At 39.2% G+C, this 144,179-nt stretch overlaps 11 protein-coding genes and 1 pseudogene across 26 annotated transcripts; 4 read left to right on the forward strand and 8 right to left on the reverse strand.

Moving 5' to 3' along the window:
* Positions 1-9,976: 9,976 nt before the first annotated feature.
* LOC133056074 (keratin-associated protein 4-11-like) lies at positions 9,977-10,606 on the reverse strand. Of its 2 annotated transcripts, XM_061141172.1 has the most exons (2): positions 10,440-10,606; positions 9,977-10,322 (listed from the first exon to the last, which is right to left on the reverse strand). In XM_061141172.1, exons 1-2 carry the CDS (start codon positions 10,604-10,606, stop codon positions 9,977-9,979), a joined length of 513 nt encoding a protein of 170 aa, XP_060997155.1. The 2 variants fall into 2 exon arrangements, with proteins under 2 accessions (XP_060997155.1, XP_060997154.1); XM_061141171.1 differs by having other exon boundaries at positions 9,977-10,606.
* A 14,035-nt stretch (positions 10,607-24,641) lies between these two features.
* Positions 24,642-25,256, reverse strand: LOC133057457 (keratin-associated protein 4-11-like). 2 transcript variants are annotated; one of them, XM_061143983.1, is made up of 2 exons: positions 25,120-25,256; positions 24,642-25,002 (listed from the first exon to the last, which is right to left on the reverse strand). In XM_061143983.1, the coding sequence occupies exons 1-2, from the start codon at positions 25,254-25,256 to the stop codon at positions 24,642-24,644; spliced, it is 498 nt and encodes a 165-aa protein (XP_060999966.1). The 2 variants fall into 2 exon arrangements, with proteins under 2 accessions (XP_060999966.1, XP_060999965.1); XM_061143982.1 differs by having other exon boundaries at positions 24,642-25,256.
* Positions 25,257-31,218: 5,962 nt separating this feature from the next.
* On the reverse strand, positions 31,219-31,794 carry LOC133057458 (keratin-associated protein 4-11-like). 3 transcript variants are annotated; one of them, XM_061143985.1, is made up of 2 exons: positions 31,701-31,794; positions 31,219-31,625 (listed from the first exon to the last, which is right to left on the reverse strand). In XM_061143985.1, exons 1-2 carry the CDS (start codon positions 31,792-31,794, stop codon positions 31,219-31,221), a joined length of 501 nt encoding a protein of 166 aa, XP_060999968.1. The 3 variants fall into 3 exon arrangements, with proteins under 3 accessions (XP_060999968.1, XP_060999969.1, XP_060999967.1); XM_061143986.1 differs by having other exon boundaries at positions 31,219-31,592; positions 31,698-31,794; XM_061143984.1 differs by having other exon boundaries at positions 31,219-31,794.
* A 7,989-nt stretch (positions 31,795-39,783) lies between these two features.
* LOC133055624 (keratin-associated protein 4-11-like) lies at positions 39,784-45,334 on the reverse strand (annotated as a pseudogene).
* Positions 45,335-58,277: 12,943 nt separating this feature from the next.
* LOC133057459 (keratin-associated protein 4-1-like) lies at positions 58,278-58,877 on the reverse strand. 2 transcript variants are annotated; one of them, XM_061143988.1, is made up of 2 exons: positions 58,692-58,877; positions 58,278-58,535 (listed from the first exon to the last, which is right to left on the reverse strand). In XM_061143988.1, exons 1-2 carry the CDS (start codon positions 58,875-58,877, stop codon positions 58,278-58,280), a joined length of 444 nt encoding a protein of 147 aa, XP_060999971.1. The 2 variants fall into 2 exon arrangements, with proteins under 2 accessions (XP_060999971.1, XP_060999970.1); XM_061143987.1 differs by having other exon boundaries at positions 58,278-58,560; positions 58,654-58,877.
* Positions 58,878-64,357: 5,480 nt separating this feature from the next.
* Positions 64,358-65,191, forward strand: LOC133056079 (keratin-associated protein 9-2). The gene is made up of 2 exons (XM_061141183.1): positions 64,358-64,866; positions 64,984-65,191. Exons 1-2 carry the CDS (start codon positions 64,358-64,360, stop codon positions 65,189-65,191), a joined length of 717 nt encoding a protein of 238 aa, XP_060997166.1.
* An 11,826-nt stretch (positions 65,192-77,017) lies between these two features.
* LOC133056077 (keratin-associated protein 9-2-like) lies at positions 77,018-77,686 on the reverse strand. 3 transcript variants are annotated; one of them, XM_061141177.1, is made up of 3 exons: positions 77,625-77,686; positions 77,403-77,573; positions 77,018-77,336 (listed from the first exon to the last, which is right to left on the reverse strand). In XM_061141177.1, exons 1-3 carry the CDS (start codon positions 77,684-77,686, stop codon positions 77,018-77,020), a joined length of 552 nt encoding a protein of 183 aa, XP_060997160.1. The 3 variants fall into 3 exon arrangements, with proteins under 3 accessions (XP_060997160.1, XP_060997159.1, XP_060997158.1); XM_061141176.1 differs by having other exon boundaries at positions 77,018-77,140; positions 77,204-77,686; XM_061141175.1 differs by having other exon boundaries at positions 77,018-77,686.
* A 7,998-nt stretch (positions 77,687-85,684) lies between these two features.
* Positions 85,685-86,209, forward strand: LOC133057468 (keratin-associated protein 9-2-like). The gene has a single exon (XM_061143993.1). It carries the CDS (start codon positions 85,685-85,687, stop codon positions 86,207-86,209), a length of 525 nt encoding a protein of 174 aa, XP_060999976.1.
* Positions 86,210-96,396: 10,187 nt separating this feature from the next.
* LOC133056078 (keratin-associated protein 9-9-like) lies at positions 96,397-118,253 on the reverse strand. Of its 4 annotated transcripts, XM_061141179.1 has the most exons (4): positions 117,821-117,843; positions 117,504-117,652; positions 117,286-117,365; positions 96,397-97,077 (listed from the first exon to the last, which is right to left on the reverse strand). In XM_061141179.1, the coding sequence occupies exons 1-4, from the start codon at positions 117,841-117,843 to the stop codon at positions 96,397-96,399; spliced, it is 933 nt and encodes a 310-aa protein (XP_060997162.1). The 4 variants fall into 4 exon arrangements, with proteins under 4 accessions (XP_060997162.1, XP_060997163.1, XP_060997164.1 ...); XM_061141180.1 differs by lacking the exons at positions 117,286-117,365; positions 117,504-117,652; positions 117,821-117,843 and having other exon boundaries at positions 96,397-96,937; positions 96,989-97,050; XM_061141181.1 differs by lacking the exons at positions 96,397-97,077; positions 117,821-117,843 and adding an exon at positions 118,246-118,253 and having other exon boundaries at positions 117,253-117,760.
* On the forward strand, positions 100,720-101,310 carry LOC133056080 (keratin-associated protein 9-3-like). 3 transcript variants are annotated; one of them, XM_061141186.1, is made up of 2 exons: positions 100,720-100,766; positions 100,854-101,310. In XM_061141186.1, the coding sequence occupies exons 1-2, from the start codon at positions 100,720-100,722 to the stop codon at positions 101,308-101,310; spliced, it is 504 nt and encodes a 167-aa protein (XP_060997169.1). The 3 variants fall into 3 exon arrangements, with proteins under 3 accessions (XP_060997169.1, XP_060997168.1, XP_060997167.1); XM_061141185.1 differs by having other exon boundaries at positions 100,720-100,762; positions 100,829-101,310; XM_061141184.1 differs by having other exon boundaries at positions 100,720-101,310.
* A 3,249-nt stretch (positions 118,254-121,502) lies between the features above and the next one.
* On the forward strand, positions 121,503-122,171 carry LOC133055625 (keratin-associated protein 9-8-like). Its single transcript, XM_061140760.1, has one exon. The coding sequence runs from the start codon at positions 121,503-121,505 to the stop codon at positions 122,169-122,171; it is 669 nt and encodes a 222-aa protein (XP_060996743.1).
* A 10,491-nt stretch (positions 122,172-132,662) lies between these two features.
* Positions 132,663-133,532, reverse strand: LOC133056082 (keratin-associated protein 9-2-like). 4 transcript variants are annotated; one of them, XM_061141190.1, is made up of 3 exons: positions 133,441-133,532; positions 133,033-133,203; positions 132,663-132,954 (listed from the first exon to the last, which is right to left on the reverse strand). In XM_061141190.1, the coding sequence occupies exons 1-3, from the start codon at positions 133,530-133,532 to the stop codon at positions 132,663-132,665; spliced, it is 555 nt and encodes a 184-aa protein (XP_060997173.1). The 4 variants fall into 4 exon arrangements, with proteins under 4 accessions (XP_060997173.1, XP_060997172.1, XP_060997171.1 ...); XM_061141189.1 differs by having other exon boundaries at positions 132,663-132,790; positions 132,857-133,532; XM_061141188.1 differs by having other exon boundaries at positions 132,663-132,753; positions 132,805-133,532.
* Positions 133,533-144,179: the final 10,647 nt, after the last annotated feature.

Here is a 144,179-nt window from a genome sequence, read left to right on the forward strand (position 1 = left end):
TTCCTTTATCTGATGTATCCTTCAAGTAGACTCATTATAAGACATTGCTTTGCTGGATTTCACAAGTTTTTATTTATGTATTTAACTCCAGGATAATATGTTGAGAGTGGATTTTATGGGGACTAAATCTCCTCTGCTGTCAAAGAGGTTAAGAGCAATCATATGAAAGGCTGGTAGGAAAATAGGATTAAAGACCCATCTTAGATTAGAGAGAGAACCACTCGTGTACAAGGAAGAATACTCTGATTCCTTTGGACTACCGGATGTTCATTAAGGTGTAAAAGATCCCAAAGGAAGTGCCCGTTTTCTTTATTGTGCTGTGTGTGCTAAGTCACTTCATTCATGTCTGACTCTTTGAGACCCTATGGACTTTAGCCTGCCAGGCTCCTCTGTCCATGAGACTCTCTAGGCAAGGAGTGGAGTGGGTTGCCCTGCCCTCCTCCAGGGTATCTTCCCGATCCAGGAATTGAACCCATGTTTCTTACATCTCCTGCACTGGCAAGCATGTTCTTTACCACTGGTGCCACCACGTGTTTTCTTTATCGGTTCTGTCTATAAAGTGTTTTCTTTATTGGTTCTGTCTATAAAATGTTTTTTTTTATTGGATCTATTCAATTTGAAAGAGTTATATTGCAGTGATTCACTACTTCTAAATAGTAAAAACACCTTGGCATGATGGGTCCTTTTTAATATTAATAAATTATTATTGACATGTTCTTCAGAGATTACATATTATAAGTTTTTTTAATCTATATTTTAGTAGGTCAACATACCCAATGGAATATGTATAACTGAGTATTATTGAAATATATTTTCTTGTATTATGAGGTGTTGTCTCTTAGCAAGATATATTTGAGATTTTTCCTTGATATAAATGAAAGATTAAGGGATTAAGTCTTAATTTCTGTCCCACAGGCACTTGAATAAGACAAATAAGACACACACATGAGGTTTGCAGCTATTTAGAGTGTGATTACTAAACAAAATACCAATTATATATTTAAATCCATATACTTTTTATAAAATATAACACTAATAGTTACTATTTTTGAGTGCCTACTGCATGTTAGGAATTTTCTGAGTCTTTTATAATTGTTATCTTGTTTACACTTCACAAGGACTCTGTGAGGTAAACACAATTTTCTTAATTCTTCTGACACGAAGTAATTATGGCTCAGAGAGACTGAAGTCACACAGTAAGCAGGGAAGGTGGTTCTCCCATAGAACGGTCAAAGAAGTTATGAATATTATACTCCTAAGTCATTTTCTTGCTGTCTCATTTGTGTAAATATGCTTTCTCCCTTGTCAACTCAGCAAACTCTTGCTTGTACTTAAATGTCCAGCCAAGACACAAAATCATCTCTAATGTCTTTCTTGGTTTCTACCACATTCAAAATGAATCCTTCCCTCCTTTTGTTTTAAGATATGCCTGTGATCTCGAGTATCACACTTGATTGTAACTGGTTTGTATGTCTATGTCCAGTCCTTCTGTTTGCCCGTATGAGGTCAGGCACTGTCTTTATTCAGTTTTATAGATATGATACCCAGCAATTGCCCTGAGTGAATGTTAGTTGAATGACCATGGGATTTATTGAAAACACAGGGCATTTACTTATCCTTTAACATGCTACAGATGATCTAGATGGATGGAGAAGAGCAGAGCAGACAATGGGGACATTATTGAATAAGGGCATAGGTTGACTTTTAATGAAGTAAATGACTTGTCTGGATGGTAGTGTAGAAGAGTAGAGAAAAAATAATGTTCACTGATAGAATGAGAGAATTTAAAGATAATCTTGAATTTATACAAAGGAAAGTAGATAGCATCATACAGTTGGGAGAAAGTTGTGAATCAGTATCTCAGCTTTGTAAATATTACTTAGCTAGAGGTGAGTGGAGTGACAGGAAGTGGAAAGACAGGTGGTGGTTGCAGTCTAGGGGTGAGAGGTGAATGCCTTTCTAGGTTGGTTACAATGAGTGTGGTAAGCAAGATATTTATGCAATAGATATTTCTAAGAGAGTCAACTAGGACCACTTACAAGATAAGAATAGAAGTACTAGAAGATCTCATCATTAAAGAGGACTCAGTTTAATAATTTTCAATTATATACACATACATTTGGCAGTTAAGTTCTAATAGTGAGAAGACAATCATTTGTAATGAAAAAGAAATACATAGGAATCCCCCATAAACAAAGTAAAAAAAAAAAAAGATTTATGTCAATGTATGACAAAACCCACTGCAATGTTGTGAAGTAATTAGCCTCCAACTAATAAAAAAAAAATACTGAACTGATGAACTGAAAATAAAATTACTTGCAATGTATAGCAAAGACAGAGTTAATGGCTTTAATATATAAAGCACGCATAAAATTAGATTCAATTAGATAAAAGGCCAAAAATCTGATGGAAAATAAAATGCAACTATTTCTTCAACATATAAAGATGCCCAATTTCACACATAATAATAGGAATGAAATTATACAGGATACCACTTCTCACCTGTGAGACTGTCAAAAATTCAAGATCTGACAACATTCTCTGATCATAAGACTATGGAAATAAGTTTGCTCATGGTTTTCTTGTGATGGTTTGATAATAAGTAGCAGCATTATTCTTTGATTCAGCTATTCCAAGTCTATAAATTATCCAAAAAGTACTCAGAAAAAATGTGAAAGCATACAAGATTATTCATAGCAGTGCTATTTGTAAAAACAAAGCAACGATAAATCTGATGTCCTTCAATATGGTACTGGTGAAAAAACTATAGTGTGTTCCCATCATGGAATATTAAGGTTGGTGCAAAAGTAATTGCGGTTTTGCACTGTTGAAATTTTCTGTTTGATATTGGAATACATTCTTAAATAAGTGTGGTTATGTTAGGCATAATTTTAATGCACATTTATCACTTTGATTTTTGCTAATGACATTACTTGTTGTTTGTTTTGTATTTATTTAGACTATAGAAATGATGTTAGACAAAAAATACATTCAAACGATATTTTTATTCGAGTTTAAATGGGCTGTAAAACAGCAGAGACACCTCACAACATCCACAACGCATTTGGCTCAGGAACTGCTAACAAACGTACAGTGCAGGGGTGATTCAAGAAGTTCTGCAAAGGGGATGATAGCCTTGAAGATGCGGAACATAGTTGCCGGCCATCAGAAGGGTGAAACAGATCACCAGCCCAGGTTGGATGCATGAGACAAGTGCTTGGGCCTGGTGCACTGGGAAGACCCAGAGGGATCGGGTAGAGAGGGAGGTGGGAGCGGGGATCGGGATGAGGAACACATGTAAATCCATGGCTGATTCATGTCAATGTATGACAAAAACCACTACAATATTGAAAGTAATCAGCCTCCAACTAATAAAAATAAATGGAAAAAAAAAAGAAGTTGACAACAACCAACTGAGAGCAATCATTGAAGCTGATCCCCTTACAACTACACAAGAAATTGCCAAGGAACTCAACATTAACCATTCTACGGTCATTTGGCATTTGAAACAAATTGTAAAGATGAAAAAGCTCCTTAAGTGGGTACCTCATGAGCTGACTGAAAATCAAAAAAATCATTTTGTCTTCTCTTACTGTACACAACAACAATGAACATTCCCAATCAGATTTTGACATGTGATGAAAAATGGACTTTATATGACAACCACTGATGACCAGCTCAGTGGTTGGACTGAGAAGTTCCAATGCACTTCCCAAAGCAAAATTTGCAACCAAAAAAGGTCATGGTCACTCTTTGGTGGTCTGCTGCCCAACTGATCCACTACATTTTTCTGAATCCTGGCAAAACCATTATATCTGAGAAGTATACTCAGCAAATCAATAAGGTACACTGAAAACTACAATGCCTGCAGCCAGTATTGGTTAACAGAGAGGGCCCAATTCTCCAAGACAATTCCTGACTGCACATCACACAGCCAAGACTTTAAAAGATGGACAAATTGGACTATGAGGTTTTGCCTCATCTGCCATATTCATCTGATCTCTAGCCAACCAACTATCACTTCAAGCGTCTCAACAACTTTTTGCAGGGAAAACGCTTCCACAACTGCCAGGAGGCAGAAAATGCTTTCCAAGAATTCATTGAACCCTGAAGCATGGATTTTTTTTTCCCCTTTATTTATTTATTTATTTTTTCAGTGGGTTTTGTCATACATTGATATGAATCAGCCATAGATTTACACGTATTCCCCATCCCGATCCCCCCTCCCACCTCCCTCTCCACCCGATTCCTCTGGGTCTTCCCAGTGCACCAGGCCCGAGCACTTGTCTCATGCATCCCACCTGGGCTGGTGATCTGTTTCACCCTAGATAATATACATGAAGCATGGATTTTTATGCTACAGGAATAAACAGACTTTTTTCTCATTGGCAAAAATGAGTTGATTGTAATGGTTCCTAATGCATTTGAGTCTAGTTATAATGATTTAAAATTCACAGAAACTGTAATTACTTTTGAACCAACCTAATATTCAGTGGTAAAAAGTGATAAGGAGAATCTGTATATGCTACTATGAAGTAATGTCTAGGATATATTGCTAAGATATGATCAAGCCAATGGATAAAATATCTGTAGTGTTCTACAATATTTCTAAAATTTCTAAAAGAAAACAAATATAGAAAACATTTGCTTACATTATTTTATAAAATAATGGAAGAATAAAGAAAGAGGAGATGAGAAAACAAGAAAGAGGGACTTACACTTCCAGCTAAGAGGGAGTAATGGAGATTGGCTTGTCAATCGAGGCAGAACACTGGTGCCTTAGAGAGGGGAAACAACCAAGGTGATCCTAGGACTGCCCAGTTTATTTCTTGAAGAGAGTTTCTGGGATGCAGCTCCAAGAGGGAGAATCAGGTAGAGCCTAGTAATTATGCTGACTTGAGATGGAGCTGGGATGAAGGAGGAAAGACAGCTAGAATTTGCAGGGCAGGATACTAGAGAGGAGAGAGCTGCATAGAGAACCCCAGAGATCTGCAGAAAGTCCACCTGGAGTGTTGAGCTAATTACTGAGCAGTGCATGCATGTGAAGAAACTAGTCAAGGGCAGAGAACCCCACCCCTAGTCATCCCAGTAAAAGGCAGAGGGAGGAATCCTTAGAGCTGACACTGGGCCAAAAATAGTCTATGTTTTCATGAGTCAGTGAAGAGCCTCATAAATCATGGTTAGAATACTCTGAAAGGTATTGCCTCAAGAGTGGGGCAAATTTTTCCCTGGAGTAAAGCTGCTCTAGTACTATTTCACACAGCTTACAAGTAAGTCTTGAGAGGATCAAACTGTTAAATAACTTAATTTCATCCCAGAACAATCAATTAATTGGACTCCATCAAAATGAAAATTTTTTTCTCTTCAAAGGATACTGTTTGGGCAATAAAAGGGTAAGCCACATACTTGGAGAAAATACAGAACATAATCTAACAAATTGTTTATAGAATATATAAAGAACTCGAACTCTTACCATTCAATAATAATAAAATGAATAACCTTCTACCTCCAAATGAACAAAAGATTTGAAATTCACCAGTGAAAATACACAGAAGGCAAAGAAACCCTGGAAAAGATGTTCAACAACATTAGCCATTAGGAAAAGTGAAGTCCCTCAGTCATATCCGACTCTTTGCGACCCCGTGGACTGTAGCCCACCAGGCTCCTCCGTCCATGGGATTCTCCAGGCAAGAATACTGGAGTGGGTTGCCATTTCCTTCTTCATTAGGAAAATAGAAGTTAAAATCACAGTAACACTATACACACTCTGCGTACTAAGTCGCTTCAGTCATGTTCAACTGTTTGTAACCCTATAGACTGTAGCCCACTAGGTTCCTCTGTCCATGGAATTTTCCAGGCAAGAATACTGGAGTGGGTTGCCATGCCCTCCTCCAGGGGATCTTCGCAACCCAGGCATTGAACCCTCTTCTCTTCTGTCTCCTGCATTGACAGGTGGGCTCTTTACTAGTGCCATCTGGGAAGCCCACACACACCTACAATGGTTAAAATGAACAAGACTGACCTTAGCAAACATTGATGTTAATGTGAAATTATTGACGCTGTTGTACAACAAAGGGACATAAAATGGCACAATCACTTTGTGAAACAGTTTGATGCTTTCTTAAAGAGTTAAAGATACACCCACAGTATGATCTAACCCTTCCACTTCAAAGTATTTGCCCAAGAGAAATTTAAAGTATAGATCTCTACAAAGACTTGTTCACAAACATTCGTGGTGACTTTATTTGCGATAGAAAAAATAATCCAGAAATAACCCAAGTATCCATCAATAAGTGAGTGGATAAAAAATTGTTGCAAGTCCACATTTCTCAGCAATAAAGAGAAATGAACTAGTAATACAGGCAGCCACATGAATCTCAGTCTAATTGGGCTGAGTGAATAGCCTGGCAAGATAGAGTACACAGTGAAGAATTCTACTTATAGGAAATTCCAGAAAATGCAAATAAATTTATAGTGACCAGAATGGCAGTTGCCCATGGGCAGGGTATGGGAGAGGAGTACAAAAAGGGGGTGATGGGTGTGCTTTGTCTTGATGGTAGTGTTGATTTCATGAGTATGCACATATAAAACATCAAATTGTATATTTTAAGTATATTTAGGTTTTGTAAGTCAATTGTATGTTAACAAGGCTGAAAAAAGTAATGGCAGTATTACTGAAAATTTTTAAAAATCTTGACCATAAAGGGTGGAGGGAATAGGATAGAGAAGACAAAGGATAAAAGATAAATCTCATTGAATATACCCTGTTTTGTAGCTTAGACTTTGAACCTATGCAAATATTTTGCAAAATTATAAAAAAACTTTCAAAATTTTCTCAAAATTGTTATAATAACAACAACAGCAACAAAGGAACCTAACTATATATCGAGGTATAACTTCAGAGACAGGAACAGTTCCAAGATTGTTTTAAAAGCTAAAAAAGCAATCTTGAATTTATTTTCAGTAACTATATTTTTTTTAATGTTGGTGATATTATTCTGAACTGGTATGCAAACATTGAGGAATACACAAAATGAGTTATTACATTTGTGACACTGAGAACTGATATTTGGGGCATTGGTAGAAATGAGATTTGTAGGTAAGGTGTCTGAAGTTAAGTAAAAACCCTGTAGTTCTCAGTAGAAACTCATGACATGGTCTGCCCTTTATATATATGTCTTCTAGTTGTAAACATCGAAAAGGCTGATAGAAAATGCTTTAGGAGTAATGAGCACTCTCATATTTCAATTTGTGGTCTCAAATAGTGTTTCCCTCTGAAAGAAATAGGTACTCCTTGGAGAAAGGAGTAATTAGAAGTCTGGGGAAAGAAATATACAAATGAGTCTGGAATATCTTTTTATATTAAAAAGCAAGGAAGTCCTTGAGGACTATCAGATTCATTCACAAAAATCCCAAGGCCAATTTGAAGTTGCTTATTTGAACATCACTTAGCATGTGAACTGGAAAGGATTGATACACCATGAAGTATATTGAAATCCATAAGTTCATATTGATGGGAATTTTGAAAAACTCTTTGGTTGCTTTTGAAGGAGGTACCCTGGTAAATAAAGAGAAAGACTCAAGCATTTATTTTGCCTTTTGTGCATATACTATTCCTCAAGATAACCAAACACTGATGAGGGGAATTTTCTTTTTATGGAATTATTCTAGGTAATACATGGCAGAGGAATAATAGAACTGCAAAATGATGTTTTTGCTGTGGCAAATGGAGCAGGGGTTCTAGGCAATAATCACCCACAGCATCTAATATCACAAAAAGAAAAACAACCAGACAATATGTGCTTCCTGATGGATAAAGAACACTGATAACTATGAAGCAGTTGGAGTCCTGCAGATCTTTTGGGAATATAGTCTCTCATTAGCAAGTTCAGACATTTTCTGGACAAATCATGTTGTAGCAACTCTAGTCATACTGTTTATGGGGTTCTCAAGGCAAGAATACTGAAGAGGTTTGCCATTCCCTTCTCCAGTGGACCACGTTCTGTCAGACCTCTCCACCATGACCCATCCATCTTGGGTGGCCCGACACGACATGGCTTAGTTTCACTGAGTTAGACAACGCTGTGGTCCATGTGATCAGATTGGCTAGTTTTCTGTGGTTGTGATTTCAGTCTGTCTGCCCTCTGTCTGCTTATTTAATTTATATGCAGAGTACATCATGAGAAACGCTGGGCTGGAAGAAGCACAAGCTGGAATTGAGATTGCCATGAGAAATATCAATAACCTCAGATATGCAGATGACACCACCCGTATGGCAGAAAGTGAAGAAGAACTAAAGAGCCTCTTGATGAAAGTGAAAGAGGAGAGTGAAAAAGTTGGCTTAAAGCTTAGCATTCAGAAAATTAAGATCATGGCATCTGGTCCCATCACTTCATGGGAAATAGATGGGGAGATAGTGGAAACAGTGGCTGACTTTGTTTTTCTGGGCTCCAAAATCACTGCAGATTGTTTTTCCAGTACTACAGGAGACCCAACCAGTCTGACCTAAAGGAAATCAGTCCTGAATTTTCATTGGAAGGACTGATGCTGAAGTTGAAACTCCAATACTTTGGCCACCTGATGCGAAGAACTGACTCATCTGAAAAGATCTTGGTGCTGGGAAAGATTGAAAGCAGAAGAAGGGGATGACAGAGGATGAGATGCTTGGATGGCATCGCCAACTTGATGGACATGAGTTTGAGTAAGCTCCAGAGTTGGTAATGGGACACGGAAGACTGGCGTGCTGCAGTCCATGGAGTCGCAAAGAATTGGACATGACCGAGAGACTGAACTGAACTGAACTAGGCTTGATCCTCAGCTTGATCTACCCTCTAGCTGCAGGAGATGAGAGTCGATTTCTATGCTGCCAATGAAAGTTTCCTTTGGGCTTCCCTTGTGGCTCAGGTGGTAAAGAATCTGCCAGCAATGCTGGAGGCTGAGTTTCAATCACTGGGTCAGAAGATCCCCTGGAGAAAGGAATGGCAACCCACTCCAGTATTCTTGCCTGGAGAATTCCATGGACTAAGAGAAGGCAGGCAAGCTATAGTCCATGGGATTGCACAGAGACAGACACGACTTGGCAACTAACACTTTGACTTCGACTTTAATGAAACTTCTGGCTTTTGCATCTGTCATTTCTTTTAATTTTTAACATATCACCTTTAACCTTTCATTGTGTTTTCTCCCAGCTACAAACATTCAGTTCCATTATTCTTACAATTATTAACTGATTTCACAGGCAGACAATATGAAAAAGAGGTCCCATAGAGCATTAATTATTTCCAGATTTTGCAGAAGGTATCATTTCTTTGATTTTTATCTATGAATTCCTGAGAATATCTATTTTGTCTAAGAACTAAAGAGACTTACTATGGAACCTGAGCTGTGACTAGGGAGCTTAACCTCTGTTGTGAAATTAACAAAGCCATGTTATCTATCCTATAAGTGTAGGTAAAATACAGCTGTCCAGAATGCATAAAAAAAATCTCAAAGAAGAGTATCATCACACTACATTTTTCATATAAGAAAGTGATAGTTTATTTTTGTCATAGAGTTACAACTTAGGAAAATTTGGGGAATAAAAATGATAAAGGAGAATTTTCACTGGAGCTATTAAGAGAGCAACTATAAAAACTCATAATGCAGAAATATTGAAATTGAACTTTAGCTGCTTGATGACTTGAAGGCCAAAAGTTAAGAAGGAGAATTTGAAGAGAACTGATCAACACAAGAGTTGGTATGTTACTGATACAAGCAAATTCACACTTGGATGAAGGGGAGAGGGCCAGACAAGTAGAATTTGGACTGATGCCAGAATGTGCTCACAGAGATAGTGGACTTGTGGTGGGCTCATTAAAATCATGAGACCCAAATCAGTTCAGCAACATCAGCCCCAGACAAGGTGTCCTAATGATCAGCACAAAAGAAGGGTCTGCATTAGTGGGGACAGAGGTAAACAGAAACAGTGGTCACAGGCTTAGCAGCAAGAGGAGGGACAGCACACAGGGCGGGGGCAGGTAGAGATGACACAGGTGGGACGATAGCAAGTGGTGTGGTAGGAGACCCGGCCACACACTGGGCGCAGACAGCAGCTTGGGCGGCAGCAGCTGGAGCCACAGCAAGAGGGGCGGCAGCAGCTGGAGATGCGGGAGCAGGTGGGCTGACAGCACACAGGCTGGCAACAGCGGGGCCTGCAGCAGCTGGAGATGCAGCAGGTAGGCCTGCAGCAGCTGGAACCACAGCTGGACCCACAGCAGGAGGGGCGGCAGCAGCTAGAGATGCAGCAGGTGGGGCGAGGGCAGGTGGGCTGGCAGCACTGGGGCCTGCAGCAGCTGGAGATGCAGCAGGTAGGCCTGCAGCAGCTGGAGCCACAGCTGGACCCACAGCAGGAGGGGCGGCAGCAGCTAGAGATGCAGCAGGTGGGACGAGGGCAGGTGGGCTGGCAGCACTGGGGCCGGCAGCAGCTGGACACACCACAGCTGGGGCGGCAGCAGGTGGTCCTGCAGCAGGTGGTCTGGCAGCAGCTGGGCTGGCAGCAAGTCTCCTGGCAGAGACTTCGGCCACAGCTCTGGTCAGAGCAGACGGAGCCACAGCAGGAGCTGACCATGGTGTCAATGGAAGGAGTGAAGTTCCACGAGTGGGCTTGCAGGAGGGTGGTTTCTTGTTTTTGATTGTTTCCTTACCCCAGTCTCTTTTTATACTCTGCTTTTAGCTGGTCTTACCGTGAGCAATGCTTTTTCCTTGTTAGTTTTCCTACTGGATAATCAATTAACAATACTACTAAGTTCATAATTGTGTTTATGAAGTTAATTATGCCAATATCTAAGCATCAGTATCTAAAGCATCATTTCCTTTTCTATTATTATGTTCACTGAATCTTGTTAAACTGTGTGTAACCACTTTGTTTTTCTTCCTTAATGTGTCTTCTAAGTTGGAAATATCATGTGATATTTTATTACTGAGTTTTTATGTGTCACTTTTTTTCCTTCTTTGTATATAACTCCATGATAATACTTTGAGAATGGCCATGTCTCTTTTTATGTCAAAGTGGAAATAATGCATGCTACTGATAGGCAGAGTGCTGATAAGGAAATAAAAGACTCTTGTTGGGATTTTGTGTAGTGTGGGGAGACTGGTGGGGAGGTAAGCTTGTTGACACGCTTTTGTACAATGAGAGAAGACTAGGATGTGTTTCCTACCTAACTAGAGAGTCGGGGGTGACAAAAGACTTCCAGTCTCATTGTAATGACTACCCCCAAGAGTTAGCTTTTATTTTTTATTTTTTTGTTTTTTATTTTTTTTATTAGTTGGAGGCCAATCACTTCACAACATTTCAGTGGGTTTTGTCATACATTGATATGAATCAGCCATGGATTTACACGTATTCCCCATCCCGATCCCCGCTCCCACCTCCCTCTCCACCCGATTCCCCCGGGTCCTCCCAGTGCACCAGGCCGGAGCACTTGTCTCATGCATCCCACCTGGGCTGGTGATCTGTTTCACCATAGATAGTATACATGCTGTTCTTTGAAATATCCCACCCTCACATTCTCCCAGAGTTCAAAAGTCTGTTCTGTATTTCTGTGTCTCTTTTTCTGTTTTGCATATAGGGTTATCGTTACCATCTTTCTAAATTCCATATATATGTGTTAGTATGCTGTAATGTTCTTTATCTTTCTGGCTTACTTCACTCTGTATAAGGGGCTCCAGCTTCATCCATCTCATTAGGACTGGTTCAAATGAATTCTTTTTAATGGCTGAGTAATATTCCATGGTGTATATGTACCACAGCTTCCTTATCCATTCATCTGCTGATGGGCATCTAGGTTGCTTCCATGTCCTGGCTATTATAAACAGTGCTGTGATGAACATTGGGGTGCACGTGTCTCTTTCAGATCTGGTTTCCTCAGTGTGTATGCCCAGAAGTGGGATTGCTGGGTCATATGGCAGTTCTATTTCCAGTTTTTTAAGAAATCTCCACACTGTTTTCCATAGCGGCTGTACTAGTTTGCATTCCCACCAACAGTGTAAGAGGGTTCCCTTTTCTCCACACCCTCTCCAGCATTTATTGCTTGTAGACTTTTGGATAGCAGCCATCCTGACTGGCGTGTAATGGTACCTCATTGTGGTTTTGATTTGCATTTCTCTAATAATGAGTGATGTTGAGCATCTTTTCATGTGTTTGTTAGCCATCTGTATGTCTTCTTTGGAGAAATGTCTGTTTAGTTCTTTGGCCCATTTTTTGATTGGGTCATTTATTTTTCTGGAATTGAGCTGCAGGAGTTGCTTGTATATTTTTGAGATTAGTCCTTTGTCTGTTTCTTCATTTGCTATTATTTTCTCCCAATCTGAGGGCTGTCTTTTCACCTTACTTATAGTTTCCTTTGTAGTGCAAAAGCTTTTAAGTTTCATTAGGTCCCGTTTGTGTATTTTTGCTTTTATTTCCAATATTCTGGGAGGTGGGTCATAGAGGATCTTGCTGTGATTTATGTCGGAGAGTGTTTTGCCTATGTTCTCCTCTAGGAGTTTTATAGTTTCTGGTCTTACATTTAGATCTTTAATCCATTTTGAGTTTATTTTTGTGTATGGTGTTAGAAAGTGTTCTAGTTTCATTCTTTTACAAGTGGTTGACCAGTTTTCCCAGCACCACTTGTTAAAGAGGTTGTCTTTTTTCCATTGTATATCCTTGCCTCCTTTGTGAAAGATAAGGTGTCCATAGGTTCGTGGATTTATCTCTGGGCTTTCTATTCTGTTCCATTGATCTATATTTCTGTCTCTGTGCCAGTACCATACTGTCTTGATGACTGTGGCTTTGTAGTAGAGTCTGAAGTCAGGCAGGTTGATTCCTCCAGTTCCATTCTTCTTTCTCAAGATTACTTTGGCTATTCGAGGTTTTTTGTATTTCCATACAAATTGTGAAATTCTTTGGTCTAGTTCTGTGAAAAATACCGTTGGTAGCTTGATAGGGATTGCATTGAATCTATAGACTGCTTTGGGTAGAATAGCCATTTTGACAATATTGATTCTTCCAATCCATGAACATGGTATATTTCTCCATCTGTTTGTGTCCTCTTTGATTTCTTTCATCAGTGTTTTATAGTTTTCTATGTATAGGTCTTTTGTTTCTTTAGGTAGATATACTCCTAAGTATTTTATTCTTTTTGTTGCAATGGTGAATGGTATTGTTTCCTTAATTTCTCTTTCTGCATTCTCATTGTTAGTGTATAGAAATGCAAGGGATTTCTGTGTGTTAATTTTATATCCTGCAACTTTACTATATTCATTGATTAGCTCTAGTAATTTTCTGGTAGAGTCTTTAGGGTTTTCTATGTAGAGGATCATGTCATCTGCAAACAATGAGAGTTTCACTTCTTCTTTTCCTATCTGGATTCCTTTTACTTCTTTTTCTGCTCTGATTGCTGTGGCCAGAACTTCCAACACTATGTTGAATAGTAGTGGTGAGAGTGGGCACCCTTGTCTTGTTCCTGATTTCAGGGGAAATGCCTTCAATTTTTCACCATTGAGGGTAATGCTTGCTGTGGGTTTGTCATATATAGCTTTTATTATGTTGAGGTATGTTCCTTCTATTCCTGCTTTTTGGAGAGTTTTAATCATAAATGAGTGTTGAATTTTGTCAAAGGCTTTCTCTGCATCTATTGAGATAATCATATGGTTTTTATCTTTCAATTTGTTAATGTGGTGTATTACATTGATTGATTTGCGGATATTAAAGAATCCTTGCACTCCTGGGGTAAAGCCCACTTGGTCATGGTGTATGATTTTTTTAATATGTTGTTGGATTCTGTTTGCTAGAATTTTGTTAAGGATTTTTGCCTCTATGTTCATCAGTGATATTGGCCTATAGTTTTCTTTTTTTGTGGCATCTTTGTCTGCTTTTGGAATTAGGGTGATGATGGCCTCATAGAATGAGTTTGGAAGCTTACCTTCATCTGCAATTTTCTGGAAGAGTTTGAGTAAGATAGGTGTTAGCTCTTCTCTAAATTTTTGGTAGAATTCAGCTGTGAAGCCATCTGGTCCTGGGCTTTTGTTTGCTGGAAGATTTTTGATTACAGTTTCGATTTCCTTGCTTGTGATGGCTCTGTTAAAATCTTCTATTTCTTCTTGGTTCAGTTTTGGAAAGTTATACTTTTCTAAGAATTTGTCCATTTCATCCAAGTTGTCCATTTTATTGGCATAGAGCTGCTGGTAGTAGTTTCTTATGATCCTTTGTATTTCAGTATTGTCTGTTGTGATCTCTCCATTTTCACTTCTAATTTTGTTAATTTGGTTCTTCTCTCTTTGTTTCTTAATGAGTCTTGCTAATGGTTTGTCAATTTTGTTTATTTTTTCAAAAAACCAGCTTTTAGCTTTGTTGATTTTTGCTATGGTCTCTTTAGTTTCTTTTGCATTTATTTCTGCCCTGATTTTTAAGATTTCTTTCCTTCTGCTAACCCAGGGGTTCTTCATTTGTTCCTTCTCTAATTGCTTTAGGTGTAGAGTTAGGTTATTTATTTGGTTTTTTTCTTGTTTCTTGATGTAAGCCTGTAATGCTATGAACCTTCCCCTTAGCACTGCTTTTACAGTGTCCCATAGGTTTTGGGTTGTTGTGTTTTCAATTTCATTCATTTCTATACATATTTTGATTTCTTTTTTGATTTCTTCTATGCTTTGTTGGTTATTCAGAAGCGTGTTATTTAGCCTCCATATGTTCGAAGTTTTAACAATTTTTTTCCTGTAATTGAGATCTAATCTTACTGCACTGTGGTCAGAAAAGATGACTGGAATGATTTCAATTTTTTTGAATTTTCCAAGACCAGATTTATGGCCCAGGATGTGATCTATTCTGGAGAATGTTCCGTGTGCACTTGAGAAAAAGGTGAAGTTGATTGTTTTGGGGTGAAATGTCCTATAGATATCAATTAGGTCTAGCTGGTCCATTGTGTCATTTAAGGTTTGTGTTTCTGTGTTAATTTTCTGTTTAGTTGATCTATCCATAGTTGTGAGTGGGGTATTAAAGTCTCCCACTATTATTGTGTTACTATTAATTTCCTCTTTCATACTCGTTAGTGTTTGCCATATATATTGCGGTGCTCCTATGTTGGGTGCATATATATTTATAATTGTTATATCTTCTTCATCGAATGATCCTTTGATCATTATGTAGTGTCCTTCTTTGTCTCTTTTCACATCCTTTATTTGAAAGTCTATTTTATCTGATATGAGTATTGCGACTCCTGCTTTCTTTTGGTCTCCGTTTGCATGAAATATTTTTTTCCAGCCCTTCACTTTTAGTCTGTATGTGTCTCTTGCTTTGAGGTGGGTCTCTTGTAGACAGCATATATAGGGGTCTTGTTTTTGTATCCATTCAGCCAATCTTTGTCTTTTGGTTGGGGCATTCAACCCATTTACATTTAGGGTAATTATTGATAGGTGTGGTCCCGTTGCCATTTACTTTGTTGTTTTGGGTTCACGTTTATACAACCTTTCTGCATTTCCTGTCTAGAGAAGATCCTTTAGCATTTGTTGAAGAGCTGGTTTGGTGGTGCTGAATTCTCTCAGCTTTTGCTTGTCTGTAAAGCTTTTGAATTCTCCTTCATATCTGAATGAGATCCTTGCTGGATACAGTAATCTAGGTTGTAGGTTATTCTCTTTCATTACTTTCAGTACGTCCTGCCATTCCCTTCTGGCCTGGAGGGTTTCTATTGATAGATCAGCTGTTATCCTTATGGGAATCCCTTTGTGTGTTATTTGTTGTTTTTCCCTTGCTGCTTTTAATATTTGTTCTTTGTGTTTGATCTTTGTTAATTTGATTAATATGTGTCTTGGGGTGTTTCCCCTTGGGTTTATCCTGTTTGGGACTCTCTGGGTTTCTTGGACTTGGGTGGCTATTTCCTTCCCCATTTTAGGGAAGTTTTCAGCTATTATCTCCTCGAGTATTTTCTCATGGCCTTTCTTTTTGTCTTCTTCTTCTGGAACTCCTATGATTCGAATGTTGGGGTGTTTCACAGTGTCCCAGAGGTCCCTGAGGTTGTCCTCATTTCTTTTGATCCTTTTTTCTTTTTTCCTCTCTGCTTCATTTATTTCCACCATTTTATCTTCTACCTCACTTATCCTATCTTCTGCCTCCGTTTTCTACTCTTGGTTCCCTCCAAAGTGTTTTTGAACTCATTCATTGCATTATTCATTTTTAATTGACTCTTTTTTATTTCTTCTAGGTCTTTATTAAACATTTCTTGAATCTTTTCAATCTTTGTTTCCAGGCTATTTATCTGTAACTCCATTTTGTTTTCAAGATTTTGGATCATTTTTATTATCATTATTCTAAATTCTTTTTCAGGTAGATTCCCTATCTCCTCCTCTTTTGTTTGACTTGGTGGGCATTTTTCATGTTCCTTTACCTGTTGGGTATTTCTTTGCCTTTTCATCTTGTTTAGATTGCTGTATCTGGAGTGGGCTTTCTGTATTCTGGAGGTCTGTGGCTCCTTTTTATTGTGGAGGATTAACCCAGTGGGTGGGGTTAGACGATTGGCTTGTCAAGGTTTCCTGGTTAGGGAAGATTGCGTCAGTGTTCTGGTGCGTGGAACTTGATTTCTTCTCTTTGGAGAGCAATGGAGTGCCCAGTAATGAGTTTTGAGATGGGTCTATGTGTTAGGTGTGACCTTGGGCAGCCTGTATGTTGACGTTCAGGGCTATGTTCCTGCGTTGCTGGAGAATTTGCGTGGTATGTCTTGCTCTAAAACTTATTGGCTCTTGGGTGGTGGTTGGTTTCAGTGTAGGTATGAAGGCTTTTGGACAGTCACTTATTACTTATTACTACTCCATGTAGTCAGGAGTTTTCTGGTGTTTTCAGGTTTTGGGCTTAAGTCTCCTGCCTCTGGATTTCAGTTTTATTCTTCCTGTAGTCTCAGGACTTCTCCAACTATACAGCCCTCCTTTTGAAGACAATGGGCTGCTTTTCTGGGCGCCTGATGGCCTCAGCTAGCGATCAGAAGTTGTTTTGCGAAGTTTGCTCTGCGTTCAGTTAATCTTTTGATGAATTTGTAGGAGAGAAAGTGGTCTCCTCGTCCTACTCCTCCACCATCTTGGCTCCTCCCCCAAGAGTTAGCTTTTAATTTTTCCTTTTCAGTGGTAAGAACCATTTACAAAGATGAACTTTTCCCTATAGTGTGCTAAAAGTGAGTGGGTTTGACCTATCTTCATAAGCCAACATATGCAATGAATTCTGCATTATTCAGAAGGTTTCATTTAAAGTGTTTTTTTTTTTTTTTTTGTACACTTTCAAAAATTTGAATTCAGATCATTCTGGATAAAGAGGCTATAAATAGGCAAGCCTTGCTTTTTATCCTCCTGCTCAAGCTTAGTCGCTCAGTCATGTTCAACTCTTTGTGACCCTTCAGACTGTAGCCCTCCAGGCTCCTCTGTCCATAGGATTTTTCAGGAAAGAATACTGGAGTAGGTTGCCATTTTCTTCTCCATGCTCATTATCCTACAAATAGTCAAATATATTAAAAGGCAAGATTTTGACAAGTAGTCAAAACACCCAAAGCATGAGTTTCCAAAACAAGCATTATGTGTTTAAAACAAGGATAAATTGGGAAATTGGGATTGTTATATATACACTACTGTATATAGATAACTAACATAAACAGTACCTACTGAATAGCACAGGAAACTTTACTCAATACTCTGTAGTACCTGTAAGGAAACAGCATCTAAAAAAGAGTGGATATACATGTATGTGTGGGCTTCCCTGATAGCTCAGTTGGTAAGGAATCTGCCTGCAATGCAGGAGGCTCTGGTTTGATACCTGGGTCAGGAAGATTCACTGGAGAAGAGACAAGCTACCCACTCCAGTATTCTTGGTCTTCCCTACTGGCTCAGCTGGTAAAGAATCCACCTGCAGTGTAGGAGACATGGGCTTGATCCCTGGGTTGGGAAGATCCCCTGGGGAAGGGAATGGCTACCCACTCCTGTATTCTGGCCTGGAGAATTCCATGGACTATATAGTACAAGGGGTCGCAAAGAGTTGGACATGACTGAGTGAATTTTGCTTTCACTTTCATATGTGTATGTGTAATTGGCTTACTTTGCTGTACAACAGAAGCTAACACAACGTAAATCAACTATACTCCAATAAAATATTATGATAAAAAACATCCTGGGAAAACCTTCCACCCAATATATTGGAACTAATATTTCTTTTTCATAATAGTTATGGATCCTTGGCCTTAGCTTAAACAGTTTTCTCTGATTACTCTTAAATCTTAAAGTGCTCAGGGCTGGTGCACTGGGAAGACCCAGAGGGATGGGATGGGGAGGGAGTTGGGAAGGGGGATCGGGATGGGGAACATATGTAAATCCATGGCTGATTCATATCAATGTATGGCAAAAATCACTACAATATTGTAAAGTAATTAACCTCCAACTAATAAAAATAAATGAAAAAGATTAAAAAATTAAAAAAAAAATCTTAAAATGCTATTTGTGCCTTAAAATTATGTATTTTATATGTTATTTCTTTCTTTCCAACAATATATCATCTATTAAAAGGCCATAAAATGCCAAAAATAAATAAAACAAGCGTTACATACTTCCAATGAAAAATGAGATAATATAGAGGGCTACTATTTGTAAGTGCTTGCCATGTGCCCAATATTCTGCTGAATACTTTGTAATTATTATCTTGATTTTTCTTCTCAAAGAACCCATGAGGTACTTGCTATTCTCTAAGAGTCCACATAAGAATGAATTAAGGTTGAAAATCCTATAATATTAATAGTCTATAAAGTATGTGTATGTGTGCATGAGCACTCAGTCTTGTCCAGCTCTTTGTGACCCCATGGACTGTAGCCCACCAGGCTCCTCTGTTCATGGGATCCTTCAGGCAAGAATACTGGAGTGGGTTGCCATTTCCTTCTCCAGGGGATCTTCCTGATCAGGGACTGAACTACATCTCTGTGTCTCCTGCATTGGCAGGCAGTTTCTTTACCAGTTGAGATACTGTGGAAGCCTGTCTATGAAGTATAAATAGCACTAATTTCACACCTTTGATCATGCTGTTATATCTCCTTCAAATGTTCCTTTTCCTTTAACAACTCAGTACTTTTAAAATTTTTCCTTTGAGTTTCAGCTTAGAAGTCTCTTCTTATGGTTTTCCTTGACATATTTAAAGAAAAATCATCTGCTCCTCCATTCTACTTGATTACATTTGCAACACTAGAATTTTGCACATCAGACTATACCTAAATGTCTGTCTCCAGCTGGACGGTAAATACCTTAGGTGAACACTTGGACCATATATCATTACCAACATGCATGGAATGGAGCACATCGCCAGTGTTTTCTTTGTATTTCTAGGAATCTCTTTCTAAATTTGTTTGTATAATTACACAAAGTGTGTGTGGCTCCAAAGTAAATTCTACAAAGTCAGGCTTATCCAAGGAAGTTATTCCTAATCCCTCTATGCATTCCCTTGCTCCATATAGATAGTCATTTTTATAATTTGAAGTTTTCCTTCCTATTGCTATTTCAAAACCATTTTTGCGTATCTGTATCTCTTTTGTTTCTTAGATAAATGGTTATATAATATACACACTTGACTCCAAGTTGCTTTTTCTCATTTAACCATTTATCCCAAAGATTACTTTATATTAGTATGTTCAGATATTCTTCATTCCATTCTCAGCCACAAAGTAGCCCATTCTCTGGACATAATGTGGCTTATTTAGCATGTTACATGTATCGGTATCATCAATTGATCAATTTGTTGGCTTTAATCAAGTAGTTTTTACTATATATAATATATGTAGTGACACATAATGTATAATATATATAAAATGTACTGACATCTTCATGGATCACAGCCTTGTCATGGTGAAGGGGCTTGCATAACTCAATGAAGCTATGAGCCATGTCATGCAGGGCCACCCAAGATGGACGGGCCATCGTGAAGAGTTATGACAAAATATGGTCTGCCAGAGGAGGAAATGGAAAACCACTCCATTATTCTTGTTATGAGAAGAACCCCACAAAGAGTATGAAAAGGCAGAAAGATATGACACTGGAAGATAAGACCCCAGGTGGGAAGGTATCCAGTATGCCACTGGTGAAGAGCAGAGGGCAATCACTAATATCTCCAGAAAGATGAAGCAGCTGGACCAAAGTGGAAATGACACTCAGTTGCGGATGTGACTAGTGGTGAAAGTAAAGTCTGATGCTGTAGAGAACAATATTGCATAGGTACCTGGAAAGTTAGGTCCATGAATCAAGATAAATTGAATGTGATCAAGCAGGAGATGGCAAGGGTGAACATCCACATCTTAGGAATCAGTGAGTGAACTAAAATGGATGGGAATGGGTGAATTTAATTCAGATGACCATCATATGTACTCCTGTGGGCAAGAATCCCTTAGAAGAAATGAAGTAGCCCTCATAATCAACAAAAGAGTCTGAAATGCAGTACTTGAGCATGATCTCAAAAATGACAGAGTGATCTTGGTTCATTTCCAAGCAAACCATTCAACAGTAATCCAAGGCTTTGCCCCAACCACTGATGCCAAAGAAGCTGAAGTTGACTGGTTCTATGAAGACCTACAAGACCTTCTAGAACTGACACCAAAAAGAAAAAGAAAAGATGTCCTTTTCATTGTAGGGGATTGGAATGCAAAAGTAGAAAGTCAAGATACCTGTAGTAAGTTTGACCTTGGAGTACAAAATGAAGAAGGGCAAAGGCTAACAGGGTTTTGTCAAGAGAACACATAGCACACTGGTCATAGCAAACACCCTTTCCAACAACCCAAGAAATGACTCTACACATGGACGTCATCAAATGATCAATACCAAAATCAGATTGATTATATTCTTTGCAGCTGAAAATGGAAAAGCTCTATATAGTCAGCAAAAACAATACCTGGAGCCTGACTGTGGCTCAGATCATCAGTTCCTTATTGCAAAATTCAAGCTTAAATGGAAGAAAGTAGGGAAAACCACTAGGCCATTCAGGTATGACCTAAATCAAATCCGTTATGATTATACAGTAGAGGTGATAAATAGATTCAAGGGATTAGATCCAGTAGACAGAGTGCCTGAAGAACCATGAACTGAGGTTTGTAACATTGTACAGGATGCAATGACCAAAACCATCCCAAAGAAAAAGAAATGCAAGAAGGCAAAGTGGTTGTCTGAGAAGGCTTTGCAAATAGCTGAGGAAAGAAGAGAAGTGAAAGGCAAGGGAGAAAGGGAAAGATATACCCAACTGAGTGCAGAGTTCCAGAGAATAGCAAGGAGAGATAAGAAGGTCTTCTTAAGTGAACATTGCAGAAAATACACAAAAACAATAGAAGGGGAAAGACTAGAAATCTCTTCAAGAAAACTGGAGATATCAAGGAAACATTTCATGCAAGGATGGACATGATCAAGAGAGAAACAGTAAGAACCTAACAGAAGCAGAAGAGATTCAGGAAGAGGGGGCAAGAAAACACAGAAGAACTGTATGTAAAAGGTCTTAATGACACAGATAACCATGATGGTGTGGTCACTCACTCAGAGTCAGACCTCCTGGAGTGTGAAGTCAAGTGGGCCTTAGGAATATTTACTATGAATAAAACTAGTGGAGGTGATGGAATTTCAGCTGAGCTATTTCAAATCCTAAAAGATGATGCTGTTAAAGTGCTGCACTTAATATGTCAGCAAATTTGGAAAAAGCAGTGGCCACAGGACTGGAAAAGTTCCATTTTCATTCCAACCCCAAAGAAAGGCAATGCCAAAGATTGTTCCAACTACTGTACAATTGTGTTCATTTTACATGCTAGCAAGATTATGCTCAAAATCCTTTAAGCTAGGCTTCAGCAGTTAGTGAACTCAGAACTTCCAGATGTACAAGCTGGATTTAGAAAAGGCAGAGGAACCAGATATCAAGTTGCCAACATTTGTGGATCACAGAAAAAGCAAGGGAATTCTAGAAAAGCATCTACTTCTTGCTACATTGACCACACTAAAGCCTTTGTGTGGATCACAATAAACTGTTGAAAATTCTTAAAGAGGTGAGAAAAACATATCACATTACCTATCTCTGGAGAAACCTGTATAAGGGTCAGGAATCAACTGGATATTAGAACTGGACATGGAACAACAGACTAGTTCAAAATCGGGAAAAGAGTATGTCAAGGCTGTATATTGTCACTCTGCTTATATAACTTATATGCAAAGTACATCATGCAAATTTCCAGGCTGGATGAATCACAGGCTGGAATCAAGATTGCAAGGAGAAATAACAACCTCAGATATACAGATGATACCACTTTAATGACAGAAGATGAAAGCAACCAAAGAGCCTCTTGATGAGGGTGAAAGAGGAGAGTGAAAAAGCTGACTTAAAACTCAACATTAAAAAAAAAAATTCAACATTATAAAAACCAATATCATGGCATTTGGTCCCATCACTTCATGTCAAATAGAAGGGGGGAAAGTGGAACAGTCACAGATTTTATTTTCTTGGGCTCCAGCATCACTGTGGATGGTGACTGAAGCCATGAAATTAAAAGACGTTTGCTCCTTGGAAGGAAAATTATGACAAACCTAGAGAGTGTATTATTAACAAATAGTAGAGCCATCACTTTGCTGACAGAGGTCCATATAGTGAAAACAATGATTTTTCCAATATGTGAAAGTTGGACCATAAAGAGGGCTGAGCACCAAAGAATTAATGCTTTTGAATTGTGGTGATGGAAAAGACTCTTGAGAGTCCCTTGAACTGCAAGGAGATTCAACCAGTCAATCCTAAAGATAATCAATCCTGAATATTCATTGGAAGGACTTATGCTGAAGTTGAAGTTCCCATACTTTGGCCACTGGTTGAGAAGAGCTGACTCATTGGAAAAAAGTCATCTGACGCTGGGAAATATTGAAGGGAAAAGGAGAAGAGGGTGGCAGAGGATGAGATGTTTAGATTACATCTCTGAGTCAATGGGCATGAATCTGACCAAACCCCCGGGGATAGTGAAGGACAGGGGAGCCTGGAGCACTGAGTCTATGGGGACACAAAGAGTCAAATGCAGCATAGCAACTGAACAACAACAAAATATATAATGAATGGTGATGTATAAAGTATGGTGAATTATATATATATATTTAATGTATATATTAATACATATATCTCTTTCTGTATATTTATATATAATCTTTCATTATTTGTTTTATTTTCTTTCTCTCTTAGTATGCCTTTTGATATTTAGGAAAGTTTGTATTTTGCACTGACAATTGCCTTTATATAAATATCTTTATATAATATTCTATGAGCCCAATTTATAGGCTACTGTCAATTGATTCTCTACTTTCAGAAAAACTTTTAAAACTTTTGAAAAGGGGACTCTGTTTCCATTTGTAGCACTAATACCTGCATCTAAAGAATGGCTCCAAAGCTCATCTTATTTGTATAAGTAAAAGCATAGAGAAAAAAAAAACTATACATAAACCTGAGTGGATAAATGTATAGAAAAAATATTTACAAGTAAACACATCAAACAGTGCTCTTTGCTGAGAAAGTCCACTTCAATGTCACTCCATTAGTGCAGAGAGTTTGTTCTGTGTTGTTTTCCCCAGATACTTCAGTGCCTTTAACCATGTCTCACATTTAATAAATATTCAATAATGAATGAAAGAAGAGAATGGCATCTGGAAGGAACCACTGAAAGCAGACTCACTTTTCAGTGAAAATATTGGCTCCAATTTTCCTACAGAAGCAATTGACAGGAGCTCAACGCTACTCTCAGATGTGGTCATGCAGATTGCAATTTGCCAGTTTCCACCAAACATGTTGTCTTATCAAAGACCTACTTCGTTTGTCTAGGTCACCTATCTGTCCTTTGAGTGCGTGTGGATTTGAAACTTCCTTCAAAAAAAAAAAAAGAAGAATCACAAATGAGGTCCTATTGTAAATAGAGGAGAATCAGTGCACACTTGGTTTGCTGCATGGATGACACCTAGCACTTAGTGCAAGTCTGAAGCAAGCTGTTTTAAATAGCATATTGTGTAGCTATCATAGCTGATGTGATGCCTGAACCATATACTGTGTTCTTTTTGCTTTTGTATACGAGAAGTTCTCCAAACTACTTTTCACTTTTCTGTTCTTTTCTTAATGTTAGGGTTAGGATTTATAGTGTTAGCTGATTTGCTCATGAAATCAGCAGGCACCTCGACTGAGCGACTGAACTGAACTGAGGAAAGAATTGGACGGTGAATAATGGAACTTCTCACTGAGAAGTGGCAAGGCCCTGCTGTGTGCCCTGCAGGTGTAGTTTAAATACACTTGTCTAGCAACCAAAGACAAAATCTTAAAGGAGGAAAAATCACAATGAATTTTTAATGCAGGAAAGTATCACTTTATTTTGGTACAGAAATAGACCAGGTTAAAGAAAAGTCTTAGGAAAAGAAGTTAGAAGAATGAGTTTACCAATTGTCAGGTGAAAGGGGAAAATCTGTTACTGGAGAAGTGCTCCATGCCATATCCGTCCCCTTCAACAGCATGGTCTGGTTCCTCACTGGAATCATGAAGCCCAGTTTAGCTGAGCAACATCAACCCCAAAGGAGGGTCTGGATCTATGGGGACAGAGGTAAACGGAGACAGTGGTCACAGGGCAGCGGGCTCAGCAGCAAGAAGAGGGACAGCACACGGGGCGGGGGCAGGTGGAGATGACACAGGTGGGCCGATAGCAAGTGGTGTGGCAGGAGACCCGGCCACACACTGGGCGCAGGCAGCAGCTCGGGCGGCAGCAGCTGGAGATGCGGGAGCAGGTGGGCTGGCAGCACACAGACTGGCAACAGCGGGGCCTGCAGCAGCTGGAGATGCAGCAGGTAGGCCTGCAGCAGCTGGAACCATAGCTGGACCCACAGCAAGAGGGGCGGTAGCAGCTAGAGATGCAGCAGGTGGGGCGAGGGCAGGTGGGCTGGCAGCAGACAGGCTGGCAGCACTGGGGCCTGCAGCAGCTGGAGATGCAGCAGGTAGGCCTGCAGCAGCTGGAACCACAGCTGGAAACACAGCAGGAGGGGCGGCAGCAGCTAGAGATGCAGCAGGTGGGACGAGGGCAGGTGGGCTGGCAGCAGATGGGACTGTAGCAGCTGGACACACCGCAGCTGGGGCGGCAGCAGGTGGTCCTGCAGCAGGTGGTCTGGCAGCAGCTAGGGCGGCAACAGGTCTCCTGGCAGAGACTTCGGCCACAGCTCTGGTCAGAGCAGATGGAGCCACAACAGGAGCTGACCATGGTGTCAGAGGGTGGAGGTTCTGATGTTAATAGGAAAGTGAACTTAGTGATTTGAAATATCTCTGTTGCTTGTCCTCTTTTATACCCCACTGAGACTGCTGTGTTCATGTCCTAGACTGTTTCCTGGTTCATTTTCCTGAAGAAACATTAGTCATTATGTTAGATCATCATGTTTTTCTGGTTAACTATTTTAAAATGAAGAATAATAAGATTTCCTTTTCCCAGTTTGTTAAAATTTTCCAGTCCAGCCTTTCTTACAGAATAGATTTTATTATTCCCCTGTTTGTCGTGGACTCCATCATTGGAATTTACCTGTGATCTGTGTATGACTCCACAATGTTGTTTGGATGGATTGTCCTCATGATGCCAAGATCTCTTTTGATGTCAAAAGAGAAGCAGAATTATTGTAGGCAAATAGAGAGAAAAATGGTCATCCTTGTGAGTTACCTGTACACCATGAGGAAGACAGATCCAATCCGTGAGTCATGAATGCTGACTAGATAGTGGACTGTCTCTGGTGCTTCAAAGGATGTGTCAGGTACTACTTCCTGCATCCAATTTGAAACTGTTACCAATGACTCATTTTTTTTAAGTATTAAAAAGTATTTGGAGCCACCTTGAAGGGACTCTCACTGACCCAATGCGGAGCAACTTGAACAATACAATGAATAAATGGCAATAAAGGATTTTAACCCGTTAAATAAAAATCCATGAGTCCATACTGAGGCCCATTGTATAAAAAAATAAGAGAAAGTTATCCATGACAGTAGAATGTCAACTAATAAATACAGAAGGAAAAAGGGAATTAAAAATCACTGTCTACCATCCTCATATTAAAACTTGATTCATGTAGCCCTAATCCTAACCCTAAGTCTATCTTTATCTAAATCATATCATAATCTACCTATCTATCTATATCTACCTATCATCTGTTTACCTACCTACCTACCTATATCCATCTATGAGAGAAAAAAATGTGGCATGATTTTGAATATAGGTAAAAACTATATGGTATAAAGAAGTTCTTTGTATTACTGTTTGAACTATTCTGTAAATTTGAAATATTTTTAAAAATAAAAAGTAGACTTTTTGATAGCAGTCATTCCAACCAGCCTGAGATGGTACCTCATTGTGGTTTCAATTTGCGTTTTGGGGAGGGAGGCATGAGGAGGGTTCAGGATGGGGGACACATATACATGTGTGGCTGATTCATGTCAATGTATGGCAAAAACCACCACAATATTGTAAAGTAATTAGCCTACAACTAAAATAAATTAATTAATTAAAAGAAAAAGAAAATATGACAAAATAATCCAACATCCTTCATAAATAAGCAAATGCCTATTTAAATGATAACAAATAAACAAAGGTAGGTGAAAAAAAATAAAAAGTAAAAAAAATATTTAAACGAATTAAGATTAAAAATCTTTTCCCACGGTGTTAGTATATTAAGAGGAAGTAGTTTGTGTCTTTGGGGGGAAATATTAAAGTATATGATAAATCTTACTTAATAGGAGCTTCTACTATAATAAGCCTTTCTTGTATCTCTAACTAATGTCATAATCTTTTTAATCTTCTTGGGTCCCTGAAAATATGGGACTTTTTTTTTTTTTTCACTTATTCTTCTTTTAATGGGGCCCATGCATCACTGACATGTTGCAATAGAAGTTCTATCTTTTATTTATTCATTTATTTTTTTTTTATTTTTATTTAGTTGGAGGCTAATTACTTCACAACATTGCAGTGGGTTTTGTCTTACATTGACATGAATCAGCCATGGAGTTACCTGTATTCCCCATCCCGATGCCCCCTCCCACCTCCCTCTCCACCCGATTCGTCTGGGTCTTCCCAGTAATATGGGACTTTTAACAACATGGCAGGATCAAGTTGATGCTAACAGACCCACCTTCTAGATCAAGCAAATAGAAATGCTTGAGAAATATTTTTAAAATATTTCTATTACATAGCCAAACTTAAAGGGAAAGAAAAATTCTCATTTTCCAGAAAGAAAAAGAGAACGCCAATTGCATATGATAGCTGATGTCCAGGATTGTGAAGGTTTGGTATCTATAAGCTTTCAAAATGGGAGGCTGGTAGTTGAAACCCAAGTAGGTGCAAGAAATGACTCTAAACTTTCACAAGACAAGGTCTGGGAAGGGAGAGTTCTATCCATAGTTTGCATTCTTAAAGTGGCACCTAGTAAGATGGGGACAAGAAAACCTTATCTCCCCACTAGGAATTGTAAGTGGTAATCAAAGTGCCTATGAACATGTAAACCACAGCAGTATCACCAAGCTTTCCAATTCACACTAAATGAATAGGGGAGGAATCTCAAGTTGAGAAACTCTAACAAAACAGTGAATATCCTTGGAAACATCAGAGACAAAAGCAGAAATTATAGCACAGAGAAATAATCCCTTAAAAAACAAAATAAAATAACGTTAACTGTGAGGAGAAATAAACTTCTAAGACTATTCATAGACTACATGAGTTGCCCAAAAGGGAAAATGTTACAAAATATTCCCCACAAAAAATCTTTGAGTCTATTTCTGTTGCCTTTTCCTTATTTTTAACAATTTGGTCCTTTGATTCTTATATACCTGGTAATCATTTTTACTGAATGCCAAACATATATGAAAAGCTGTAGAGGCTTGAGGTGACTTTTATCTTCTACCTGGAACAGATTTAATTTTCTTCTTGGACTGTGGGTTCTCAATACTACCTGCATAAGTCAACTCCCAAAGACTGTTGTTGTTCAGTCACTAAGTCATACCCCACCCCTCTCTTTATGACCCCACGGACTGCAGCATGCCAGGCTCCTCTATCCCCCACCATCGCCCAGAACTTGCTCAAATTCATGTCCTTGACTCGGTAACGCTATCTAACTGTCTCATCCTTTGCTGCCCCCTTCTCCCTTTGCCTCAATCTTTCCCAACACCAGGCTCTTTTCCAGTGAGTCAGCTCTTTGCATCAGGTGGCCAACGTATTGGAGCTTCAGCTTCAGCACCAGTCTTTCCAATGAATAATCAGAGTTGATTTCCTCTCGGATTGACTGGTTTGATCTTCTCCAGCACCACAATTCAAAAGTATCAATTCTTCGGCCCTCAGCCTTCTTTATGATCCAGCTCTCACAACTGTACATGACTATTTTCTTAACTTTATCCGTTTCTCACAGCCATTCTTACCGAGAGGTTTGGTCTTGTATCTGCTTTGTCATAGCTGGAAGTTACATTCTGTCCTTTAATTTTTCAAGAAGCCACTCTTTTTTGGACCCTGCAGTCTACTAGCTGTCTTTTTACCTCTCTGTTTATCCCTTTCCATTCTCTTGTGGTTGCTGTTGCTCCTCTTTCAACTTACAAATGTTGGAGTTTTCCATTAGCTTGGGCCATATGTATCCTCTCTTTAGATATCTAACTTCCTATGACCCAAGAAAACACCTAAAGGCCCATGGCATCAAAAATCATTTTAGATTTGTTGGTGCCTCACTTGCAGACTGTGGTAGGAGGACACTAAGATGACTCTCAAGGATCCCACCTCCTCTGACTCATGTCCTGTGTAACGCCTTCCCATTGAGTGTAAGCTGGACATAGTGATTCACTTCAAATGAATGAAATACAGCAGTAATGAGGACACAGGGCTTTCCAGACTAGGTTATTGTAAGATTTGGGTTTTCTTTCTGTTTCTTGATCTTTCTTAGGTCGCTCACTCTGGAGGAAGCCAGCTACCTTGAGTGATCAGTCCATGTGGTGAAGAGCTGAGTCTTCCTGCCAACAGCCATGTGAGTGAGCTTGGAAGTGGATTTTCCTCTCTTCATAAGAGTGCAGTCCTGGCCAGCCACTTGCCTGCAACCTCATGAGAGATCCTGACATGCCACTTCCAGATTTCTAACTCTCAGAAAGTCCATGAGATAATAAATGTTTTGGGGGGGATAACTTGTTAACCAACATTAGGTAACTAATACACATACCAATTCCTGGTCTGTGAAAGTCTATTACATTTTCCATGAAGATAATCATATTATTTGCAAATAATAGATTTATTGGTTTATTTTCTTTCCAGTTCTTCACATATTCTGTTTCTGGGAGAAAAATTCAAGAGGGATGAGACATATGTATACCTATGGCTGATTCATGTTGATGTATGGCAGAAACCAACACAGCATTATAAAGCAATTATCCTCTAATTAAAAATAAATTAACAAAAATAATTAAATAAGCAAATCTTTCTTTATTGTGAAGAAAAGTCTGAAAGAGCCCCTCACTCCAGAGAAAAATAAAACAAAAAATTTTTCTTATGCTGAGACCAAGAGAAGGTGCAATCAATTCTCATCTACCATCTCAGATCCATTTGGAATTCTGTGCTTTGGGTAAGAATGAGGAATAATGCCCCTATACAACTTAAATTATTATCTCATTGTTATTTATGTGTAGAATTTATGGAAGTCAAACAGATTTATCATTCATTACCATTGAATTACTTATTTACCCTATAACTCTTAGACTATGCATATACAAAACTTTCTATATATTTCTCCTACTTCCACTAGCATAAATTCATCAGGAATTTGCTTTTATCCTTTTTTCCTAGGATAGACTTCATAGGAATTTGGGAGGGTTCTGAGTTAACCTAAGATAAAAATTGGTCCATTAATTGGATTCCCTACTAATTTCCACATTTCTCATAGGATTTGTTGACAAGGTACCCAAGACCCATGCTGTCAAATACACATCCTAGAAAAGTCATTAAGATAAGAAAATACTAAAATTTGAATATTTTCAATAGTCTGTTAACCCTCAACTTCTCAGGAAGGTTGATTTGCCCAAAACAATTATTTTGTTGTTAGTGGATAGAGAGGAAATAAGAAATCTGAGAGTGTAATAAATTGGGTTACATGTGGGATAGATAAACCCAAGGGAAGACTCTGGTTTTCCAAGGAGAAGAGCAAGGGCAGAGCAGTATATTTGGAGAGAGGGAAGGAAAAAAAGGAAGAAAGGAAAATGGAGGGATGAGGCAACTAAGAGAGGAGTGGAATTTTAGGGAAATATATGCTTTAAAATGGAGAAGGAAATGACAACCCACTCCAGCATTCTTGCCTGGAGAATCCCATGGACAGAGGAGCCTGGTGGGCTACAGTCCATGGGGTCGAAAAGAGTCGGACATGACTGAGCACACAGCACATGCTTTAAAAATAATATCCATGGCTGATTCATGTCAATGTATGACAAAAACCACTACAATATTGTAAAGTAATTAGCCTCCAACTAATAAAAATAAATGAAAAAAAAATATTTAAGAAAGTTTTGCTGTGGGGTATAATCCATCTCCTCCATAAACTTAATTTTTTCAAAAAAATTATTATTTTTCAATTCTCTTGGAGATATTGTGTTACGTATTATGTTATTTCTGGGATTGTTTGTTTTCTTCTATGTCACTGCATGTTGGATTTGTCCTAAAGATGAGAGCAGAAATTGGTAAGCTTGATAAAGTTGTATTAATATGTTGAATACCATTTCCCAGAAAGGGAGGACAATCATTATAAAGCAGCAAACACAAGAACGTTGTATGGGCCAGGAAAGTGGAGCTTTATTCAGAAGCAGCAACAAGACACAGAAATATCCCTTAAAAGTCTTATAGGATGTGGCCCCCAGACTTTCAGATCTGAGGCTGTGACATCAGGGCCCCTATAAGCCCTGCAGGAATTTTCGTGTTTGGGACTGGAAGACCCAGTACCCCCACATCAAAAGGTCAAGTGTAGAACTGGGGCAACTCTGCTAATTTCTTTCTATAAATACCACCTAGTTTCATTTGCTAGCAAGGAAAAGGCCAACAAAGGAGAGAGTCTGGCCTGAGGCCAGGATGTAGACACACAGACTATGGGAATGGCCTCTCCTCTGGTGTCTGTGTGGAGTCTGCTTCTGTGATAAGATGGATGAAGAGGAGAGGGTGGGTTCAGAGAGGTGACTCAGCAGCAAGAGGAGGGACAGCACACGGGGCGGGGGCAGGTGGAGATGACACAGGTGGGCCGATAGCAAGTGGTGTGGCAGGAGACCCGGCCACACACTGGGCGCAGGCAGCAGCTCGGGCGGCAGCAGCTGGAGATGCGGGAGCAGGTGGGCTGGCAGCACACAGACTGGCAACAGCGGGGCCTGCAGCAGCTGGAGATGCAGCAGGTAGGCCTGCAGCAGTTGGAACCACAGCAGGAAGGGCAGTAGCAGCTAGAGATGCAGCAGGTGGGGCGAGGGCAGGTGGGCTGACAGCAGACAGGCTGGCAGCACTGGGGCCTGCAGCAGCTGGAGATGCTGCAGGTAGGCCTGCAGCAGCTGGAACCACAGCAGGAAGGGCGGTAGCAGCTAGAGATGCAGCAGGTGGGGCGAGAGCAGGTGGGCTGGCAGCAGACCGGCCGGCAGCAGCTGGACACACCACAGCTAGGGTGGAGGCAGGTGGTCCTGCAGCAGCTGGGGCGGCAGCAGGTCTCCTGGCAGAGACTTCGGCCACAGCTCTGGTCAGAGCAGACGGAGCCACAACAGGAGTTGACCATGGTGTCAGAGGGTGGAGGTTCTGGGTGAGTTTCTAGGAGAGTGAGTTTCTCAAATTTGGAAGTTTCCCTTCCACATGTCCTCTTTTATACTCAGCTGAGGGACTTCTGTGATTACGAAGAGAGTAGTTCCTTCTTTTTGTTTATATGACTAAAATACAATTAGTAAGTCATATGTGTTTTTCTAGTAAAATTTGGCAATATATAGAAAATAATCATTTCCGTTTTCTCAAGTTCCCCAGTCTTTTCACATGAATCACCTGTTCTGTTTCTTCTTTAGTTTGTAAGGTTATAAGACTTCAGTCCCTGGGCATCATGTGACATTGGTGGGCCTCTGTCCCTTGTTTATTTCTCACCTTGATATGACTTTGGGAGAGTTTCTGATGAGATTAGGATCTCTAGTGGAAATTTCATGTTTCAATCAGATGGAATGTTTGTCAAGAAAATGGAAGTAAGCTTCGCTTTTTGAATGTGAGAAAACTTATGATTCATTGTGTGTATTCTGGGTGGTCACTGAGCTAATGACATTCCAAACTGTGTTATTTCTCATTGCCTTGATGAACTTTGAAACAGTTAGCTGTGACTTGGTGTTTTTAAGCAGCAAACAGTCATCTGAGATTAATCAGAAATGTCTTTGATCTTCAGACGTGTCTTCTAGGCTAGGGTACAGTAATTGACACAATAGTTTTGAATCAAAATATGTCATATTAATGCTTTGTGAACATTTTATTAAAATCTTTTTCAAATATTCTGAGCTAAAATGCCTAGCAGTTTTTGTAGTATTACTTATGATTAAGATATTCTTAGATGCATTAAGGGGAATATAAATAACCTTCACTATCTTACCTGTACTTACACAAAAATTGCATCCATAAAGAGCTTTATAACCAAAACCAGATATGATTAGGCTGCTAAATTAGAGGTCTTTTTAGTGCCACAGGCATTTAGAGAAAAACAACATTCTAGGAAAGAGAAGGTAATCTTCTTGATATTCCCTCTTCCTGCAAAATCTTGTGAGTTCAGCATTCTCCTAGTGATCTTTTACCAGTGAGTTCAACTGCCATCTTCCTCCAAAATCTTCCTTGATGCCATGAAGTCAAGTCCTTCCTCTGCTACACTTCAGCTGTGCTTTGAGTATTCGTGGGCCCTACCGAATATTCTCTACCAGAGATGCACTTATGTATCTGGCTCACTCTAAAATATAAATTCCATTTATACAAAGACTATGATTTACTCATCTTCATATCTTCAGGGACTGAAATGAGATGAGTTTTTGATAAGGGAGATGTCTGTGTAATGAGTGAAGGTTTTGTCTAGGCCATCAAAGAAGACACACTGACCTTGAGAACACGTGTTATTCATATAGATGGGCAGAAGGGGGATTTTAAAAAGGGAGCTATATTTGAGATTGGGTATAATCCTGGTTTGTGATGGTGAAAGGGGTATGTCTGGAAAGTCTATTTTAAGAAGAAATGAGAGAGAAGTTGAGATTCCTGGTATGTGGGAGAAATCTTGTGTAGCCTTGCATTCTAGAAAAAAAAGTAGTAGATCTACGTGTAAATCCATGGCTGATTCATGTCAATGTATGACAAAAACCACTACAATATTGTAAAGTAATTAGCCTCCAACTAATAAAAATAAATGAAAAAAAAATCTCTCTCAGTTAAAGAGTAGACTTGAATATTTCTCTTGAATATTTTCTCTTAAAATTCTGTCACATTGGGGTTTAAAAATATGAAATGGCATTAATAAGTTAATAAAAAGTTTAAATTGTTATAAAAAAATAAAAGTCTTTAGGTGGGAAGATAATAAAATATATACACTATATATGAATTATTTTAATTTTTGATCTGCCTTTATAAATGCAAAAATGAGGGAGACATTGCTTAAAAGGTTGAACTGGGGCAGGGTGAGAGGTGAGCTCACAGAATCAGGTGATGGCAATAAGCATCATAGAGTTATTACAAAGAAAGTATCAGCAGATACTTTGACCAAACTGAAAATAGAGCTATAAGGAGGGATCTTCATAAAAGTTATAAAAGATATCTCAGTTTAACCATTTATAAACTTTATGTATATATATATAATATATAAATATATATAATATATAAGTATATAATATACACACATATATTATATATATATACATATAATATATATAATATACATAAATATATAAAATATATTGATATATATATAATATATATATACACACACACACGCATATCCCAGATGGCACTAGTGGTAAACAATTCACCTGCCAATGCAGCAGACATAAGAGATGTGGGTTCGATCCCTGGATTGGAAAGATCTTCTAGAGGAAGGAATGGCAACCCACTCCAGTATTCTTGCTAGGGAAATTCCCTGGAGAGAGGAACCTGGTGGGCTACAGTCCATGGGGCTGCAAAGAGTCAGACACTGAACACACACACACATTCACACACACACATATATATCTTAAGCTTCCTACCTCCTGCTGCTGTTGCATCTAAGTCACTCCAGTCATGCCTGACTCTGTGCGACCCATGGACAGCAGCCCACCCGGCCCCTCCGTCCACGGGACTCTCCAGGCAAGAATACCAGAGTGGGTTGCCATTTCCTTCTCCATCCTATCTCCTAGGGGATATTAATCTAAAAATTTAAAGCACAGACTAACAGAAATGGTAAGTTGTCTTAAAAAATGAAGAAGAAGAGGAACTGAAATCACTTGGAGATATGGAAAAGACATATGCACCCAAAAATTAGAATGGAATATTTGGCACGGTTATGCACTTGTTGCACAGTTGGCACAGTTTGGCACAATATATGCCTACGTGCTACATGCTAAGTTGCTTCAGTTATGTCCGCTCTTTGTGACCTCATGGACTGCAGCCTGCCAGCCTCCTCTGTCCATGGGATTCTCCAGGCAAGAACACTGGAGTGGGTTCCCATTTCCTTCTCCAGGGGATCTTACCAGCCCAGGAATCGAACCCAGGTCTCTGGCATGCAGGCAGATCTATAGATACTCATGTAGACATATATTTGTATATATAGGCATCTATTTATGTATGTATTTTGGTCAACATGATGGTAGGTGAAAAGGTTTCTCCATGCGATTTTAATTTGCATTACTCTTATTGTAAAGGAGATTAGACAATTCTTCATATGTTAAAGAGTTCATATGTTTAAGAGCTATTGGAATTTTTCCTTTTCTACAAGGAAAATTATGGGAAAAAATTCCTTAATATCTATAATTATGCTTTTGGTTTTTCACTGTGTTTAGCCTTTATACAGTGATTTTTGCAGGAGCTCTTTGTATATTTTCAAAATTAGCCTTTTTATTTAATGTGAATTTCAAATTTTTTCCTAGTTTGTCTTTGTTCTTTAATTTTGCTTCTGTGTTTTTACCACATAGATGTTTACTTTTTTTAATTAATTCATTTATTTTGATTGGAGGCTAACTATACAATATTGTGGTGGTTTGTGCCATACATCGACATGAATCAGCCATGGGTGTACATGTGTCTCACCATCCTGAAATGGTCTCACCACCTGCCTTCCACCTCCTTCCCAACCCTATCCCTCTGGGTTGTCCCAGAGCACCAGCTCTGGGTGCCCTGCTTCATGCACTGAATTTACACTCAAATTTATTAATCTTTTCTTTTCTTTTATGGCTCCCAGGGCAAGCGTCACACTTTGAAAGATCTATCCAGTTGTAAATTTGCATAAACATTGTCTCATAGTTTCTTTTGTGAAGTTCAAATTTTCATGTTTTATATTTTCAAATATTGTTCTCAGTTCAGTTCAGTTGCTCAGTCATGTCTGACTCTTTGTGACCCCATGGACTGCAGCATGCCAGGCTTCCCTGTCCATCACCAACTCCCAGAGCTTGCTCAAACTCATGTACATCGAGTTGGTGATGCCATCCAACCATCTCATCCTCTGTCGTCCCCTTCTCCTCCTGCCTTCAATCTTTCCCAGCATCAGGGTCTTTCCCAATAAGTCAGGAGTTTCAGCTTCAGCATCAGTCCTTCCAATGAATATTCAGGACTCATTTCCTTAAGGATTGACTGGTTTGATCTTGCAGTCCAAGGTACTCTCAAGAGTCTTCTCCAGCCCCACAGTTCAAAAAGTATCAATTCTTCGGCACTCAGCTTTCTTTATGGTCCAATTCTCACATCCATACGTGACTACTGGAAAAGCCACAGCTTTGACTAGACAGATCTTTGTTGGCAAAGTAATATCTCTGCTTTTTAATATGCTATCTAGGCTGGTCATAGCTTTTCTTCCAAGGAGCAAGCGTCTTTTAATTTCATGGCTACAATCACCATCTGCAGTAATTTTGGAGCCTAAGAAAATGAAGTCTCTCACTGTTTCCATTGTTTCCCAATCTATTTGTCATGAAGTGATGGGACCAGATGCCATTATTTTTGTTTTTCGAATGTTGACTCTTAAGCCAGCTTTTATAGTCTCCTCTTTCACTTTCATCAAGAGGCTGTTTAGTTCTTCTTTGCTTTCTGCCATAAGGATGGTTTTATCTGCATATCTGAGGTTATTGATCTCCCAGCAATCTTGATTCCAGCTTGTGTTTATATGATGCTTAAGATTGCTTAAGATTCCAGCTGATGTATTCTGCATGTAAGTTTAATAAACAGGGTGACAATATACAGCCTTGATGTACGCCTTTCCCAATTTGGAGCCAGTTCATTGTTTCATGTCCGGTTCTAACTGTTGCTTCTTGACCTGCATACAGATTTCTCAGGAGGAAGGTCAGGTGGTCTGGTATTCCTATCTCTTTAAGAATTTTCCACAGTTTGTTGTGATCCACACAGTCAAAGGCTTTCACGTAGTCAATAAAGCAGAAGTAGGTGTTTTTCTGGAACTCTGTTGCTTTTTCTATGATCCAACAGATGTTGATAATTTGCTCTCTGGTTCCTCTGCCTTCTCTAAATCCATCCTGAACATCTGGACCTTCTTGGTTCATGTTCTGTTGAAGCCTGGCTTGGAGAATTTTGAGCATTACTTTGCTAGCATGTGAGATAAGTGGAATTGTGCAGGAGTTTGAACATTCTTTAGCATGGCCTTTCTTTGGAATTGGAATGAAAACTGACCTTTTCCAGTCCTGTGGCCACTGCTGAGTTTTCCAAATTTGCTGACATATTGAGTACAGTTCCTTCACAGCATCATCTTTTAGAATTTGAAATACCTCAACTGGTCTATTAGGTATTTATACAGTTATAGAATATGCAGTTTAAACATTTTTGAATCTGATATGAACATAACCCAACACCATTTATTAAGTAATATATTCCCCCCGTATTGAAAATAGTACTATCACTATTATATACTAAATTTTCTTATGTATTTGTGTCTAGTTTTAGACTTGTTTTTTAAAATTCGTCAATGATTTTTCAATGCACTAGGGTATTAATATGTATAATATTAACTTGATCTTAGTAACTACAAGCTCAAGTCCAAAATTGTGGTAATATGCTAGTTAACTCAAATATCTGTATGTGGCACAACAGTAAATGTATACTGGGTTCCCTGCCATGCAAAAATAAATTGCACCTGGCTGGACTCTGGGGCTGGCATTTTAAAGAAGACACTATCCACGTCTGTGATGACATATTAGTCTTGTTAGACTTGTGCTTCCTATAAATTTTTGTATATTAATTACATCTGAACAGTTCAGAGGAACGGTCTTGTTTTATCCCTGAAAATCTACTGTTAACTTCTGAGAACTGTCTTCCCACACACTAACCAGAGAGGACTATTAAAAGGAGCTTGTGGGAATTCTGATTTTGCTTTAACTATTCCTGAAGCAGAGCTTGTTGCAGGAATTGTTACTCTTCTGAAATGATTTATTGCTTACTATTTTCCATCTAGAAGGGCTTGAACAATTCCAAACATAGAGTATTAGCATGGCCAAATGAAACTGGGTGAAGGGTACACTTAGTGGATGCTCTATTCACTTAAAATCCATCCTAAGGTAAAGTTGATTGGACCACAGAATAATCACTCCAGCCACACTTTCTAATTCATAATTTTATCTCATGGTTTTTACTTCTACAATATCTTCTGTGTCATGCTTGGATCTTTTAAAGCACTATAACTCTCCCTGGTGGTAATTATTGTATGTTAAGTGCCTGTATAGGACAACCCTAAGAAGTCTCGCATGCCACCCTCGGGTTACTTCACCCAAGTCATTGCATAGGATGAGGGGTAGCTGTTCCTTGCTATTATGAGCCCTGAGTGAGTTATTCTGTGCTGCTTTCCCTAAACTCTATCATGCCTTTGTAAATAGTCCTTTTATTATCTAGATACAGGGGCCATCTCATTCCCATTGTGACCCAGTTCTTGTTGTAAAAACAGGAAATTATAAGCCTCAGATATTTTAATACTGAAAAAGATGTATACACCTCCATTCTTTGGTTTAGCACTAACTAATAAAGCTTAATATTAAAGTCATGGTCTGTATCCTTTAATTAGCAGTTGTCAAAGAAAAACACATAGGATGGTAAAACATTTGTTAACTCTAGTGTATGAAAAGAGGGCTGTACTATGCAAAACATTTCAGAGTAAGTTGAAAAAAGTGAATCTGAAAATGTGTATAAGACATTTCTATGGTAGACTAAGAATATAGCTCCCAATCTACACTGGGGTGAAACCCACGTGATGTCTGTCAGCTTCTATCCATTTTGTCTGTTAACATCTTAATGTTTTTTAGAACTAATAATAAACTCTTCATTATGTTCGCTATTTAGAAATATAGCACAGTTAATATAAACAAATTTCGAGTTTAAAATGTTTTTAATATACTCCTGATTATGAAACAAAACTTATAGACTCTTACAGTTGTATAGAAATAGTACTATTGCATATATTCTGATACATTTTCACAGCTAAGAAGGATCATGCTTACTTGAGTTTTGGTGATGAGAAAACTGAGTCTCAAAGACTTATGTACTCTTAAGCGCCCATGCACTCTTTTTTTTTTTTTTTTTTTAGGGGACTCCCATTCTAGCTTTGACTTTATTTTTTTTTAAATTTTTATTAGTTGGATGCTAATTTCTTTACAATATTGTAGTGGTTTTTGTCATACATTGACATGAATCGGCCATGGATTTACATGTATTCCCCATCCTGATCCCCCCTCCCACCTCCCTCTCTACCTGATCCCTCTGGGTCTTCCCAGTGCACCAGGCCCGAGCACTTGTCTCAAAAGTAAGACCAAGTAAGGTGATGAAAGCCTAAAATGGAAGAATAAAACCAACCAGAAGATGGAGAAATCTGATAAATCTGAGAGACTAAAATTATGAAGAGATTTCAGTCTGGAAATACTTAAGTTTTGAGCATCTATTACTAGGAAGTTTTGAATTTTTATGGAAAAATTGCCATGATCTTCATTAATTCCCAGAAATCTGGATTTAGACGGTATACTTGGTATTCTGAAAAAGCCTTATGTATAGAGAGGAAGACAGGAGAGAAAAAAGGAAGGAAGGAGCAAAGGGGAGAGGGAGGAAAGGAAGAAAGGAAAGAAGAGGGAGAAAAAAGGACTTAAGGTAGGTTGAGGAGAACTCCTAACATAAGTAACTGTTCCTGAACATATTCTCCTGCGTTTGAAGCAAGATGATCCTTGATGTAAAGTGATAGATATACACACATACACACAAGCACACACACACATTGTATCTTTAGCAAATCAGAAGATTTCAGCATTAGGGAAATGGGTGTTTATTAAGAACACATAAAAACAATATCATATGAGATCATCACAATCAGTGTATACTTCAGATGAAGACATTACTGGTCTAAGAATAGATGTATTTGAGCCTGAGTTAAAATCATGACAAATGTGTTTTCATCTGTCACTCCCTACAACTGAGCACCAACTCTGAAGGCCAAATCAGGAGTTGGCCACTGTGCCCATTCCCCAGTTACTGGCTGGCTCCAACACATTTTATGTTTTTTGAGGACATATTTAGTATGACAAAAATCATGGGCAGAGATTCAGCAACAGGAAGAAGCACAGCACACGGGGTGGGGGCAGGTGGAGATGACACAGGTGGGCCGATAGCAAGTGGTGTGTCAAGAGACCCGGCTGCACACTGGGCGCAGGCAGCAGCTCGGGTGGCAGCAGCTGGAGATGCGGGAGCAGGTGGGCTGGCAGCACACAGACTGGCAACAGCGGGGCCTGCAGCAGCTGGAGATGCAGCAGGTAGGCCTGCAGCACCTGGAACCACAGCTGGACCCACAGCAGGAGGGGTGGAAACAGCTGGAAGTGTAGTGTTTTCTTGGATGTTTCAAACTTTGGATCATGTTTGATATTCTAAAACCCTGGCAGATAATTTATGGTTCCTGCTACTACCAGGTCACATTGTTGATTAAGTTATTTTTTTTTTTTCATTTATTTTTGTTAGTTGGAGGCTAATTACTTTACAATATTGTAGTGGTTTTTGCCATACATTGACATGAATCAGCCATGGATTTACATGTGTTCCCCATCCTGAACCCCTCCCACCTCCCTCCCCATTCCATCTCTCTGGGTCATTCCAGTGCACCAGCCCTGAGCACTTGTCTCATGCATCCAACCTGGACTGGTGATCTGTTTCACACTTGATAATATACATGTTTCGATGCTGTTCTCTCAGGTCATCCCACCCTCGCCTTCTCCCATAGACTCCAAAAGTCTGTTCTATACATCTGTGTCTTTTTTTCTGTTTTGCATATAGGGTTATCATTACCATCTTTCTAAATTCCATATATATGTGTTAGTATGCTATAATGTTCTTTATCTTTCTGGCTTACTTCACTCTGTATAAGGGGCTCCAGTTTCATCCATCTCATTAGAACTGATTCAAATGAATTCCTTTCAATGGCTGAGTAATATTCCATGGTGTATATGTACCACAGCTTCCTTATCCATTCGTCTGCTGATGGGCATCTAGGTTGCTTCCATGTTCTGGCTATTATAAACAGTGCTGCGATGAACATTGGGGTGCATGTGTCTCTTTCAGATCTGGTTTCCTCGGTGTGTATGCCCAGAAGTGGTATTGCTGGGTCATATGGCAGTTCTATTTCCAGTTTTTAAAGAAATCTCCACACTGTTCTCCATAGTGGCTGTACTAGTTTGCATTCCCACCAACAGTGTAAGAGGGTTTCTTTTTCTCCACACCCTCTCCAGCATTTATTGTTTGTAGACTTTTGGATAGCAGCCATTCTGACTGGCATGTAATGGTACCTCACTGAGGTTTTCATTTGCACTTCTCTGATAATGAGTGATGTTGAGCATCTTTTCGTGTGTTTGTTAGCCATCTGTATGTCTTCTTTGGAGAAATGTCTGTTTAGTTCTTTGGCCCACTTTTTGATTGGGTCATTTATTTTTCTGGAATTGAGCTGCAGAAGCTGCTTGTATATTTTTGAGATTAGTCCTTTGTCTGTTTCTTTGTTTGCTATTATTTTCTCCCAATCTGAGGGCTGTCTTTTCACCTTGCTTATAGTTTCCTTTGTTGTGCAAAAACTTTTAAGTTTCATTAGGTTCCATTTGTTTATTTTTGCTTTTATTTCCAATATTCTGGGAGGTGGGTCATAGAGGATCTTGCTGTGATTTATGTCGGAGAGTGTTTTGCCTATATTCTCCTCTAGGAGTTTTATAGTTTCTGGTCTTACATTTAGATCTTTAATCCATTTTGCATTTATTTTTGTGTATGGTGTTAGTAAGTGTTCTAGTTTCATTCTTTTACAAGTGGTTGACCAGTTTTCCCAGCACCACTTGTTAAAGAGGTTGTCTTTTTTCCATTGTATATCCTTGCCTCCTTTGTCAAAAATAAATTGTCTGTAGGTACGTGGATTTATCTCTGGGCTTTCTATTCTGTTTCATTGACCTATATTTCTTCTTTGTGCCAGTACCATACTGTCTTGATGACTGTGGCTTTGTAGTAGAGCCTGAAGTCAGGCAGGTTGATTCTTCCAGTTCCATTCTTCTTTCTCAAGATTGCTTTGGCTATTTGAGGTTTTTTGTATTTCCATACAAATTGTGAAATTATTTGTTCTAGTTCTGTGAAAAATACTGTTGGAAGCAACCTAGATGCCCATCAGCAGACGAATGGGTAAGGAAGCTATGGTACATATACACAATGGAATATTACTCAGCCATTAAAAAGAATTCATTTGAATCAGTTCTAATGAGACAGATGAAACTGGAGCCCATTATACAGAGTGAAGTAAGCCAGAAAGATAAACACCAATACAGTATACTAATGCATATATATGGAATTTAGAAAGATGGTAACGATAACCCAATATGCAAAACAGAAAAAAAGACACAGATGTACAGAACAGACTTTTGGACTCTGTGGGAGAAAGCAAGGGTGGGATGTTCTGAGAGAACAGCATTGAAACAAGTATACTATCAAGGGTGAAAGAGATCACCAGCCCAGGTTGGAAGCATGAGACAAGTGCTCAGGGCTGGTGCACTGGGAAGACCCAGAGGGATGGGATGGGGAGAGAAGCGGGAGTGGGGATCGGGATGGGGAACAAATGTAAATCCATGGCTGATTCATGTCAATGTATGGCAAAAACCACTACAATATTGTAAAGTAATTAGCCTCCAACTAATAAAAATAAATGGAAAAAAAGAAAAAAGAAAATTTGGTGGGAAACAAATATATCATTGGAATGCATTGGTTGACAGATTTCAGAGAAAATTGATACTTTGTGTTTGTTTAGCAGAGAGAAAGCATCATGATGGAGAGGGGGCAATATATTTGGAGGCCAAATTCAGTATAAGAATCTGTTAGAACTGAGGTTTGGCAGTTGGCCTCTCATGGTTCAGCTAATACTTGGACGTCAGGTTGGTTGATGGTGCGGGACAGGACGTTCAGCAGCAAGAACCCCTAAAGCAGACTGGGTGGCAGCAGGTGGTCTTGCAGCATCTGGGGCAGTAGCAGCTAGAGATACAGCATGTGGGCCTGCAGCAGCTGGAGATACAGCAGCTGGGATGACCACAGGTGGTCCTGCAGCAGGTGGGGTGGCAGCAGACAGGGTGGCAGCAGCTGGATACACCACTGCGGGGGCGGCAGGTGGTTGTGAAGCAGGTGGTCTGGCAGCAGCTCGGGGGAGCAGCAGGTTTCCTGGCAGAGACCTTGGCCACAGCTCTGGTCAGAGCAGATGGAACCCCAATGAGAGTTGACAATGGGGTCAGAGGGTAGAGGTTCTGGGATGATTTTCAGAAGAGTATATTTCTTGAATCTGAATGCTTTCTTGCTCTAGGTCCCATTTTATACTCTGCTGAAGGAGCTCTTTTCTTGTTATTGTTTATCCTAATAAGTGAGCAATTATTAAATTAAGCGATTATGTTTTCCATATTGGATGGGAAACAGTTTCCTATTTCTGATGGATTAATATTTACCTCCAATACTTTGGCCACCTCATGCAAAGAGTTGACTCATTGGAAAAGACCCTGATGCTGGGAGGGATTGGGGGCAGGAGGAGAAGGGAACAACAGAGGATGAGGCGGCTGAATGGCATCACCAACTCGATGGGCATGGGTTTGAGTAAACTCCAGGAGTTGGTGATGGACAGGGAGGCCTGGCATGCTGCAATTCATGGGGTCGCAAAGAGTCGGACACGACTGAGTGACTGAACTGACTGAATATTTACCTCAGTGACCCTTCCTGCATCATATTTGGTTGTCTTCCTTTGCTACAGATACTAGGTAAACATTCTAAGCTGAATATGCTGACTCTCACCTATCTGCTTTTTGCTCCTGAATTATTATCCTGTCATTCCTTCCTTGCAGGGATCATCTATGTTTACAGATACTGTAGTTCCTTCCACAAAGCATTGTCATATGAACTTTCACCTGGAGTAGTCCAGGTGTCACCCTTCCACATCTGTGGATCTTGCCATGCTCACAACTTTTGTAGCATTCCTTATGGGGAGAAAAAAGATTTAGTTGTACATTCAGTTCAAAAGGAAATCTCAAAAGATGGAATCTTAAGATGAGTTTCCCTGGTGGCTCAGATGGTAAAGAATCCACCTGCAATGTGGGAGACCTCAGTTCAATCACTGGGTTCAGTCGCTGTGTGGGTTGGGAAGATCCCCTGGAGAAGGGAAAAATTACTCCAGTATTCTTGCCTGGAGAATTCCATGGACAGAGGAGCCTGGCGGACTACAGTTCATGGGGTCACAAAGAGTCAGACATGACTGAGCAACTTGTAGATAAGATGAGAAGTTAGGGTAAAACTTTTATCAATGTGGTCAGTTCTAAGCAAAATTGGTCAGTGTATAGATAGGAGAAACCCAGGACACACAAACTGTGTTCTCATCTCATTTCCTGGACTTAAAATGTTGGCAGATTTTTTTTGTTTGTTTTCAAAGAACAACATATACAAATATCATATATTGCTTATATATGGAATCTTAAAAAGAGTACAAATGAACTTATCTTCAAAACATAGAGTCACAGATGTAGAAAATAAACTTAGGGTTACCCAGGGGTAGGGGTGGATAGATTAGGAGATGGGGGTTGACATATTCACACTGTTATATATAAAATTGATGGCTAATAACAGTACAGTTCCCTGTACTGTATAGCACAGGGAACTCTGCTCATTATTCTGTAAAGACATATATAGAAAAGAATCTTAAAAAGAGTGGATATATGTGTATGTATAACTGATTCACTTTGCTGCGCATCTGAAACTAATACAACATTGTAAATAAACTTTAATAAAAAATTTAAAAACAGAACAATATATCTGCAATGGGACATAGCTCATCTGGAATCACCACTGGAGTGGGAAACAGTGCTTATGTTATTTAAAAAATTATATTTATGTATAAAGTAGAATTGAAACTGGTTCAAAATTGGGAAAGGAGTACGTCAAGCCTGTACATTGTCACCATGTTTATTTAAGTTATATACAGAGTACATCATGTGAAATGCCAGGCTGGATGAAGCACAAGATGGACTCAAGATGGCAGGGAGAAATATCAATAACCTCGGATATGCAGATAACACCACCCTTATGATAGAAACTGAAGAAGAATTAAAGAGCTTCTTGAAGAAGGTGAAAAGGGAGCATGAAAAAACTACCTTAAAACTCAACATTCAAAAAACAAAGATCATGGCATCCAGTCCCATCATTTCATGGCAAATAGATGGGGAAAGAATGGAAACAGTGACAGACTTCATTTTGGGGGGCTCCAAAATCACTGCAGATGGTGACTGCAGCCATGAAATTAAAAGATGCTTGCTCCTTGGAAGAAAATCAATGACAAACCTAGACAGTGTATTAAAAAGCAATGACATTACTTTGCCATTATACATTCAAAGCTATGGCTTTTCCAGTAGTTGTGTATGGCTGTAAGAGCTAGACAGTAAAAAAGGCTGAGCACCAAAAAATTGATGCCTTTGAACTGTGATGCTGGGGATGACTCCTGAGAGTCCCTTGGACTGCAAGGAGATCAAACTAGTCAATCCTAAAGGACATCAACTGTGAATATTCATTGGAAGAACTGATGCTGAAGTTGAAGCTCCAATACTTTGGCTACCCATTGTGTAGTGCAGACTCTCTGGAAAGGATCCTGATGCTGGGAAAGACTGAAGGCAGGAGGAGAAGGGGAAGACAGAAGATGAGATGGTTGGATGGCATCACCAACTCAATGAACATGAGTTTGAGCAAACTCCGGGAGATGGTGAAGGACAGGGAAGCCTGGCGTGCTTCAGTCCATGGAGTCACAAAGAGTCAGACCCAACTGAGCTGAGCGACTGAACAACAATGACATCAAAATAGAATATACAGAGTAACCTGAATTGTGAAAAAAAAAAATGTATATAGGGTTATTGTTACCATCTTTAAATTCCATATATATGCGTTAGTATACTGTATTGGTCTTTATCTTTCTGGCTTACTTCATTCTGTATAATGGGCTCCAGTTTCATCCATCTCATTAGAACGGATTCAAATGAATTCTTTTTAATGGCTGAGTAATATTCCATGGTGTATATGTACCACAGCTTCCTTATCCATTTGTCTGCTGATGGGCATCTAGGTTGCTTCCATGTCCTGGCTATTATAAATAGTGCTGCAATGAACATTGGGGTGCACGTGTCTCTTTCAGATCTGGTTTCCTCAGTGTGTATGCCCAGAAGTGGGATTGCTGGGTCATATGATTGGGATGGGGAATACATGTAAATCCATGGCTGATTCATGTCAATGTATGACAAAAACCACTACAATATTGTAAAGTAATTAGCCTCCAACTAATAAAAATAAATGAAAAAAGTGTATATATAGAAAGATGGTAACAATGACCCTATATGTGAGACAGCAAAAGAGACACAGATGTAAAGAACAGACTGTTGGACTCTGTGGGAGAAGGTGAGGGTGGGATGATTTGAGAGAATAGCATTGAAACATGTATATTATCATACGTGAAATAGATCACCAGTCCAGGTTTGATGCATGAGGCTGGGTGCTCAGGACTGGTGCACTGGGATGACCCTGAGGGATGGCATGGGGAGGGAGGTAGGAGAGAGGGTCTGAATGGGGAACACATGTACCCCCGTGGCTGATTCATGTGAATGTATGGCAAAAACTACCACAATATTGTGAATTAATTAGCCCCCAATTAAAATAAATAAATAAATAAAAAGAAAAATATTGACATTATTACCAGAAATGTGCATAGTAATTATCACTGCTTGATAGACTTATGGAAGCTTAATTTTCTTCTTAATACTTTTTCTTTGATTTTTCTTTAATGACTTGTTTTTCTTTTCTAAACAGAAAGAATTTTTAAGAAAACTGTCATGCCATTACATAGAGATCTCCACTGTGAACCACTGGGGCTGGGTGTTGGGGGAGTTCCAAGCTAGCATGGTGCTCAGAGGGTAGCACCAGTTCAGCTGCACTGGCTTTTATGATGTTCTGTTGGTAAAAAAAAAAAAAAAAAAAAAAAAAAAAAATGCCCTGAACTCCCAGAGTGCTCCTGTCATGATGCATCCTTGTGATCCAGTAAGAAAGAAAGTCAAGAATGTGAGAAGGGCTCCTCTTCTAGGGCTAAGCCTTATGTCTATTCTGATTATTTGATGACTTTGAACTACTGGTTTATAAATAATTTGAATCTCATTCTTGCCCTGGAATGCCAATTCACAAATCCAAGAGTGGACAATGATACATTTCATGTGAGTGCACTCAACAAAAAGTGTATGTTTAAACTGCTTAGTAGGCAGGAAACCAAAGCTCCACCAGAAGAAAGAGGCTTGTTATGAACCAGAAATGTTCATATAGTGCTGGATAGGAGGCACAGCACTAGGCATGATTCTCAGTACACCTCCATATAGTTTGACTCATACAGTCTGGGAGAAGCATCTCTCTATTCATTATAGAGGCAATTCCAATGCATGGCTAGAGCTTCAAGCACGCAGAATGAGATGCCAGATTTGGACATGGAGCTGCAGCAACTGGGCAACTTAAAGAAGCAGAGGTATATGTGGAACTATCAGAATGGAGCATGCTGTGAATTAGATCGAGAGAGCATTTCAGGGGAGGAAAAATAATGTTCCCTCTACCATTCGGGAGGGAAACCTTTCTAGATAGAACCTACTTTTCTAGGTTCTTGGCTGAGACCCACCTGTAATAAAATAGATTAATAGGCAAAAACCAAACAGAAATTTAATTACATGTATACCCCGGGCTGTGAAGAAAGCTGAGCGCCGAAAAATTGATGCTTTTGAACTGTGGCATTGGAGAAGACTCTTGAGAGTCCCTTGGACTGCAAGGAGCTCCAACCAGTCCATCCTAAAGGAGATCAGTCCTGGCTGTTCATTGGAAGGACTGATGCTGAAGCTGAAACTCCAGTACTTTGACCACCTGATGCAAAGAGTTGACTCATTGGAAAAGACCCTGATGCTGGGAGGGATTGGGGGCAGGAGGAGAAGGGGACAACAGAGGATGAGATGGCTGGATGGCATCACCAACTCGATGGACATGAGTTTGAGTAAACTCGGGAGTTGGTGATGGACAGGGAGGCCTGGCGTGCTGCGATTCATGGGGTTGCAAAGAGTCAGACGCAACTGAGTGACTGAACTGAAATGAACTGAACTGATACCTCTATGTACATGGGAGATACCCAGGAAAACTAAGGAGCTCCTCAAAATGAGCCAGGCCACCAGCACCCTGCTGCTGCTGCTAAGTCGCTTCAGTCATGTCCAACTCTGAGTGACCCCATAGATGGCAGTCCACTAGGCTCCTCTGTCCCTGGGAGTCTCCAGGCAAGAATACTGGAGTGGGTTGCCATTTCCTTCTCCAAATATCATCTCTAGCTAAATGCAAAAGATTTTGGAAACAGGAGAGGCTAGTTATGGGAGTTAACCAGGAAAAACACAGTAAACAGTGGTAAGGTTGTTTTGCAGATTTAAGTTATTTGCCTTGTCCAGTAATAAGAGTTTCTAGAAATTTAGAATCACCTTTTTCTTCCTAGTATAGAGAAGGAGACACCCTTACAAATGTAGACTTCCGTTATAAATATAAATGCCTCTTACAAAAGGGTGATTCTACTCAGTGTCTCCCATATCTACTGTCTCAAGAATAATCAGCCTAAAATAGTATTTATGCCAGAGGCATATTTTGGGGTGGCACACTCTGCTCCCCCTCTGGATAATAGAGGCATGTAGCTAATAGACATAAGAAAAGCTATTTAATTTGTCATTAAGAAAATACAACTTAAAAAAACAAATCCTATTTTGGATTGATTATAACCAGGGTTGGTGGCAATGCATAGAAACTGGAAGGCTTATAGAATGTAAGGTGAGAGTGTAAATTGATGACACTCTTTGGAGGATGAGTTGGCAATCATTATTAAAATTATAAAGACAATTCTGTGTCCCTGTTATCCCACACTAAAATTCTAAAGGTTGTCCTTTTAAATCTTCCTTGCTGTAGTTTCCCTTCTCTTAACCTTGAAATGGTGAGATACCCCCATGGCTCTGATTTTAGCTCCTTTTATTTATCTTCTGTTTGCCTACGTATCTTCCTTGTTTGATTTCACCCAACTCCATAGAACACCAAGAACACCACATTTTTTTTTAAGTGGGTTTAGTTCCAATTTAGTCTTTTTTTTTTTCATTTATTTTTATAAGTTGGAGGCTAATTACTTTAAAATATTGTTGTGGTTTTTGCCATACATTGACATGAATCAGCCATGGGTTTACATGTGTTCCCCATCCCGATACCCCTACCACCTCCCTCCCCATCCCATCCCTCTGGGTTTTCCCAGTGTATCAGCCCTCAGCACTTGTCTCATGCATCCAACCTGGGCTGGTGGTCTGTTTTACCCTTGATAGTATACTTGTTTCAATGCTATTCTCTCAGAACATCCCACCCTCGCCTTCTCCCATAGACTCCAAAAGTCCGTTCTGTACATCTGTGTCTCTTTTTCTGTTTTGCATATTGGGTTATCGTTACCATCTTTTTAAATTCCATATATATGCATTAGTATACTGTATTGGTCTCTATCTTTCTGGCTTACTTCACTCTGTATAATGGGCTCCAGTTTCATCCATCTCATTAGAACTGATTCAAACGAATTCTTTGTAATGGCTGAGTAATATTCCATGGTGTATATGTACCACAGCTTCCTTATCCATTTGTCTGCTGATGGGCCTCTAGGTTGCTTCCATGTCCTGGCAGTTATAAACAGTACTGCAATGAACATTGCGGTGCACGTGCCTCTTTCAGATCTAGTTTCCTTGGTGTTTTATGCCCAGGAGTGGGATTGCTGGGTCATATGGCAGTTCTATTTCCAGTTTTTTAAGGAATCTCCACACTGTTCTCCATAGTGGCTGTACTAGTTTGCATTCCCACCAACAGTGTAAGAGGGTTCCCTTTTCTCCACACCCTCTCCAGCATTTATTGCTTGTAGACTTTTGGATAGCAGCCATCCTGACTGGCGTGTAATGGTACCTCATTGTGGTTTTGATTTACATTTCTCTGATAATGAGTGATGTTGAGCATCTTTTCATGTGTTTGTTAGCCATCTGTATGTCTTCTTTGGAGAAATGTCTGTTTAGTTCTTTGGCCCACTTTTTGATTGGGTCATTTATTTTTCTGGAATTGAGCTGCAGAAGCTGCTTGTATATTTTTGAGATTAGTCCTTTGTCTGTTTCTTTGTTTGCTATTATTTTCTCCCAATCTGAGGGCTGTCTTTTCAGCTTACTTATAGTTTCCTTTGTAGTGCAAAAGCTTTTAAGTTTCATTAGGTCCCATTTGTTTATTTTTGCTTTCATTTCCAATATTCTGGGAGGTGGGTCATGGAGGATCCTGCTGTGATTTATGTCGGAGAGTGTTTTGCCTATGTTCTCCTCTAGGAGTTTTATAGTTTCTGGTCTTACATTTAGATCTTTAATCCATTTTGCATTTATTTTTGTGTATGGTGTTAGAAAGTGTTCTAGTTTCATTCTTTTACAAGTGGTTGACCAGTTTTCCCAGCACCACTTGTTAAAGAGGTTGTCTTTTTTCCATTGGATATCCTTGCCTCCCTTGTTGAAGATAAGGTGTCCATAGTTACACGCCAGTCAGGATGGCTGCTATCCAAAAGTCTACAAGCAATAAATGCTGGAGAGGGTGTGGAGAAAAGGGAACCCTCATAGGTACATGGATTGATCTCTGGGCTTTCAATTCCGTTCCATTGATCTATATTTCTGTCTTTGTGCACTACCATACTGTCTTGATGACTGTGGCTTTGTAGTAGAACCTGAAGTCAGGCAGGTTGATTCTTCCAGTTCCATTCTTCTTTCTCAAGATTACTTTGGCTATTTGAGGTTTTTTGTATTTCCATACAAATTATGAAATTATTTGTTCTAGTTCTGTGAAAAATACCGTTGGTAGCTTGATAGGGATTGCATTGAATCTATAGATTGCTTTGTGTAGCGTACTCCTTTTCACTACATTGATTCTTCCAATCCATGAACTCGGTATATTTCTCCATCTATTTGTGTCCTCTTTGATTTCTTTCATCAGTGTTTTATAGTTTTCTATATATAGGTTTTTTGCTTCTTTAGGTAGATATACTCCTAAGTATTTTATTATTTTTGTTGCAATGGTGAATGGTATTGTTTCCTTAAATTCTCTTTCTGTTTTCTTATTGTTAGCATATAGGAATTCAAGGGTTTTCTGTGTGTTAATTTTATATCCTGCAACATTACTGTATTCAGTGATTAGCTGTAGTAATTTTCTGGTAGAGTCTTTAGGGTTTTCTATGTAGAGGATCATGTTGTCTGCAAACAGTGAGAGTTTTACTTCTTCTTTTCTTATCTGGATTCCTTTTATTTCTTTTTCTGCTCTGATTGCTGTGGCCAACACTTCCAAAACCATGTTGAATACTAGTGGTGAGAGTGGACACCCTTGTCTTGTTCCTGACTTTAAGGGAAATGCTTTCAATTTTTCACCATTGAGGATAATGTTTGCTGTGGGTTTGTCATATATAGCTTTTACTATGTTGACGTATGTTCCTTCTATGCCTGCTTTCTGGAGAGTTTTTATCATAAATGGATGTTGGATTTTGTCAAAGGTTTTTTCTGCATCTATTGAGATAATCATATGGTTTTTATCTTTTTAATTTGTTAATGTGGTGAACACCACATTTTTAACTCAATCCCTGACTTTTCCACTGAGCTGAAGACTCCCTAGTTAATAGTTTCATTTGGGTGGATAATATTAATCTCCAATTTGACATGGTCAAAACAGAACTCTTGGTCCATTTCTTCCTCCAGGTTTATTTTTCTCTCAGTCTTCATATCAGTAAATGGCACTACAAATGGTCCCTGTCTTACAGTGGTTCAACTTAAGATTTTTTGACTCTACAATGGTGCATAAGTGATACTCATTCAGTAGAAATTTTATTTGAATTAAAATTTGATCTTTTCTCAAGTTAGTGATATACTGTATGATACTCCAGGCAGCAGCAATGGGCCAAGCTCCTAGTCACAAGGGCAAACAACCAATACACCTACAACCACTCTGTGCTCATGTTGTACCCATCCTCATTCTGTTTTTCATTTCAGTACAATATTAAATAAATTATATGAGATATTCAGCATGTTATCTTTTTTTCTTTTTTTGAACGGCCATCATTTTTTTATTATTATTATTATTATTTTTTTGTCATACATTGATATGAATCAGCCATAGATTTACACGTATTCCCCCATCCCGATCCCCCCTCCCACCTCCCTCTCCACCCGATTCCTCTGGGTCTTCCCAGTGCACCAGGTCCGAGCACTTGTCTCATGCATCCCACCTGGGCTGGTGGTCTGTTTCACCATAGATAGTATACATGTTGTTCTTTTGAAATATCCCACCCTCACATTCTCCCACAGAGTTCAAAAGTCTGTTCTGTATTTCTGTGTCTCTTTTTCTGTTTTGCATATAGGGTTATCATTACCATCTTTCTAAATTCCATATATATGTGTTAGTATGCTGTAATGTTCTTTATCTTTCTGACTTACTTCACTCTGTATAAGGGGCTCCAGTTTCATCCATCTCATTAGGACTGGTTCAAATGAATTCTTTTTAATGGCTGAGTAATATTCCATGGTGTATATGTACCACAGCTTCCTTATCCATTCATCTGCTGATGGGCATCTAGGTTGCTTCCATGTCCTGGCTATTATAAACAGTGCTGTGATGAACATTGGGGTGCACGTGTCTCTTTCAGATCTGGTTTCCTCAGTGTGTATGCCCAGAAGTGGGATTGCTGGGTCATATGGCAGTTCTATTTCCAGTTTTTTAAGAAATCTCCACACTGTTTTCCATAGCGGCTGTACTAGTTTGCATTCCCACCAACAGTGTAAGAGGGTTCCCTTTTCTCCACACCCTCTCCAGCATTTATTGCTTGTAGACTTTTGGATAGCAGCCATCCTGACTGGCGTGTAATGGTACCTCATTGTGGTTTTGATTTGCATTTCTCTAATAATGAGTGATGTTGAGCATCTTTTCATGTGTTTGTTAGCCATCTGTATGTCTTCTTTGGAGAAATGTCTGTTTAGTTCTTTGGCCCATTTTTTGATTGGGTCATTTATTTTTCTGGAATTGAGCTGCAGGAGTTGCTTGTATATTTTTGAGATTAATCCTTTGTCTGTTTCTTCATTTGCTATTATTTTCTCCCAATCTGAGGGCTGTCTTTTCAGCTTACTTATAGTTTCCTTTGTAGTGCAAAAGCTTTTAAGTTTCATTAGGTCCCATTTGTTTATTTTTGCTTTTATTTCCAATATTCTGGGAGGTGTGTCATAGAGGATCTTGCTGTGATTTATGTTGGAGAGTGTTTTGCCTATGTTCTCCTCTAGGAGTTTTATAGTTTCTGGTCTTACATTTAGATCTTTAATCCATTTTGAGTTTATTTTTGTGTATGGTGTTAGAAAGTGTTCTAGTTTCATTCAGAATAATAATAAAATACTTAGGAGTATATCTACCTAAAGAAACAAAAGACCTATACATAGAAAACTATAAAACACTGATGAAAGAAATCAAAAAGGACACAAACAGATGGAGAAACATACCGTGTTCATGGATTGGGAGAATCAATATTGTCAAAATGGCTATTCTACCCAAAGCAATCTATAGATTCAATGCTATCCCTATCAAGTTACCAACGGTATTCTTCACAGAACTAGACCAAAGAATTTCACAATTTGTATGGAAATACAAAAAACCTCGAATAGCCAAAGTAATCTTGAGAAAGAAGAATGGAACTGGAGGAATCAACCTGCCTGACTTCAGACTCTACTACAAAGCCACAGTCATCAAGACAGTATGGTACTGGCATAAAGACAGAAATATAGATCAATGGAACAGAATAGAAAGCCCAGAGATAAATCCACGGACCTATGGACACCTTATCTTTGACAAAGGAGGCAAGGATATACAATGGAAAAAAGACAACCTCTTTAACAAGTGGTGCTGGGATAACTGGTCAACCACTTGTAAAAGAATGAAACTAGCATGTTATCTTAAAATAGGTTTTGTGTCAAATGATTTTGCCCTACTGTAGGCAAGAGTAAGTGTTCCGAGTATATTTAAGGTATAAGCTGTGACAGTCAGTTTGAGTGTGTGCTCAGTCACTCAGTTGTGTCTGACTCTTTATGATCCCATGGATTGTAGCCGGCCAGTCTCCTCTATCCATGGAATTTTCCAAGCAAGTGGAGTGGACTGCCACTTCCTACTCCAGGAGATCTTCCCAACCCAAGGATCAAACCCACATCTCCTGTGTCTCCTGCATTGGCAGGCAGACTCTTTACCACTGTGCTATCATCTTCATTAGGTTAAGTGTATTAAATGCATTTTTAACTTATGATATTTCAAATTACAATTGGCTTATCAGGATATAACCTCATTATATAATCCTAAAATTTGTATAGGACCACAAAAACTTGGAATAGCCAAAGCAATCTTGAGAAAGAAGAACAAAGCTGAAGTTATCACTCTCCATGACTTTGAACTATTCCACAAAGCTATAGTAATCAAATCAGTATGATACTGGTACAAAAACAGGTACATAAATGGAACAGAATAGAGAGCCCCCAAATAAATCCATACATATATGCTCAATTAAACTATGACAAAAGGGGAAAAAATTTACAATGAGGAAAAGTGGGGAGAGACAGTCTCTTAAATAATTGGTGATGGGAAAACTGGACGGCTACATGGAAGAACATAAAACTAGATTTTTTTCCCACACCATATACAAAAATAGACTCAAAATAGATTAAAGACTTAAACTTAAGACCAGAAAGTAGAAAACTCCTAGAAGAAATAGAGACAGTACTCTCCTTGACTTTGGTCTTTGCAAATTTTTTTTTTTTTTTTTTTTTTGGATCTTTCTCTTTAAGCAAGGGAAACAAAAGCAAAAAAAAAAAATTAAAAGTGAGATGACATCAAACTAAAAAGTCTTTTTACAGTGAAGGAAACCTTAACAAAATGAGAAGGTAACCTAGTGAATGAAAGAAAATATTTACAAATGATAGGGCCAATAAAGGATTAACATCCAAACTATGTAAAGAACTCATACAAATGAAAGTCAAAGTGTTAGCCACTCAGTTGTGTTCGACTCTTTGCAACCCCATGGATTGTAGCCCACCAGGCTTCTCTGTTAATGGTTTTTCCCAGGCTGGAGTGGGTTGTCATTCCCTTTTCCAGGGATCTTTCTGGTCCAGGGATCAAATCTGGGTCTCCCATACTGCAGACAGATTCTTTATTGTCTGAACCACCAGGGAAGCCAAAGAACTCATATAGTTCAATATCAAAAGAACAAGAAAATATAATTTTAGAATAGACAGAGGTCCTAAATAGGCATTTTTCCACTATATATATATATACATATATATATACACACACACACACACATACATATATGGTCTGTGGGCACATGAAAACATATTCAATATCACTAATGCAATCAAAACCACACTGAGATTCACCTGATACCTGTCAGAATGGCTATCATTAAAAAGACACAAAATAATAATTCTTGGCAAAGATATACAGAAAAGGTAACTGTTGTGCACAGTTGGTACACTGTAAATTGGTAACATTTACATTAAGGAAAACAGTATGGAGTTTCCTCAAAAAATTAAAAATAGGACTACCATACAATTTAGGAATTCCACTCCTGGTATTTGCCCTCAAGAAAAGGAAAACACTAACTCAAAGAGATACATACACTTAAGTGTTCATTGCAGCATTATTTCCAGTAGTCATAATATGGGAAATAATTTATGTGTCCATTGACATGTAAATGGATGAAGAATGTATAAGTGGAATATTACTCAACTATAAAAAATGAGGAAATCTTACCACATGCAATAGCATGAATGGACATAGAGAGTATTATCTAAGTGAAATAAGCCAGACAGAGAAAGACAAATACTGTATGTTTTCACATATATGTGGAATCTGAAAAACAAAGCAAACAAATGTAACAAAATAGAAACAGACTCATAGACACAGAAAACAAATGAGTGGTTGCCAGAAAGAAAGGAGGTTTGGGGAGAGCAAAATAGGTGAAGGAAATTAAGAGGTACAAACTATGAGTTATAAAATAAATGTCACTGAGATGCAATATATAGCACTGATAATATAGTCAATAATGTTGTAACTTTGCATAATGTATAGTTACAGAAATATCAAAACACTATGCTGTACATTGAAACTAATATAATATTGTAAGTCAACTATGCTTCAATTTTTCAAAAAGGCAAACTTGTCAAATTTGATTAGCTAGAACTTTAAAAATATATATCTTTTACCTCCTTTCCAGTACATTTAAAGCATAATTGAGAATCATAGCTAAAGAAAGCTTCTAAGTGATAAGTCAAGGCTTAGATAGAGAATGATATGATTCATTCCTAATTAGTGCTAAGTAGGTCCACATTGAGTTAAATATATCTTCTGTAATTATATTTAATTTACCTTACAAACAATCATTTTATGGAAGAAGCCAAATTTTATAGAAATGCAGGTCAGGAAAAATAAGCTGCACATATCCAAAGTGGGATGTGCCCAAATTAACTAGATTTTATTGCGTGAATATCAAAGGAAGAGACTTAAAGAATGTCGGAGACACTCAGGACATTGTCCTAATCCTTTCTTAATGATTCAGGTACTACATCAGTCAAGTGATGGATTATTGCACTGACCTATAACACTCCCAGGAATGTATAATACCCTTAGCAAGGAATTACTTTCCTGAGAGTGAGAGTGAGTCCCTGACCCCACAGTTTTCAGTGTTCAGAATGTACACAGGGTCATGTAAGGATTAGGTTGAGGTCTAAAAAAGCCCCAAGTGACTCATAGTTGGAATTACAACATCAGGCCCATGTTTGCAAGATCTTGGGTATAAATGTACCCCTTGAAAGGTCTCTTTTGGATTTGATAGAATTATAAACCTGGAGTCCCATATTGCTGTAGATTGTCACTCATCTATTCAACAAACAGTGGTTGAGAGCCTCCTATTCTGTTCTAGGCATTATGCATGAACCACCATCCTATTTCTTCTTTAAGACTTAGTTGTCATTATCTCCTCCAATAAACCCTTCAAGATACTCTCCACCCAAATCACTGTTCCCTAGTCCTCTTCTAATATTCAAGGAGCATGCTCCTCATGTGTTTCACATTGCTTTATTATCACTTTTCCAGAGCTTGCTATGAAGATACTAATAGGTCTTTATTATAATCCCCATGCTTTGTTCACAGCATGGCCAAGAGCTGGCTCTATATACATGTCTGTTGAATAACTCATAGAATCCTTGCCTTTGAGAAACTCAGTGTGTGTAGGGAAAGAGATAAACAAACAAATAGTTACAGCACAAAGAATAATTCTATATAGAAAATCAAGTGTTATGGACCTCCATATGGTAGGAGAAGTAACTAACTGTCTAAAACTGATGCACAAAAGTGATGGTAGACATGGACCTTGAATAACAAGAAGGAGACAGTTTGAGAGTGAACTTGAGCCAGAAATGCTGACATGTACAAAGGCAGAGACAGGTTTAAGGAGTGGTAAGTGATTTTGGAGAGCTAGAGTTTTAACAGAGATTCTCTAACATTGGTGTACTTAATAATTACCTTAGAAATTTGATAATAACGCTGGGAGATTGAGAAGATCCCCTGGAGAAGGAAATGACAACACCCTCCAGAATTCTTGCCTGGAGAATCCCATGGACAGAGGAGCCTGGTGGGTTGCAACCCATGGGGTCTCACATAGTCAGATACACCTGAAGCAGCTTAGCATGTACACATACAGACAGAAATTCCCCCTTCTCATGAATATTACCCAACCTATTCTACCTACCTGGATGGGTCCTCTTAACTCCAGTATTGGATTGTGAGCTCCTGATAGGAAGCAACCATGCTTCACACATGTTGGAAAGATCTCCAGAGCCCAGCAGTGCAAGAGCATGCCCAGGGATGGATCATTTTACTGACTGGGTACGAAAATTATTGCTTGTTAGGTAGGATGGCTTATCTTGTTCTGAAAAATACATAAAGTCCTTTCTATTATATAATACAGGCATTAGGCGATATTTGAAAAACAAATTTTCTTTCCTGGCCATAGAAACCCACACTTTTATTCATCTTGAGAAAAAGAACGCTGGAAAATAAATAGAAAACCAACTCTCAGAAATAACTAAAGAAGAATACACCGATTTATTATATCAAGATACTGTTATTTAGAAATAGTTAACATGATTAAGAAGGTCAAGGCAAGTATAATAGTCAGATATTTGGAGGTTTAGTTCAAGTGCGTCATGCACATGAGGTTAGATGCAGGGAAGAGATCTGTGGGGAACAAGAATGGTCCTGAATGCAGAATGGGGGCCCTTTTGCTTGTGGCTTAGTGGTACCACAGGGTACTAAAGCTGGTGGTCATTTAAAACTAGGAAAATTTAAAATGAATGATATGTCCACACTAATGTGATAGTGACTGGTTCATGGTTGATTTCAGCAAAAGGATCCACCACAGCTGGGGCGACAGCAAGTTGTGCGGCAGCAGGTGGTCTGGCAGCAGACGGGGCGGCAGCAGCTGGACACGCCGCAGCTGGGGCGGCAGGTGGTCTGGCAGCAGACGGGGCGGCAGCAGCTGGACACGCCGCAGCTGGGGCGGCAGCAGCTGGACACGCCGCAGCTGGGGCGGCAGGTGGTCTGGCAGCAGACGGGGCGGCAGCAGCTGGACACGCCGCAGCTGGGGCGGCAGGTGGTCTGGCAGCAGACGGGGCGGCAGCAGCTGGACACACCGCAGCTGGGGCGGCAGCAGCTGGACACGCCGCAGCTGGGGCGGCAGGTGGTCTGGCAGCAGACGGGGCGGCAGCAGCTGGACACGCCGCAGCTGGGGCGGCAGGTGGTCTGGCAGCAGACGGGGCGGCAGCAGCTGGACACGCCGCAGCTGGGGCGGCAGCAGCTGGACACGCCGCAGCTGGGGCGGCAGTAGGTGGTCCTGCTGCAGGTGGTCTGGCAGCAGCTGGGCTGGCAGCAGGTCTCCTGGCAGAGACTTCGGCCACAGCTCTGGTCAGAGCAGACGGAGCCACAACAGGAGCTGACCATGGTGTCAGAGGGTGGAGGTTCTAGGTGGGTTAGAGAGTGAGATTCTTGAGTTTGGAAGTGTTATTGCAACATGTCCCCTTTTATACCTACCTGAGTGACTGCAGTCACTATGTTAAGGGCTATTTCCTTGTTATTGTTTACCTTAATAGATAGGCAATTATCAAGTTAGTTATTTGTTGAGTAGAATGCATTTTTCCTTTCTCTGTGTTGTGGTTCATCCAATCTAGTCTTTCCTCTTGACTCACATTTCATCTTCTTTCTTATATGTATCATCTGATTTCAAAGACTCCTCAGCTTCTTCATCTAATTTGTTGTCATATAATACATCATTTAAATGTCAACACTCTGCATCATCCTTAAAGCTGTGTCTCATACCAGCCCTCAAGTGGGGCTTGTTCTCTAAAAACAGTTTGAGAAAAATAAACTGTGAACATACTGGAGTACTTGGAGGCATTTTTCTTTAAAAAGTGGAGAGGCTATTCTAAGACAGAAAACTTACTAACAATAAAGGAAAAGATTTAAAAATTTTAGAGCAGAAAAATCTTAATGTCTTATTAGTCATTTTAAAGCTTTAAACAAAACCAAAAGACTACAAAAGAGCAAGCTGAAGTAAATAACAAATGGGTTAACCAATATAACCCAAAAGACCTAATTTTCTTAATGCATGCATAGTAAGAAAAAAAAGGCTAACAAGCAAATAGAAAGTTGAGGGAAGGATATTAACAGTCATTTCACTGAAAAAGAAATATGAATGCCTTTTAAGGTTTTAAAAGATTTTCAATCTCATTTATAATTTTGAAATTTTTGATTGAACAATTTATCCATTTGTAAACCAAATATTGAACACTTATTATGTCCCAGGTCCTGCTCTAGGCTCTGGGAATAACAACAGCGAATAGTTTGAAATGACAAATATAAAGTATCTAATTTTTTAAACTCTAATAAGTTAGAGAGCTTAAAAGGAAACAGATATTTTCATATCTTAGGTGTCTAAGCTGGAGTAAATTCTTTATAAAGTAATTCAGCAGTAACTATAAGATTTGATTGAGCAATTTCACTTATAGAAACATATTCAACAGATACACATAAGCAGGAGCTCCAGGATATAAACTCAAAATGGTCTTTGCAGCATTGTTGGTAAGAATGAAAGTCTGAAATTGAACTGTATTGTGACCATGGAGCAGAATGTCTCTGATGTAGAAAATACACACCAGGGTCCATGTTACAGAGCATCATTTTGTCGCAAAGAACACTTATTGAGCTATTCTTGCAACTTTTCTATAATTTTTACATTATTTTAATAAGGAAAATGAAGTACACTTTTACAGCAAAACAGACCATCCCTATTCCATATAGACACACCTTGTTTTTAGACAAAATTTCAGCAAGGAGGGAAGAAGGTAAAAAAGAAAGCAAAGCTATATGATCATGTTTGGTTGTGTTGTTTTTCAGTTATTTAAGTCTAATTTCATTGCATTTGGGTAAGAGAGAGAAGTTTGTATTATTCTGCCAAAAGAGTTTTGTTTGTAGTCTATATGTTTGTGAACATGCTGGAGATATATAGATAAATATATATATATGAAAATTATGAAAATTTGCCAGGCATGCATGCTCAGTCATGTCTAACTCCTTTGATCCCATGGACTATAGCCTGGCAGGCTTCTCTGTCCATGTCATTTCTCAGGCAAGAATACTGCAGTATTTCTCAGGCAAGAATACTGCAAGAATATTTCCTTCTCCAGGGGATCTTTTGGACCCAGGGATTGAACCTACATCTCCTGTGGCTCCTGTTTCAGCAGGCAGATACTTTGCCACTGAGTCACCTGAGAGAGAGCATATAAATATCAATTACATCTAAATTGGTAATGGTTCTACTCACATTCTCTATTTCCTTATTTATTTTTCTCCTTCAAATGACCATTCTAAAATAAGGTGTTAAAGTCTCTGCTATAATTGTGGTTTCATAAATTTTCACTAGGTATAATAGTTTTTTTGCACTTAGTTTCAACATAGCTTGAAAGCATTTATGATAGCAAGAAAGTTACAATTTATATAGACATAAATTCATATATCAGTAAGAAGTCACAAAGTGAAGACAAGAACAGGTGTTAGAGATTTTGATCTAATTGGGCCACAGTTCTACAGTCATTTGTTTGTTTGGAGATGGTTGGTGTTCTGTCTGAAGGCAGGAAGACAGCTAGGAAATATCGCTCCTACTTAGAATGATTATAATGTGTTTTGAGGGAGTAGTTTTAAAGTAATAATTACATTATAAGAATATAAACACTCTGCTTTCTTCTGATTCACTCCTTCACTTTGTCTTATGTGGTTGTAAACTGTACACTATTCCTTAAACTTTCATACATGACACATTTTATTTCTAAGAATCCATCTTTATACATTACCTGTCTCCAACAGAATGATTTCTCTTTCTCACCAATATCACCAATACACTCTGCCTGACATGTGTCTTCCTATTGAATCCAAGATTTCATTGTGAGTTACATTGGGATGGGAATTGGGTCACATTTGACTTAGTGCTTCCCCAAAAGACATTGCAGGGTGGTCCATAATTCAACTGTAGTAAGAAGGAAGCTCTTGTTTTCTCTCAATAAACTTGCAGGCAAGGAGGACAATCTTGCAGGCAAGGAGGGGAAAGTCATTATTTAGCATTTTCTCTGATACAGGATTTGATTGATATGTAAAATCAGTTTTCTTTGTTCACATGACAGAAATACAAGTTTATCTCCAGTTCATAATCAACACAAAATAAAGGGCCAAAAATATTTCTGATACCAAGTGTTTATGGATATGTAGTTGTTCTATCACACAGAACTCACTGCAAAGGCCAGGTCATGCACAGCAGTCATGAGATAAGCAGCCTGCCCCATGAACTAGAGTAGACAATTGATCGTCTGCCTGAATGTCAAGGTAACAGGCACAGAACCTGGAGAGTCTCCGTGGTACTCAGTTTAAACCGCTTCTTTTAAAACAGTTTCTTGGTGGCATGATCGATGGGATGGACAAACACAGTGACAGATCAGAGCCAGTCCAGATGCTGTGGACAAAAGAAATGGAAAAAAAAAAAAAAGATGAATACACTGGAATACTGGTGGTTGACTCAGGGCTGGGGTGAGGAATGAAGTTCAACAACAAGAAAATCTGTAATGCTGGGAGACACCAGGTAGTCTGGCAGCAGACTGGGCAGCAGCAACTGGACACTCCACAGCTGGGGACACAGCAACTGGAACTGTAGCCACAGGGGGTAGCAACAACTAGAGACTCAGCAGCTGGATGCAGGACAGCTGGGGTGACAGCAGGCAGTCTGGCAGCAGCTGGGCTGGCAGCAGTTCTCCTGGCAGAGACCTTGGCCACAGCCCTGGTCAGAGTAGATGGAGCCACAACAGGAGCTGACCATGGTGTTAGAGGGTGCAGGTTCTGGGTTTCCAGGAGAGTGAGGTTCTCAAATGGAAGTCTTCTCCCAAATCCTTTTGTATACCCTGATGAGGAGATGTCATCATCATGTCCAAGATTATTTTCTAGCTGCTGTTTATCATGTTTAAAGGGAGATTATCAGACATTCTGATGCGGCATCTGGTTAGCTTTGGTATTTAAAGAGTATGCTTACATACCTTTATTTAATCATTTATCCCTAAAAAGGAGCATTTGCCTTTCTTTTCTTATTTCATCTTCATCTCATCTACTCCCTCTTATACTTTCCAAAATGTGTTATTTGATACTCTGAACATTATCATTCTTTAGTCTTAAAGACATTTAACTTCTTGTACCCAAAACAGACACACAATCACAATTCTTGCTATTTGGACAATACTTAAATCCAAACATGAATAAACTAATGCACCAAAACTCAGACCTCAATACACTATAGCAAAGTGGCTGGTGGCAAAATCAGCATATAACACACTCATAACTTATGAAGAAGCTAAGCAATATAACTGGATTTAAGGCACATGACTTCAGGTTGTTCAAAATAGAGGTGGTCACTTTTCCAAACCAACATCCCAACATCCCAATTACTCAGCCCTATTACAAATTACTTCTAGTTCAAGTTTCAAGCTAGTAAACTTGGAGTTCTCCTTTATTCAAGTGAATCCATGTTGATTCCCACCCTCTAAGAGCATTCTCAGGACAGAGGCACAGAAGGGAAAGATGATATTCAACCCATCCCACTTCTGCTACGATTCCATTCTGACTCAATGAACAGCAGCAGATTATTAGATCGGATGAACTGGTAATGCTATTACCCATTTACTGGATCTACTAACAGGGGGTTTATACAACTTCGCCACCAAGGTCAGGAAGCCCAGCAGCAGAGGCATCAGAAATCCATATCTGCAGTTAAGTCAGAGCAAATGAAGTATCAGGGGCCACAGTGTTAATCAGTGAAATAAATATGCTCTTTCTTTCAAAATGTTACAAATATGGAAATTGCTAAGTATCCAAAATATTATGCTTTGCTCCAATGAGTCATTGGTGTCCCTTTTGTTCCTGCATGTTAATAATTTATTGACATTTGTATATTTTTATTGGCTTATAACATTGAGTTTTGCTTGTACCATATTCTATTTAGATTTCTGTATACACTACCAAATGATCATCATCAAAGGTATGGTTTCCTTCGCCATACATTTGCCCATCTTTACCCACTTTGCTGTCCTCCATAGCCTTTCTTTTAAACTGCAATTGAAAGAAAAATATTTTAGTTGTCAAATTAACTGCTTTGAGACTCTTCCTTTTGCCATGAAATAAAGGGAATAAGGAAATAATAAAGATAGCATCCCCAAAGCAAGTTTGTTATCAGGTCTGTCAGCAGATCTGAAGTTGAGCATGGAAAGATAATGTTTAATATAGTGAGTTCAGTCCCTTGTTTTTTGGAAATGAGATACCAAGTGGAAAAGCTTCCTACTCATAGATTTATCTATCATTGAATTTTGTGTGGCATAGATGAAAGACTTGTTAAAAAGTAACTTTAATTCAGAATGTGTTAAAATATGAGCTGAATCCATCACTTTTGTTTCACCTATCTTGAGGGGTGAATCCCAAAATAAGTAGCTCCAAGAGAAAAATGTAGGTGGGGACAATGGCTCTGAAATCTTCTACAAATTATCTTGAACTGATAGGTGACAAAAGGATGAATTCTGTCTTGAGAAATGATGATTCATACTTAAATAAGTGTATGGATGTTGATGGTTTCTCCCGTTTCTGGAAATAAGTTCCTATGGTTTAATATTAACTAGGAAAATAATCCTGTTTTCAGAAGATTCATAATACTCAGGGAACACTTCCTCCTTAGGCAATTTCCCATGGATCATGAAAACTGTTATAAATAAAAACAAGGAAAATTCTGTTCATTGGTCCTAAATTTGGGAACCAGAGTATAAAAGGTCTAGTAGAGAAGAGGTATTCAGATTCTGAGAAATTTGTCTCTGCTCAGAAGCCACCCCTCCACACCTGACACCATGACCCATTCCTGCTGCTCCCCTTGCTGTCAACCTACCTGCTGCCGGCCCACCTGCTGCAGGACCACCTGCTGCCGGCCCACCTGCTGCCAGCCCACCTGCTGCCAGCCCACCTGCTGTGAGCCCAGCTGCTGTCAGTCCCGCTGCCCCCCAACTTGCTCTCAAACCACCTGTTGCAGGACCATCTGCTGCAAACCTACTTGTGTGACCACCTGCTGTCAGCCTACCTGCTGTGAGCCCAGCTGCTGCCGGCCTTGCTGCCCCCCAACTTGCTATCAGACTAGTGAAAACACCTGCTGTAGGACCACATGCTGCAAACCCACCTGTGTGACCACCTGCTGTCAGCCCACCTGCAGTGGGTCCAGCTGCTGCCAGCCTTGCTGTCGCCCTGCCTGCTGTCAGACCACCTGCTGCAGGACCACCTGCCTCAAGCCTACTTGTGTGACCACCTGCTGCCAGCCCACCTGCTGTGGATCCAGCTGCTGTGGACAAACCTGCAGTGGGTCCAGGTGCTGTCAGTTTTGCTACCAGCCAGCTTCCTGTGCACCCGTGTACTGCCATAGAACCTGCTACCACCCCACATGCTGCTGCCTGCCTGGGTGCCAAGACCAGAGCTGTGGATCCAGCTGCTGCCAGCCTTGCAGCCGCCCTGTCTGCTGTCAGACCACCTGCTGCAGGACCACCTGCTGCCAGCCTACTTGTGTGACCACCTGCTGTCAGCCCACGTGCTGTGGGTCCAGCAGTTGTGGACAAACCTGCAGCAGATCCAGCTACTGCCAGCCTTGCTCCCACCCCAGTTGTGTGTCCACCTGCTGCCAGCCTTCCTGCTGCTGAAAACCTCACCAAAGAACCACCATCTCACAAATCAACCTTGCTGTTCCTAGGACAAATTCACTTCCAAATGATGCTGAAAGCCAGCAGTCTATTACCAATTTTTTTTTGTTATTCATCTACCTATATAAAAGCTTCTGAACCAGTCTGATGGAATGTAGAGGACTTCACCCTGATTCTCCCCTTCCTATCTGTGTGGGTCATGTGCCAGCTTCCTGCATCATTATAATGGAGCATCTTGGCTTTGACTTTGAAATCTAGATCTTCACCTTCTTGGTACATGTATTTTAGGGAAAAAATCCTCAAGACTTTTTCTTTAGTTTATAATATTTATCTTCATAATAGTCTTCATAATTGCTATCTTTTCAAGATAGCAATTATTTTTGCATCTTACTTTCTTCTTTTCATAATCACTTTGAGTTGTCTCTCTAGGTGCAGGGAATTTTACCTGGATTTCTAAATAAATCTTGTGCCACTATTCATCCCATACTGTGTTTTTTGTTATTATACAGCATCTGGAGAAAGAAACAGCAACTTACTCCAGTAGTTTTGCCTGGGAAATCCCATGTACAGAGGAGCCTGGAGGGTTATAGTTCATGGAGTCTCAAAAGGGTCAGACATGACTTAGCTACTAAACAACAGTATTCATGACGTAAGGATTTATACACATGTGCATTTGATATGTATTATTCATTCTGAGCTCATACAATCCCCCACAAATTATTTTTTCCATTTCTCATGTGAGAAAATCTCCAACTTGATAAACTATCTCAAAGTGAACACATGTCACTATTATCAGGTTAAGAAATAGAACTTAACCCCATCCCTTTCAAATATAACTCTCAATACTACAGAATTGGTCACTTTCCCTTTATATTATGATTGTCACATTCATCCCTGTCATTTTCAGGTAGTTCATTCATTCTCCTTGCTGTATAATCTTTCAGTGATTGAATATGATACATTTTATTTATTTACTATTGATATATATGTGGATTGGTTGCAGTTTGGGGATAATAAAAGTAATGTTGTTATGAACAGGTCCTTTGCTGCACATATATAAACATTTCTGTTGGATAAATATCTACAAGTAGAACTGCTTGGTCAAAGTGTTTATACTGTTCTCTGTAGAGGTCTTTCCCATTTTTATTATATTTCTTTCTAATTACTTGATAGTTTATGCTACTATAGGGTACAACTTAACATTTTAATTTCTCAATATTTCTGACATATATAAAAGTAATTAATTTATGTGTGTTGATATTATAAACAAACTTCCTAATTATTTCTAAACATTTATCAATAGATGGGCTTTAAAAAAATTTTTTTTGCACACATAGTCATATCAACTGCAGTTGACAGGATTTCCCCTCTAAAGTTGAATTTACAGACATAAATAGGACTAGAACCAGTTTATACAAAGACACTTTAGAGAGAAAATGTGATATCAAGACTAGCATGTTTCACCCTCTCCAGCATTTATTGCTTGTAGACTTTTGGATAACAGAAAAGGAGACACAGAAATACAGAACAGACTTTTGAACTCTTTGGGAGAATGTGAGGGTGGGGTATTTCAAAAGAACAGCATGTATACTATCTATGGTGAAACAGATCACCAGCCCAGGTGGGATGCATGAGACAAGTGCTCGGGCCTGGTGCACTGGGAAGACCCAGAGGAATCGGGTGGAGAGGGAGGTGGGAGTGGGGATCGGGATGGGGAATACGTGTAAATCCATGGCTGATTCATATCAATGTATGACAAAACCCACTGAAATGTTGTGAAGTAATTAGCCTCCAACTAATAAAAATAAATTAATTAATTAATTAATTAATTAAAAAAAAAAGACTAGCAGAATTTCTTCAAGCTTGAAGAGGATTTGGAAAATGAATGTGTGTTTCTTAAATGGGGATGGGATAGTTGGCCATGGAAGTTCAGAGTCAGGAAAGGCACGCATACAAGGTTTGGCAGTGCACAGGCTCGAGGGGCCCTGCTCCTGAGTTTTCCAGTCCCTTGGGAAAGACCACGTGTTTGACATGAGTGCGTGGGATACTACTCAACATTTTGTTGTTCCTAATACTTATTTTGATTCTTTGCTCTCACAAAATAAACTTCTAGTTACTATTTGACTTTCCTTTTAGATATTCCTGCACAGAGAAATGACCGATCTAATAGACTGTCAAAACTATAGTTATTATAGTTTTAATTATGATTAATGTGTGTGTGCATGCATGTGTGCTCAGTTGTGTCCAAGTCTCTGCAACCCCATGGACTATAGCCTTCTAGCTCCTCTGCCCACGGCATTTTCCAGGCAAGAACACTGGAGTAAATTGCCATTTTCTTCTCCATGGGATCTTCCTGACCCAGGGATTGAACCCATGTCTCTTGTGTCTCCTGCATTGGCAGGTGGGTTCTTTACCAGTTGAGCCACCAGGGAAGCCCAATTGTGGTTAATAAATTGGCATATTAGTTTATGGAATAGGTAAAATTATTATGCCTCAAAGAGAGGGGTATGTGAATCAGAGCAGATTTCTGAGTATGCAAGAATCAGTTCAGAGACTTCTTTGGTGCATAATATATTTTGCAGGAAGTTACTTAATTCTTTCTACTCGGTCATCACATTCTCGGGTCAAAGAACATTTCTTTAGATGATATTCTTTCTCACACTGGATGCTTACAAATATTTGATGAAGATGAATGCATGAGTGGCTGGATAACACCTAAGGACCAAAAAAAAATTCTCCCTGCATTCTAAATTTCAGCTATAAAATGCTTTCCATCCAAAAATATGGAATATGGATATGATATATCATATATCTATAGTTTGCAGTTTGAGACTATTGAAAAAGTAAAGATGTTAAACTAGTTTAACTAAAAACATTTCTGTATGTCTTTTGATAAATATATAAATAAATATTACATATAAATATATATTTACTTACATAATTTTTATATATTTGCACTTTTGTTGGAAAACACTATAGAATTGCTTATGGAATTTTGTGATCAAAATGTTTATGCTATTGGATAACCTAAATATATTAATATAATGCAAATATTTACAGACTTAATGAAGAAGCAGACAGGTATATGGTTAATAGTTGAGGACATTAATATTCCACTTGAGGACATTAATTTCACCACTGGATAGATCATCCAGACCAAAAAATAAACAGGGGACTATTGGCCTTAAATGACATCATATATAAATCCATCTTACAGACATATATAGAATATTGCTTTCAAGAGCAACATAATACATATTCTTCTCAAACACACATTTTACATTCTTCAGGATAGATCATATGTTGGCTCACTAAACAAACTCATAATAAGTTTTAAAAGATTGAAATTATATAAAGTATACTTGGAAACCATAGTAGTATCCAACATTAGAAAGAAAACTGGAAAATTCACGATGTGGAGATTAAATAAAATGCAACTGAACAACCAACGAATCAAAGAAGAAATCAAAAGAGAAATTTTAAAATACCTTGAGACAAATGATAATGGAATTACAGCATACCAGAATTTATGGGGGGCAGAAACAGAAGTTCTAAAAGAGAAGCTAATAGCAATGAATGATTGAGAAACAAAAAAATTTCAAATAAACTACCTAAGTTAATACTCAAGGAACTAGATAAAGAAGAACAAAGGAAGTCCAAAGTGAGTAGAAGCAAGGAAATAAAGATTATAGTGGAAATAAATGAAACAGAGACTAAAAGGTGGGGAGGGGGAAACAAGAGAAAAGATCAACAAAACTAAAAGCTGTTTTTATTTAAAAAAAGGTAAGCAAACTAAAAACTTTATCTAGGCTCACTAAGAAAAAGAGAAGACTCAAATTTAATAAAATCAGAAATGAAAGAACATTGCAAACTACAGTGAAAACACTGTAAACTATAATAATACACTGGTGAAAGAAATTGAAGAAAATACAAAGAAATTTTTTGCTCAGGGGTTAGAATAATTAATATTGTTGAAATACCCTTACTACCTAAAGTAATTTACAGATTCACTGCAATCCCTATTAAAAATCCAATGGCATTTTCACCAAAATAAGAAAAAAAATTATAATATGTGTATGGAAGCATAGAAAACTTCAGATAACCAAAGCAATATTGATAAAGAACAAAGCTGGAGACATAATGCTCACTGATGGCAAAGTGTGTTACAAAACTATAGTAAATAACACTGTATGGTTTGGCATAAAAACACACATACATAATGGAACAAAATAGAGAGCCCAGACATAAATCCATACATTCTACAGCCAATTAATTTATAGCAAAGAAACCAGGAATATACAATGGTGAAAAGACAATCTTTTCAATACATGGTGTTGAAAAAACTGACAGCCACTTGCAAAAGAATAAAACTGAACTATTATCTTACACCATACACAAAAATTAACTCAAAATGGACTTCCCTGGTGGTCTAGTGGTCAAGAATCCACCTGCCACTGCAGGGGACATGGGTTTGATCCCTGGTCTGGGACTATTTCACATGCCTCAGAGCAAATATGCTCACCTGCCACATTTCCTGAAGCCCCCGCACTCTTGAGTCTGTGCTCTGCAAAAAGATGCCACCACAGTGAGAAGCCTGCACACCTCAACTAGAGAGTAGCTCTCACTTACCACAACTAGAGAAAATCTGCACACAGCAATGAAGACCAACACTGGCAAAAGAAAATAAAACTCAAAATGGATTAAAGATGAATCTGAAACCATAAAATTTCTGGAGGAAACATAGACTTTAACATTGGTCTTGGTGCTTTAAAAAAAATTTAAAAAGACACTAAAAACAAAGGTAAAAAGTAAAGTGGGACTACATCAAACCAAAAAACGAGAATTCCCTGGTGGTCTACTGAGTGTGACTCTATGCATTCACAGCCGGGGGCCTGGGTTTAATCCCTGGTCCAGGAGTTAAGATTCCAAAAGCCACACGGCATGGCAAAAAGAAAAAAGCTTCCACACAGTGAAGTGAACAGCGAACAAAATGAAAAGGCAGCCTACTGATTGGGGGAAATACTTGCAAATCATATACATGATAAGGATCGATATTAAAATATATAAAGAACTCACTTTACCCAATAGCAAAAAAAAAACAAAAACAATCTGATTGAAAAAATGGGCAGACGTTCAGAATAGACATTTTTTTTCTTATAAGACATACAGATGGCCAACAGTTACTAAAAAGGTGCTCAACATTACTAAACATCAGGGAAATGCAACTCAAAACTATGATGATTTATTACCTCATGGTTTTACATGACTGTAATCAGAAAGACGAGCTACATCAAGTCTTGGTGAGAATGTGGAGAAAATAAGAACATTTATGGGCTGTTTGTGGGAGCATAAATTGGTGCAGCCACTATGAGAAAGATTATGCCTGTTCCTCAAAAATTAAAAGAAGAACTACCCTCCAATCCAGCAATTCCACTTCTGGGTATTTATCTGAAGAAAATAAAACACTAACTGGGAACAATATAAGAACCCACATGTTCATTGCAGCATTATTTACGATAGGCAAGATATGGAAACAAGCAAAGTGTCCATCAATGGATGAATGAAGAAAACATGTTATGTATTATGCAATGGAATACAGTTCAGCAGTAAAATATAAGCTGTTTTCCCATTTGTGACAATATAAATGTACCTGGAAGACTTTCTGCTAAGTGAAACAAGTCAGACAGAGAAAGACAAATACTATATAATCTCACTTATATTTGGAATGAAAAAGAACCCCAAAAAACAAAAACCTGAGCTCATAGATGGAGAGGACACATTAATGGTAGCCAGAGTTGGAGTGGGGTGGTGGAGGGTGGGCAAAATGGGTAAAGTGAGTCAAAAGTACATGCTTGTTTAGTTTTGCTTTTATTTCCAATATTCTGGGAGGTGGGTCATAGAGGATCTTGCTGTGATTTATGTCAGAGAGTGTTTTGCCTATGTTCTCCTCTAGGAGTTTTATAGTTTCTGGTCTTACATTTAGATCTTTAATCCATTTTGAGTTTATTTTTGTGTATGGTGTTAGAAAGTGTTCTAGTTTCATTCTTTTACAAGTGGTTGACCAGTTTTCCCAGCACCACTTGTTGAAGAGGTTGTCTTTTTTCCATTGTATATCCTTGCCTCCTTTGTCAAAGATAAGGTGTTCATAGGTTCGTGGATTTATCTCTGGGCTTTCTATTCTGTTCCATTGATCTATATTTCTGTCTTTGTGCCAGTACCATACTGTCTTGATGACTGTGGCTTTGTAGTAGAGTCTGAAGTCAGGCAGGTTGATTCCTACAGTTCCATTCTTCTTTCTCAAGATTACTTTGGCTATTTGAGGTTTTTTGTATTTCCATACAAATTGTGAAATTCTTTGGTCTAGTTCTGTGAAAAATACCGTTGGTAGCTTGATAGGGATTGCATTGAATCTATAGATTGCTTTGGGTAGAATAGCCATTTTGACAATATTGATTCTTCCAATCCATGAACACGGTATGTTTCTCCATCTGTTTGTGTCCTCTTTGATTTCTTTCATCAGTGTTTTATAGTTTTCTATGTATAGGTCTTTTGTTTCTTTAGGTAGATATATTCCTAAAACTAAACAAATGGGACCTAATGAAACTTAAAAGCTTTTGCACTACAAAGGAAACTATAAGTAAGGTGAAAAGACAGCCCTCAGATTGGGAGAAAATAATAGCAAATGAAGAAACAGACAAAGGATTAATCTCAAAAATATACAAGCAACTCCTGCAGCTCAATTCCAGAAAAATAAATGACCCAATCAAAAAATGGGCCAAAGAACTAAACAGACATTTCTCCAAAGAAGACATACAGGTGGCTAACAAACACATGAAAAGATGCTCAACATCACTCATTATTAGAGAAATGCAAATCAAAACCACAATGAGGTACCATTACACGCCAGTCAGGATGGCTGCTATCCAAAAGTCTACAAGCAATAAATGCTGGAGAGGGTGTGGAGAAAAGGGAACCCTCTTACACTGTTGGTGGGAATGCAAACTAGTACAGCCGCTATGGAAAACAGTGTGGAGATTCCTTAAAAAACTGGAAATAGAACTGCCATATGACCCAGCAATAGCATTTCTGGGCATACACACTGAGGAAACCAGATCTGAAAGAGACACGTGCACCCCAATGTTCATCGCAGCACTGTTTATAATAGCCAGGACATGGAAGCAACCTAGATGCCCATCAGCAGATGAATGGATAAGGAAGCTGTGGTACATATACACCATGGAATATTATTCAGCCATTAAAAAGAATTCATTTGAATCAGTTCTAATGAGATGGATGAAGCTGGAGCCCCTTATACAGAGTGAAGTAAGCCAGAAAGATAAAGAACATTACAGCATACTAACACATATATATGGAATCTAGAAAGATGGTAACGACAACCCTATATGCAAAACAGAAAAAGAGACACAGAAATACAGAACAGACTTTTGAACTCTGTGGGAGAATGTGAGGGTGGGATATTTCAAAAGAACAGCATGTATACTATCTATGGTGAAACAGATCACCAGCCCAGGTGGGATGCATGAGACAAGTGCTCCGGCCTGGTGCACTGGGAAGACCCAGAGGGATCGGGTGGAGAGGGAGGTGGGAGCGGGGATCAGGATGGGGAATACATGTAAATCCATGGCTGATTCATATCAATGTATGACAAAACCCACTGGAAAAAAATAATAATAATAAAAAAAAAAAAAAAAAAAAGAAAGAGAAAGACAAATATTGCAAATTAATGTGTATGTATAGAATCTAGAAAGATGGTACTGATGATCCTATTTGCAGGGCAGCAAAGGAGATACAGACATAATGAACAGATGTATAGTCACAGTGCAGGAGGGAGAGCGTGGCATGACTCGAGAAAGTAGCATCGAAACATATACGTTACCATATATGAAATGAACGTGTGTATATGTGTATGTGTGTATGTTAGTCACTCGGCCATGTCTGACTCTTTGAGACCCCATGAACTGTAGCCTGCCAGGCTCTTCTGTTCATGGGATTCTCCAGGCAAGAACATTGGAGTCATTCCCTTTTCAGGGGAATCTTCCTACCCAGGGTTTGAACCCAGGTCTCTTGCATTGCAGGCAGATTCTTTACCATCTGAGCCACTACAGAAGCCCATAAAGTGGATAGTCAGATGAGATTGGTAGTATGATGCAGAACCCAAAGCTGGTGCTCTGTGATGACTTAGAGGGGTGGAATGGAGAAGGAGGTGGGAAGGTGGTTTAGGAGGAAGGGATGTATGTGTTGTAGCCACGTGTTCCAGGAAACAAACTCACTCAGAAGGACAATGCAGATAGTGGAGTGCAGTTTATTATACCAGCGGGCCCAAGGTAGTGTCTCCTCTTAGCCAAGGACCCCGACCAGTTTTTGTGAAAACTGTATGTACCCTAAGTGTACATGCCCAAACCGACCTCTCCAGATTCCCTGAAACTAGTCTGAAAAAAGGAAAAGAAAGACACAATCAAAGTTAACCTGTGATTCATATGCGTTAAGACTAGGTAGTTAGTAGTAGGCGATTATCAGTAGGCCTGTGGTCATACCCCAATAAGCATAATAGAATTTATGATTCTATTTGGTTACACAGATAATTAGGGTATTCTTTTAAGTGACGGAGAGTCTAGGTACAAACCCTGGGGCTCTTCCATTCAGCGGGTCTGGTTTTTCAGCTGGTATGTCATCTCTATAGATACTGAGCATATAGCTCAAGGTCCACAGTCCAGCCCAAGATGGAGTCCTGCTTTCAAGATGGAGCCTGTTCTGTCTGTTTCCTCCTTCATATATATACATACAGCTGATTCATGTTGATGTATGGTGGAAACCATTGCAATATTGTAATTATCCTCTAATTAAAAATAGTATTTAAAATAATTACATCCCAATTCCATTTGATTTCTACAAAATCAAATTGATCATAATATATGAGCATTCAATATCTTAAATTTCATCAACTGTTAACTTCAGTAGAAGTTTTTAAGCCAAATGGAGAATTTTGACTATGACAGATAACACTTCTGCTGTGCAAGGGTAGTGGAAAGAGAAAATACTCACAGTGAAGAGTGAGTCAGTACACATGCCCATTATATATATGTGTGTATATATATATATATATATATATATATAATATTTTTTTTTGAAAAATGTGCCCTGAGGAAATGATGCTCTTTGCCTATTTACATGTGGTAAAAGGACTGAGTGACTGGATTGAGCCAAGGGAGAAGCAAGAGTGGAAAGTAAAGGGATTTGAAGAATTGTTTAGGTGGAGGTGTGAGGGCAGAAAGTGTTTCCCACTGTGTCCCACATCAATGACCTCCAGAGCGTTTACCACAAAGAAAACACTGGACAGCAGTAAGTTTGGGGTATCTTACCCCATCTCTTTCTTTAGGTGCATCGATGCTTATACATGAATGGAGTCCATGGTGGCAGGGATGGAAGGTTTGTGTGAACCAACAGCACAAGCTCACTCTGACCACGGCTGGCCCTGCTGTATATGCTGCTGGTCAGAAGCAGAGAATAATATCCCTCAGGAAACCCAGCCAGCTAACTTGAAGGCAGGTTAGTTTTCCTCTGCATGGAAAAGACAGCAATTCCTCTTTACTAAGATTCCATGTTATAAACATGGATTGTTACCCCTATCAGCAGTACTATCCACCAGCTTACAGTAATATTGTCATAGAATTCTGAATAGTAAAACTTAGGACTCACAGACCCACTTTTTGATGAACAAGATCAACAAGAAGCAAATGAACATGGGATCAACTTGTTCTACCATACATCACATGACAGAGATGGCTGACCCATGGAAAATTAGAATCATCTTGTTCAGTTCAGTTCAGTCACTCAGTCATGTCCAACTCTTTGTGACCGCATGGACTGTAGCACACCAGGCTTCCCTGTCCATCACCAACTCCTGGAGCTTACTCAAACTCATGTCCATTGAGTCGGTGATGCCATTCAACCATCTCATCCTCTGTCATCCCCTTCTCCTGCCTTCAATCATTCCCAGCTTCAAGGTCCTTTCAAATGAGTCAGTTCTTTGCATCAGGTGGCTGAAGTATTGGAGTTTCAGCTTCAGCATCATTCCTTTCAATGAATAGTCAAGACTGATTTCCTTTAGGATGAATTGGTTGGATCTCCTTGCAGTTCAAGGGACTCTCAAGAGTCTTCTCCAATACCACAGTTCAAAAGCATCAATTTTTTGGCGCTCAGCTTACTTTACAGTCCAACTCTCACATCTGTCCATGACTACTGGAAAAACCATAACTTTGACTAGATGGACCTTTGTTGGCAAAGTAACTCTCTCCTTTTTAATATACTGTCTAAGTTGATCATAACTTCTCTTTCAAGGAGCAAGCATCTTTCAATTTCATGGCTGCAGTCACCATCTGCAGTGATTTCGGAACCCCCCAAAATAGTCTGTCAGTGTGTCCATTGTTTCCCCATCTATTTGCCATGAAGTGATGAGACCAGATGCCATGATCTTAGTTTCCTGAATGTTGAGTTTTAAGCCAAGAGTATTGAGCCTCTTTCAGGTTCATCAAGAGATGGCTGGCCCATGGAAAATTAGATGGTCTTGGAGATTGCAGTAAGAACCAACTTAGAGATGACAACACACGAGGTTGATATGTTGTTTCTGAATACGGTACATACTTCGACCTAATGGCCACTATGTGGTTCCCAAATAGGTAGTACCATGTATATGCACAGAGGTAGTATACATGGTTGCAGAAAGTGAAGTAGCAGTGAACCCTCTCACTTTAACTCAGGGTGACATATATGGGAATCTGTTCTTCCCCTCCCCATGGATCTACACTCTCCTGGATTGAAGGGTTTAATACTATAAAAGTCACACATTTTAGGGAATATAGTCTATGTTTAAACTGTCACCTGGTCATTTTGGACTCCTCATGTAGATAGACCAGTGGGCAGAGAGAGGAGTTACTAATTGCTGAGGGATAATTATCGTGAAAAGATAGATGGTGGGGAGAAATAGTCTGAGCATAATTTCCTTGGAGTATCTCATGGTGTGTCCAGGCCCAGCTATAGATAACCACATGAACAATGACAGCAACTATAGCTTGCCAAGGGCATAGTCACTGAGGTTCAGACATCTATTAATAGTTCCTTGGGTTGTAAATGTAAGTGTCCTTGAGCAGGAACAGAAGACTTCATCCTGGATGAGTCTGTTTATTATTAGGTAAATCACACTACACAATGAAATGGGTTTTTAATAATGAGATAATAATTAGGAAGGGGGCTAATATGATGCTCATAATGGATAAAGCATATGATATATAAATTTCTATGTCAGGAAGGTGGTGCAATAAATCAAACACATATAGAAGAATTGTGGTACACCATTTATTGAGAAACATATGGGTAAACGTCAAAGTGATCGTAAAAGGAGAAAGCATGATACAAGAACTATGAGGATAGCAAAAGAGAAAATATGATTATAAAGATTATGATAGGCTGCAGAAACCTATAGAAACATTCTGAGATCTCGTTTCCTTAAGTTACTCAGAAGAACTAGATGGTCAATCCTATTTTCCGAGTCAAAACCAAGACATGCTTCCTTATCACAGATGCAGGAAGTTGGCACATGGTCCTCCTACACCAGAGGAAGACAATTGGAGGAAGCCTGCTGCACTCCGTCAAGCTAATTCACAAGCTCTTAAGCAAGGAGATGAGTAACTGAAATTCTGGTAGAGCCTGCCAGTTGTCAGCAAAGTCTAAGTGATTTTGTTTGTCCCCAGGTAGCAAGTCAATTAATAGAAGGTGTTGTATAGGGACAGTGGCTCCTTGGCAAGGTGATCAGCAGCAGGAAGGCTGGCAGCAGCTGGACACACAGCTAGGGCGGCAGCAGGTGGTCCTGCAGCAGGTGGTCTGACAGCAGACAGGATGGCTGCAAGGCTGGCAGCAGCTGGATCCACAGCTCTGGTCTAGGCACCCAGGCAGGCAGAAGCATGTGGGGTGGTAGCAGGTTCTGTGGCAGTACACAGGTGCACAGGAAGCTGGCTGGCAGCAAGGCTGAGAGCACCTGGACCCACTGCAGGTTTGTCCACAGCTGCTGGATCCACAGCAGGTGGGCTGGCAGCACGTGGTCACACAAGTAGGTTTGCAGCAGGTGGTACTACAGCAGGTGTTTTCACTAGTCTGATAGCAAGTTGGTGGGCAGCAAGGACGACAGCAGCTGGACTCACAGCAGGTGGGCTGGCAGCAGGTGGTCACACAAACAGGCTTGAGGCAAGTGGTCCTGCAGCAGGTGGTCTGACAGCAGGCAGGGCGACAGCAAGGCTGGCAGCAGCTGGACCCACTGCAGGTGGGCTGACAGCAGGTGGTCACACAGGTGGGTTTGCAGCAGGTGGTCCTACAGCAGGTGTTTTCACTAGTGTGATAGCAAGTTGGGGGGCAGCAAGGCCGACAGCAGCTGGCCTCACAGCAGGTGGGCTGACAGCACGGGGAGCAGCAGGAGTGAGTCATTTTGTCAGTGGTGGAGTGTGGACTTCTGTTTAGAAGTGAGTTTCTCAGACTCGGATGACTGCTTCCGTTCTGGGGCTTTTTATACACTGGACCCCAATGTTGGGACCAATAAGCAAAACTTTCCTTGTTGTGTATGTTGTTTTTGTAGTCAATGGGAAATTATCCAAGAGGAAATGATTTCTTTAGTGTTTTGAGGCCTCTGTAAATTAGTGTTTGATCTTCTTTTTAATTAGGACTAGTACTTAAGAACACTTTCCAGAAGGGAAAAAGAATAAGGAATCATCCCAGCAGCAAGTCTGGTCATGTGACATCATCAGGTCATGGGATAGTTCTTCCTGCCTTGGCCAGGGTCGGAGCAGTCATCTTTTCTTTGTTCCTTTGACTACACTTAGGTTGAGACTTGCTGGATGTTGATGCATTCTGTGATGAATGACGTCAGCCAAAGTTCAAGTGTGATGTCAGACAAAGTCTGAGATTCAAGACGATCACGTGTATCTATATACATGTCTTTCAAATCAGTAGTGACTGACCTAAACTGTTTCCCAGCTTTATTAGGTACATTTAGGTAGAAGATGTTGGCACATTGTTCTTCACTAGCAATTCGGCACCAAAGCTGGAATAGAGGCAAAAACTGTACCCTGTTTTCAGACATCAATTCATTAATGTCCCATAACTATTTTTAGCTGGATCAATCACCTCTGATGAGACATCACAACTTGCACATACTTTCTTTTATAATTTGTGACAAATAGGTAGATAGGATGATAACTTTATGGATTTATAGATTTCAATAAATGTCAAATGTGTCAGCCATAATTTCTTAGAGTTTTTTCTGCCCTATTTTCTCTCTTTTAGGTACATATGTAAGAGTGTAATTGCCATGTCATAGGGAAAGCAGATAGTCAACAGTGGTAGAAACAATAAAAGCGTTTCACTATTTCACCACAGTGGTGTATGTACTCTCCTGATATGAGACTTCTGAATTCTACTGGTGTGTATCTATCCTTGTTTGTTTGTTTTAAACTGAGCTTTAATTGACACAGTGTTATATTGTTTATAGGTGTTCCAACATAACAATTTGATATTCGTAGATGTTGCAAAGTTATCACTGCAGTAAGTCTGGTTAACGTTAACATCTGTCACAATTGATAACTACAAAGTCTTTTTTCTTGCATGAGAGCTTTTAAAATCTACTTTTCTAGCAACTTTCAAAGATTTCAGTATTATTCACTATGGTCACTATGCTGTACATCACATCCTCCATGCATTTGTTTTATAACTGGAAGCCTGTACCTTGTGATCCCATTTACCTGTTTCACTCACCCCACCCCCACCTCTGGCTACCATGGATCTGTTCTATCTATGAGCTCAGTTTTAGAAAAGTTCTTTTAAGATTCCATATATAAGTGAAATCACATGGTATTTGTCTCTCTCTAACTTATTTCATTTAGCTTAATGCCCTCAAAGTCCATTCACATTTTCACAATTGGGAAGATACCCTTCTATTCATCATTGAATAACATTCCATTATATAATATGTTCCATGTTTTCTTTATTCATTCATCCATTGACAGACACTTTGGTTGTTTCCATGTCTTGGCTAGTGTAAACAGTGCTATAATGAACATGTGGCTGCATAAATCTTTTTGAGTCCGTGTTTTTGTTTTCTTCAGATAAATGCCAAGAAGTAGACTATTTAGATCATATTCTATTCTCCCCATGTCCTGTTTTTAATTTTGAGGAAACTGCATAATGTTTTCCATATTGGCTGCACCAATTCCCATTTCAACTAATGAGTTGGCTTATAACAATATATAAATAGCTAACACATGGAAGCAACCTAGGTATACATCAATAAATGAATGGGTAAGGAAGATATGATGTTTGTGTGTGTGTGTGTGTGTGTGTGTGTGTGTGTGTATACACACCAAAGGAATATTACTCAACCATAAAAATGAATTAACTATTGCCATTTGAAGCAATATGAATGAAATTAGGGCAGAAATAAATGCAAAAGAAACTAAAGAGACCATAGCAAAAATCAACAAAGCTAAAAGCTGGTTTTTTGAAAAAATAAACAAAATTGACAAACCATTAGCAAGACTCATTAAGAAACAAAGGGAGAAGAACCAAATTAACAAAATTAGAAATGAAAATGGAGAGATCACAACAGACAACACTGAAATACAAAGGATCATAAGAGACTGCTACCAGCAGCTCTATGCCAATAAAATGGACAACTTGGAAGAAATGGGCAAATTCTTAGAAAAGTATAACTTTCCAAAACTGAACCAGGAAGAAATAGAAGATCTTAACAGACCCATCACAAGCAAGGAAATCGAAACTGTAATCAGAAATCGTCCAGCAAACAAAAGCCCAGGACCAGACGGATTCACAGCTGAATTCTACCAAAAATTTAGAGAAGAGCTAACACCTATCTTACTCAAACTCTTCCAGAAAATTGCAGAAAAAGGTAAACTTCCAAACTCATTCTATGAGGCCACCATCACCTTGATTCCAAAACCAGACAAAGATGCCACAAAAAAAGAAAACTACAGGCAAATATCACTGATGAACATAGAGGCAAAAATCCTTAACAAAATTCTAGCAAACAGAATCCAACAACATATTAAAAAAATCATACACCATGACCAAATGGGTTTTATCCCAGGAATGCAAGGATTCTTTAATATCCACAAATCAATCAATGTAATACACCACATTAACAAATTGAAAGATAAAAGCCATATGATTATCTCAATAGATGCAGAGAAAGTCTTTGACAAAATCCAACATCCATTTATGATTAAAACTCTCCAGAAAGCAGGAATAGAAGGAACATACCTCAACAGAATAGAAGCTACATATGACAAACCCACAGCAAGCATTACCCTCAATGGTGAAAAATTGAAAGCATTTCTCCTGAAATCAACAACAAGACAAGGATGCCCACTCTCACCACTACTATTCAACATAGTTTTGGAAGTTTTGGCCACAGCAATCAGAGCAGAAAAAGAAGTAAAAGGAATCCAGATAGGAAAAGAAGAAGTGAAAGTCTCGCTGTTTGCAGATGACATGATCCTCTACATAGAAAACCCTAAAGACTCTACCAGGAAATTACTAGAGCTAATCAACGAATATAGTAAAGTTGCAGGATATAAAATTAACACACAGATATCCCTTGCATTCCTATATGTTAACAATGAGAAAACAGAAAGAGAAATTAAGGAAACAATACCATTCACCATTGCAACAAAAAGAATAAAATACTTAGGTGTATATCTACCTAAAGAAACAAAAGACCTATACATAGAAAACTATAAAACACTGCTGAAAGAAATCAAAGAGGACAGAAACAGATGGAGAAACATACCGTGTTCATGGATTGGAAGAATCAATATTGCCAATATGGCTATTCTACCCAAAGCAATCTATAGATTCAATGCAATCCCTATCAAGCTACCAATGGTATTTTTCACAGAACTAGAACAAAGAATTTCTCAATTTGTATGGAAATACAAAAAACTTCGAATAGCCAAAGTAATCTTGAGAAAGAAGAATGGAACTGGAGGAATCAACCTGCCTGACTTCAGACTCTACTACAAAGCCACAGTCATCAAGACAGTATGGTACTGGCACAAAGACAGAAATATAGATCAATGGAACAGAATAGAAAGCCCAGAGATAAATCCACGAACCTATGCAAACCTTATCTTCGACAAAGGAGGCAAGGATATCCAATGGAAAAAAGACAACCTCTTTAACAAGTGGTGCTGGGAAAACTGGTCAGCCACTTGGAAAAGAATGAAACTAGAACACCTTCTAACACCATACACAAAAATAAACTCAAAATGGATTAAAGATCTAAATGTAAGACCAGAAACTATAAAACTCCTAGAGGAGAACATAGGCAAAACACTCTCCGAAATAAATCACAGCAGGATCTTCTATGACCCACCTCCCAGAATATTGGAAATAAAAGCAAAAATAAACGAATGGGACCTGACGAAACTTAAAAGCTTTTCACAACAATGGAAACTATAAGCAAGGTGAAAAGACAGCCCTCAGATTGGGAGAAAATAATAGCAAACAAAGCAACAGACAAAGGACTAATCTCAAAAATATACAAGCAACTCCTGCAGCTCAATTCCAGAAAAATAAATGACCCAATAAAAAAATGGGCCAAAGAACTAAACAGACATTTCTCCAAAGAAGACATACAGATGGCTAACAAACACATGAAAAGATGCTCAACATCACTCATTATCAGAGAAATGCAAATCAAAACCACAATGAGGTACCATTACACGCCAGTCAGGATGGCTGCTATCCAAAAGTCTACAAGCAATAAATGCTGGAGAGGGTGTGGAGAAAAGGGAACCCTCTTACACTTTTGGTGGGAATGCAAACTAGTACAGCTGCTATGGAGAACAATGTGGAGATTTCTTTAAAAACTGGAAATAGAACTGCCATATGACCCAGCAATCCCACTTCTGGGCATACACACCGAGGAAACCAGATCTGAAAGAGACACGTGCACCCCAATGTTCATCGCAGCACTGTTTATAATAGCCAGGACATGGAAGCAACCTAGATGCCCATCAGCAGACGAATGGATAAGGAAGCTGTGGTACATATACACCATGGAATATTACTGAGCCATTAAAAAGAATTCATTTGAATCAGTTCTAATGAGATGGATGAAACTGGAGCCCATTATACAGAGTGAAGTAAGCCAGAAAGATAAAGAACATTACAGCATGCTAACACATATATATGGAATTTAGAAAGATGGTAATCATAACCCTATATGTAAAACAGAAAAAGAGACACAGATGTACAGAACAGACTTTTGGACTCTGTGGGAGAAGGCGAGGGTGGGAGGTTTCAAGAGAATAGCATCAAAACATGTATATTATCTATAGTGAAACAGATCACTGGCCCAGGTTGGATGCATGAGACAAGTGCTCAGGCCTGGTGCACTGGGAAGACTCAGAGGGATCGGGTAGAGAGGGAGGTGGGAGGGGGGATCGGGATGGGGAATACATGTAAATCCTTGGCTGATTCATGTCAATGTATGACAAAACCCACTACAATATTGTAAAGTAATTAGCCTCCAACTAATAAAAATAAATGAAAAAAAAATAAGCACAATATAAGTAAATAAAATTCAGTGCCATATACATATGATCATAACCATGTTAAGTTATTTTTATAATTACAAGGTTGGTTTAACATTTGAATGTTAATCAAAAATCCTAAGAGTTTTAATCACAAGGAGAACTAAAATCTTTTTGTTCTTCTAAAAAAAAAATAATAAAATCATATTCTTTGAAAATAACAAGAGAATAACTGTAAGAGAATCTCAACAGGTAAAGAAAAAGCATTTTAGAAATTTCAGCACATTTCCAGTATAGAATACCTTAGTTTAAGGAATAGAAAAATTCTAGTTATTCTGTTTGAGACAATCTACAAAGAAAGAGAAAGCTTCCTGTTGAGTTGTGAAGTACTGAGAGCTGTCCCTCCTACAGAGAATATACAGAGATATCCTTCTGACCATGTGCTGCAGAGCCTACCTAGGCCTCGTGGTCTAGGCAAGGAAAAAAATTTAACAAGATAAAACAAATTTACAAGGTAAGTGTTATGACACTATTTGCAATAGCCAAGACACGGAAGCAACCTAGGTGTCCATCATCAGATGAATGGGTAAAGAAGATGCAGTATACTCAACCATTAAACAGAATTAAATATTGCCATTTGCAGCCATGTGAATGGACCCAAAGAATATCATACTAAGTGAAGTCAAAGCCAAACATCATATGATATCACTTACTGTGGCATCTAACACATAATATTAATACAAATGAATCTATATACAAAACAGAGACAGACATAGAAAACAAAGCTTTGGTTGCTGAAGAGGAAAGAGAGCAGAGGAGGGATAAATTAGAAATATGGGATTAACAAGAGACACACTTCTATATATAAAATAGATAAGCAACAAAGATTTACTGCATAATACAGGAAATAGTAGTTAATAACTTGCAATAACCCTAGTGTGAAATAATCTTAATAAACATATAAACATATAAATATAACTGAATCACTTTGCTGTACTCCTGAAAGTAACACAATATTGTAAATCAAATATATTTCAATTAAAAATGCTGCTAGGAAATGAATAAAGCTGTAGTCACCTGTAGATGATGTGACTGTGCTCATAAAATTTCAAAAAACCTATTGCTAAGCTTTAAAAATAATAAAGGGGTTTGATTACAAAGTCAACATACAAAAGTCCATTTTCATACTTCCAAACAGTTGAAAAATTTCAATTATAACATACAAAAAGGCATAGAAATTAGCACATCTAGGAATAAGTCAAATGAAAGGTAGGCAAGACCTCTACAGAGAACAGAACAAACATTTGAACAAGCAATTCTATGAGAAATTTACTCCTAGGTTTATATCCAAACAAATGTTTATATGTGTTTATGCAAAAAATCTGTACAAAAAATTTAAACAAGCATTCTTTTTTAATAGTCCTAAAATTATAGAAAGCCTACAATTTATCAGGACAGTCAACAAATCATGTCATATTAACACAATGGAAGATTATACAACAATGACAATGGATAAATTACAAATAATTTCATTGTTCAATCTCACAATCATAATGTAAAAGGAAGTCAATTCTATATTCTTTCATTTATATAACGATTAAAAAAAGTCAGAACTGACTTACAGAGTTGTAAGTCAACAGAGCATTTAGCAACCTTTCGGGATGACTGAGGGGGTATAATTTTGAGGGAACAGGGTTAACTTCTATTGCTTAACCTGCTGGTATTGACAAGGGTTTGTTCATTCTTGTAATAATCTATGAGCTTGAATATTAATAATTTTCATTTTATCATTTACTTTTCAAATAAATGGTGTAACTAAAACATGTTTAAGCATGTTAGAGCTCTAACAATAGATTAGATATTAACTAATTCAATTCTATCATTAAATGAAAGAAAGGAAAAGAGAGAGAGAAGGAAAGAAAGAAGGAAAGGAAAGACAGAGGGAAGAAGGAAAGGAAGGATTGAAGGAAGAAGGAAGGAAAGGTGGAAGAAAGAAGAAAGAGGACAATAAAAAGAAAGATTACAATAATGAAGATGCTATCATTAAGATGAGATCATCGACTCTGTTGATAAACAAGGGTGGGACTAGAGTCACCAACTCTCCCTGGTTTGCTGAGAATTGCCCCAATTATTCAGTGGGTCACTGGATGAGCCTCATCCAGGGAAATTCCTCTTTCCTGGATAAATCAGGACTATCGATCACCCGAGAAGTAAAGTACTGAAACTTTCTCAGTCCCAGTGTACAGTTTCTGCTTCTACTCACCTGTTTTGATTCTGCTTTGCCATGCGAAAGAGATTATGCCAGACACCATCTAACCAACTGTGATAGAACTGGGATACATGGCAGGGGGTGGGTGTAGGGGGTACATAGGGATGCCTGTAGTGGTCTAGAGTCAGGCTTTTGTAGGTAAACAGATTTGAACTCTGACATGGATTCAGTTTGTCATTGTGAAGATGTCAGCCATTATGCCCCTCACCCCAGGGGAACTTCCCAGATTCCATATAGCAAAAGGACCAAAGCTGGAGAAGGACAAGGCTATAACCCTTCCAGGCCAGCTAGAACGATATCACATGATCACATTATGACTGAGCAGGAACAATACGTATGATGGGATCACCTTCTTTTTATCTGAGGAAAAATTCTATGAATTATTATCAATTAGAAACACTTTTAAAAGATTCATAACATCTAGGAAACAACTTCCTCATATACAATCCCTTCAGTGACTATGGAAAACAAGGCCAACAACAATAAGGAAAAGTCTGCTTATTGGTTCACACCCTGGGAGCCCAGTATATAAAAGTACAAGAATTGAAGAAGTGATCAGAATCTGAGACACTCACCTCTGAACAAGAACCTACACACCACCCTGAGACCATGACCCACTCCTGCTGCTCCCGTTGCTGCCAGCCTACCTGCTGCAGGACCACCTGCTGTAGGACCATATGCTTCCAGCCCACCTGTAGTGGGTCCAGCTCTTGTGGGTCCAGCTGCTGCCAGTCCAGCTGCCCCGCAACTTGCTCTCAAACCACCTGCTGCCAACCTACTTATGTGACCACCTGCTGCCAGCCCACCTGCTGTAGGACCACCTGCTGCAAACCCACCTGTGTGACCACCTGCTGCCAGCCCACCTGCTGTGGATCCAGCAGCTGTGGACAAACCTGCGCTGGTTCTAACTGCTGTCAGCCTTGCTGCCAGCCAGCTTCCTGTGCACCCGTGTACTGCCACAGAACCTGCTACCACCCCACATGCTGCTGCCTGCCTGGGTGCCTAGACCAGAGCTGTGGATCCAGTTGCTGCCAGCCTTGCAGCCGCCCTATCTGCTGTCAAACTACCTGCTGCAGGACCACCTGCTGCCGCCCTAGCTGTGTGTCCAGCTGCTGCCAGCCTTCCTGCTGCTGATCACTTTGCTAAAGAATCACTGTCTCACAAATCAACAATCTTACCACCTGATTTGGCATTTCAGAACAAATTTTACTTCCAAATGTTGCTGAAAGCAACATTCTGTCACCAAATTTATGTTATTCATTTCCCTGTTTAAAAGTCTGAGGATCAACTTGATGGAGTGTGAAGGAATTTACCTTAATTCTCTTCTTCTTATGTGTGGGTCATGTTCCTGCTTTCTGCATCCTAGATAGTGTTGGTCTCTGATTTGACTCAGAAATCAGAATCTTCACCTCCTCTCTACATGCAACTTAGGAAGATACATGCTTATGACTTTCTGCAGTTTCTGCTACTTATCTTTATAACCTTCATAATCATGTTTCTTTTCAATGTACTCATGATTCTTGTATCCTGCTTTCTTCTTTTCATAATCACTTTGAGTGCCTCCCTAGAAGCAGGGAATATTACTTAGATTTCCAAATAAATCTTGTGCTACTATTAATTCCATATTGTGTTTGGTGTTTTTATACAACATTCATGATGTGAGGATTTACACACATGTGCATATGATATGTACTATTCATTCTAAGATCATACAGTCCCCCATAATTATTATTTGCATTTTTCACATGAGAAAATGTCCAACTTGATAGACTATCTCAAAAGGAACATTTGTTACTTTTACCAGGTAAAGAAATAGAACTTGCTGCCATTACTTTCAAATTCTCTCTTTCACTCATTTCTAAATGTAGGCAAGTTCACTTTATATAAAGTTTCTAAACTTTATATAAATGAGAATATAGAATTGACTAATTTCTCTTTATGTTATGACTGTGAGACTCCTTCATGTAATCATCTGTAGTCCATTCATTCTCCTTGCTGTCTAATCTTCCACTGAATGAATACGACATGTTTTATTTGTTTACTGTTGATATATATGTAGATCGTTTTCAGTTTGGAGCTAATAAAAGTAGTGTTGCTATGAATGTTTTACAACAAGTCCTTTGGTACACACATATAAATATTTTTGTTGGAAAAACTCTGTAAGAATTGCTTGGACAGGATGTTTATACACTCTCTGTAGAGGTCCTTCCCATTTTATTCAATTTCCTTCTAGGTATTTTAAAGTCTAAGTTATAAGACATAACTAGGACCAGAATCAATTTATGCAAAGGCACTTTACAGAAAAATTGTGATATCAAGACGAGCAGAAATTTCTCTAGCCTGATGAGGATTTGAATAATGAATGTGTGTTTCTTAAATATAGTTGGGATTGTCAGTCGTGGAGGTTCAAAGTCAAGAGAGGCACACGTGCAAAGGTTAGCAGCACAGCCAAGCACTGCAGGGGAAAGAGACTGCACCTGAGTCTTCCAGTCCCTTAGGGAAGACCACGTGTTTGACATGATTGCATGAGATGCCACTCAGCATTCCGTCTTACCAAACACTTCTTCTGATTGCTTACAGAATAACCTTCTGATTGTTATTTGACTTTCCTCTTAGTTCTTCATGCAGATAGAAATGACTGATCAAGTAGATTATGAAAATATTACCACAATTATAATTGTGATCCTTAAATTGGAATATTAATTTATGTCATGGATAAGTTGTTATGATTCAATAGAGGACTTGATTGTAATATAATACAGTAATGTAATATAATACAGTACTGTAATACTAGAACATAACACAGTTTTCTGTATGTAAATAAAAGCAGATTTCTGAGTCTGCAAGAATCATTTCAGTTGGTTGCACATTTGTCAAAATAATAAAGATCAACTTGAATGGGAATACCAGACCACCTGACCTGCCTCCGAGAAATCTGTATGTAGGTCAAGAAGCAACAGTTAGACCTGGACATGGAACAACAGATTGTTTCCAAATCGGGAAAGGAGTATATCAAGGCTATGTTGTCACTCTGGTTATTTAATTTACATGCAGAGTACATCATGAAAAATGCTGGGCTGGATGAAGCACAAGCTGGAATCAAGATTGCTGGGAGAAATATCAATAACCTCAGATATGCAGATGACACCACCCTTATGGCAGACAGAGAGGAAGGAACTAAAGAGTCTCTTGATCAAAGTGAGAGAGGAGAGTGAAAAAGCTGGCTTAGAACTCAACATTCAGAAAACTAAGATCATGGGATCTGATTGCATCACTTAATGGCAAATAGATGGAGAAACAATGGAAACAGTGACAGACTTTGTTTGGGGGGGCTCCAAAATCACTGCAGATGGTGACTGCAGCCATGAAATTAAAAGACGCCTACTCCTTGGGAGGAAAGTTATGACCAACCCAGACAGTATATTAAAAAGCAGAGATATTACTTTGCCAACCAATGTCCATCTAGTCAAAGCTATGGTTTTTCCAGTAGTCATGGATGGATGTGAGAGTTGGACTATAAAGAAAGCTGAGTGCCAAAGAATTGATGCTTTTGAACTGTGGTGTTGGAAAAGACTCTTGAGAGTCCCTTGGACAGCTAGGAGCTACAACCAGTCCATCCTAAAGGAAATCAGTCCTGACTCTTCATTGAAAGGACTGATGCTGAAGCTGAAACTCCAATACTTTGGCCACCTGATGCAGAGAACTGACTCACTAGAAAGGACCCTGAAGCTGGGAAAGGTTGAAGGAGGAGAAGGGGATGACAGAGGATGAGATGGTTGGATGGCCTCACTGACTCTATGGACATGAGTTTGGGTAAGCTGCAGGAGTTGGTGATGCACAGGGAAGCCTGGCATGCTGCAGTCCATGGGATCGCAATGAGTTGGACATGACTGAGTGACTGAACTGTACTGAAGTGAAAGCATTTGGGGAGAGAGCATCTTTTTGCCTAGGTGAATGGATATCATAATTTCATGGTGCAATGTCTTATTATTTTAATGCTATGCCTTTGAGTGCTTGTGGACCTAGAGCAAAACAGCACTGTCAACAACAAATCAATCAGTTATAGTGCTTGAACAAGACAGAGAATTTAGAGACTTCACAGAGACTCATTAATAGAAGGGACCCTTACAGTCCCCTGATAGAATTCACTCACAGAGGCTACAAATCAAAGATACACTATTCCAACTGTTTGATTGTTTAGTTGATGCTTCCATACCTCCAGTGGTGTGACTCCTAGTGCTGTGGTAACCCATTCCATTTTCAAGCATCTCTCATAAATAGGAATTGATTATTTTAGCATTTCTCCTTCCCTCAATCCAGTCTCCTGAATCTTTTGCTGACTGGGATCACTTGTTAGACACTCAGAATGGCATTGCTGAGCTGTTACTCTTCCCAGGAGAAGACACCTGTACTGCAAAATCACATTGATTTCTCCCTTATCCTTGGCATGTGCTCTCCCAACTCTTGGGATGCACTTTTCATTATGCCCAGTATTTGCCTACTGACTACAGAACCTTAAGATTCTCTTTTTTCCCCAAGACCTCTATCACTGACCTTTTCAATCAGATGTGTAGTGTTAAGGTTAAGTCAGAGTAGTTTCCCTAAATATTCTAGATGTTACCAGATTATAGTTTAGTAGAATGAAATATCATTGAAACAAATAGGTGTATGTGATCATTCTTTTGACTTTTTTTTGTTCCTTTGTAAGATGCTTCTAGTGTACACTATCCACTTTCTGTACTAAGTTCCCTCATAGATTTGTGCTTCTATTTATCTTATCTTCAACCATAAGTTCTCCATGGTGGAAAAAGACAATAGCTCTCAGTTATGGGAGTTAATATCATATGGAAGAGAGTTCAAATTTCTGTTCTGCTACTCATTAACACTTGATTAGGGGAATATATACATAAGTCACCTCAAGAAGTGTTTCACATATATTATGTTATGACCTTTAAACATCTATTTTTCCACTACTTTCTTTCTATATATTAGGTCCACCCATGGATTAGAAGTATTTTCTTTCTCTTTCTCTCTCTCTTTTTTTTTTTTTAAATTTTTATTATTATTATTTTTTTTTCCAGTGGGTTTTGTCATACATTTCACAGGGTCAGTCCGTCTGCAAGTAGACACCTTTTGAAAAGACCACGATTCTTATATTTTCAAGGATATCTCAAAACAAATTGATTCATCACCATTATTAGTAGAGAATCATTTTTTTTCTTACTTGTTCCATGACAATGTAAGATTTTGTCTACTTTGTTTAAGTCTGTATGCCTTACTTAACATAAACCATTCTGAAATTTATAAATTATTTAGCTTCCAAGTCATAGTATTAATGAGAACCTATAGCACATCCATAGAGAACAGCAGAGCTTAGTGCTGCCCTCAATGATTAAAGAATACATGAGTAATAATTGCCAGCCCATTTGTGGTGTGTAGACTTTTTGATGATGGCCAATCTTGTTGGTGTGAGATGATACCTCATTGTAGATTTAATTTGCATTTCTCTAATAAAGAACGATGTTGAGCATCTTTTCATGTGTTTATTAGCCATTTTTATGTCTTCTTTGGAGAAACGCTTGTGAGAGGGTAACAGGCAGGAAGACCAGGGGTCTCCAAACGGAGGAAGTAGGCTGCAAATGTCAGACATTTTTTATCTCTCTCTTAAGTGGCAGGAGGAAACAAACCACAAGTGTTAAGATTTTTTTCCCCTTCTCTATACAAATTTAAAAAGAGGTTTCTCTTAAAATTCTGTATTGCCATGACGACACCTGATTCCATCTGAACTTAACTTTTCTCAGACCTTGAGCTAACCAATGCATTTTTCTTATGGAGATGTTTGTCTTAAGCTATGTTATGTACTATGTATTTACCCTAGACACTGTCTTCAAGTCGGTTCCACCTAAGACTCAGAACCAACTTGACAAACCAGTATGTTTTACTCATACATTGTTCTCCTAATCAATGTTAATGAAATTATATATTTGCTTGGAAAACTGCCTTTCTTCAAGATTCATGTCAGTCATTTTATGGCCCAGGATGACTCAACTGGTGCCAATGATATCTCAAAATGCATGTTGTGGGTGAGGGGCCTGGTGCCATTCTCTGAGTTTTGAGACATTTCCTTTCTCTGATTAGCAGACTGTTAGTAGCTATATAATATCCAGCTAAAGACTAGCAGGGGGCATTCTCTCTGCTCCTTTCTGATGTCTATGTCAGAAGCTTTCTCTATCTCTTTTATACTTTAACAAAACTTTATGAAACAAAAGCTCCTAGTGATCAAACCTCGTCACCAGCCCCGGATTGAATTCTTCTCCAGAGGCCAAGAATCCTGTCGTCTTTCATGGTTTAGGAACAACATTTCACTTGTTTAGTCCTTCTGGTCGCTTTTTGACTGGGTTGTTTGTTTTTCTGGTATTGAGCTGCTTGGACATATGCCCTCAGGAAACCTTAATTGAAAAAAACACATCTGCCCCAATGTTCATTGCAGCACTAATTTACAATTGCAAGGACATGGAAGCAACCTAAATGTCTATCAACAGATGAATGGATAAAGAAATTGTGAAGGAGGAAACAGACAGAACAGGCTCCATCTTGAAAGCAGGACTCCATCTTGGGCCGGACTGTGGACTTTGAGCTATATGCCCAGTATCTATAGAAACAACATACCAACTGGAAAACCAGGCCCCCTGGATGGAAGAGCCTCAGGGCTCGTACCTAGACACTTTGTTGCCTAGAAGAATACCCTAATTATCTGTGTAACCAAATAGAATCATAAATTCTATTATGCTTATTGGGGTATGACAACAGGCCTATTGATAATTGTCCACTGTTAACTACCTAGGCTTAAGGCATATGAATCACGGGTTAACTTTGATTATATCTTTCTTTTCCTTTATTCAGACTAGTTTCAGGGAATTTGGGGAGGTGGGTTGGGCACATACACTTAGGGTATATAAGGTTTTCACAAAAACTGGTCAGGGTTCTTGGCTAAGAGGAGACTCTGCCTTGGGCCTGCCAGTGTAATAAACTGCACTCCATTATCTGCATTGTCCTTCTGAGTGAGTTTGTTTCCCAGAACGCATGGCTACAACAGTGGTACATAATAGTGTACATTCCATACACAATGGAATATTACTCAGCTGTAGAAAGGAACACATTTGAATCCATTCTAATGCAGCAGATGAACTTAGAGCCTATTATACGAGTGAAGTAAGTCAGAAAGAGAAAGACAAATATTGCAAATTAATGTGTATGTATAGAATCTAGAAAGATGGTACTGATGATCCTATTTGCAGGGCAGCAAAGGAGATACAGACATAATGAACAGATGTATAGTCACAGTGCAGGAGGGAGAGCGTGGCATGACTCGAGAAAGTAGCATCGAAACATATACGTTACCATATATGAAATGAACGTGTGTATATGTGTATGTGTGTATGTTAGTCACTCGGCCATGTCTGACTCTTTGAGACCCCATGAACTGTAGCCTGCCAGGCTCTTCTGTTCATGGGATTCTCTGGAAACTGGAGTCATTCCCTTTTCAGGGGATCTTCCTACCCAGGGTTTGAACCCAGGTCTCTTGCATTGCAGGAAGATTCTTTACCATCTGAGCCACCAGGGAAGCCCATAAAGTGGATAGCCAGTGGAAATTTGTGGTACGATGCAGAACCCAAAGCTGGTGCTCTGTGATGACTTAGAGGGGTGGAATGGAGAAGGAGGTGGGAAGGTGGTTTAGGAGGAAGTGATGTTTGTGTTGTAGCCACACCTTCCTGGAAACAAACTCAGAAGGACAATGCAGATAGTGGAGTGCAGTTTATTACACCAGCGGGCCCAAGGTAGCGTCTCCTCTTAGCCAAGGACCCCGACCAGTTTTTGTTAAAACCGTACATACCCTAAGTGTACATGCCCAAACCCACCTCCCCAGATTCCCTGAAACTAGTCTGAACAAAGGAAAAGAAAGAAACAGTCAAAGTTAACCTGTGATTCATATACCTTAAGACTAGGTAGTTAACAGTGGACAATTATCAATAGGCCTGTTGTCATACCCCAATAAGCATAATAGAATTTATGATTCTATTTGGTTACACAGATAATTAGGGTATTCTTTTATGCAACAGAGAGTCTAGGTACGAGCCCTGGGGCTCTTCCATTCAGGCGGTCTGGTTTTCCAGTTGGTATGTTGTTTCTATAGATACTGGGCATATAGCTCAAAGTCCACAGTCCGGCCCAAGATGGAGTCCTGCTTTCAAGATGGAGCCTGTTCTGTCTGTTTCCTCCTTCTTATATATACTTATGGTGGATTTATGTTGATGTATTGTGGAAACCATTGCAATATTGTAATTATATCTAATTAAAAATAGTATTTAAAATAATTACCAGCCGAATTCCATTTGATTTCTACAAAATCAAATTGATCATAATATATGAGCATTCAATATCTTAAATTTCATCACCTGTTAACTTCAGTAGAAGCTTTTAAGCCAAATGGAGTATTTTGACTATGACAGATAACACTTCTGCTGTGCAAGGGTAGTGGAAAGAGAAAATACTCACAGTGAACAGTGAGTCAGTACACATGTCCATTATATATATATTTATATATATATATATTCTTTTTTTTGAGGAAATGTGCCCTGAGGAAATTATGCTTTTTGTCTATCTGCAAGTGGTAAAAGGACTGACTGATTGGATTGAGCCAAGGGAGGAGCAAGAGTGGAAAGTAAAGGGATTTGGAGAATTATTTAGGTGGAGGTAGGTGTGAGGGCAGAAAGTGTTTCCCACTATGTCCCACATCAATGACCTCCAGATGTTTACCACATAGGAGACACCGGACAGCTACAAGTTTGGGATATCTTATCCCATCTCGATCATTAGGTATATCGATACTTATACAAGAGAGCAGGAACGGACTCCATGGTGGCAGGGATGGAAGGTTTGTGTGGACCAACAGCACAGGCTTGCTCTGACCATGGCTGGCACTGCTGTATATGCTGCTGGTCAGAAGCAGAGAATAATATCCCTCAGGAAATCTAGCCATCTAACTTGAAAGCAAGTTAGTTTTCCTCTTAGATTACATGTGCATGGAAAAGACAGAAATTCCTCTTTAATAAGATTCCATGTTATAAACATGGATTGTTGTTACTATCAGGAGTACTATTCACAAGCTTATAGTAATATTGTCATAGGATTCTGAATAGTAAAACTTAGGACCCACAGACCCACTTTTTAATGAAGAAGATCAATAAGAGGCAAATGAACAAGGGATCAACTTGTTCTACCATACATCACATGACAGAGATGGCTGACCCATGGAAAATTAGAATCATCTTGTTCAGTTCAGTTCAGTCACTCAGTCATGTCCAACTCTTTGTGACTGCATGGACTGCAGCACACCACGCTTCCCTGTCCATCACCAACTCCTGGAGCTTACTCAAACTCATGTCCATTGAGTCAGTGATGCCATCCAACCATCTCATCCTCTGTCATCCCCTTCTCCTGCCTTCAATCTTTCCCAGCTTCAGGGTCCATTCAAATGAGTCAGTTCTTCGCATCAGGTGGCCGAAGTATTAGAGTTTCAGCTTCAGCATCATTCCTTTCAATGAATAGTCAAGACTGATTTCCTTTAGGATGGATTGGTTGGATCTCCTTGCAGTCCAAGGGACTCTCAAGAGTCCACTCCAACACCACAGTTCAAAAGTGTCAGTTCTTCAGGGCTCAGCTTTCTTTATAGTCCAACTCTCACATCCATCCATGACTATTGGAAAAACCATAACTTTGACTAGATGAACCTTTGTTGGCAAAGTAATTCTCTGCTTCTTAATATACTGTCTAGGTTGGTCATAACTTTTTTTTCAAGGAGCAAGTGTCTTTCAATTTCATGGCTGCAGTCACCATCTGCAGTGATTTTGGAGCCCCCCAAAAGTGTCTTTCAAAGTTTCTAGTGTTTCCCCATCTATTTGCCATGAAGTGATGGGACCATATGCCATGACCTTAGTTTTCTGAATGTTGAGTTTTAAGCCAAGAGTATTGAGCCTCTTTCAGGTTCATCAAGAGATCGCTGGCCCATGGAAAATTAGAATGGTTTTGCAGATGTGCAGTAAAGAACCAACTTAGAGATGACAACACACGAGGTTGATATGTTGTTGGCCTCTATGTGGTTCCCATATAGATAGTACCATGTATATCCACAAAGTTAGTATACATGGTTTCAGAAACTGAAGTAGCAGTGAACCCTCTCACTTTAACTCAGGGTGACATATATGGGAATCTGTTCTTCCCCTCCCCATGGATCTACACTCTCCTGGATTGAAGGGTTTAATACTATAAAAGTCACACATTTTAGGGAATATAGTCTATGTTTAAACTGTCACCTGGTCATTTTGGACTCCTCATGTAGATAGACCAGTGGGCAGAGAGAGGAGTTACTAATTGCTGAGGGATAATTATCGTGAAAAGATAGAGGGTGGGGAGAAATAGTCTGAGCATAATTTCCTTGGAGTATCTCATGGTGTGTCCAGGCCCAGCTATAGATAACCACATGAACAATGACAGCAACTATAGCTTGCCAAGGGCATAGTCACTGAGGTTCAGACATCTATTAATAGTTCCTTGGGATGTAAATGTAAGTGTCCTTGAGCAGGAACAGAAGACTTCATCCTGGATGAGTCTGTTTATTATTAGGTAAATCACACTACACAATGAAATGGGTTTTTAATAATGAGATAATAATTAGGAAAAAAAAAAAAATAATTAGGAAGGGGGCTAATATGATGCTCATAATGGATAAAGCATATGATATATAAATTTCTATGTCAGGAAGGTGGTGCAATAAATCAAACACATATAGAAGAATTGTGGTACACCATTTATTGAGAAACATATGGGTAAACGTCAAAGTGATCGTAAAAGGAGAAAGCATGATACAAGAACTATGAGGATAGCAAAAGAGAAAATATGATTATAAAGATTATGATAGGCTACAGAAACCTATAGAAACATTCTGAGATCTCGTTTCCTTAAGTTACTCAGAAGAACTAGATGGTCAATCCTATTTTCCGAGTCAAAACCAAGACATGCTTCCTTATCACAGATGCAGGAAGTTGGCACATGGTCCTCCTACACCAGAGGAAGACAATTGGAGGAAGCCTGCTGCACTCCGTCAAGCTAATTCACAAGCTCTTAAGCAAGGAGATGAGTAACTGAAATTCTGGTAGAGCCTGCCAGTTGTCAGCAAAGTCTAAGTGATTTTGTTTGTCCCCAGGTAGCAAGTCAATTAATAGAAGGTGTTGTATAGGGACAGTGGCTCCTTGGCAAGGTGATCAGCAGCAGGAAGGCTGGCAGCAGCTGGACACACAGCTAGGGCGGCAGCAGGTAGTCCTGCAGCAGGTGGTCTGACAGCAGACAGGATGGCTGCAAGGCTGGCAGCAGCTGGATCCACAGCTCTGGTCTAGGCACCCAGGCAGGCAGAAGCACGTGGGGTGGTAGCAGGTTCTGTGGCAGTACACGGGTGCACAGGAAGCTGGCTGGCAGCAAGGCTGAGAGCACCTGGACCCACTGCAGGTTTGTCCACAGCTGCTGGATCCACAGCAGGTGGGCTGGCAGCAGGTGGTCACACAAGTAGGTTTGCAGCAGGTGGTTTCAGTGGTTTGACAGCAAGTTTGGGGGCAGGAGGGCTGGCAGCAGCTGGCCTCACAGCAGGTGGGCTGGCAGCAGGTGGTCACACTAATAGGCTTGAGGCAGGTGGTCCTGCAGCAGGTGGTCTGACAGCAGGCAGGGCGACAGCAAGGCTGGCAGCAGCTGGACCCACCGCAGGTGGGCTGACAGCAGGTGGTCACACAGGTGGGTTTGCAGCAGGTGGTCCTACAGCAGGTGTTTTCACTAGTCTGATAGCAAGTTGGGGGGCAGCAAGGCCGACAGCAGCTGGCCTCACAGCAGGTGGGCTGACAGCACGGGGAGCAGCAGGAGTGAGTCATTTTGTCAGTGGTGGAGTGTGGACTTCTCTTTAGAAGTGAGTTTCTCAGATTCTGATGACTGCTTCTGTTCCGGGGCTTTTTATACACTGGACCCCAATGTTGGGACCAATAAGCAAGACTTTCCTTGTTGTGTATGTTGTTTTTGTAGTCAATGGGAAATTATCCAAGAGGAAATGATTTCTTTAGTGTTTTGAGGCCTCTGTAAATTAGTGTTTGATCTTCTTTTTAATTAGGACTAGTACTTAAGAACACTTTCCAGAAGGGAAAAAGAATAAGGAATCATCCCAGCAGCAAGTCTGGTCATGTGACATCATCAGGTCATGGGATAGTTCTTCCTGCCTTGGCCAGGGTCAGAGCAGTCATCTTTTCTTTGTTCCTTTGACTACACTTAGGTTGAGACTTGCTGGATGCTGATGCATTCTGTGATGAATGACGTCAGCTAAAGTCCAAGTGTGATGTCAGACAAAGTCTGAGATTCAAGACGATCATGTGTATCTATATACATGTCTTTCAAATCAGTAGTGACTGACCTAAACTGTTTCCCAGCTTTATTAGGTACATTTAGGTAGAAGATGTTGGCACATTGTTCTTCACTAGCAATTCGGCACCAAAGCTGGAATAGAGGCAAAAACTGTACCCTGTTTTCAGACATCAATTCATTAATGTCCCATAACTATTTTTAGCTGGATCAATCACCTCTGATGAGACATCACAACTTGCACATACTTTCTTTTATAATTTGTGACAAATAGGTAGATAGGATGATAACTTTATGGATTTATAGATTTCAATAAATGTCAAATGTGTCAGCCATAATTTCTTAGAGTTTTTTCTGCCCTATTTTCTCTCTTTTAGGTACATATGTAAGAGTGTAATTGCCATGTCATAGGGAAAGCAGATAGTCAACAGTGGTAGAAACAATAAAAGCGTTTCACTATTTCACCACAGTGGTGTATGTACTCTCCTGATATGAGACTTCTGAATTCTACTGGTGTGTATCTATCCTTATTTGTTTGTTTTAAACTGAGCTTTAATTGACACGGCGTTATATTGTTTATAGGTGTTCCAACATAATAATTTGATATTCATAGATGTTGCAAAGTTATCACTGCAGTAAGTCTGGTTAACGTTAACATCTGTCACAATTGATAACTACAAAGTCTTTTTTCTTGCATGAGAGCTTTTAAAATCTACTTTTCTAGCAACTTTCAAAGATTTCAGTATTATTCACTATGGTCACTATGCTGTACATCACATTCCCCAGGCATTTATTTTATAACTGGAAGCCCATACATTCTGATCCCATTTACCTATTTCGTCCACCCCACCCCCACCTCTGGCTACCATTGATTTGTTCTATCTATGAGCTCAGTTTTAGAAAAATTTTTTTAAGATTCCATATATAAGTGAAATCACATGGTATTTGTCTCTCTCTAACTTATTTCATTTAGCTTAATGTCCTCAAGGTCCTTTCACATTGTCATAAATGGGAAGATATCCCTCTATTCATCACTGAATAACATTCCATTATATAATATGTTCCATGTTTTCTTTATTCATTCATCCATTGACAGACACTTTGGTTATTTCCATGTCTAGGCTAGTGTAAACAATGCTATAATGAACATGTGGCTGCATAAATCTTTTTGAGTCCGTGTTTTTGTTTTCTTCAGATAAATGCCAAGAAGAGAATATTTAGATCATATTCTATTTTCCCCATGTCCTATTTTTAATTTTGAGGAAACTCCATTTTTTTTTTCATAGTGGCTGCACCAATTCCCATTTCAACTAACAGGGAAACGGGTTCCCTTTTTTCATATTCTCATTAAAACTTTGTATGTCTTGACACTCTTATGATAGCCCTGCTAAATCCGGTATGAACTGATATCTCATTGTGGTTTTGATTTGCATTCCTGTTGATTAGTGATATTAAACACCTTTTCATGTATCTGATGGCCATTTGCATGTCTTCTTTGGAAAAGTATGTCTTTAGAACCTCTGCCCATTTTAAATGAGGTTGTTTCATTTTTGCTATTGAGTCATGTGAGTTGTGAGTCATGTGAGTTATTGAGTTATGCATTTTGAATATCAACCCTTTATGAAATATGATTTGAAGATATTTTCTCTCGATTCAATAGGTTTCCTTTTCATTGTGTTGACAGTTTCCTTTTCTAGGCATAAACTATTTAATTATTCCCACTTTTAGATCTGTTGCCTTTACTTTTGGTGTCAAATCCAAAAAGTCAGCACTAAGACCAATGTCAAGGAGCTTACTATCTATTTTCCCTTCCGGGAGTTTTATAATCTCAGGTCTTAAGTTCAGGTCTTTAATCGATTTAGAGTTAATTTTTGTGGATGGTGTATGAGAGGAGTCTAGTTTCTTGGCACATGGCTGCCCAGTTTTCCCACCACTATTTGTTTAAAAGGTTGCAATTTCCTTATTGCATTAACATATTCTTGGCTCCTTTGTAATAAATTAGTAGGTCATATAATGTGTGGACTTATTTCTGGCCTCTTTATTCTATTCCATTGATCTAGGTGCCAGTTTTTTCCAACCCATACTGTTTTGTTTAATAAAGCTTTGTAATACTGTTTGGGATCAAGGAAAATGACGCTTCCAGCTTTGTTCTTCTTTTTTAGTATTGCATTGGATATTTTGTGGTTCCACACAAATTTTAATTTTTTTCCTTTTTTCTGCCATTGGAATTACATTATCATTTTATCCTTTCTACTGCTGTTGACTATGTTTCTCCATTACATGGCAATTATACTCTAACATATACATCTAAAAGAGAGAAAATGGGGCCTAAAAGCTTTAAGAAATTGTGGTTGGGATTCAACATTTGTCGGAATATATAAATTTACAGATTCAAACATACCTTAGTTATTCTCCTATCTAACCTGCTTGTCACAAGTTGTAGAAGAAAGTATATGCAAGTTGGGATGTCTCACCACAGGTCATTAACCTACCTAGAAAATAGCACTGAAATAGTAAGGAAGGGATGCTGTTTGAAAATAGGATTCAGCTTTTGCCTCTATTCCAGTTTTGGTGCTGATTTTCATTTGAAAAACAATGTGCCAACCATCCTCTATTCAGATGACCCTGATAAAACTGGGAAACACTCCAAACTAGTTTCCAAATACAGATATATACAAATACATGTGGAAGTCTTAACTCTGACTTTGTCAGAGATCAGGCTTGAACTCAAGCAGGCTTCATTCATCACAGAATGTATCAGCATCCTGACCCTTTCGAGGCATGTCCCAGTCTAAGTAGAGCCAAAGGAACAAAGCTGAGAAAGGAGAACTATTCTGACCTTCACAGAGCCAGCAGGAACTACCCATGACCAGATGATGTCACAGGACCAGAAATGCTGCTGGTAATGATTCCTGACTTTTTCATTTCTAGGAAAGATTCGTAAGTACTAGACCCAATTAAGGAAAAGATCAAACACTAATTTACAAAGGCCTCTCTATAAAACACTAAGAAAGCAACTTCCTCCATGACAATTATCAAAACTACAGCAAAAACATAAAGAACAACCAGGAAAGTCCTGCTTCTTGGTCCCAACATTGGGGGTCCAGGATATAAAAGGCCCAGAACAGGAAGAGTGAGCAGAATCTGAGAAACTCACTTCTGCACAGGAGTGCACCCTCCTCACAGACCCAATGGCCCACTCATGCTGCTCCCCGTGCTGCCAGCCCACCTGCTGTCAGCCCATTAGCTGCAGGACCACCTGCTGTGAGTCCAGCTTCTGCAAGCCCTGCTGCCCCCCAGCTTGCTGTCAAACCACCTGCTGCAGGACCACCTGCTGCAGACCTACTTGTGTGACCACCTGCTGCCAGCCCACCTGTTGCAGCAAACCCTGCTGTCAGCCCACCTGCTGTGAGACCATTTGCTGCCAGCCCTCCTGCCCCCCAACTTGCTATCAAACTAGTGAAACCACCTGCTGTAGGACCACCTGCTGCAAGCCTGCTTGTGTGACCACCTGCTGTCAGCCCACCTGCTGTGGGTCCAGCAGCTGTGGACAAACCTTCAGTGGGTCCAGCTGCGGCCAGCCTTGCTGTCAGCCAGCTTGCTGTGCTCCTGTGTACTGCCACAGAATCTGCTACCACCCCACATGCTGCTGCCTGCCTGGGTGCCAAGCCCAAGAATGTGGATCCAGCTGCTGCCAGGCTTGCACCCCCCCTGTCTGCTGTCAGACCACCTGCTGTCGCCCTAGCTGTGTGTCCAGCTGCTGCCAGCCTTCCTGTTGCTGATCTCTTCACCAAAGTTTCCCCATCCCCACACAACATCATTTGTTAACTAGCTTGCTATTGTGTGGACAAAATCACTTACTAGACTTCGCCGACAACTAGCATGTTCTACCAGAATTTCTGTTACTCATCTCCTGTTTAAAAGCTTGTGAGTCCGCTGAATGAAGTGAAAAAGGCTTCCCCGTATCTCTTCTTTCCCTGTGTGGGGATAATATATCAATTTCATGCATCCTTCATATGGAGTTTGTCTGGGTATTAACTCTGATGTCAAGATCTACTTCCTAGTCATTCTAAATAATTTTTGAAAACAAATCCTCATAACATTTTCATAGGTTTCTGCAATTGACCATAATCTTCATAAACATATTTTCTTTATCGGTGTACTCAGGGATCCTGTAACTTGCTTTCTTCCTTAAGACCACTTTGTGTTGTTTTCCTAGATGCAGGAGTCTTACATACCTGTTTCTTAATAAATTCTATTCCACAATTCACTCCATATTATGTTTGATTTATTGTACAGCATTGCTAATATATGAACATGTATCCATATTGCATACCATATGAGCTATACAACCTGAGGTGCAAACATCCTGCCATTAACTAATTCATACATTTTTAGATAAGAAATTTCACTGTGAAATATTATGTAACTAATGATGGACAAGCTGAGATCCCAGGCAACTTCTGTTTTTGCTTGCTGCTGCTGCTAAGTCATTTCAGTTGTGTGCGACTCTGTGCGACCCCATAGACAGCAGCCCACCAGGCTCCACCATCCCTGGAATTCTCCAGGCAAGAACACTGGAGTGGGTTGCCATTTCCTTCTCCGATGCATGAAAGTGAAAAGTGAAAGTAAAGTCGTTCAGTCATGTCCGACTCCTAGCGAACCCGTGGACTCCAGCCTACCAGGCTCCTCCATCCATAGGATTTTCCAGGCAAGAGTACTGGAGTGGGTTGCCGTTGCCCTCTCCTCTGGTTTTGCTTAAGGACACCTATGTTTACATGAAAACATAAGCAGAAATGATATCCAATACTGAGGTCTATTATGTTATGCAACTGTATTGCTACTTTAACAATGGGAGGAATGATAAATCCCTCACATTTAATAGCTGGGGCTTCCTAGGTGGCTCAGTGACAAAGAATTCACCTGCCAAAGCAGGAGACGTAGGAGATGCAGGTTCCATCCCTGGGACAAGTAGATCCTCTGCAAAGGAAATGGCAACCCACTCCAATATTCTTGCCTAGAGAATCCCATGGATCGAGGATCATGGCCAGATCATACAGTCCATGGAGTTGCAAAGAGACACAGCTGAGGTACTGAGAATGCACGCATACATGTATATATAATAGATAATGCCTGTTACAACATCGTTCCTATATCGGTTTCCTAAAATGCAGCAAGCAGCAGTTACATGTTAGAGCAGTAGATGCGTTTAAAGCTCTGGTGAAAGCGTGGAGCCTTTCCTGTCTCGGGCCAGTTCAGCCACTAATGCAACTCAACTGTATCAAATATTTTTAGAATCCGTTGTGTCATCACAAGAGAAAGTCCATATAAAGGGACTTGTTTCTTAATATCACACAAGTCAAATTCTGAATTGTCTCCTTCTCCTGAATTTCTACTGAAAGAGCAAGGAATTAAATTAATTACCTGAAAAAAAAAGTGCTCTTTCAGTAGAAATTCAGAAGGAGACAATTCATGCATTGTCATTGATGCTATCCAACCATCTCATCCTGTGTCGTCCCCTTCTCCTCCTGCCTTCAATCTTTCCCAGCATCCGGATCTTTTCCAATGAGTCAGTTCTTCACATCAAGTGGCCAAAGTATTGGAGTTTCAGCTTCAGCATCAGTCCTTCCAATGTATATTCAGGACTGATTTCCTTTAGGATTGATTGGTTGGATCTCCTTGCAGTCCAAGGGACTCTCACGAGTTTCCTCCAACACCACATTTCAAAAGCATCAATTCTTCAGGGCTCAGCTCTTTTTATAGTCCAACTCTCACATCCATACATGACTACTGGAAAAACCATAGCCTTGACTAGACAGATCTTTGTTGGCAAAGTAATGTCTCTGCTCTAAATATGCTACCTATGTTGGTCATAACTTTCCTTCCAAGGAGTAAGCGTCTTTTAATTTCATAGCTGCGATCACCATCTGCAGTGATTTTGGAGCCCAAAAAATTAAAGTCAGCCACTGTTTCCACTGTCTCCCCATCTATTTCCCATGAAGTGATGGGACCAGATGCCATGATCTTAGTTTTCTGAATGTTGAGCTTTAAGCCAAATTTTTCACTCTCCTCTTTCACTTTCATCAAGAGGCTTTTTAGTTCCTCTTCACTCTCTGCCATAAGGGTGGTGTCATCTGCATATCTGAGGTTATTGATATTTCTCCTGGCAATCTTGATTCCAGCTTGTGCTTCCTCCAGCCCAGCGTTTCTCATGATGTACTCTGAATATAATTTAAATAAGCAGGGTGACAATATACAGCCTTGATGTACTCCTTTTCCTATTTGGAACCAGTCTGTTGTTCCATGTCCAGTTCTAACTGTTGCTTCCTGACCTGCATACAGGTTTCTTAAGAGGCAGGTCAGGTGGTCTGGTATTCCCATCTCTTTCAGAATTTTCCACAGTTTATTGTGATCCACACAGTCAAAGGCTTTGGCATAGTCAATAAACCAGAAATAGATGTTTTTCTGAAACTCTCTTGCTTTTTCGATGATCCAGTGGATATTGGCAATTTGACCTCTGGTTCCTCTGCCTTTCCTAAAACCAGCTTGAACATCTGGAAGTTCACAGTTCACGTATTGCTGAAGCCTGGCTTGGAGAATTTTGAGCATTACCTTACTAGTGTGTTCGAGATGAGTGCAATTGTGCGTTAGTTTGAGCATTCTTTGGCATTGCCTATTCCTGTTATGTTAGTGTAAACTTCCTTTTGGCTCATTTCCGCAATAATATTTAAGAGCTAGTTGCATTACATGTCATAGAAGTCTAAGTGTATTTTATTTATTTATTGAGGAATAGTTGCTTTACAACATTGTGTTAGTCTCTGCTTTACAAGAAGTGAATCAGCTATATGCATACATATACTCCCTCCCTCTTGGACCTCCCATCCTCGCCACCCCCATCCCACACATTCTGTCACCACAGAGCACTGAGCTGAGCTCCCTGTGCTATATAACTAGTTCTCACTTTCTATCTTTTATTATACATGGCAATTTATACATGTCAATTCCAATCTCTCAATTCATCCCACCCCCTCTTCCCTCCCAGTGTCCACATGTCTGTGTCTCTATTCCTGCCCTGCAAAAAGGTCATCTCTACTGTTTTGCTAGGTTGTGTGTGTGTGTGCATGCCCATGCATACACGTTAATATATATTTCTTTTTCTTTTTCTGACTTAACTTCACTCTGTATGAAGACTCTAGGTCCATCCATATCTCTGCAAATGACCAATTTCATACTTTTTTTGCCTGAGTAATAGACTATTGTATATATGTACCACATCTTCTTTATTCATTCATCTGTTGATAGGCATTCAGTTTGCTTTCATGTCCTGGCTATTGTAAATAGTGCTGCAATAAACACTGGAACGCATGAGGCTTTTTGAATTATCGTTATCTCGGGGTATATGCTCGGTAGCAGAATTACTAGGTCATATGGCAGCTATATTTTTAGTTTTTTAAGAAATCTCATACTGTTCTCCATGGTAGCTGTATCAGTTTACATTCCATTAATAGGAGAAAAGGGTTCCCTTTTCCCCACACTTTCTCCAGTATTTATAATTTGTAGATTTTTCAAATTATATTTTTAATTGATAACACAGTCTCCAATCTTTTTCAAAATGCAAATGTAAAACTCAGTGGAATAGGTTTGTCTTACCAAGTTGTCTGGGTTTTCACATTTGCGTGGCTATTGATCAGATGAAAACGTTGAATTGTTTTCATAATTACAAGGTTGGTTTAGCATTTGAACGTTAATCGATGTTTGAAAATAACACTATTGAAAAACTACAGGAGAATAATCATAAGGGTATCTCAACAGGTAAAGAGAAAGCATTTTAGAAATGTCAACACATTTCCAATATAGAATACCTTAGCAAGGAATAGGAAACCTCTAATTACTCTGATGGAAACAATCTACCAAAAAAGACAGAAAGCATTCTGTTGAATTATGAAATATTGAGAGTTGTCCCTCCTAGAGAGAATACACAAAGATATCTTCTTCACCATTCTGCTCAACTGTACCAGTGAACTAGGATAAGAAAAAATTTTACAAGATAAAAAGGCTGCTGACTTCAGACTATACTACAAAGCTACCATCATCAAGACAGTACAGTACTGACACAAAAACAAATAAAGATCAATGGAACAAAATAGAAAGCCCAGAGATAAATCCACACACCTATGGACACCTTATCTTTGACAAAGGAGGCAAGAATATGCAATGGAGAAAAGACAATCTCTTTAACCAGTGGTGCTGGGAATAGTGGTCAATGACCTGTAAAAGAATGAAACTAGAATACTTTCTAACACCATACACAAAAATAAACTCAAAATGGATTAAAGATATAAATGTAAGACCAGAAACTATAAAACTCCTAGAGGAAAACAAAGGCAAACACTCTCTGACATAAATCACAGCAGAATCCTCTACAGCCCACCTCCCAGAATATTGGAAATAAAAGCAAAAATACACAAATGGGACCTAATGAAACTTAAAAGCTTTTTCACAACAAAGGAAACTATAAGCAAGATGAAAAGACAACTTTCAGAATGGGAGAAAATAATAGCAAATGAAGAAACTGACAAAGAACTAATCTCAAAACTATACAAGCAGCTCATGCAGTTCAATACCAGAAAAATAAATAACTCAATCAAAAAATGGGCCAAAGAACTAAACAGACATTTCTCCAAAGAAGACATACAGATGGCTAACAAACACATGAAAAGATGTTCAACATCACTCATTATCAGAGAAATGCAAATCAAAACCACAATGAGGTACCATCTCACACCAGTCAGAATGGCTGCTATCCAAAAGTCTACAAACAATAATGCTGGAAAGGGTGTGGAGAAAAGGGAACCCTCTTACACTGTTGGTGGGTATGCAGACTAGTACAACCACTATGGAGAACAGTGTGGAGATTCCTTAAAAAACTAGAGATAGAACTGCCATACAACCTAGCAATCCCACTGCTGGGCATAAACACTGAGGAAACCAGAACTGAAAGATACACATGTACCCCAATGTTCACTGCAGCACTGTTTACAATAGCTAGGACATGGAAGCAAGCTAGATGTCCACTGGCAGATGAATGGATGAGAAAGTTGTGGTACATATAAACAGTGGAATATCACCCAGCTATTAAAAAGAATACATTGGAATCAGTTCTAATGAGGTGGATGAAAAAGTAAGTCAGAAAGAAAAACACCAATATAGTATATTAATGTATATATATGGAATTTAGAAAGATGGTAACAATGACCCTGTATGCAAGACAGCAAAGAGAAACATATAAAGAACAGACTTTTGGACTCTGTGGGAGCAGGCGAGGGTGGGGATGATTTGAGAGGATAGCATTGAAACATGTATGTTACCATATATGAAACAGATGACCAGTCCAAGTTCGATGCATGAAACAGGGCACTCAAAGCTGGTGCACTGGGACAACCCAGAGGGATGGGAGGTGGGAAGGGGGTTCGGGATGGGGGACGCATGTACACCCATGGCTGATTCATGTCAATGTATGGCAAAAACCACTACAATCTTGTAAAGTAATTAGCCTGCAATTAAAGTAAAGAAATTAATTGTTATAAAAGATAAAAAGGCTGCTAACCTCATCATTCATCATTGTTCAGTCGCTCATTCATGTCCGACTCTTTGTGACCCCATGGACAGCAGCACGCCAGGCTTCCCTGTCCTTCACCATCTCCCAGAGCTTGCTCAAACTCATGTCTATTGAGTCGGTGATGCCATCCAATCATCTCATCCTCTGTTGTACCCTTCTCCTCCTGCCTCCACTCTTTACCAGCATCAGAGTCTTCTCTAATGAGTTGGCTTATAACACTATTTAAATAGCTAACACATAGAAGCAACCTAGGAATACATCAATAGATGAATGGGTAAAGAAGATATGATGTGTGTGTGTGTGTGTGTGTACACACCAAAGGAATATTACTCAACCATAAAAATGAATTAAATATTGCCATTTGAAGCAATGTGAATGGACCTAGGTAATGTCATACTAAGTGAATTAAGTCAGAGGAGGAAAGATAAATATCATATGATATCACTTATGTTGTTCAGTCACTCAGTCATGCCTGGCTGTGACCCTAAGGACTGCAGTACTTATATGTGGAATCAAAAAAGCAATATAAATGAATCTATTTAGAAAACAGAGACTCACAGACATAGAAAACAAACTTATCATTACCAAGAGAGAAAGATAAGGGGAGAGGAACAAATTAGAAGTATAGGATTAACAAGTACACGCTACCACATATATATTGAATAAAACAGATAAGTAACAAGGATTTACTGCATAATACAGGATACAGTAGTCAATATCTTTTAATAATCTACAATGGAAAATAATCTGAAAAATACATATACATATAACTGAATCACTTTACCATACACCTGAAACTAACACAATATATAAACCAACTATTCTTTAATTTTAAAAAGGCTGCTATGCTATTTACAATAGCTAGAACATGGACACAACCTAGATGTCCATCGACAGTTGAATGGATAAAGAAGTTGTGGTACATATAGACAATGGAATATCACTCAGCCAGAAAAAGGAATGCATGTGAGTCAGTTCTAATGAGGTGGATGAACCTAGAATCTACAGAGGGAAGTGAGTCAGAAAGAGAAAGGTAAATACTGTATTCTAAAGCATATATACAGAATCTAGAAAAATGGTACTAAAGAACTTATTCACAGGGCAATAATGGAGAAACAGACATAGAGAATAGACTTATAGACATGGGGAGAGGGGAGGAGAGGGTGAGATGTATGGAAAGAGTAACACGGAAACTTATATTACCATATGTTAAATAGATAGCCAATGGGAATTCGCTGTATGGCAGGAAACTCAAACAGGGGCTCTGGATCAACCTAAAGGGGTGGGATGGGAAGGGACATGGGAGAGAGGTTCAAAAGGGAGGGGATATATGTATACCTATGGCTGATTCATTTTGAGATTTGACAGAAAACAGCAAAATTCTGTAAAGCAATTATCCTTCAATACAAAATAAATTAATTAAAAGAAACTTTAAAGTCTGCTATGAAATGGATAAAGCTATCATCATCTGTAAAATGATTGTGCATGTAACATTTCCCAAAAGATCTATTGCTAAATATTAAAAATAATAAGAGAGCTTAGTTACAACATCAACATATATGAATAGATTTTTATATGTCAGAAGCAGTTGAAAAAATTCAATCATAAAATAAAATTAACATAAAAATTAAAATATCTAGGAATAAATCAAATGAAAGATGGGCAAGAATAGGATACATAGAATAGGATAAACATTTGACCAAGCAATTATATGAGCCACCTAGTCTTAGGTTTACATCCAAAGAAATGCGTTTATCAAACAACTGGTACAAAAACATTTATAGAAGGACTCTTTTCAATACTAAACCTTAAAAAAAATGTATATCAGGAGGACTGTCAACAAATAGTATCATATTCACACACAATCCAAGATTATACAGCAATGACAATAGATAAACTACAAATAATAACTTTGTTGAATCTCACAGTCAAAATGTAAAGGGAAGTCAATTCTATATTCTTTTATTACATAAAGGTTAAAAAAACGTTAAAACTGACCTACAGGGTTGTAAGTCATCAATAGAGTATTTAGCAACATTTGGGGATTAGTGAAGAGAGTATAATTGGAAAGGACCACTTTTAATTACTATTTCTTAACCTGGTAATATTGACATGGGTTTGTTCATTGCATCATAATCTATAAAGCTGGTAATTAATTATTTGCATTTACCATTCACTTGTTACCTTAAAAAGTTTAAAACCTAAAGATAAATTAGGAATTAACTAATTCAATTCTATCATTAAAAGAAAGAAAGGAAGTGAAAGAGATAGAGGAGGAAGACAGGAAGAAAGATTGAAAGAAGAGAAGGAAGAAAGAAATAGAATAAGAAAAAGAAAGATTACAACGATAAACATGTTATCAGTAGGATGAGGTCATCGACTCCGCTGATACACAAGGATAGGAACAGAGTCACCAGCTCTTCCTGGTTTGCTTGGAATTGCCCCAGTTTTTCAGCAGGTTACTGATGGACCCTCGTCCAGGGAAACTCCACACTCCTGGCCAAATCAGGACTATTGGTCACCCAGAAGTAAATTGACTGAAGCTTTCTCAGTCCCAGCTTCTTCTTCTCACCTGCTTTGGTTCTGCTTTGCCATATGAAAGAGATTATGCCAAACATCATCTTCCCAAGAGCCACTGATAGAAGTGGGATAGAAGGCAGGGAGTGAGTGTAGGTTGCTATAGGGGAATGCCAGTAGTGGTCCTGAACCAGGCTTTTGTAGGTAAACAGATTTGGACTCAGGCATGGATTCAATTTGTCATTGTGCAAATATCAGCATCAGCCCCTCACCACAAGGGAACTTGCCAATTTCCATATAGCAAAAGCACCAAAGCTAGGGAGGGACAACTGCTATGACCCGCCTCAGGCCACTGAAAACTGTATCACATGATCATATTATGACTGAAGCAGGAATGATGTTGATAATGCGATCGCCTTTCTTTTACCTAAAAAATGTTTCTATGAATTATTCTCAATCGGGAAACAGATTAAATCCTCATTTACCAAAGATTCATAACCCTTAGGGAACAACTTCCTCCTCTAAAATTCCATCAGTGACTGTGAAAACAATGTAAACAACAGTAAGAAAAATCCTGTTTATTGGTTCACATATTGAGAGCCCAGTGTATAAAAGTACTAGAATTGAAGAAGTGATCAGAATCTGAGAACTCACTTCTGTGTAAGAACCCACACACCACCCTGAGACCATAACCCATTCCTACTGCTCCCCTTGCTGCCAGCCTACCTGCGGTAGGACCACCTGATGTAGGACCACGTGCTTCCAGCCCACCTGTAGTGGATGCAGCTCTTGTGGGTCCAGCTGCTGCCAGTCCTGCTGCCCCTCAACTTGCTGTCAAATCACTTGCTACAAACCTACTTGTGTGACCATTGGCTGTCAGCCCGCTTGCTGTGGATCCCGCAGCTGTGGACAAACCTGCGGTTGTTCTAACAGCTGTCAGTCTTGCTGCCAGCCAGCTCACTGTACATCCATGTACTGCCACAGAACCTGCTACCACCCCACGTGCTGCTGCCTGCCTGGGTGCCAAGACCAGAGCTGTGGGTCCAGCTGCTGCCAGCCTTCCTGCTGCTGATCACTTTGCTAAAGAATCACTGTCTCTCAAACCAACCTTCTCATCACCTCTTTTGGCATTCCAGAACAAATTTTACTTCCAAATGTTGCTAAAGCCAATGTTCTATCACCAAATTTTTATTATTAATCTCCCTGTTTAAAAGGTTGAGAATCAGCTTGATGGAGTGTGGAGGACTTCCCCTTGATTCTCTTCTTCCTGTGTATATGAGTTATGTTCCACATTCCTACATCCTTGATATGGAGTGTTGGTCTCTACTTTGATTCAGAAATCAGGATCTTCATCTTCTCTCTACATGTAACTTATGAAGACACATACTCACGACTTTCTTCAGTTTCTGCTACTATCTTCATAAAAATCTTCATAATCATGTTTGTTTTCAACATACTCATGATTCTTACATCCTGCTTTCTTCTTTTTATAATCACTTCTAGCATCTCCCAGAAGCAGGGAATCTTACCTGAATTTCTAGATAAATCTTGTGCCAGTATTCATTCCATATTGTGCTTTGTGTTATTATGCAACATTCATGATGTGAGGATTTATACACATATGCACATACTATGAATTATTCATTCTGAGTTCATACATTGCCCCACATTTATTATTTCCATTTCACATGAGAAAATGCCCAACTTGATAGATGACCTCCAGATGAACACACTCCTGTCACTCATACCAGCTTAAGAAATAGAACTTGCTATCTTCAAATTCTCTCACTCATTCCCAAATGTAGGCAAGTTCATGATTTTTCTAAACTTCATATAAATGAGATACTATATAATTGGCCACTTGTTCTTTATATTAGGATTGTGACACTGATTCATGTAATTATCTGAAGTTCATTTATTCTCCTTACTGTATCATCTTCCACTGAATGAATATGACAACTTTCATTTGTTTAAATTTATGCTATTTTAGGATACAACTTAAAATTCTGATTCTTCAGTGTTTCTAACATGTGTATGTGTGTTTTCATACGTATGTGTGAAATGTGTGTGCATATGTGTGTTTTCCTATGTATGCGAATGTGTGTCTCACTCTTTGTGACCCCATAGACTGTAGCCCACTAGGGTCTTCTGTCCATGGAATTCTTCAGGCACGAACACTGTGGTGGATTGCCATCTTCTTCTCCAGGGGATCTTCCTGACCCAGGGATCCATCCCAGGCCTCCTGCATTGCAGGCAGATTCTTTATCATCTGAGCTACCGGGGAAGTCCTGTTTCTGACATAAAATAGCAATTAGTTCATGTATGTTGATATTATAACCAAACTTCCTCATTCTTTCTAATAGTTTATCAATATATGGGTTTTCTTTTTAATTTTGCATGCATAGTCATTATCAACTACAGTTGACGGCTTGACCCTTCTAAAGTCTAACTTATAAGACATAAGTAGGACTAGAACCAATTTATACAAAAGAACTTATAGAGAAATTGTAATATCAAGACTAGCAGAATTTCCTCTTGCCTGAAAAGAATTTGAAAAACGAATGTGTATTTCTTAAATGGGGTTGGAATAGTCAGCCATGGAATTTCAGTCGGTCTCCTGGATAGTCCAACCTGGTCTCCTGAATCTTTTGCTCATTGGGATCACTTGTTAGACAGTCAGAATGGCAATTCTGAGCAGTTACTGAGTTCTCCCCAGTAGAAGATATGCACACTGAAAAATCACATTTGTTTCACACCAATCCCTGGCTTGTACTTTCCCACCTCCCAGGGTGCATTTTGGACAAGACTTAGTGTTTCCCTACTGTCCGCAGATGTTCATTTTTCCCTAAGGCCCCAGTCACTGACTTTTCCAACTAGATCTATAGTGTTAAGGTTAAGTCCAAATATTTTCTCTAAATATTCTAAATGTACTGGATTATGGTTTAGTGGAATGAAATACCATTGAAATGCATGGACATATGTTATCATTCTTATGACTGTATCTGTGCCTTTTTAAGATGTTTCTAATTTACATTATCCACTTTCTGTACTTGGCTTCCCAGGTGGCACTAGAGATAAAGAACCTGCCAATGCAGGAGACATAAGAGATCCCTAGGTCAGGAAAATTCCCTGGAAAAAGGCATAAAAACCCACTCCAGTATTCATGCCTGGAGAATCCCATAAACAGAGGCACCAGCCAGGCTACAGTACATGGGATCACAAAGAGTCAGACAGGACTGAAGTGGCTTAACATGCATGTACACACTTTCTTTACTAAACTCACTCTTAGATTGTGCTTTTATTTACTTCTGATTTTGTCTTCAACCATAAAATCCCTATAAAGGAAGGAAAGACCACAGCTCTTAGTATTCTTGCCTGGAGAATTCCAAGGACAGAGTAACCTGACAGGCTATAGTCCATGGGATTGCAAAGAGTCAGACATGACTGAGCAACTATCACTCAATTATGAGAATTAAAATCATATGGAAGAGTACTCAAATTCTTGTTCTGCCACTCACTAGTCTTATTGGGAGAATATACAGAACATATTTTTCATATATATTATGTTATCATTTTTTATTTTCTAACTTATTTTTATTTAATTATAGTTGATTTACAATGTTGTGTCAATTTTCCACTACTTTCTTTCATATTATGTCCACTTATGTATTAATCTACAAGTGTTTTCTTTCTCTTCCCCCTGCTTTTATGGGTCAACCAGTCTATAAGCAGATGACTTTGAAAAGCCAAAATTGTTATATTTTTAAGAATATCACAGGAACAAATCTATTCTTCACCAGAGAATTGGTTTTTCCCTTACTTGTTCCATGATAATCTGTTTTGTCTCTTTTGTTTAACACTGTATGCCTGCATGGGTGCACGCTAAGTTGCTTCAGTCATGTCCAACTCTTTGCAAACTTATGGACTATAGACCAACAGGTTCCTCTGTGAATAGGATTCTCCAGGCAAGAATACTGGAGAGGGTTGCCATGCCCTCCTCCAGGGGATCTTCCCAATCCAGGGATGAAACCTATGTCTCTTAAATCTCCTGCATTGGCAGGCGGGTTCTTTACCACTAGCGCCCCCTGGGAAGCACCTGTATGCCTGACTTAACACGAATTAGCTTCAAATCTACTAATTATAAACTTACAAGTCTTCAAGAGATGGGAATACCAGACCACCTTATCTGTCTCCTGAGCAATCTGTTTGCAGGTCAAGAAGCAACAATTAGAATTTAATATGGAACAACAAACTGGTTCAAAATTGGCAAAGGGGTGCTTCGAGGCTGTATATTGTCACCATGTTTATTTAACTTATATGCAGAGTACATCATGTGAAATGCCAGGCTGGATTAAACACAGCTGGAATCAAAATTGCCAGGGGACGTATCATTAACCTCAGATATGTAGACGACACCACCTTTATGGCAGAAAGCGAGGAAGAGCTAAAGAGTTTCTTGATGAAGGTGAAAGAGGAGAGTGAAAATATGGCTTAAAACTCAACATTCAAAAACCTAAGATCACTGCATCCAGTCCCACCACTTAATGGCATATAGGTGGGGGAACAATGAAAACAGTGACCAATTTTATTTTCTTGAGCTCCAAAATCACTACAGATGGTGACTGCAGCCATAAAATTAAAAGACACTTGCTCCTTGGAAGAAAAACTATGACCAACCTAGATAGCATATTAAAAAGCAGAGACACTACTTTGCCAACAAAGTCTGTCTAGTCAAAGCTATGGCTTTTCCCATAGTCATGTATGGGTGTGAGAGTTGGACCATAAAGAAGGCTGAGTGCCGAAGAATTGATGCTTTCGAACTGTGGTGTTGGAGGAAACTCGTGAGAGTCACTTGGACTGCAAGGAGATAAAACCAGTCAATCCTAAAGGAAATTAACCCTGAGTTTTCATTGGAAGAACTAATGCTGAAGCTGAAGCTCCAAGATTTTTGCTACTTGATGCGAAGACCTGACTCATTGGAAAAGACCCTGATGCTGGGAGAAATAGAAGGCAGGAGGGGAAGGGGATGACAGAGGATGAGATGGTTGGATGGCATCACTGGCTCAATGGACATGAGTTTGAGGAAGTTCCAGGATATGGTGAAGGACAGAGAAACCTCATGTGCTGCAGTCCATAGGGTTGCAAAGAATTGGATACAGCAGAGAGACTGAACAACAACAAATTCAAGGTATTGGAAGGTAGAAGAAACTATAGCATATCCAAGGAGAACAGTAGAGTTTTGTGCTGCCCTCAATGACTAAAGAATACACAGGTAATACTTGCATTTGATTCTTGCAAAATCTAATTGATCATAATATATAAACATGCAATACCTTAAGTTTCATCAGTCCACAGCCCCATAGAAGTTTTTATGCCAGGTGGAGAATTTTGAGTATCACAGATAACACTTTTGTTCTTCAAAGGCAGTGGAAAGAGAAAATATTTACAGTGAACAATCAACAGTACATATGGGCATGACATATTTATTTTGAGGAAAAGTGGCCTTGCAATGATGCTCATTGGCTGTTTGCAAGTGGTGGAAGTCCTGACTGGATTGAGCTTGGGAGAAGCAAGACTGGAACATAAGGAGATTTGGAGAATAATTATTTATATAAAGATGGGTTGAGGACAGAAGGTGTTTCCCACTTGTGTCCCACGTCAATGATCTTCAGAGTGTTCATGATAGAGAAGGCACTAGACAGCTACAAATTTGGAATAACTCATCCCATTTCTGTCCTCAGGTGCATCAATATTTACACAAGAGAATATGAATAAAGTATCCATGGTGGCAGTGATAGAGGATTTGTGTGAACCCAATAGCATAGGCTCCCTCTCACCATGGCTGACCCTGCTGTATGTGCTGCTAGTCAGAAGCAGAGAATGTTATTAAGCACTGATAGGGTAGCATCATAACTCATTAACCAAGCCACACAAAGGCAAGGTATCCTCTCAGACTTGTAGAAAAAGAGAGAGGTTCTTCTTTCTAGGACTGCATATTCTAAACATGGATTTGTTGTCCCTATCAGCAGCACTGTTGGCTTATAGTATTATTGTCATAGGATTCTGAATAGCATCAATTTGGACCAAGAGACCCACTTTTTGAAGAACAAGATCAACAACAGGCGCACAAACATGAGAGCTACTTATTCTACCAAACATCACATGACAGAGATGACTGGCCCCATGGAAAATTGGAATGGTCTTGCAAATATGGAGCAAAGAACCGATGTAGAGGTGACAGCATGTGATTTTGATATAGTGTCTTCTGGTTGTGGTGTATACCTTGACCCAAAGACCATTACCTGGTTCCTACATATGTAGTACCAAATATATATACAGAGGTAGTACACATGGTTTCAGAAAGTGATGTAGGAGTGAATCTTCTCAACTTAACTCAAAGTAACGTTCTTGGGAATCAGTGCTTCCCATCCTGGATTGAAGGCTTTAACACTATGAGAGTCACATTTCTTAGAAGGAATATCAGTTCAGTTCAGTCACTCAGTCGTGTCCATCATTTTGCATTCCTCATGTAGGTAGACCAGTGGGAAGCCCTTTGAACTCCATCAAGCTGATTTGCAAGTTTTTTTTTAAGAGATAGATTTGTAACAAATTCTGGTGGAGCATACCAGTTGTCAGCAAAGTCTAAGAAGTGATTTTTTTGTCCTCAATAGCAAGTCAGTTAACATAAGGTGTTGTGTGGGACAGGGGTTCCTTTGCAGTTACTAATTGCTGAGGGATGGTTATCAAGAAGAGGTAGAGAGTAGGGATAAATAATCTGAACATAATTTCTTTGGCATGTCTTATGATGTGTCCATGCCCAGCAATAGCACATAAACAAAAACAACAACTACAGCTTAGTCACTGAGATTCAAGCATCTATTTCCTTGGGATGTATAGGTAAATACCTGTGAGCAGGAACAGAAGACCCTATCCTGGATGAGTGTGTTCATTACTGGCTAAAACATACTACACAATTTACTTAATGAGCTAATAATTGATTTTGAAAGCCAACATGATACTCATAATGGATAATGCATATAGTATGTAGTATGTACTTAAATCTCTATATCAGGAATGCCATGTAAAAATCAAACACAATATAGGAAGATTATGGCAAAGAATTTATTGAGAAACACACAGGCAACACTACTGCATCTAGGAAAACAATTCAAAGGCATCATAAAAGGAAAACTCGGGGTACAAGAGACATGGGGATATTGATAGAGAAACATATGATTATATTAATCATGATAAGCTGCAGAAACCTATAGAAACATTAAGAGGATTTGTATTCCTAAGTTACTTAAAAGTACAACATGGTCAGTCCTATTTTCAGAGTCAAAACAAAGACATAAGTCCTTATCAAAGATTCCTGGCACATGGTCTTCCTACACCAGAGAAAGACAACTGGGAGAACCCTCTGCATTCTATCAAGCTGATTTATAAGCTTTTAAAGAGGTAGATGGGTAACAAATTCTGGTAGAGCATACCAGTTGTCAGCAAAGTCTAAGAAGTAATTTTTTGCCCCCAAGTAGCAACTCAGTTGCTATAAAGTGTTGTTGGGGACAGGGGTTCTCTGGTGAGGTGATCAGCAACAGGAAGGCTGGCAGCAGCTGGAAACACAGCTAGGGCGACAGCAGGTGGTCTGACAGCAAACAGGGGCTGTGCAAGGCTGGCAGCAGCTGGATCCACATTCTTGGGCTTGGCACCCAGGCAGGCAGCAGCACGTGGGGTGGTAGCAGATTCTGTGGCAGTACACAGGAGCACAGCAAGCTGGCTGACAGCAAGGCTGGCCGCAGCTGGACCCACTGAAGGTTTGTCCACAGCTGCTGGACCCACAGCAGGTGGGCTGACAGCAGGTGGTCACACAAGCAGGCTTGCAGCAGGTGGTCCTACAGCAGGTGGTTTCACTAGTTTGATAGCAAGTTGGGGGGCAGGAGGGCTGGCAGCAGATGGTCTCACAGCAGGTGGGCTGACAGCAGGGTTTGCTGCAACAGGTGGGCTGGCAGCAGGTGGTCACACAAGTGGGTCTGCAGCAGGTGGTCCTGCAACAGGTGGTTTGACAGCAAGCTGGGGGGCAGCAGGGCTTGCAGCAGCTGGACTCACAGCAGGTGGTCCTGCAGCTAATGGGCTGACAGCAGGTGGGCTGGCAGCACGGGGAGCAGCATGAGTGGGCCATTGGGTCTGTGAGGAGGGTGCACTCCTGTGCAGAAGTGAGTTTCTCAGATTCTGCTCACTCTTCCTGTTCTGGGCCTTTTATATCCTGGACCCCCAATGTTGGGACCAAGAAGCAGGACTTTCCTGGTTGTTCTTTATGTTATTGTTGTAGTTTTCATCATTGTCATGGAGGAAGTTGCTTTCTTAGTGTTTTATAGAGGGGCCTCTGTAAATTAGTGTTTGATCTTTTCCTTAATTGGGTCTAGTACTTAAGAATCTTTCCTAGAAATGAAAAAGTCAGGAATCATCACCAGCAGCATTTCTGGTCCTGTGACATCATCTGGTCATGGGTAGTTCCTGCTGGCTCTGTGAAGGTCAGAATAGTTCTCCTTTCTCAGCTTTGTTCCTTTGGCTCTACTTAGACTGGGACATGCCTCGAAAGGGTTGGGATGCTGATACATTCTGTGATGAATGAAGCCTGCTTGAGTTCAAGCCCAGTCTCTGACAAAGTCAGAGTTAAGACTTCCACATGTATTTGTATATATCTATATTTGGAAACTAGTTTGAAGTGTTTCCCAGTTTTATCAGGGTCATCTGAATAGAGGATGGTTGGCACATTGTTTTTCAAATGAAAATCAGCACCAAAACTGGAATAGAGGCAAAAGCTGAACCCTATTTTCAAACAGCATCCCTTCCTTACTATTTCAGTGCTATCTTCTAGTTAGGTTAATGACCTGTGGTGAGACATCCCAACTTGCATATACTTTCTTCTACAACTTGTGACAAGCAGGTTAGATAGGAGAATAACTAAGGTATCTTTGAATCTGTAAATTTATATGTTCCGACAAATGTTGAATCCCAACCACAATTTCTTAAAGCTTTTAGGCCCCATTTTCTCTCTTTTAGATGTATATGTTAGAGTATAATTGCCATGTAATGGAGAAACATATAGTCAACAGAAGTAGAAAGGATAAAATGATAATGTAATTCCAATGGCAGAAAAAAGGAAAAAATTTAAAATTTGTGTGGAACCACAAAATATCCAGTGCAATATTGAAAAAGAAGAACAAAGCTGGAAGCATCATTTTCCTTGATTCCAAACAGTATTACAAAGCTCTATTAAACAAAACAGTATGCATTGGAAAAAAACGGCACTTAGATCAATGATATAGAACAAAGAGGCCAGAAATAAGTCCACACATTATATGACCTACTAATTTATTACAAAGGAGCCAAGAATATATTAATGCAAAATGGAAATTGCAATCTTTTAAACAAATAGTGGTGGGAAAACTGGGCAGCCATGTGCCAAAGAATGAAACTGGACTCCTCTCTTACACCATCCACAAAAATTAACTCTAAATCGATTAAAGACCTGAACTTAAGACCTGAGATTATAAAACTCCTGGAAGAGAAAATAGACAGGAAGCTCCTTGACATTGGTCTTAGTGTTGACTTTTTGGATTTGACACCAAAAGTAAAGGCAACAGATCTAAAAGTGGGAATAATTAAATAGTTTATGCCTAGAAAAGGAAACTGTCAACACAATGAAAAGGAAACCTATTGAATTGAGAGAAAATATCTTCAAACCATATTTCATAAAGGGTTGATATTCAAAATGCATAACTCAATAACTCACATGACTCAATAGCAAAAATGAAACAACCTCATTTAAAATTGGCAGAGGTTCTAAAGAAATACTTTTCCAAAGAAGACATGCAAATGGCCATCAGATACATGAAAAGGTGTTTAATATCACTAATCAACAGGAATGCAAATCAAACCCACAATGAGATATCAGTTCATACCGGATTTAGCAGGGCTATCATAAGAGTGTCAAGACATACAAAGTTTTAATGAGAATATGATAAAAGGGAACCCGTTTCCCTGTTAGTTGAAATGGGAATTGGTGCAGCCACTGTGGAAAACATTATGCAGTTTCCTCAAAATTAAAAACAGGACATGGGGAGAATAGAATATGATCTAAATAGTCTACTTCTTGGCATTTATCTGAAGAAAACAAAAACACGGACTCAAAAAGATTTATGCAGCCACATGTTCATTGTAGCACTGTTTACACTAGCCAAGACATGGAAACAACCAAAGTGTCTGTCAATGGATAAATGGATAAAGAAAACATGGAACATATTATATAATGGAATGTTATTCAATGATGAATAGAAGGATATCTTCCCATTTATGACAATGTGAATGGACTTTGAGGGCATTAAGCTAAATGAATAAGTTAGAGAGAGACAAATACCATGTGATTTCACTTATATATGGAATCTTAAAAGAACTTTTCTAAAACTGAGCTCATAGATAGAACAGATCCATGGTAGCCAGAGGTGGGGGTGGGGTGAGTGAAACAGGTAAATGGGATCACAAGGTACAGGCTTCCAGTTATAAAACAAATGCATGGAGGATGTGATGTACAGCATAGTGACCATAGTGAATAATACTGAAATCTTTGAAAGTTGCTAGAAAAGTAGATTTTAAAAGCTCTCATGCAAGAAAAAAGACTTTGTAGTTATCAATTGTGACAGATGTTAACGTTAACCAGACTTACTGCAGTGATAACTTTGCAACATCTACGAATATCAAATTGTTATGTTGGAACACCTATAAACAATATAACACCGTGTCAATTAAAGCTCAGTTTAAAACAAACAAACAAGGATAGATACACACCAGTAGAATTCAGAAGTCTCATATCAGGAGAGTACATACACCACTGTAGTGAAATAGTGAAACGCTTTTATTGTTTCTACCACTGTTGACTATCTGCTTTCCCTATGACATGGCAATTACACTCTTACATATGTACCTAAAAGAGAGAAAATAGGGCAGAAAAAACTCTAAGAAATTATGGCTGACACATTTGACATTTATTGAAATCTATAAATCCATAAAGTTATCATCCTATCTACCTATTTGTCCAAATTATAAAAGAAAGTATGTGTAAGTTGTGATGTCTCATCAGAGGTGATTGATCCAGCTAAAAATAGTTATCGGACATTAATGAATTGATGTCTGAAAACAGGGTACAGTTTTTGCCTCTATTCCAGCTTTGGTGCCGAATTGCTAGTGAAGAACAATGTGCCAACATCTTCTACCTAAATGTACCTAATAAAGCTGGGAAATATTTTAGGTCAGTCACTACTGATTTGAAAGACATGTATATAGATACATGTGATCGTCTTGAATCTCAGACTTCGTCTGACATCACACTTAAACTTTGGCTGACGTCATTCATCACAGAATGCATCAACATCCAGCAAGTCTCAACCTAAGTGTAGTCAAAGGAACAAAGAAAAGATGACTGCTCCGACCCTGGCCAAGGCAGGAAGAACTATCCCATGACCTGATGATGTCACATGACCAGACCTGCTGCTGGGATGATTCCTTATTCTTTTTCCCTTCTGGAAAGTGTTCTTAAGTACTAGTCCTAATTAAAAAGAAGATCAAACACTAATTTACAGAGGCCTCAAAACACTAAAGAAATCATTTCCTCTTGGATAATTTCCCATTGACTGCAAAAACAACATACACAACAAGGAAAGTCTTGCTTATTGGTCCCAACATTGGGGTCCAGTGTATAAAAAGCCCCGGAACAGAAGCAGTCATCAGAGTCTGAGAAACTCACTTCTAAAGAGAAGTCCACACTCCACCACTGACAAAATGACTCACTCCTGCTGCTCCCCGTGCTGTCAGCCCACCTGCTGTGAGGCCAGCGGCTGTCCACCTTGCTGCCCCCCAACTTGCTATCAGATTAGTGAAAACACCTGCTGTAGGACCACCTGCTGCAAACCCACCTGTGTGACCACCTGCTGTCAGGCCACGTGTGGTGGATCCAGCTGCTGCCAGCCTTGCTGTCGCCCTGCCTGCTGTCAGACCACCTGCTGCAGGACCACCTGCCTCAAGCCTGTTTGTGTGAGCACCTGCTGCCAGCCCACCTGCTGTGAGTCCAGCTGCTGTCGTCCTTGCTGCCCACCAACTTGCTATCAGACTAGTGAAAACACCTGCTGTAGGACCACCTGCTGCAAACCTACTTGTGTGACCACCTGCTGCCAGCCCACCTGCTGTGGATCCAGCAGCTGTAGACAAACCTGCAGTGGGTCCAGGTGCTCTCAGCCTTGCTGCCAGCCAGCTTCCTGTGCACCTGTGTACTGCCACAGAACCTGCTACCACCCCACATGCTTCTGCCTGCCTGGGTGCCTAGACCAGAGCTGTGGATCCAGCTGCTGCCAGCCTTGCAGCCATCCTGTCTGCTGTCAGACCACCTGCTACAGGACCACCTGCTGCCGCCCTAGCTGTGTGTCCAGCTGCTGCCAGCCTTCCTGCTGCTGATCACCTTGCCAAGGAGCCACTGTCCCTATACAACACCTTCTATTAATTGACTTGCTACCTGGGGACAAACAAAATCACTTAGACTTTGCTGACAACTGGCAGGCTCTACCAGAATTTCAGTTACTCATCTCCTTGCTTAAGAGCTTGTGAATTAGCTTCCTCCAGTTGTCTTCCTCTGGTGTAGGAGGACCATGTGCCAACTTCCTGCATCTGTGATAAGGAAGCATGTCTTGGTTTTGACTCGGAGAATAGGATTGACCATCTAGTTCTTCTGAGTAACTTAAGAAAATGAGATCTCAGAATGTTTCTATAGGTTTCTGCAGCCTATCATAATCTTTATAATCATATTTTCTCTTTTGCTATCCTCATAGTTCTTGTATCATGCTTTCTCCTTTTACGATCACTTTGACGTTTACCCATATGTTTCTCAATAAATGGTGTACCACAATTCTTCTATATGTGTTTGATTTATTGCACCACCTTCCTGACATAGAAATTTATATATCATATGCTTTATCCATTATGAGCATCATATTAGCCCCCTTCCTAATTATTATCTCATTATTAAAAACCCATTTCATTGTGTAGTGTGATTTACCTAATAATAAACAGACTCATCCAGGATGAAGTCTTCTGTTCCTGCTCAAGGACACTTACATTTACATCCCAAGAAACTATTAATAGATGTCTGAGCCTCAGTGACTATGCCCTTGGCAAGCTATAGTTGCTGTCATTGTTCATGTGGTTATCTATAGCTGGGCCCGGACACACCATGAGATACTCCAAGGAAATTATGCTCAGACTATTTCTCCCCACCCTCTATCTTTTCACGATAATTATCCCTCAGCAATTAGTAACTCCTCTCTCTGCCCACTGGTCTATCTAGATGAGGAGTCCAAAATGACCAGGTGACAGTTTAAACATAGACTATATTCCCTAAAATGTGTGACTTTTATAGTATTAAACCCTTCAATCCAGGAGAGTGTAGATCCATGGGGAGGGGAAGAACAGATTCCCATATATGTCACCCTGAGTTAAAGTGAGAGGGTTCACTGCTACTTCACTTTCTGCAACCATGTATACTACCTCTGTGCATATACATGGTACTACCTATTTGGGAACCACATAGTGGCCATTAGGTCGAAGTATGTACCGTATTCAGAAACAACATATCAACCTCGTGTGTTGTCATCTCTAAGTTGGTTCTTACTGCAATCTCCAAGACCATCTAATTTTCCATGGGCCAGCCATCTCTTGATGAACCTGAAAGAGGCTCAAATACTCTTGGCTTAAAACTCAACATTCAGGAAACTAAGATCATGGCATCTGGTCTCATCACTTCATGGCAAATAGATGGGGAAACAATGGACACACTGAGAGACTATTTTGGGGGGTTCCAAAATCACTGCAGATGGTGACTGCAGCCATGAAATTGAAAGATGCTTGCTCCTTGAAAGAGAAGTTATGACCAACCTAGACAGTATATTAAAAAGGAGAGAGTTACTTTGCCAACAAAGGTCCATCTAGTTAAAGTTATGGTTTTTCCAGTAGTCATGGACAGATGTGAGAGTTGGACTATAAAGAAAGCTGAGCGCCAAAAAATTGATGCTTTTGAACTGTGGTATTGGAGAAGACTCTTTTTTTTTTTTTTTTAATTTTTTTTATTATTATTATTATTTTTTTTTCCAGTGGGTTTTGTCATACATTGATATGAATCAACCATGGATTTACATGTATTCCCAATCCCGATCCCCCCTCCCACCTCCCTCTCCACCCGATTCCTCTGGGTCTTCCCAGTGCACCAGGCCGGAGCACTTGTCTCGTGCATCCCACCTGGGCTGGTGATCTGTTTCACCATAGATAGTATACATGCTGTTCTTTTCAAATATCCCACCCTCACATTCTCCCACAAAGTTCAAAAGTCTGTTCTGTATTTCTGTGTCTCTTTTTCTGTTCTGCATATAGGGTTATCGTTATCACCTTTCTAAATTCCATATACATGTGTCAGTATGCTGTAATGTTCTTTATCTTTCTGGCTTACTTATTATTAGAGAAATGCAAATCAAAACCACAATGAGGTACCATTACACGCCAGCCAGGATGGCTGCTATCCAAAAGTCTACAAGCAATAAATGCTGGAGAGGGTGTGGAGAAAAGGGAACCCTCTTACACTGTTGGTGGGAATGCAAACTAGTACAGCCGCTATGGAAAACAGTGTGGAGATTTCTTAAAAAACTGGACATAGAACTGCCATATGACCCAGCAATCCCACTTCTGGGCATACACACTGAGGAAACCAGATCTGAAAGAGACACGTGCACCCCAATGTTCATCGCAGCACTGTTTATAATAGCCAGGACATGGAAGCAACCTAGATGCCCATCAGCAGATGAATGGATAAGGAAGCTGTGGTACATATACACCATGGAATATTACTCAGCCATTAAAAAGAATTCATTTGAACCAGTCCTAATGAGATGGATGAAGCTGGAGCCCATTGGAGAAGACTCTTTAGAGTCCCTTGGACTGCAAGGAGATCCAACCAATTCATCCTAAAGGAAATCAGTCTTGACTGTTCATTGAAAGGAATGATGCTGAAGCTGAAACTCCAATACTTCAGCCACCTGATGTGATGAACTGACTCATTTGAAAGGACCTTGAAGCTGGGAAAGATTGAAGGCAGGAGAAGGGGATGACAGAGGATGAGATGGTTGAATGGCATCACCGACTCAATGGATATGAGTTTGAGTAAGCTCCAGGAGTTGCTGATGGACAGGGAAGCCTGGTGTGCTGCAGTCCATGCGGTCACAAAGAGTCGGACATGACTGAGTGACTGAACTGAACTGAACAAGATGATTCTAATTTTCCATGGGTCAGCCATCTCTGTCATGTGATGTATGGTAGAACAAGTAGATCCCATGTTCATTTGCTTCTTGTTGATCTTGTTCATCAAAAAGTGGGTCTGTGGGTCCTAAGTTTTACTATTCAGAATCCTATGACAATATTACTGTAAGCTGGTGGATAGTACTGCTGATAGGGTTAACAATCCATGTTTATAACATGGAATCTTAGTAAAGAGGAATTGCTGTCTTTTCCATGCAGAGGAAAACTAACCTGCCTTCAAGTTAGCTGGCTGGGTTTCCTGAGGGATATTATTCTCTGCTTCTGACCAGCAGCATATACAGCAGGGCCAGCCGTGGTCAGAGTGAGCTTGTGCTGTTGGTTCACACAAACCTTCCATCCCTGCCACCATGGACTCCATTCATGTATAAGCATCGATGCACCTAAAGAAAGAGATGGGGTAAGATACCCCAAACTTACTGCTGTCCAGTGTTTTCTTTGTGGTAAACGCTCTGGAGGTCATTGATGTGGGACACAGTGGGAAACACTTTCTGCCCTCACACCTCCACCTAAACAATTCTTCAAATCCCTTTACTTTCCACTCTTGCTTCTCCCTTGGCTCAATCCAGTCACTCAGTCCTTTTACCACATGTAAATAGGCAAAGAGCATCATTTCCTCAGGGCACATTTTTCAAAAAAAAAAATTATATATATATACACATATATATAATGGGCATGTGTACTGACTCACTCTTCACTGTGAGTATTTTCTCTTTCCACTACCCTTGCACAGCAGAAGTGTTATCTGTCATAGTCAAAATTCTCCATTTGACTTAAAAACTTCTACTGAAGTTAACAGTTGATGAAATTTAAGATATTGAATGCTCATATATTATGATCAATTTGATTTTGTAGAAATCAAATGGAATTGGGATGTAATTATTTTAAATACTATTTTTAATTAGAGGATAATTACAATATTGCAATGGTTTCCACCATACATCAACATGAATCAGCTGTATGTATATATATGAAGGAGGAAACAGACAGAACAGGCTCCATCTTGAAAGCAGGACTCCATCTTGGGCCAGACTGTGGACCTTGAGCTATATGCTCAGTATCTATAGAGATGACATACCAACTGGAAAATCAGACCCGCTGAATGGAAGAGCCCCAGGGTTTGTACCTAGACTCTCCGTCACTTAAAAGAATACCCTAATTATCTGTGTAACCAAATAGAATCATAAATTCTATTATGCTTATTGGGGTATGACCACAGGCCTACTGATAATCGCCTACTGCTAACTATCTAGTCTTAAGGCATATGAATCACAGGTTAACTTTGATTGTGTCTTTCTTATCCTTTGTTCAGACTAGTTTCAGGGAATCCGGGGAGGTGGGTTTGGGCATGTACACTTAGGGTACACACAGTTTTCACAAAAACTGGTCGGGGTCCTTGGCTAAGAGGAGACACTACCTTGGGCCCGCTGGTATAATAAACTGCACTCCACTATCTGCATTGTCCTTCTGAGTGAGTTTGTTTCCTGGAACACGTGGCTACAACACATACATCCCTTCCTCCTAAGCCACCTTCCCACCTCTTTCTCCATTCCACCCCTCTAAGTCATCACAGAGCACCAGCTTTGGGTTCTGCATCATACTACCAATCTCATCTGGCTATCCACTTTATAGGCTTCCATAGTGGCTCAGATGGTAAAGAATCTGCCTGCAATGCAGGAGACCTGGGTTCAAACCCTGGGTAGGAAGATTCCCCTGAAAAGGAAATGACTCCAGTATTCTTGCCTGGAGAATTCCATGAACAGAAGAGCCTGGCGGGCTACAGTTCATGGGGTCTCAAAGAGTCAGACATGGCCGAGTGACTAACACACACACACATATACACACGTTCGCTTTGTATATGGTAATGTATATGCTACTTTCTCGAGTCATGCCACCCTCTCCCTCCTGCACTGTGACCACACATCTGTTCATTATGTCTGTGTCTCCTTTGCTACCCTGCAAATAGGATCATCAGTACCATCTTTCTAGATTCTATATATACGCATTAATTTGCGATATTTGTCTTTCTCTTTCTGACTTATTTCATTCGTATAATAGGCTCTAAGTTCATCCACTACATTAGAATGGATTCAAATGTGTTCCTTTCTACAGCTGAGTAATATTCCATTGTGTATGGAATGTACACAACTATGTACCACAATTTCTTTACCCATTCATCTGTTGATAGACATCTAGGTTGCTTCCATGTCCTTGCAATTGTAAATTAGTGCTGCAATGAACATTGGGGCAGATGTGTTTTTTCAATTAAGGTTTCCTGAGGGCATATGCCCAAGCAGCCCAATACCAGAAAAACAAACAACCCAGTCAAAAAGTGGCCAGAAGAACTAAACAAGTGAAAGGTTGTTGCTAAACCATGAAAGACAACAGGATTCTTGGCCCCCGGAGGAGGAGCATTCAATCCGGGGCCAGTGATGAGGTTTGATCGCTCAGAGCTTTTGTGTAATTAAGTTTTGCTAAAGTCTAAAAGAGATAGAGAAAGCTTCTGACATAGACATCAGAAAGGTGCAGAAAGAATGCCCCCCTGCTAGTCTTTAGCCAGATGTTATATAGCTACTAGCAGTCTCTAATCAGAGAAAGGAAATGTCTCAAAACTCAGAGAATGGCACCAGGCCCCTCACCCACAACATGCATTTTGAGATAACATTGGCACCAGTTGAGTCATCCTGGGCCATAAAATGACTGACATGAATCTTGAAGAAAGGCAGTTTTCCAAGCAAATATATAATTTCATTAACATTGATTAGGGGAACAATGTATGAGTAAAACATACTTGTTTGTCAAGTTGGTTCTGAGTCTTAGGTGGAACCGACTTGAAGACAGTGTCTAGGGTAAATACATAGTACATAACATAGCTTAAGACAAACATCTCCATAAGAAAAATGCATTGGTTAGCTCAAGGTTTGAGAAAAGTTAAGTTCAGATGGAATCAGGTGTCGTCATGGCAATACAGAATTTTAAGAGAAACCTCTTTTTAAATTTGTATAGAGAAGGGGAAAAAAATCTTAACACTTGTGGTTTGTTTCCTCCTGCCACTTAAGAGAGAGATAAAAAATGTCTGACATTTGCAGCCTACTTCCTCCGTTTGGAGACCCCTGGCCTTCCTGCCTGTTACCCTCTCACAAGCGTTTCTCCAAAGAAGACATAAAAATGGCTAATAAACACATGAAAAGATGCTCAACATCGTTCTTTATTAGAGAAATGCAAATTAAATCTACAATGAGGTATCATCTCACACCAACAAGATTGGCCATCATCAAAAAGTCTACACACCACAAATGGGCTGGCAATTATTACTCATGTATTCTTTAATCATTGAGGGCAGCACTAAGCTCTGCTGTTCTCTATGGATGTGCTATAGGTTCTCATTAATACTATGACTTGGAAGCTAAATAATTTATAAATTTCAGAATGGTTTATGTTAAGTAAGGCATACAGACTTAAACAAAGTAGACAAAATCTTACATTGTCATGGAACAAGTAAGAAAAAAAAATGATTCTCTACTAATAATGGTGATGAATCAATTTGTTTTGAGATATCCTTGAAAATATAAGAATCGTGGTCTTTTCAAAAGGTGTCTACTTGCAGACGGACTGACCCTGTGAAATGTATGACAAAACCCACTGGAAAAAAAAATAATAATAATAAAAATTTTAAAAAAAAAAAAAGAGAGAGAGAAAGAGAAAGAAAATACTTCTAATCCATGGGTGGACCTAATATATAGAAAGAAAGTAGTGGAAAAATAGATGTTTAAAGGTCATAACATAATATATGTGAAACACTTCTTGAGGTGACTTATGTATATATTCCCCTAATCAAGTGTTAATGAGTAGCAGAACAGAAATTTGAACTCTCTTCCATATGATATTAACTCCCATAACTGAGAGCTATTGTCTTTTTCCACCATGGAGAACTTATGGTTGAAGATAAGATAAATAGAAGCACAAATCTATGAGGGAACTTAGTACAGAAAGTGGATAGTGTACACTAGAAGCATCTTACAAAGGAACAAAAAAAAGTCAAAAGAATGATCACATACACCTATTTGTTTCAATGATATTTCATTCTACTAAACTATAATCTGGTAACATCTAGAATATTTAGGGAAACTACTCTGACTTAACCTTAACACTACACATCTGATTGAAAAGGTCAGTGATAGAGGTCTTGGGGAAAAAAGAGAATCTTAAGGTTCTGTAGTCAGTAGGCAAATACTGGGCATAATGAAAAGTGCATCCCAAGAGTTGGGAGAGCACATGCCAAGGATAAGGGAGAAATCAATGTGATTTTGCAGTACAGGTGTCTTCTCCTGGGAAGAGTAACAGCTCAGCAATGCCATTCTGAGTGTCTAACAAGTGATCCCAGTCAGCAAAAGATTCAGGAGACTGGATTGAGGGAAGGAGAAATGCTAAAATAATCAATTCCTATTTATGAGAGATGCTTGAAAATGGAATGGGTTACCACAGCACTAGGAGTCACACCACTGGAGGTATGGAAGCATCAACTAAACAATCAAACAGTTGGAATAGTGTATCTTTGATTTGTAGCCTCTGTGAGTGAATTCTATCAGGGGACTGTAAGGGTCCCTTCTATTAATGAGTCTCTGTGAAGTCTCTAAATTCTCTGTCTTGTTCAAGCACTATAACTGATTGATTTGTTGTTGACAGTGCTGTTTTGCTCTAGGTCCACAAGCACTCAAAGGCATAGCATTAAAATAATAAGACATTGCACCATGAAATTATGATATCCATTCACCTAGGCAAAAAGATGCTCTCTCCCCAAATGCTTTCACTTCAGTACAGTTCAGTCACTCAGTCATGTCCAACTCATTGCGATCCCATGGACTGCAGCATGCCAGGCTTCCCTGTGCATCACCAACTCCTGCAGCTTACCCAAACTCATGTCCATAGAGTCAGTGAGGCCATCCAACCATCTCATCCTCTGTCATCCCCTTCTCCTCCTTCAACCTTTCCCAGCTTCAGGGTCCTTTCTAGTGAGTCAGTTCTCTGCATCAGGTGGCCAAAGTATTGGAGTTTCAGCTTCAGCATCAGTCCTTTCAATGAAGAGTCAGGACTGATTTCCTTTAGGATGGACTGGTTGTAGCTCCTAGCTGTCCAAGGGACTCTCAAGAGTCTTTTCCAACACCACAGTTCAAAAGCATCAATTCTTTGGCACTCAGCTTTCTTTATAGTCCAACTCTCACATCCATCCATGACTACTGGAAAAACCATAGCTTTGACTAGATGGACATTGGTTGGCAAAGTAATATCTCTGCTTTTTAATATACTGTCTGGGTTGGTCATAACTTTCCTCCCAAGGAGTAGGCGTCTTTTAATTTCATGGCTGCAGTCACCATCTGCAGTGATTTTGGAGCCCCCCCAAACAAAGTCTGTCACTGTTTCCATTGTTTCTCCATCTATTTGCCATTAAGTGATGCAATCAGATCCCATGATCTTAGTTTTCTGAATGTTGAGTTCTAAGCCAGCTTTTTCACTCTCCTCTCTCACTTTGATCAAGAGACTCTTTAGTTCCTTCCTCTCTGTCTGCCATAAGGGTGGTGTCATCTGCATATCTGAGGTTATTGATATTTCTCCCAGCAATCTTGATTCCAGCTTGTGCTTCATCCAGCCCAGCATTTTTCATGATGTACTCTGCATGTAAATTAAATAACCAGAGTGACAACATAGCCTTGATATACTCCTTTCCCGATTTGGAAACAATCTGTTGTTCCATGTCCAGGTCTAACTGTTGCTTCTTGACCTACATACAGATTTCTCGGAGGCAGGTCAGGTGGTCTGGTATTCCCATTCAAGTTGATCTTTATTATTTTGACAAATGTGCAACCAACTGAAATGATTCTTGCAGACTCAGAAATCTGCTTTTATTTACATACAGAAAACTGTGTTATGTTCTAGTATTACAGTACTGTATTATATTACATTACTGTATTATATTACAATCAAGTCCTCTATTGAATCATAACAACTTATCCATGACATAAATTAATATTCCAATTTAAGGATCACAATTATAATTGTGGTAATATTTTCATAATCTACTTGATCAGTCATTTCTATCTGCATGAAGAACTAAGAGGAAAGTCAAATAACAATCAGAAGGTTATTCTGTAAGCAATCAGAAGAAGTGTTTGGTAAGACGGAATGCTGAGTGGCATCTCATGCAATCATGTCAAACACGTGGTCTTCCCTAAGGGACTGGAAGACTCAGGTGCAGTCTCTTTCCCCTGCAGTGCTTGGCTGTGCTGCTAACCTTTGCACGTGTGCCTCTCTTGACTTTGAACCTCCACGACTGACAATCCCAACTATATTTAAGAAACACACATTCATTATTCAAATCCTCATCAGGCTAGAGAAATTTCTGCTCGTCTTGATATCACAATTTTTCTGTAAAGTGCCTTTGCATAAATTGATTCTGGTCCTAGTTATGTCTTATAACTTAGACTTTAAAATACCTAGAAGGAAATTGAATAAAATGGGAAGGACCTCTACAGAGAGTGTATAAACATCCTGTCCAAGCAATTCTTACAGAGTTTTTCCAACAAAAATATTTATATGTGTGTACCAAAGGACTTGTTGTAGAACATTCATAGCAACACTACTTTTATTAGCTCCAAACTGAAAACGATCTACATATATATCAACAGTAAACAAATAAAACATGTCGTATTCATTCAGTGGAAGATTAGACAGCAAGGAGAATGAATGGACTACAGATGATTACATGAAGGAGTCTCACAGTCATAACATAAAGAGAAATTAGTCAATTCTATATTCTCATTTATATAAAGTTTAGAAACTTTATATAAAGTGAACTTGCCTACATTTAGAAATGAGTGAAAGAGAGAATTTGAAAGTAATGGCAGCAAGTTCTATTTCTTTACCTGGTAAAAGTAACAAATGTTCCTTTTGAGATAGTCTATCAAGTTGGACATTTTCTCATGTGAAAAATGCAAATAATAATTATGGGGGACTGTATGATCTTAGAATGAATAGTACATATCATATGCACATGTGTGTAAATCCTCACATCATGAATGTTGTATAAAAACACCAAACACAATATGGAATTAATAGTAGCACAAGATTTATTTGGAAATCTAAGTAATATTCCCTGCTTCTAGGGAGGCACTCAAAGTGATTATGAAAAGAAGAAAGCAGGATACAAGAATCATGAGTACATTGAAAAGAAACATGATTATGAAGGTTATAAAGATAAGTAGCAGAAACTGCAGAAAGTCATAAGCATGTATCTTCCTAAGTTGCATGTAGAGAGAAGGTGAAGATTCTGATTTCTGAGTCAAATCAGAGACCAACACTATCTAGGATGCAGAAAGCAGGAACATGACCCACACATAAGAAGAAGAGAATTAAGGTAAATTCCTTCACACTCCATCAAGTTGATCCTCAGACTTTTAAACAGGGAAATGAATAACATAAATTTGGTGACAGAATGTTGCTTTCAGCAACATTTGGAAGTAAAATTTGTTCTGAAATGCCAAATCAGGTGGTAAGATTGTTGATTTGTGAGACAGTGATTCTTTAGCAAAGTGATCAGCAGCAGGAAGGCTGGCAGCAGCTGGACACACAGCTAGGGCGGCAGCAGGTGGTCCTGCAGCAGGTAGTTTGACAGCAGATAGGGCGGCTGCAAGGCTGGCAGCAACTGGATCCACAGCTCTGGTCTAGGCACCCAGGCAGGCAGCAGCATGTGGGGTGGTAGCAGGTTCTGTGGCAGTACACGGGTGCACAGGAAGCTGGCTGGCAGCAAGGCTGACAGCAGTTAGAACCAGCGCAGGTTTGTCCACAGCTGCTGGATCCACAGCAGGTGGGCTGGCAGCAGGTGGTCACACAAGTAGGTTTGCAGCAGGTGGTTTCAGTGGTTTGACAGCAAGTTTGGGGGCAGGAGGGCTGGCAGCAGCTGGACTCACAGCAGGTGGGCTGGCAGCAGGTGGTCACACAAGTAGGCTTGAGGCAGGTGGTCCTGCAGCAGGTGGTCTGACAGCAGGCAGGGAGGCAGCAAGGCTGGCAGCAGCTGGACCCACCGCAGGTGGGCTGACAGCAGGTGATCACACAGGTGGGTTTGCAGCAGGTGGTCCTACAGCAGGTGTTTTCACTAGTGTGATAGTAAGTTGGGGGGCAGCAAGGCCGGCAGCAGCTGGGCTCACAGCAGATGGGCTGATAGCAGGTGGTCACACAGGTGGGTTTGCAGCAGGTGGTCCTACAGCAGGTGGGCTGGCAGCAGGTGGTCACATAAGTAGGTTGGCAGCAGGTGGTTTGAGAGCAAGTTGCGGGGCAGCTGGACTGGCAGCAGCTGGACCCACAAGAGCTGGACCCACTACAGGTGGGCTGGAAGCATATGGTCCTACAGCAGGTGGTCCTGCAGCAGGTAGGCTGGCAGCAACGGGAGCAGCAGGAGTGGGTCATGGTCTCAGGGTGGTGTGTAGGTTCTTGTTCAGAGGTGAGTGTCTCAGATTCTGATCACTTCTTCAATTCTTGTACTTTTATATACTGGGCTCCCAGGGTGTGAACCAATAAGCAGACTTTTCCTTATTGTTGTTGGCCTTGTTTTCCATAGTCACTGAAGGGATTGTATATGAGGAAGTTGTTTCCTAGATGTTATGAATCTTTTAAAAGTGTTTCTAATTGATAATAATTCATAGAATTTTTCCTCAGATAAAAAGAAGGTGATCCCATCATACGTATTGTTCCTGCTCAGTCATAATGTGATCATGTGATATCGTTCTAGCTGGCCTGGAAGGGTTATAGCCTTGTCCTTCTCCAGCTTTGGTCCTTTTGCTATATGGAATCTGGGAAGTTCCCCTGGGGTGAGGGGCATAATGGCTGACATCTTCACAATGACAAACTGAATCCATGTCAGAGTTCAAATCTGTTTACCTACAAAAGCCTGACTCTAGACCACTACAGGCATCCCTATGTACCCCCTACACCCACCCCCTGCCATGTATCCCAGTTCTATCACAGTTGGTTAGATGGTGTCTGGCATAATCTCTTTCGCATGGCAAAGCAGAATCAAAACAGGTGAGTAGAAGCAGAAACTGTACACTGGGACTGAGAAAGTTTCAGTACTTTACTTCTCGGGTGATCGATAGTCCTGATTTATCCAGGAAAGAGGAATTTCCCTGGATGAGGCTCATCCAGTGACCCACTGAATAATTGGGGCAATTCTCAGCAAACCAGGGAGAGTTGGTGACTCTAGTCCCACCCTTGTTTATCAACAGAGTCGATGATCTCATCTTAATGATAGCATCTTCATTATTGTAATCTTTCTTTTTATTGTCCTCTTTCTTCTTTCTTCCACCTTTCCTTCCTTCTTCCTTCAATCCTTCCTTTCCTTCTTCCCTCTGTCTTTCCTTTCCTTCTTTCTTTCCTTCTCTCTCTCTTTTCCTTTCTTTCATTTAATGATAGAATTGAATTAGTTAATATCTAATCTATTGTTAGAGCTCTAACATGCTTAAACATGTTTTAGTTACACCATTTATTTGAAAAGTAAATGATAAAATGAAAATTATTAATATTCAAGCTCATAGATTATTACAAGAATGAACAAACCCTTGTCAATACCAGCAGGTTAAGCAATAGAAGTTAACCCTGTTCCCTCAAAATTATACCCCCTCAGTCATCCCGAAAGGTTGCTAAATGCTCTGTTGACTTACAACTCTGTAAGTCAGTTCTGACTTTTTTTAATCGTTATATAAATGAAAGAATATAGAATTGACTTCCTTTTACATTATGATTGTGAGATTGAACAATGAAATTATTTGTAATTTATCCATTGTCATTGTTGTATAATCTTCCATTGTGTTAATATGACATGATTTGTTGACTGTCCTGATAAATTGTAGGCTTTCTATAATTTTAGGACTATTAAAAAAGAATGCTTGTTTAAATTTTTTGTACAGATTTTTTGCATAAACACATATAAACATTTGTTTGGATATAAACCTAGGAGTAAATTTCTCATAGAATTGCTTGTTCAAATGTTTGTTCTGTTCTCTGTAGAGGTCTTGCCTACCTTTCATTTGACTTATTCCTAGATGTGCTAATTTCTATGCCTTTTTGTATGTTATAATTGAAATTTTTCAACTGTTTGGAAGTATGAAAATGGACTTTTGTATGTTGACTTTGTAATCAAACCCCTTTATTATTTTTAAAGCTTAGCAATAGGTTTTTTGAAATTTTATGAGCACAGTCACATCATCTACAGGTGACTACAGCTTTATTCATTTCCTAGCAGCATTTTTAATTGAAATATATTTGATTTACAATATTGTGTTACTTTCAGGAGTACAGCAAAGTGATTCAGTTATATTTATATGTTTATATGTTTATTAAGATTATTTCACACTAGGGTTATTGCAAGTTATTAACTACTATTTCCTGTATTATGCAGTAAATCTTTGTTGCTTATCTATTTTATATATAGAAGTGTGTCTCTTGTTAATCCCATATTTCTAATTTATCCCTCCTCTGCTCTCTTTCCTCTTCAGCAACCAAAGCTTTGTTTTCTATGTCTGTCTCTGTTTTGTATATAGATTCATTTGTATTAATATTATGTGTTAGATGCCACAGTAAGTGATATCATATGATGTTTGGCTTTGACTTCACTTAGTATGATATTCTTTGGGTCCATTCACATGGCTGCAAATGGCAATATTTAATTCTGTTTAATGGTTGAGTATACTGCATCTTCTTTACCCATTCATCTGATGATGGACACCTAGGTTGCTTCCGTGTCTTGGCTATTGCAAATAGTGTCATAACACTTACCTTGTAAATTTGTTTTATCTTGTTAAATTTTTTTCCTTGCCTAGACCACGAGGCCTAGGTAGGCTCTGCAGCACATGGTCAGAAGGATATCTCTGTATATTCTCTGTAGGAGGGACAGCTCTCAGTACTTCACAACTCAACAGGAAGCTTTCTCTTTCTTTGTAGATTGTCTCAAACAGAATAACTAGAATTTTTCTATTCCTTAAACTAAGGTATTCTATACTGGAAATGTGCTGAAATTTCTAAAATGCTTTTTCTTTACCTGTTGAGATTCTCTTATAGTTATTCTCTTGTTTTTTTCAAAGAATATGATTTTAAAACATTGATTAACATTCAAATGTTAAACCAACCTTGTAATTATAAAACTACTTTAACATGGCTATGATCATATGTATATGGCACTGAATTTTATTTACTTATATTGTGTTTATTTTTTTTCATTTATTTTTATTAGTTGGAGGCTAATTACTTTAAAATATTGTAGTGGGTTTTGTCATACATTGACATGAATCAGCCATGGATTTACATGTATTCCCCATCCCGATCCCCCCTCCCACCTCCCTCTCTACCCAATCCCTCTGAGTCTTCCCAGTGCACCAGGCCTGAGCACTTGTCTCATGCATCCAACCTGGGCCAGTGATCTGTTTCACTATAGATAATATACATGTTTCGATGCTGTTCTCTCGAAACATCCCACCCTTGCTTTCTCCCACAGAGTCCAAAAGTCTGTTCTGTACATCTGTGTCTCTTTTTCTGTTTTACATATAGGGTTATCATTACCATCTTTCTAAATTCCATATATATGTGTTAGTATGCTGTAATGTTCTTTATCTTTCTGGCTTACTTCACTCTGTATAATGGGCTCCAGTTTCATCCATCTCATTAGGACCGATTCAAATGAATTCTTTTTAATGGCTGAGTAATATTCCATGGTGTATATGTACCACAGCTTCCTTATCCATTCGTCTGCTAATGGGCATCTAGGTTGCTTCCATGTCCTGGCTATTATAAACAGTGCTGCGATGAACATTGGGGTGCATGTGTCTCTTTCAGATCTGGTTTCCTCGGTGTGTATGCTCAGAAGTGGTATTGCTGGGTCATATGGCAGTTCTATTTCCAGTTTTTAAAGAAATCTCCACACTGTTCTCCATAGTGGCTGTACTAGTTTGCATTCCCACCAACAGTGTAAGAGGGTTTGCTTTTCTCCACACCCTCTCCAGCATTTATTGCTTGTAGACTTTTGGATAACAGCCATCCTGACTGGCGTGTAATGGTACCTCATTGTGGTTTTGATTTGCATTTCTCTAATAATGAGTGATGTTGAGCATCTTTTCATGTGTTTGTTAGCCATCTGTATGTCTTCTTTGGAGAAATGTCTGTTTAGTTCTTTGGTTCATTTTTTGATTGGGTCATTTATTTTTCTGGAATTGAGCTGCAGGAGTTGCTTAGATTAGTCCTTTGTCTGTTTCTTTGTTTGCTATTATTTTCTCCCAATCTGAGGGCTGTCTTTTCACCTTGCTTATAGTTTCCTTTGTTGTGAAAAGCTTTTAAGTTTCATTAGGTCCCATTTGTTTATTTTTGCTTTTATTTCCAATATTCTGGGAGGTGGGTCATAGAGGATCCTGCTGTGATTTATGTCGGAGAGTGTTTTGCCTATATTCTCCTCTAGGAGTTTTATAGTTTCTGGTCTCACATTTAGATCTTTCATCCATTTTGAGTTTATTTTTGTGTATGGTGTTAGAAGGTGTTCTAGTTTCATTCTTTTCCAAGTGGTTGACCAATTTTCCCAGCACCACTTGTTGAAGAGGTTATCTTTTTTCCATTGTATATCCTTGCCTCCTTTGTTGAAGATAAGGTTTCCATAGGTTCGTGGATTTATCTCTGGGCTTTCTATTCTGTTCCATTGATCTATATTTCTGTCTTTGTGCCAGTACCATACTATCTTGATGACTGTGGCTTTGTAGTAGAGTCTGAAGTCAGGCAGGTTGATTCTTCCAGTTCCATTCTTTTTTCTCAAGATTACTTTGGCTATTCGAAGTTTTTTGTATTTCCATACAAATTGAGAAATTCTTTGTTCTAGTTCTGTGAAAAATACCGTTGGTAGCTTAATAGGAATTGCATTGAATCTATAGATTGCTTTGGGTAGAATAGCCATTTTGACAATATTGATTCTTCCAATTCATGAACACGGTATGTTTCTCCATCTGTTTCTGTCCTCTTTGATTTCTTTCAGCAGTGTTTTATAGTTTTCTATGTATAGGTCTTTTGTTTCTTTAGGTAGATATACACCTAAGTATTTTATTCTTTTTGTTGCAATGGTGAATGGTATTATTTCCTTAATTTCTCTTTCTGTTTTCTCATTGTTAGCATATAGGAATGCAAGGGATATCTGTGTGTTAATTTTATATCCTGCAACTTTACTATATTCGTTGATTAGCTCTAGTAATTTCCTGGTAGAGTCTTTAGGGTTTTCTATGTAGAGGATCATGTCATCTGCAAACAGCGAGACTTTCACTTCTTCTTTTCCTATCTGGATTCCTTTTACTTCTTTTTCTGCTCTGATTGCTGTGGCCAAAACTTCCAAAACTATGTTGAATAGTAGTGGTGAGAGTGGGCATCCTTGTCTTGTTGTTGATTTCAGGAGAAATGCTTTCAATTTTTCACCATTGAGGGTGATGCTTGCTGTGGGTTTGTCATATATAGCTTTTATTATGTTGAGGTATGTTCCTTCTATTCCTGCTTTCTGGAGAGTTTTAATCATAAATGGATGTTGGATTTTGTCAAAGACTTTCTCTGCATCTATTGAGATAATCATATGGTTTTTATCTTTCAATTTGTTAATGTGGTGTATTACATTGATTGATTTGTGGATATTAAAGAATCCTTGCATTCCTGGGATAAAGCCCACTTGGTCATGGTGTATGATTTTTTTTAATATGTTGTTGGATTCTGTTTGCTAGAATTTTGTTAAGGATTTTTGCCTCTATGTTCATCAGTGATATTGGCCTATAGTTTTCTTTTTTTGTGGCATCTTTGTCTGGTTTCGGAATCAAGGCGATGGTGGCCTCATAGAATGAGTTTGGAAGTTTACCTTCTTCTGCAATTTTCTGGAAGAGTTTGAGTAAGATAGGTGTTAGCTCTTCTCTAAATTTTTGGTAGAATTCAGCTGTGAAGCCATCTGGTCCTGGGCTTTTGTTTGCTGGAAGATTTTTGATGACAGTTTCGATTTCCTTGCTTGTGATGGGGCTGTCAAGATCTTCTATTTCTTCCTGGTTCAGTTTTGGAAAGTTATACTTTTCTAAGAATTTGCCCATTTCTTCCAAGTTGTCCATTTTATTGGCATAGAGCTGCTGGTAGCAGTCTCTTATGATCCTTTGTATTTCAGTGTTGTCTGTTGTGATCTCTCCATTTTCATTTCTAATTTTGTTGATTTGGTTCTTCTCCCTTTGTTTCTTAATGAGTCTTGCTAATGGTTTGTCAATTTTGTTTATTTTTTCAAAAAACCAGCTTTTAGCTTTGTTGATTTTTGCTATGGTCTCTTTAGTTTCTTTTGCATTTATTTCTGCCCTAATTTCATTCACATTGCTTCAAATGGCAATATTTAATTCATTTTTATGGTTGAGTAATATTCCTTTGGTGTGTACACACACACACACACACATCATATCTTCTTTACCCATTCATTTATTGATGTATACCTAGGTTGCTTCCATGTGTTAGCTATTTAAATAGTGTTATAAGCCAACTCATTAGAAAAGACTCTGATGCTGGTAAAGAGTGGAGGCACGAGGAGAAGGGTACAACAGAGGATGAGATGATTGGATGGCATCACCGACTCAATAGACATGAGTTTGAGCAAGCTCTGGGAGATGGTGAAGGACAGGGAAGCCTGGCGTGCTGCCATCCATTGGGTCACAAAGAGTCAGACATGACTGAGCGACTGAACAATGATGAATGATGAGGCTAGCAGCCTTTTTATCTTTTATAAAACTTAATTTATTTACTTTAATTGCAGGCTAATTACTTTACAAGGTTGTAGTGGTTTTTGCCATACATTGACATGAATAAGCCATGGGTGTACATGCGACCCCCATCCGGAACCCCCCACCCACCTCCCTTCCCTTCCCATCTCTCTGGGTTGTCCCAGTGCGCCAGCTTTGAGTGCCCTGTTTCATGCATCAAACTCTGACTGGTCATCTGTTTCATATATGGTAATATACATGTTTCAATGCTATCCTCTCAAATCATCCCACCCTCACCTTCTCCCACAGAGTCCAAATGTCTGTTCTTTATATGTTTCTCTTTGCTGTCTTGCATACAGGGTCATTGTTACCATCTTTCTAAATTCCATATGTATACATTAATATACTATATTGGTGTTTTTCTTTCTGACTTACTTTTTCATCCACCTCATTAGAACTGATTCCAATGTATTCTTTTTAATAGCTGGGTAATATTCCACTGTTTATATGTACCACAACTTTCTTATCCATTCATCTGCCAATGGACATCTAGCTTGCTTCCATGTCCTAGCTATTGTAAACAGTGCTGCAGTGAACATTGGGGTACATGTGTATCTTCCAGTTCTGGTTTCCTCAGTGTGTATGCACAGCAGTGGGATTGCTAGGTCATATGGCAGTTCTTTTTTTTTTTTTTTTTTTTTATGTTATTCCTTTTGTGACCATATTAATAAATTTATCAATGTATGACAAAACCCACTGGAAAAATAATAATAATAATAATAAAAATTTTAAAAAAAAGTTATTATCATATGGCAGTTCTATTTCCAGTTTTTTAAGGAATTTCGACACTGCTCTCCATAGTGGTTGTACTAGTCTGCATTCCCACCAACAGTGTAAGAGGGTTCCCTTTTCTCCACACTCTCTCCAGCATTATTGTTTCTAGACTTTTTGATAGCAGCCATTCTGACTGGTATGAGATGGTACCTCATTGTGGTTTTGATTTGCATTTCTCTGATAATGAGTGATGTTGAGCATCTTTTCATGTGTTTGCTAGCCATCAATGTCTTCTTTGGAGAAATGTCTGTTTAGTTCTTTGGCCCATTTTTTGATTGAGTTATTTATTTTTCTGGTATTGAACTGCATGAGCTGCTTGTATATTTTTGATATTAGTTCTTTGTCAGTTTCTTCATTTGCTATTATTTTCTCCCATTCTGAAAGTTGTCTTTTCACCTCGCTTATAGTTTCCTTTGTTGTGAAAAAGCTTTTACGTTTAATTAGGTCCCATTTGTTTATTTTTGCTTTTATTTCCAATATTCTGGGAAGTGGGTCATAGAGGATCCTGCTGTGATTTATGTCAGAGAGTGTTTGCCTTTGTTTTCCTCTAGGAGTTTTATATTTTCTGGTCTTACATTTAGATCTTTAATCCATTTTGAGTTTATTTTTGTGTATGGTGCTAGAAAGTATTCTAGTTTCATTCTTTTACAGGTCGTTGACCACTATTCCCAGCACCACTTGTTAGATTCTCTTTTCTCCATAGTATATTCTTGCCTCCTTTGTCAAAGATAAGGTGTCCATAGGTACATGGATTAATTTCTGGGCTCTCTATTTTGTTCCATTGATCTTTATTTGTCTTTGTGTCAGTACTGTACTGTCTTGATGACTGTAGCTTTGTAGTATAGTCTGAAGTCAGCAGCCTTTTTATCTTGTAAAATTTTTTCTTATCCTAGTTCACTGGTACAATTGAGCAGAATGGTGAAGAAGATATCTGTGTATTCTCTCTAGGAGGGACAACTCTCAATATTTCATAATTCAACAGAATGCTTTCTGTCTTTTTTGGTAGATTGTTTCCATCAGAGTAACTAGAGGTTTCCTATTCCTTGCTAAGGTATTCTATATTGGAAATGTGTTGACATTTCTAAAATGCTTTCTCTTTACCTGTTGAGATACCCTTATGATTATTCTCCTGTAGTTTTTCAATAGTGTTATTTTCAAACATCGATTAACGTTCAAATGCTAAACCAACCTTGTAATTATGAAAACAATTCAACGTTTTCATCTGATCAATAGCCATGCAAATGTGAAAACCCAGACAAGTTTGTAAGACAAACCTATTCCACTGAATTTTACATTTGCATTTTGAAAAAGATTGGAGACTGTGTTATCAATTAAAAATATAATTTGAAAAATCTACAAATTATAAATACTGGAGAAAGTGTGGGGAAGAGGGAACCCTTTTCTCCTATTAATGGAATGTAAACTGATACAGCTACCATGGAGAACAGTATGAGATTTCTTAAAAAACTAAAAATATAGCTGCCATATGACCTATTAATTCTGTTACTGAGCATATACCCCGAGATAACAATAATTCAAAAAGCCTCATGCGTTCCAGTGTTTATTGCAGCACTATTTACAATAGCCAGGACATGGAAGCAAACTAAATGTCTATCAACAGATGAATGAGTAAAGAAGATGTGGTACATATATACAATAGACTATTACTCAGGCAAAAAAAGTATGAAATTGGTCATTTGCAGAGATATGGATGGACCTAGAGTCTTCATACAGAGTGAAGTTAAGTTAGAAAAAGAAAAAGAAATATATATATATTAACATGTATGCATGGGCATGCACACACACACACACACACACACACACACACACACACATAACCTAGCAAAACAGTAGAAATGACCTTTTTGCAGGGCAGGAATAGAGACACAGACATGTGGACACTGGGAGGGAAGAGGGGGTGGGATGAATTGAGAGATTGGAATTGACATGTATAAATTGCCATGTATAATGAAAGACAGAACGTGAGAACTAGTTATATAGCACAGGGAGCTCAGCTCAGTGCTCTGTGGTGACCTAGAATGTGTGGGATGGGGGTGGCGAGGAAGGGAGGTCCAAGAGGGACGGAGTATATGTATGCACATAGCTGATTCACTTCTTGTAAAGCAGAGACTAACACAATGTTGTAAAGCAACTATTCCTCAATAAATAAATAAAATATGCTTAGACTTTTATGACATGTAATGCAAATAGCTCTTAAATATTATTGCAGAAATGAGCCAAAAGGAAGTTTACACTAACATAACAGGAATAGGCAATCCCAAAGAATGCTCAAACTACCACACAATTGCACTCATCTCGAACACACTAGTAAGGTAATGCTCAAAATTCTCCAAGACAGGCTTCAGCAATACGTGAACCAAGAACTTCCAGATGTTCAAGCTGGTTTTAGAAAAGGCAGAGGAACCAGAGATCAAATTGCCAACATCCTCTGGATCATCGAAAAAGCAAGAGAGTTTCAGAAAAACATCTGTTTCTGCTTTATTGACTACGCCAAAGCCTTCGATATGTGGATCACAATAAACTGTGGAAAATTCTGAAGGAGATGGGAATACCAGGCCACCTGACCTGCCTCTTGAGAAATCTGTATGCAGGTCAGGAAGCAACAGTTAGAACTGGACATGGAACAACAGACTGGTTCCAAATAGGAAAAGGAGTACATCAAGGCTGTATATTATCACCCTGCTTATTTAACTTATATGCAAAGTACATCATGAGAAACACTGGGCTGGAAGAAGCACAGCTGGAATCAAGATTGCCAGAAGAAATATCAATAACCTCAGATATGCATATAACACCACCCTTATTGCTGAAAGTGAAGAAGAATTAAAGAGCCTCTTGATGAAAGTGAAAAAGAGAGTGAAAAAGTTGGCTTAAAGTTTAACATTTAGAAAACTAAGATCATGGCATCTGGTCCCATCACTTCATGGGAAATAGATGGGGAGACAGTGGAAACAGTGGCTGACTTTAATTTTTTGGGCTCCAAAATCACTGCAGATGGTGATCGCAGCCATGAAATTAAAAGACACTTACTCCCTGGAAGGAAAGTTATGACCAACCTAGATAGCATATTAAAAAGCAGAGACATCACTTTGCCAACAAAGGTCCATCTGGTCAAGGCTATGGTTTTTCCAGTGGTCATGTATGGATGTGAGAGTTGGACTGTGAAGAAAGCTGAGTGCTGAAAAATTGATGCTTTTGAACTGTGGTGTTGGAGAAGACTCTTGAGAGTCCCTTGGACTGCAAGGAGATCCAACCAGTCCATCCTAAAGGAGGTCAGTCTTGGCTGTTCATTGGAAGGACTGATGCTGAAGCTGAAACTCCAGTACTTTGGCGACCTCATGCGAAGAGTTTACTCATTGGAAAAGATCTTGATGCTGGGAGGGGTTGGGGGCAGGAGAAGGGGATGGCAGAGGATGAGATGGCTGGATGGCATCACCAACTCGATGGACATGCATTTGAGCAAGCT

Source organism: Dama dama, chromosome 5 (genome assembly GCF_033118175.1).
Source record: "Dama dama isolate Ldn47 chromosome 5, ASM3311817v1, whole genome shotgun sequence".
Lineage (NCBI taxonomy): Eukaryota > Metazoa > Chordata > Mammalia > Artiodactyla > Cervidae > Dama > Dama dama.

Excerpts from the sequence above, each read along its gene's own strand:
- LOC133056077 (XM_061141175.1), bottom strand. The coding sequence starts at position 77,686 with ATGACTCACTCCTGCTGCTCCCCGTGCTGTCAGCCCACCTGCTGTGAG.
- LOC133056082 (XM_061141187.1), bottom strand. The coding sequence starts at position 133,532 with ATGACCCACTCCTGCTGCTCCCGTTGCTGCCAGCCTACCTGCTGCAGG.
- LOC133056074 (XM_061141171.1), bottom strand. The coding sequence starts at position 10,606 with ATGGTCAGCTCCTGCTGTGGCTCCGTCTGCTCTGACCAGAGCTGTGGC.
- LOC133055625 (XM_061140760.1), top strand. The coding sequence starts at position 121,503 with ATGACTCACTCCTGCTGCTCCCCGTGCTGTCAGCCCACCTGCTGTGAG.
- LOC133056079 (XM_061141183.1), top strand. The coding sequence starts at position 64,358 with ATGACCCATTCCTGCTGCTCCCCTTGCTGTCAACCTACCTGCTGCCGG. Across the intron at positions 64,867-64,983 it reads CAAACCTGCAGTGGGTCCAG|CTGCTGCCAGCCTTGCAGCC; the intron begins GTGCTGTCAGTT and ends CTGTGGATCCAG.
- LOC133057457 (XM_061143982.1), bottom strand. The coding sequence starts at position 25,256 with ATGGTCAGCTCCTGTTGTGGCTCCATCTGCTCTGACCAGAGCTGTGGC.
- LOC133056080 (XM_061141184.1), top strand. The coding sequence starts at position 100,720 with ATGGCCCACTCATGCTGCTCCCCGTGCTGCCAGCCCACCTGCTGTCAG.
- LOC133057459 (XM_061143987.1), bottom strand. The coding sequence starts at position 58,877 with ATGGTCAGCTCCTGTTGTGGCTCCGTCTGCTCTGACCAGAGCTGTGGC. Across the intron at positions 58,561-58,653 it reads TGCCGCCCCAGCTGCGGCGT|CTGCTGCCGCCCCGTCTGCT; the intron begins GTCCAGCTGCTG and ends CGGTGTGTCCAG.
- LOC133056078 (XM_061141179.1), bottom strand. The coding sequence starts at position 117,843 with ATGGCCCACTCATGCTGCTCCCC. Across the intron at positions 117,653-117,820 it reads GCCCACTCATGCTGCTCCCC|CAAACCCTGCTGTCAGCCCA; the intron begins GTGCTGCCAGCC and ends CACCTGTTGCAG. Across the intron at positions 97,078-117,285 it reads CCTGCTGTCGCCCTAGCTGT|AGAAGTCCACACTCCACCAC; the intron begins GTTTCCAGCTGC and ends TCACTTCTAAAG.
- LOC133057468 (XM_061143993.1), top strand. The coding sequence starts at position 85,685 with ATGACCCACTCCTGCTGCTCCCGTTGCTGCCAGCCTACCTGCTGCAGG.
- LOC133057458 (XM_061143984.1), bottom strand. The coding sequence starts at position 31,794 with ATGGTCAACTCCTGTTGTGGCTCCGTCTGCTCTGACCAGAGCTGTGGC.